Below are 121,896 nucleotides of genomic sequence, written 5' to 3'. Positions count from 1 at the left end.
TCATAAAAGAATTATTGTGATCAAAAACAGAATAAACCACCTTAAATTCACAGTCATATCTCCTACATATTTTATAAAAAGAAACATTTTCATATTATTTAGCACAGTTTACTGGATGACAAAGTATTGAATATTGATTTAGCATTAAATAAAAAAAAAAATAATATAAATCAATCAGCCGTTAATTTCCGAATTGGTATATACTCGTACAAGATATTACCAGACACCCTAGTTTATTGTGGCATATAAAGATCCAGTAGCCCTATCATAGCCAAGGATGTAGCCAGTGAGGGGGTCCAAGGGATCTGGACCCCCACATTTTTAATTTCTTCTATTACTGTTTTAATAAACGATTATTATTGTTTAAATAACTCAGTATTACTGACATATACTGCTGAAAGATCATTCTCAAAAAAGAAACAGATCAAGAACTTTTTAAGGAACAAAATGGGGCCTTATCTCTGTCCACTTCAGGAACATATCAGTCGTTTGACTCCTCTCCCAGATTTTTTCCTGGCTACCTTCTTGATCATATATATTTGATATAATTTCCTCTTAATTCAAATTATAATCTTTACGGTCTGTCATTTGGATTTTTCTGTCTCAAATTCTCAATTTAGACTGAGATAAAAATCTATTTTATTCAATATTTCACCTAATTATTTTACGTCAATACTTAAAATAGTTACATTTTCAAAGATTAGTTTTTAACCCCCGAGCTTTCTAAAATAAAAAACTTTTAAACCTAAATCAAATCATTTGATGACCATATGTTATTTTTACTTGACCATATTAGTAACTATCTGACATGTGATTTTATAAATATGTTTAAAAGAATATTATTACAGTAAAGGTAGATACTTTTTATATACATACTATATACATACATATATATATATATATATATATATATATATATATATATATATATATATATATATATATATATATATATATTGATATATATTAAGTATATATGTCAGGTAAGCAATTATAGCTGCCAAATTGTTAGCACTATAAGAATATTATTTCCCACACTGGTCAAACTCCTCTTTGTTTTTGGTTTGTTATGAAAATTCAAGCCAATGTTCAATGGGCATAGGAAAAATAAATTGTTAAACAGAAATATTTAAATAACGTGTACCATATATAAACGTATGAACTTTTTTTACAAATGAACTTTAAATAACTTAAAACAGGTATTCTGATACATTCCCAAAAATCCTGTGCTGTGTACCATGTATACTTTTCCCTCATCTCTAATGATATAGTGTTTTATTTCTATGCCCCCTTGATTTTACATATGCCAACTGCACCATTTATTCATCCTTATTTTAAGAAGTAAATGCAGACTGTAAAATCAAAATCAGCTTCTCTTTAAACAATTCAAGATCCCAGTCTTATACTCTTAATTTAACTAATCTCTAGTTAATCTAACCTATTGTTATGAAAATTTAATGATCACTTGTATTACGAAGAAATAAATATTTTTACATCGTTTATTTTTCTTATATTCTTTATTATATATTTTTATACAATTTTAATTAAATAACTATATTTCATTATCCCTTTGTGACAAAACTTCTCAGGATTTTTGTCATATTTACTTTCAGCAAATTTGGAATGTTATTTTCTGGTGGTTTCAAAGTCACGTTGTGCGTGTCGAATACTGAAGATTTAGCATACTTGGAGTGTACCTGTAGTAAAATAAAATTACTATAAGGATAGTGATAAAATGTTGTTAGAACTTAATCTTCTAAACATATTACTGCCTTTTCTAATTCTGTACTGTAACAAAGTCTTTCAATTAACCATTATGTAAATAAATACAACCTCCATTTTGTTGTTTTATGTTTTAGTGATGTAGGCCTACTATAAGATTAATTTAATATTTCTTTATACAAAAACACGTCTAATAACAGTCAAACCAAAATAAGTAAAATATGGATAATGTTGATCTAATTAACTATGGTAGCATACATATAAAAAAAGTACAGTAAAGCTACCATAAATATAGAACAAAATCCACCTACATTTTAACTAACTTTTAATTTTCTTAGTTAAAATTATTGTGAAGAGAAGTAGCAAAATTAACTAATCATGATAGAATAAATACTTGTTGAACTACGTACGTAACTGTTTCAAATCATAAAATGTATCATTCAATACCACCAATAAATCTACATAGATCCTCCTCAACTTTATATAGTAGGCTATTTTAATAGTGAATGAATATAACTGACTGTATAATGTGGTGGACCCGGGGTAACATCTCTCACCCGAGGTGGGTGGACCACACCGATGGAATATCCTTTCTTACTCAGGGTTGAAGGAAGATCGTAAGTGGTAGAAGCTGAATGAAATATAAAAATTATATTAGTATTGATTATATCTATATTCAACCTCATTTTATTTATTTATTCTGAAACTCAAAAGTAGTTCAAAAATACAATACCCATATTAAGTAAAGATAATAAATACTTGGTTATTGACGATGGATGGTTTGAAAAGATGATAGGATTTTGGACGTTTGTCATTGTAATATATTACAAAATATATAACACTAAATTTCGAGAATTTCGAAATCCACCCACTTCATCAGGTGTTAAAAGACATTTAATCCACAAAAAAAGTACTTGAAACTTACGTGTGGCAATGGAAAATGGTTAAAAAAATAAACCATCATACCCGACAACAGCTTGAACTCCAGATAGGAGAAAATGAACTCAGACTTGTCACTACACATAAGTTACGAGTATAAACACAAGTCACACCTGCACAAACGATAGTGCATCACTATGAGACAGGAAGGTGATGGTCAGAAGGGGTCATGACATTGAGGACTAAGACCAAAACATGGGGCTGGAGACAGCTGGTTTTATCCTTCCCCCTTCCGACTATCACCTTCTTGTCTGATTGTTTCATATGTCATGAAACGATACCACAGGAAATGCAAACATTGATTGTGTTGTTAATGATCCACTAACGTTGTGCGGGTGTGGCGTGTGTTTGTGATAGTGACTTATGTGCAATGACAATGCCTGGATTCATTTGCTCCTGTATGAACTTCAAGCTGTTTACAGGTATAATAATTTGTAATTTTTTTAGGGGCAGTCGTTGCCACACACTAGTTTTCATTAATCTGTACATATTAAACTTCTTACACTTCTTAAGGAAGAGGGTACATTAAAATTATCAAAACGGAGTATTATACATTTCATATAATGATGGCAAATGACCGAGGTTGTATTATCCATTCTAATATACTTCATTGTTAAAATTATGAATTTAGCTAATGTAAAAAAACTAAAACATGAATATGGTTAAATTTCTAGCTTGCAGTTTAAGTTTTTAAATGAGTACAGTTATTTTGGTATCTATAACTCTTGCAAGATAAGTTTATACAGTTCAAGCTTATAATAAATTTGAAACTTCTTTTTATTTCTGTAACAACATAACTTTTATTTCTGTTTTAGTCTCTTAAATAACATGGTCTTTAAAAAATAACTTTAGAGTTACAAGCAATAATCAGATGTCATTAAGCAATAAAAAGAAAATCATATTAATATAGAAGAAAGATAAGGTTTGTTTGTGCTCAGGTCTCCCCTAGATCATCTCACAGACTGTTAAGTGCCTTGTAATAGGTGATCAATAAACATCAAAAATTAATTTTAATACTAAGCCGGATTATAATGGAAATGTTCAAGATACATACGGGGAATAACTTTTATTTGTATTTAAAACATTCAAAAGACAACAATTAATTATCTTCAGTATTTGGTACACTTTAATATTATTACAAGAATTATTGCCAACACTCTCAATAAGCAAGAATGGGAGAAAAAACCTAATGGAAAAATCTATTTATTTATTTACATTATTAATGGATAATTTGTTATCGTTAAAAGTTCACTGTAAAATTCAATAGCATAATATTGCATCAACAATGATTAAATAAAAAGAAACATAAAATAAGTTATAATTATGCATGAATATATGTATGCTACTCCAAGAAATCCGTATTTTACTGTGGTAAGAACATGACTAGAAATCATTCATTTGAGCTATGCTGTGTTAAAGAAGTTTTAATAATAATATTATACTACGGTACCTAATAACGTAATAGCTTTCCAAATTGGTGTATTATAAGTAGTATGCTAAACTGATAGAGAAAGAATTATATTTCGACCTTACCATGTGACAGTAAACAGTAGTAATTTTTATTTATTAATCAATCTCTCTGTTTATTTTTGTGTAAAATTTACAACAAAACATGTCAATTGTAATAAAATTATACTCCTAACATAATATATACTGAAAACCGACTTTAATGGTAATATCGTAATTTATATTCAATCCAATATTTATTGTAAAGATAACAGTTAATGTGATTTTGGGATCTAAAAAATATTTTGAAAGTGGTAATACGAGCATATATTCATTGGCTTATATTTCTGACATTGAAACTTTGAAAAATATTCATAACTCAAAAGTAACTTAAATGTATTAGTATACTTAAACAATATGCCTTAGAACTTTAAGGAATTGAAACTAGGATATGGTTTCTTTTGTGCAAGTATATTTTAAAATTAAGATCTGAAATTATACAGATGGTACAACCAATCTGAGATAGTTAAACGTAGTGTTTATCAAAAGTGCCAATACAAATGTTTACTGACCTACATTGACATTTTTAACAAGTTAAAATAATATTGTTTTTGTCTAAATGCTGCTACTCTAAAAATATTTTCAATGAACAACAAGCCATATAATTTTGCATCACAGTATAACAGTACATTTTAAGACATGAGTTTTTTTACTGGTTTCGTTTAGGTAATCGTATTTGAAATTTAGCTTAATTTACTGTTTAAAAAAAAGAAGTGATCATAATTAGACATTATAAGTGAAAAGGGATAGTTATCTTTTGAATTAAAATGTTCGGAGCACGTAACTACACTCTTAGGGTATTTGTAAAATTAACTTCACCTGGACTGCATGACATTTTTAAAGGTTCGAGTCTGTGAGAAGAAGATAAAAAGGAAGATTGTGTATTGTGTAAGTGGCTTTTCTGTGCTGTTGTGATCTTGTATGGCTCACTTGTTGAATAAACTGCTGGCCCAGGAGAAGTCTGTAAACCATTAATACAGTTAAGTGACCATATTGATTTTAGGGTTATAAATCTATATTGAATTAAATTATAATTTAGTTAAATAATTTTATATTTAAGTTAGAGTTATTTTAGAGAATATCCTAGAATAAATTAATTTACCAAAACTAACTTATTATATTATTTATAATTTTTACAGTTTGTAATTACCTGTATTATTTTAGGAGAATGGCTAGAAGTTGTACTAGTGAACATAGAGCTCTGGTTTTCATCTCCTTTTCTTTGTATCTAAATAGACAAAACTCAGTTTTACTCAATTTTTAATTGTTTAAGTTCTACTGAGTCTTATATATATATCAAGTAGTTGACAGTAAGAAATATGTTTTCTTTTTACAACAGTAAAATAAAGAACTGACTAATACTAAAGTAGATTAAAATTTACCTTCCACGGAAGTTAGGTCTAAACACTCGTCTCTCACTAATTATGTTCAAAGATGGGACTTTGCGTTACAATAAGCCTTACTAATAAGCCTCTAAAAATACATAAAGAATAAATTAACATTACTTAAAATCAATTAATCAATTTATAGGACCATCAACTATTTAAAACCATTTGAGAAAGTTATAATATACTCTGATAATACTAGACTATACTTTTACATACATTTAGTATTAAATCATGTTGTACATTTAATGCACAGTATCTATTTTTTAAACCAAATTATTGATATTATACCTATATATAAAACTAAGTATGTTCAAAAAGTTTCTGGCTTTATTTTTTATGATGCAATGTGATGGACACGCTGGCATATACAGTAAATGTAGTCAACTAAAATGCGTATATATATATGTACTTAATGCTCATTTTTGTTTTGTGAACCATGGGGAAACATGTGAAATTGCAATATTATGTCAGATTTGGAAATTTCAAAGTGGTGATTTCCAAGTTGAAACCTATTTACTTACAACATTTATTTATTTCAAGTTTTTAGATTACTTGTATAACATTATTCAATCATTCATTCATTCATTTAATAAATTCAACAGGCCTTTTGAAACTTTGGGGAAAACAGTTTTAGCATGACACAGATGAAGAAGTAATACAATAGATATAAAGGTGGCCACTCTTCAGTGGACAAAACCTCGTGCTGGAGGACAACAAAAGTCAAATAAGATTTATCGATCAGATTCATGTTTTAGCAGTGGAGAATCCATGCTGTCCATAAATCTGCTAAAAATTGTATTTCAGTTTATTTGCTTTAACAGATGATTTGCTGTGAGTAGAGTTGCTGCAAAATTTGTTTCTAAGAACTTGTCAGGAAACCTAATGTAGTTGTGTCTTAAAATTGCTCGGAACATGTATACAGAATGGCCCTGATTTTCTCCATGTTATTTCTGGTTGTTCCCTTCCTTAAAGGGTCCTGATTTGAGACCAGGACAATAATATAATGCATAATGAGACAACTCAACTTTAGTCCATTCAAAGAGAGGCTTTCAAACCTTAAGGGCACTGGAATAGTACTCAGGGTCTCAAGGGGACAATTTTGAAGAACATCCATTGTTTAAACCTGTTGATAAGCAAACAATATTTTTTCAGATTAAGGTTGCATACTTTTTGAACACAACTCATAGATTTGCTCATGTATCAAATCATCATACTTTCCAGAAGAAATACTAGAGTAGTAATAATTTAAAAATCATGAATTACATATTTTGGTTACGATATATATGAATATAAGTCTATAGAAATAAAATCATATCCAATTAAATCTGGTTGGGCTCCTAGTAACTACTCACTACTTGTTTAATATTTGTGTTTAAGAATCTAGTTAGGAAATTTATTACAGATTAATTCTGATTCGGTTGTATTCCTAGAGATGGCCACCATATGATAAAGGAAATAGTTATTTCATGTCATTCATCACATTTTTATATGAAATTTCTTTATTTACATTATGGCAAAGTAGACCAAAGTGATGATACAAGAAAAAACTGTTTTGTTTGATTGAATACAATCAACCATTTCTTGAAGTTTTTGTCCACATCCTGTCCTTTGAATTCATAGAAGGTATTTTAATTGTTTCCAAAGCTGCAAAAACCACTCTTTAATTGATTTTATCTAGATTATATTATGTAGAGTTGTTTTTATAGTTAATAATAGGTTACAACACTATTGTTTGTTCTCTAGCCATTTATGTAAACAGATGTTTGTACATTCGACTCCATTTATCACACAAAGTTGCAAGTTATTTAACCACCTGAGGGAAATAGATGTCTGGACCAGGGATGAAGCAACTACCCTGCTTCGCGAGAGAGAAGTATTCCGATGTGCACTGCTGTCAAAAGGAGCATTCCACTTGGAATATTTTGAGTGGGTCCTCTTCTGCATGTCATCTTGCATGGTGGTTTTTGGCATGTAGTCTGCTGGCCCTGTATTTCAATTTTGATTAATAAATATCTATACACAAATTAAATCAATTACCATGAATAGTTTAACTAGAGCATTTGTTTATTATATTTTTAACATTTTTAGTTTCATGAAAATTGTATATGAATATAAGTTATGTAATGAATTAAGTTCATTAAAGGTATGAACATAGAAATATAATTAAATATATACTGTAACATATTTATCAAGTATGATTAATTTTTTTTAAGTCTAGATGTACACACCATACGTTTATTGAAGAAGGTAAAACATTGGAGGTTTAGTTATGTTTATTAGTAATGTGTAACCAAAAATATTTTAGCAATTTTATTTTGAAGAAAAAATAGTATTGTTAGATTAGCACATGTTATGCATTTAAATTTACATCTAGTTTGTGGTGTTTATGTTACATCTACATATTGTTTTCAAATAATAGTGTGTATGATTATTTTAATCTGCAATATAATAATTATTTTGAAATGAACCCAATAAGAAAAATATTTTTGTATTGAAGAGAGTGGTATTTTAAAATGTGTCTATAACTTTCACATTATAGACTAGACGTAATAGCATTGATTAACTAGGGTTACAATTAATATTCATTTTTTGTTATATATTTGTGAGATAAATAACTCTGTTTTCAGTTTACATAAATCGTTTATTAAACTTAGCCTGATTAAATTTGGCAGGAGAGCTATTTACAATAAATTGTTACATTTTAAAACTAATCTTGATTTGTTGTATAATAGTACAGCACGTTTACCTGGCAGTGACATGCTGTTTGACGCAGGGAACCGGGTGACATCCTTAGAAGGAGTTTGACTTAAGGATACAACCTTGTTCCTTACAGTTCTGGGATCTGTGTAATCCGCAGGTCCTGGGCCATTACTCTTTTGATAGAGGTTTTGACGCTAAAACGTATCACCATGAGCAATAAACTAATTATACTATTACTTTTGTAGTTGAAAATACTAAAATTTGATTTCAAAGTAAATTTTTAAAAAAATGATGATTTACAAGAATAAAGAGTCCAGTTATTGATAAAGTTGATCTAGTTATGTAGAATTCGATAATCTCTGTAGTGCGTACACAGACATTTATTCTTACAGTTGGGTTTGGAGCTTAGTCAGAGAATGCATTAGTGAAATTATTCTTGACTCATTGTGGAGGACTCATGCTCCACGCTAATTGTGTTGTGTATTCTGGGTTATTTAAGGACTACCACTTTGTCAAGTCTCACTTATTTCACTGATCAATGATTTAACCATTGTGAACAGTAGTAGTTTGTCATGCTCCCCCAATCTTAAAGTCGTAGCCATAGTATCTGTTGTTTACATCAAAAATAATTTATACTAAGACACCCAAACTGTTTCAATCTATTTGGATCTTGTCAGGTGAGTGTAGGACACAGATTTCAGTGTCCACTTCACAACAGTTCCAGATTTTAGGAAACATTAGGAAGGCATTAGGAATATTAAAACTTTAAGCTAATTAATTTTCCATTTCCACCAAAAATTTTCGTTTCAGAAGAATAAAAATTATTACATTTCTTTGAGTCACAAAATAATCTGAAACCTAACATAAAAAAATCAAATAAATATTTTTTCTACTATTTAACATTATTACAGATGTTAATAAGTACAGATCAAAAATAATCTTTAAGAAGTTTATGAGTTCACTAGTTCAAATTTTATCTTTTCCATGGATAAAAAAATTATAAATATACCTAATTTCATGACGAGTTTCATTATGTATCTGAGAAATGGGTTAACTGGTTTTTTAAAGATTCTAATCTCTTAATGAGCTAATGTTCTACAAAAATACCCAAGTCTTCTAAAGAGAAATACTAGACTATATTGATCCTCAAGAAGGATGACACAGTCATATTCTTACAAACCCTATTTATGTTACCTACTTCACACAGTTACATAAAAAATAACTTATCATATTTTGATACAAAACATTAAATACTTACACATACAGTACATAGTTTTTGGACTTCACTAGTGAAGCTAAATAAGAAGTGATTCATTTTAATGAAAATTAATTCAAAATCAGACTAAAACAAACTCTGTTAACAACTTATAACAGGATACTATGACCTTCTAACATTCATGTCTTATGAGAATAGTTATCATCACTCAGTATAGACCAGCAATGAAGTTGTCAACACACTTTGTTTCAGTTGTTCTTATGGCTTGGTTGAAACAGGATTTCAATATAAGTACTCATTTTTATAAATTAAACTTAATTATTTCTACCAATAAATAAACACTACTGACTTGATGAAAAAACAGCTATTACTTACTTCGGATGTACCAAAAGTGCCTGATTTTCCACATTCACATTTCTTGCTGTTTGGGTCTGAAGGAGAGTATGAGGCAGGTCCAGGTAGTCCCTGAAAATAACTTTAATGTTGTCTTCGTATCTTCAGTTCAATATCTTAAAGTTGTGTCCTCTCATCACTTCTACCAAAAATATTATTTTTCAGTAGAAAAAGATTTATTGAATTCAAATACTTTGATCCACAGACATTATTTAAGATTAGACTTCGTTCTTCAAGCTGTTTACAACTTCATAATTAACTTTCAAATAAAAAACATCTAAATGTTATAATAACAATGCTGTAGTATTTCTTGTTTGTGTCTATGACATGTCATCACTACATACATAGAATTTACCTACTGTACTTCCAAACATGTTAATCCACGAGATGAGACACAATTTGCATTACATGAATTCACAACCTGGTTCTTCTTTGATAGAGAAATCTAAGAAAGAAATCGGTCATCAACTACACTAATTTTGATTGAGGTATCTAAAGATTTTAAAATATTTTTTCAACAATCTTTTCTCAAATCATATTTTTCTTAGCTTGACACGCTTAAGATCACCCTTAAGATACATAAATAAGGGTTAAATCAGCATGAACTAACCATGTATAGTCCTGTAAAGTGGTAACTTTCATAATTGTCTGATAGTTGATTGTAAGTGTATCAAGCTAGGAAAATATTATCTGAAAAAAGAAATCGTCATGTCATGTTTTTAACCCTTTTCATACCCACCCATTTAAATCTTGAAGAAAGCTACACAATCAATTTCTTTCTTAGGAAAAATTTCTCTATTGATTTAAGAAAACTCAGGTTGTACAGTTATTACAGCACAAATTCGCTCTCGACTCTTAGACTAGTCACATGTTCTTTACTAATACACTCAGTTAACACATGGCTTGTCAGATCCAGTTTTTATAATATTAAGATACATGTACACATTTTTTGTGTGTATTGGTTTTAACAAAGCTGTATATTCACATCCCACCCAGGTTTTGAGCATTATCTAGATACATTGAGTAATAAACCATAGAGCACTATTAAAAGTGCTGTTGATCATTATTGCTGATGTGGTATTGTTATTCAAGTAGTCAAGTGGCAATAATGAGTGTTCCATAGACAAGCTGAGGGTGAAAATGGGCAATATCTAATTATTCTTCAGTTATGTATAAAAATAAGGATGTTAAAAAATAGGTTAAGTTGTATCATTTGTTCCACCAGAACTTTGATGAACATGTCAGTAGTCTTCCAATAACATAACAACACTACTACTATAATAAAATAAGTATATTAGAACAACAAATGGGTTAGAAAGTTATGATATACTCAATAATTATTATTGTAGTAATACAGTTTTTGTTTCTACTTTCTCCAAAGACAATTTAATTTTTTAAAGTTACATATTATGTTAACACTATAAAAGATAAGGTATGATGAACTACATAAGAATCCAAATATTCTTGACGCGATCTTAGATACGATACGTAAATGGAGCCGTGATCTGGACATTAGAGGTGTCCACTGTGCACATGAAATCAGGTTCTTATAAATAACTGTTCATATCTATTTCATATTTGAAATTGGGAAATGACCACAAATCCAAATACGGTAAGTAAATAGAACTTATATTCCATTTGCTGTTGAAATATTCTTATCCCTCATTAATGATAGGCCTTTCACTTTCACTTAAGATATTTTTAAAACATTTATTATTTTCGTCAATTCAACCTTACGTATTGACAAGATAAGCTCACTTTATTTGCTATTTACCTTATAACTTTACTTAAAAACACTTCACACTGAAAAATCAAAACTGCAATCTCAGTTACTCGAGTTGAGTGGGTTCCCATATGTAACATTTTTTCAGAGAAAAGACTTGCTAAAATACTTAGTTATTTAAAAGTTATAGTATTGTAGTAAATTCTGTTTTCACAGATAGATAAACTGACCTCCCTGCAAAGTTTCTGCTGTAACAAATCATTAGCACGCAGTAGTGGGGCTTGTGCTCTGATCTCAGACTGCAGTTGTTGCTGATACTGCTGCCAAGGAGACACAACAGCATGATCTACAAAGTAGTCTGCAGGCCCCGGCCCTTCATCCTGATTATAGCGGAAACGCTGTGCAGTCCGCAGTGACCAGAAGTTGCCCTTGTACTGTAGAGTTGTGTAGTTATGGTGACCCTACAAGTATAACTAAATGATAATCATTATTTAAAATAGTTCTAGATTTGAAGAAAACCCATAAGAAAAGACTAACTTCACTTGTTAGACTTTAAATTATGGTCAGAGGGAGAAATTCTGGGGCATACCCAGTTGCATCTGACTTAAAATATACGTAAGGTAATACAGAATATCAGGAGATTCATCATTCTCCCAAAGATACGTCTCTGGAAAATGTTATCAAATTTTAAAACTCAATAGTTGATCGTTATTCTAATCTTCATCTAAAATAATTATATTAGCTTTACATGAACATGAATTAGTAACACAGTTAAATACACAAAGAAACCATAGTGTATATATATATATATATATATATATATATATATATATAATATATATATATATATATATATATATATATATATATATATATATAAAATTCGTACTGTCAAACAAATTTCAATATTTATTGAAATTAAATAAGGCTGGCTATTGCCATTTATACAGTTTAATGTAAATAAAAGTCGTTTGACAGGTATTTGGTCTTCCGATCATATGTTAGTTTGCTTATTTAAATGCATAATATGTGACAGATACGGCCAAATACAAAATAATTGAATCGGAAAAAGTAAGCGCTCTGTGGTGTAATAGTAGCACATTCACCCGGCAAGTGAGAGATCCGGGTTCGACTCTCGGCGGAGCAAGTACTTTTTGTGATTCAATCTTTATTGAAATTAAATAAGGCTATTGCCATTTATACAGTTTAATGTAAATAAAAGTCGTTTGACAGGTATTTGGTCTTCCGATCATATGTTAGTTTGCTTATTTAAACGCATATGTGACAGATACGGCCAAATACAAAATAATTGAATCGGAAAAAGTAAGTGCTCTGTGGTGTAATGGTAGCATATTCACCCGGCAAGTGAGAGATCCGGCTTCGACTCCCGGCGGAGCAAGTACTTTTTGTGATTCAATCTTTATTGAAATTAAATAAGGCTATTGCCATTTATACAGTTTAATGTATATATATATATATATATATATGTGTGTGTGTGTGTGTGTGTGTGTGTGTGTGTGTGTGTGTGTGTGTGTGTGTGTGTGTGTGTGTGTGTGTGTGTGTGTGTGTGTGTGTGTACGGTATGTATAAAAGTATTTATATTAGGAAATTCTCACAAAATAATATTAAAGTTTAAAATATAAAACTTTGTATGTTGCACAACTGTTCTGGACAGTTAAACTTATTGATCAAATATAAAACATTTCAATTGTCATTCAACTGCCTGAAAGTATTAAACTGTCATAAAGTTTGATGCAATAGAAGTAACATTTATATTCCTATAATTTGACCAAGAGAAGACATTTTAACATTGACAGGATTAGATATGATCTCTTTAGTGATAAATTCTCTTGATTTACACTGTTTATACTGCTTGATATTACATTTTATAAATGTATTAACGTCAAGAACAAAAATATTTTGTTGTTTCTTTACAATCACTTTAAAATAGTCTATAAAAGAATTTAAAATATATGTCAATATAACTGTTCTTCTATTTAACAATAAAATACAATATTAACAACCAAATGCTCACTATTCAATAATCTATCTACTTTTGTTGTAAATATGATATACACATAACATTTAACAAATTATAGACATAAACATAATCTTACAATATTAATGTAGAAAATATCCAAGCACAAAGCATAAAATATATGAGTATCCCAACAAAGAGTTTCAACATTAAATGTACTGCTAACCTCAGGATTATAGTACTCAGCTGGACCTATTGGGCGGTTTTCTGGTGGATGATACACTTTGTGTAGTCCCTGACTTGTCACTTCATAACCCTGAGCACCTTTTTCTGGTATACTGGACACCTTGGTAACAGTGTTACGAGGTGGGACGCCAGTGTGTACCTATAAAACGTACATTTCAAATATGTATTTTAGTGGTGTTAGTTAATGCTAAATAGATAAGTACAATAGGTAAAAAAAAACTATTGAGAATACTTATTTTCTAAAATTTACCTTCCCAGGTAATCTGCATAGATGTTTTGCAGGGTATGGGCCACAGGTAGAAAGGTTGGATTTAGGCTTAAACCTGGCTGATCTGTTTTGTATAGTTGTGCCACCCTGGAATTAAATTTAAAGCTTACTACAGTGACCAAACAGCTATACTTTTATCTAAATACTATCAAAAATGTATTTTATTATTTTGTGGTTTTTAAACTACTTATTACCATAGGACTTTGAGACCATGCAGAGATAATGATGTAACAGCACATCTAAGGACAAATAGAATAAGATGTATTGAAAATGTATTGAGAAGAGGGCACGGCTCACTTTTGAAGGAAATAGGTCTATGAAAACGTGAAGGAAGAAGACCACAAGGCACAATAAAATTAATATTGTGAACAAACCCAAATCAGACGTTAAGAAGTATGAGAAAGGATAGAGAATTAGAAGATGAAGGGACTAATCCTAGCAAGGACATAGTGGCCATGGGAATAAGTGGGTGGGTAATGAACTTTGATCCCTTCTTCTCTTTCTTCCTCTCCTTAAGGGCACTGTGCTTTCCTACTGATTTAACACATTCTTTAAAAACACATTATTCACTCTATTTATAAAATATATCAAAGACATAATTATAAGAAATTACCATACTGTATGTAAGTTACATTAAATAAATACAAAATCAAAAAAGGCAAATGAGACAAATCTATTAGCAGAAAGATAATTTTTTTTCAAGATTTTCCCATATAGATAGTTATTTTTCTGATTTTGGTACTCCATGAGATAAGCGAACCTCCCTAATTGCACCCTCAGAACTTAAGAAAAGCAAAAAGCTCTTACCTTTTATTCCAGATTAGCCTCTGTACCTTTTTGTGCTACCAATATGTAAAAATACATGAACATTATGAAAACTGAAAACTGTTTTACATCTTAAAATACTTATTATAGTAAATGCTTGATAAAATATAAAATTTTCTATTTAAACATTAAAATATTTTTATAGATGTTAGCCTTATAACTTCAATTTTGTTGTCTGAAATAATAATATAACATTATTTTTTTATCATCTATAATAGTAAAAAGCTTCACTCTTATCCTCATGAATAATCATCTTTTAGTGCTCTGACATACCACTAAGTCATGTATACTTCTGAAAATATATTTCTGCTGCATAATTTAACCAAAAAGCAAAATGTTAATTAAAAAAGTGAAATTATAACTTGTATTTTAAATGTAATATTTTTAAATGTCTCACCTGATGTTTTTCTAAGTCTGTTTGGATATACTATCGAGTAGGCATACTCACAACAATTCTGTTCTTTCGGAAGCATATTTTATATTTGTTTGGGCTTGGGAACTTTCCTGCATTCTTATTTTCAAAAGCAGATGTTCGTATTTGAGTTGAATTAAAAGGAGCTGTACTACCTGGAAAATTTCCAAAAGTGGATGCAGGTGAATTTTAATAAATAATGTTAATAATGGTAGGCTAGTTTTTGTGGTACAAATAACACAAATTGTCCAATTATAAATTTATTTCATAACAATTAAATGTATTTATATAGAATAATCTGTGTTATTTGTCTACCACAATACTCATTTTCAAGATATTAAAATATGTGTTTTTTAAATCTTACTTTTACTTAAAAACATAACACATTTCTTTGTTCTTATATATTCCCATTGAGCTTTCTCAATTCATTAAGGAGTCCCCATTGTCAATGACACCACAATATTCTCAGTGTAACACACCAGAGTGAATACTTTGTTTATAAAGTACTCATCCTATGAGTATCCAGAAAGTAACATACATTTTGAAATAAAAAATTAACAAACTGAAATAAGAACATTTTATTTTATACATTTAAAACCTACACTCTTAGGCTATTTTTCAACATATCCCTGTTCAAATTGAGACATTTATTATAACGTGACACAAGTGTTCTGATTCTAACTTTGTAGAAATCGGCCGCCTGAGATCTTAACCCCTGATTAACACCAGTGTGAAGTTCAGCGTCACTATCAAAGTGCTGCGTTGCGATCCACGTCTTCATCGCTAGAAAGAGGTGATAGTCCCTTGGTGCTAGATCTGGGCTCTAAGGTGGATGATCAAACACTTCCAGATCGAAATCATCCAAGACTTTTTTGTATACGATTGGCTGTATGGGGACGTGCATTGCAGTGGAAAAACAACATTTTTGAGCTCAATTTACCCCTACACTTATTTTCTATCGCTTGCCGTAGCTTCTGCAATGTTTCACAGTACCTCTCTGCATTGATTGTTGATCCTCATTCAAGGAAATCAATCAGAATCACACCCTTAGCATCCCATAAACAGTTGCAATAATCTTTCTGGCTGACAGAGATTGGAGGCATTTTCTTGGTTTTTGTGGAGAATGTGTGTGCTCCCATTCCATAGACTGCATTTTTGTTTCACAATTGAAAAGCTTTATCCATGTTTCATCACCAGTAACAATACGATCGAGAAGTTTGTTACCATCTTTGTCATATTCATCAAGGAAAGTTAACGATGCAGCAAGTCTTTGTTTTTTGTGATCTTCCGTAAGGATTTTTGGAACCCAGGTGGTACAAAAACTTGTGGTATCCAAGCATCCCTACAACAATTTTATTAAGTAAATTTCGTGTAATTATGAAGTAAGCTTTGTGAAATTTGCGGGAAATGTTCCGGGAGTTCAGTCATTGTGAAACAGCAATTTTCACGAATTTAGTCATTGATTTTCAACATCAAATCTTCAGTCACTAGGCTAGGCTGACCGCTACAACTATCGTCAAGAACATTGGTGAGGCCAAAGTCAAAGTTTTTAAAGTCAAAACACCACTGCCTTACTCTGCTTTCACTCAATATTTTATTTCTATAAACTTCACACAGTTGGTGATAGATTTCAATTGGTTTATGGTTTTTTTTACAATAAAATCCTTATCACTTAACTCACTTCACAATTGGCTGGATTTTCAATTGCAGCACACATTTTAAATAATCACAGTAAGAAAAGTAAAAAAAAGAGATACAGACCGTGTGCGACTACAGTTCAATGCATACTGAATGCCAGAGTGACAATCAATCAAATATCTTTATTCATTTGAATACATCAAGTGTACAAGAATAGTGTCAAAATGCCATCATACGTATGGCCAATCTTATTACTAAAAATATTTGCTAGTTTGGTCTTTTTAGCCTGGACACCAAGATGGCAGCTGTAGCCCCGCCACTGCCACACCATTGAAAAAGTCTGTTACTTTCTGGATAGCCCTCATATATACTGGATTGTTATCCACTATGTTTGGCTTGATCAATTAGGTTCCTTCATTTCAATAATCCAAGATTGTGACAGTTTAAGAATGAGTAAGATTATAAATGTTTAAACGCCAAGATATGAAAACCTTAGATATCTGATCAAAATTAAGTTAAGGTGGCAACTAGATGTTACTATGTTGTAATACTAACTGGTATTATTTTCTGTTGTAAATACTTAAAATACTTATTTTTTTAACTGTTCGAAAAACTTTACTTTAGAATAGTGCTCACCTAGTGTTTTCCTGTCAAAAATGTCAGTCAAAGAATATGTTGCAGGACCTACTCTTGCAGGTGTTGCAGTGAGCAATTTCTTGAAGCGAGGAGCTCGATCATACATGTCTACATTTGTTTTAAAAGGCGGAAATTAAAAGTTATTATACGTTATCAAATTACCTTGATAATCACAACATATTAGTTGTATGACTAGTTTGTCTACTAATTGTCTACATTATATAAAAAATCTAAGATATTACCCCAAATTTACACAGAAAATTAAGGTTTTAACCTTAGTTATATGTGATTATATTTGTAAATAAATAGTTTAAAATACACAAAATTTGTCAGCTGCATATAACTTTTTAAAAGTGTGTTGTTTATTATAAGGATAGTGTATAATGTTTTTTAATACAAATTTAACTCATAAAATAAATATTACCAGTTCTAATTTTGAGATCATATATGCATAACAAAATAAATATTTTCCAAAAATATCATATTTATTGATACTTTTTCATCAGTGATATGATTGTGGTGTCTAAGATATTTCTCTCAAATAATTTCTCAAAACTCCTTTAAATATGATGAAGACAAAGAAATCTAAATATGTTTTCTCCATGGAAACAAATGAATAGGTAGTTTCTTAATATAGAATTACTCACCCAAGATGATGAACTGACAATCAAAAAGAATATCTATAATAAAAACTACTAAAATATTTGTTTATGCTGTTTTTTTTTTTTTCATATCAACTATTCAATACGTACTTACTTACTTTCTTGATGTCTTCGTCTTTAACTGGACACAAAAGATACTATATTAGTATCTATATTGTTTAGGTAACTATTATAAACATTGACCAATTCAAAGCCAACTACCTCAAAAAGCATCCTTCCACTTAAGAAAGGAACATCTCATCTTTTTAGAACCAGGCAACAACATCGAACCTCCATCATAATAAATTACGCATCTTTTGTGGAGCAAAACAAACCTTTCAGACACTTAGTACATAACTTAACAGTTTTCCAACAAAATATACAGGACTTATTAAACAGATCAAATGGACTAATACATTTTACAGAAAATCTGAATCCAAAAGGCATATTTTTGTGGGAAAAGTCACAAAATGGGAGAAATTGCAATCTATGTGGAGGAAGCACTAGATAAATATACAGTTAGTATTCCAATCACGGACTATTGTGAAGAACTTCTATTTGGAATGGCATTGGTAAAAGTTACCTGCCTCTACATCATATGCCTACAGATCACCATCATCGAACTTAGATGAAACACTTGATACTCTCTCAAGAACAAAATAACAAAAAACATAACAAACTACAACCTACTTATTATGGGGGATATCAATATCTTAAAACAAGACAGAAGGTCAACTAAATTAATTGAAACTTTGGCTTCTTACAAAATTCAGAGGTTTGTTCTACCACCTACTAGAGTAACCTCCAACAGCATTTTATCAATTGACAGAATCTGCACTAACTTACGTAGTGAAGAACTAACTGCAAATGTGTATCATTCTGGATTATCAAACCACACAGCACAAAATAAAATACATAATTGAAAGTTTTAGCAGCACATATTACAGCTTTAAGCCAGAAAACGAATGAGAACTCTTACTTTCACATTTAAACAAGAAAAATGGTGAACTAGCTGTAACTGTTGAAGAAGCCTACAACAAATTTATAACAACAGTGATATTAGCTTTAGATGCAGCCTACCCTAGAAAACTTAAAAAACCAAAAAAGAAACTAAAGCCTAGACTCTTTGAGGACAAAGAAAATTTTCTAATGTTTACACCAGTACGAAACAATAGGGGAACCCAACATCAAACAGGACGCAGCAGACACCAAACAATCCTATGACCAACACTTAAAACTACTGAGGCAATAGGTCTCCGCTGACTACATAAATAGAGCTGACAACAAACCACAAGCCATGTGGAAACTAATTAACAATGTCCATAACAAAAACAGGAGCTCTGCAGAGGACATTAAACTGGACATAAATGGACACTGATCACAAAATCCTCAATAAGTTGCTTACCATCTAAATTTATCTGCCATATTGTAGAAAAGAACTGGAACCTGCTGAACCACATGAAACAATAACAGATACAACAGCCAAGACTAGCATTATAGAAGTTAAAGATACAATTCAAAAACTAAAATCCAAAGATTCTGCAGGAATTGATTAAACCTCCTTCAAACTCTGTGCTAATAAACTAGCCCCCCCCCCCCACCATTGGTTGTCATTTTCAACCTTCAAAGAAGGAAAGTTCTCCTCTAAACTAAACGTTTCTAAAGTTTTCCTAAATTTAAGAGTAGGTGCACATACAATGCAAACAATTACAGACCAATTTCACTGATTCCAACAATTTATAAATTGTGTAAAAGAATTGTACTCCCAAGACTCCTGGATCACTGTGCTCAGCAGACCATGCTAAGTGAAAACCAATATGGATTTACAAAAGGCAAATCAACTACCACAGCATTGATCAATCTAATTGAGTTAGTGACAGATTGCATTGAAGAGAGGAAATTGACCACTGCCTTGTTTGTTGAGTTGTTGAGTTAAGCAAAGTGTTTGACTGTCTCAGCCACAACATCATTCTGAAAATATTAGAATTGCTTGGAATCAGAGGAACAGCTAATGAATGGTTTTAAAGGGCTGCAAACAGCTGGTTGAGCTAAAAATTCATCTAATGGTGTCACAAAGACAATCAGGTCAAAATTTTTTCCTGTGAAATGAAGTGTGCCTCAAGGGTTTGTATTAGGGCCAGTAATTGCTATCCTTTTTACCAATGACCTACCCTCACACCTAAGAAACTTCTGCACCCCTCTTATGTATGCCAATGATACTACTTTGTTCCTGAATCAATAAGATAGCCTTGCTATCTCAACCTATATTGCCCTTAACATGGCCCTCTAGTACTGCTATGGAAACGATCTTGTTATAAACCCAACTCAACACTAGTCACTTTGCTACAAATCAGATAATTTCCTTCAGCAGCCTAGAAACAGCAAAGATAACATACTTCTCCCTTTTCGAATCCCACCTCCGATATGTACCTGCTTGGGGCAGAACTTCTGCTACAAATTTTCAACAAATATTTATCACACAAAAGAAATATATTAGGACACTGGCTGGCCTCCAACCTCTTAAAAATTGTAGAGATGCTTTCAAATCTCTGAATATTCTCACTATTATTTTACTTTACATTTAATAAGTGATAATGTACGCTGATGGGGAAAGTTTCCAAAGGAACACTGATGTGTTGAACCCCTACAATACCAGAAATGCTGCACTCTACAACCGCCCAGAACATTGTCTGAAGCTATATGTGCAAAAACCTTCATACATGGGAATGAAGCTCTAGAAACCTGGTATCACACACCTACTGTTTAAAAGAGGAACAGAAATTAAGACAGCTCCACATGAATGTCTTCTAGACCAACCATTCTATTTACTGGAGAAGTTTCTTCAAAAAAACTTTATATCCCAGATATTGTACTTTTCCTCGACACTATTTATAATCTTTAGAGTCTAATTAAAAATATTCTCATTCTCAATATACAGATTTCTTTGCACCCCAACAAGCATTGCTAGCTTGTCTTGATGGTTTTTAACTATAACATATTAGCAGTCCTTAGCAGCAAAATAGTCACTTATGAAGATATTCTTGCGCCATCTCTAGGTATATGTATAATAAATCTCTATGATTCTCAAAAAAATTATCAAGTACCGTACTCGTATATTACACTGTTCCATTACAAACCCAAAAATTCTTTTTATGATTCCATTTCACTTCGCGTCAGTTGTCTAATTTATGTACTTTTTTGGCCCTCCAATGATGAAACACTCCAGTCACACCACAACATTATTTGGAACTCTGAGAATTAAGGTATGACAACTATCCTACTCTCAGCCATTTCCATAATTTATTATGAATGTTGCCCATTTTAATTCTTCCATCTGTATAAGGCCCTATGTCTCTCCCTTTATCAGTAAAGAAACATCTTTAACATGTTCACTTCAATAGACACCTTAATCATGCTCATCATTCACAACCAAAGAGTCTAGCACCAAAGTGAAGGATTTAATTACCTTAATTCATTGTTATTACTCATGTATGTATATCATAACCCATTGAAAATTAATTAAATGTCTCCATGCACAATCTAAGTCTGACATTATGTTATGTATAAAAATAACCAGTAAGTACCAGCTCTTTAAAATATAATTTTTTATTTGTAAAATTGAGTTAACTTTTTAGTATAAAATAATCTAAACAAACTAAAATTGTAAAAATAAAAATGTGAAAGCTGTGATATGATTTGAAGTATTCCCTCTTTTGCTGTGGCCATTACCTTTATACTATATAATGTTATACTTACCATTTCAAATAAGAACATTTAAATAGTTTATTCTTAACTGTAATGGAACATGGAAGTGCAGTGAAAGAAATTATTTATAAAAATGTAAAGTGTTTACTCTGACTTTAATTGAGCTTGAAACTTTAAGTCAAGCTGCTGCACAAAAAGTAGTTATCTCGATAACTTTAAAAAGATTGTGATTGTGACTCTGTGAAACAATTGATTTTATTTATTGATCAGCTATAACTCACAACACAATTCAGAAAGATAACTAATACCTTTGATATCTAAGTGAGTGACAAACCAAGATTGAGAATAATCTTCTATCATCCAGTATCCACGTATAAATCAAGTCAAATCAGTGTTATTTCATTATAACCAAACAATTATAGTTTTTTTAAAAATGAGTTTTTATTACTTAGTTAGTGTAGTGATATTAATAATCTCTGGATGCCAAAGGTATAAGATTTACTTTTTATTTATATTTAATTTACCTTGGGATTGGAAATCTGACCAGATAATGATTTCTAAAACTAATGTGCTCTAAAACTCATTATAATGCAGTTTCCTGAACACAAAATGTATACTAATATTAAAATTATACTAGTGTATTTGTAAAAACAGTGAATGTCAACACACTACGAAAGCTCTTGAAAAACTTCGGTCTTGAAATAATTTATGATTTCACGTTGTAATGTAGTCCATATGAATCATATTGCCATTGTCTATTTCTAGCCATTCCTGCTGATTAAAATGATGTCTTATTAAAAAGTGACTAGTTAAAGCAGTGGTCAGTTGAAAAATGGCCAGTTAAGACAAAGGGTACTGTATCCTGAAATAATGTAGTATTGTAAATTTTCAATAGGTACTCTTCAGTTTACATTGTTCATTGTTTATATTTTAAGGTACTCACATTTTATCAAACGATTTATGTTTAGTGTTTGAAGTAGTTATTAGGATATGTAAAGTTTTTTCTGAGTCAGATTAATCATCTAGTTAAATTTTCATTATTGTTGAAAAGTTGTGTAGATATCAACATGAAAAACATATACTACAAGTTTATTTATAATATCTTAATAATAATAAGGTAGACAATAAAATTGATAATAATTCCAAACCAAAATAAAATGGTTGATCTATTTATTATTTATTTCAGCCAGACCAACATTAGCATTAACACCAAAAAAGGACCTATAATTGGGCTCCGTTTCAACCCAAGCCCTATCACTGGAGCCCACTATGATGCCTTTATCGGAATCCCTTATGGAAAAATACCGGCTAGATTTCAAGTATGATACAGTAAATACATTTAAAAAACTATATTCATCTAAAAAAAAATAATAAAATGTGTTACTACTTTGAAAGCCAAAATTAATTTATCTGATCAATTATTATTTATTTTATAGTTGGCAGTCCCTCGAGACCCTTGGAAGAAGCCCTTGAATACACAATCAGATGGACCGGCTTGCCCTCAACCTACCGGTAACTACAACGAGGACTGTCTTTACCTGAATGTGTTTACACCTGTGGTAGGTTACATTTCTAGTTTTTAAATTGGGTTTGTTCAATTTTAAAATTCAAAAAATGTAACTAAAATATTTTAATTTCTCAAATTTTTTTCCTCAACTTAATTTTCTGCAAAGTTTTTAATATCAGATCTTGTACATAAAAATTACTTGACAGTTACAAAAATTTTTTAAATTGTTTTTATTTTAAAAAGTGACATTTTTTACTATAGTTAGTACAGAGCTTTTTCAATTATGGAAGCTGGGACATAGAGTGAAGATATATATCTCTTGCTACATTATGTTGTTAACATCTTCCCTATGACACACCACGACTTAAGGACAGCCAGGATAGTATCAATTACTGTCCGGCATAGTCAATGTGTTAAAGAATAGAGTTCATGCTAAAAGTCGGAGCCAAAATTGGACGCACTCAGATATTATGGTTCCCTCCCTGACTTACAGGTAATGGGTGGCCCAAATTTCAGGCATCTGCAACATAGTGCCAATTTCACATTTATCAATACAATTAGTTATATAAAAATTTATAATTCTGGGCACTTGTTAAAAAATTTCCCCAAATATTAATCAAATGAATGTGTATACTATTCTGTTTAGTACAAAATGGGTGAATTGTAAGAGTAAGCTAAAAAGAGTGTTGCAAATAATTTGTATACATTGTACATTATAAGTTATACATGGTTTGCAATAAATTAAATACAATTACTGTTTTTAAATATGGCAGTGTGTATACATTTCAATATGCAGTTAAATATCAAGAAATCTGATCACATGGTTGAGGTTTACCATTTCAAAATTGAGTTATTTTTGTTTATATTATTCAACAGTCAAAGTGGTTGAGGAGATGTTTTCAATATACTGCATGTATGGAAGAAGCACCAGAAATGTATGTTGTCTTGTTAAGCAAATAGTGATTTTAAAATTATCTGAGTAAAATTATAACTCTATATTGGTAACAAATATTTAGGATTCATTAAAAAAAAAAAATTAAAACTTTTAAATTGTTTCAGTGCAAATAATTTTAACATTAAAATATACAAATAAGTGTAGATTGGCAATAATTCTTGATAATCACTAAATAGCATACACAACTTATTTAGACAGTTATGGGCCTTTTCCTTTTCTAAACAGACAAGACACCTTATGGACATTGTAATAAAATTGTGATTTTTATTGCATATACAGAAACAACATTTATGGAAAATCAGGAATGAAGGAATTTTGAATAAACAGGAGAATTAATTACTTTATTTTTACCAGTTCCAGAAATAATATTGATTATGGTCTAAATTGATAATTTTTTCTCAGTATAATTATATATTTTCCTCAATTTAAGCGGTTTTACACCCTAGCAAATTATTACTCTTCTGTTTTTATGGTCTACCCTATGCAATTCCACCTGTTTATTAAATAATTAGATCTATCTAAACAGTGTAGATTTTAATCTTCAATTATCTTATGTATTTTTTCTAAGAATGCAAGTAGTAGTAATATATCTGCACTCCCGGTAATGGCATTTATCCATGGAAGTGGCTTCACTGGTAGCTCTAGCTCATCACAGATGTTTGGTCCAGATTTCCTGATACCTAAAGGTGTGGTCTTAGTCGCCATGAACTATCGACTTGGAGCTCCAGGTGATTTAATTAATAGGCTACCAACGACATTATATAATTGAAAGTCAACTATTCATAGAATAAGTTAAGGAAGTGGTTCACTGTTGTATATTGATAAACATTTATTAGATAGTACTGAATTTGTTTTATCTTCTACTTAAAATCCGGTATCAACCATTCACTGAATATTTTATCAAACATCATCAATATTTTTATTTTTTGGAATAGAAATTTTTCCAAATAATTTTAAGCTACTTGTAATGTATTTATGTAAAGAGGGTAAAATATTTATTTAAATAACTATCCACAAAATTTACTGCTATCAATTTTTAAAAGTAATTGAATGTTTACAATGTACTAGATATTGTTACTTTATAATACAGAATATATATGCATATGTTTTAACATTTTTAAATGAATGTCAGTAAGACTTTTTGAGAAAAATGTATACAGAGAATACTATATTATAATTTCTTTCAATTTTGAAAACATACTTAATTCAAAACTGAATATTTTGCACTGTGATATTTTACTATACTTCAATGAGAAGGCAGGCATTTATAAGTGTAGCTTGGAGTTGAGATTTGTGTTTTAATTCGAGAGAACTTAGTGTGTTGGAATATAATCTAATATTTTTTTCTGATTCTAAATCTCAAACAGTCATCAGGAGTAGTACTAAGGATTATTTATTTCTATGAACAAGTTATATCTATAAATTTGTATAGGTAAATTTATTTCCTATGTAAGCAACTTGGTTATATAGCTAGCAAAAGATTTTAAAATCATCTAAAAATGAGATTCAAATTATTTAACTAATAATAGATTATTTGATTAACCTTTTTTAATTTATAGAAAATAGTTTTGAGTTCCAAAACAATGTTTTTCTTTATTTCTTTAGTCTAAAGAACTTTTTTTATCACTTATATATTTAATTAATTGATTGAGAAGTGTAGTTTTAGTTTATACAGGGTGACAATTAAGTCTGGAACCTCTTTTTTAATTTTTGAACAACAATAGAAAGAAATACCAAAGTTCACACGTGCTTACTGGTGATAGTAACGCACACATCTGCCCAATTACCGACCAGATAATCCCTTTGGGGGACGGTCTACAAGGAGTCAGACAAAATTCTTAAATAGCAGCATAGGTCAAGTTTGGTATCAAATTAAAGGTCTTACTTAGCAGAGTACAATGCCGCAAACCGGTCTTCAAAAGGTGGATTCATTCAGTAGTTATAGCTATTTGAATTTTAAAACAGTTGAACGATGTAAATTATTAAGTATTACAAGTAAACACCAATTTTTAAGTACCTGTGATCAAAGTAAGTGTTCAAAATGTTCCCCTCCCATCGTCTGGCAATGTCCTAGGCGGTTGTAAAAGCCATCCACTGCATTTTGAAGGTAGTCACGAGGAATATCTTGAGCTTCTTGGACTATGGGATTTCTTAGGTGCGCCAAATCTCGAGGCTTAGTACGATAAACTTTATCTTTGAGGTATCCCCAAAGAAAAAAAATCCATCGGAGATAAATCAGGGGAACGAGCAGGCCACTCTACTGCACCACGTCTTCCAATCCATCTGTGAAGGAATATTGTATCCAAGTATTCTCTAACAAGGAGAGCAAAGTGTGGTTGCGCGCCATCTTGTTGGAAATAAATTCTTTGAAATTGTCGACCAAGAGCAGCTTGTAGTGCAGGAATTATCTCATTTTGGAGCATTGCTAGATACGAGTCACCATTTAAATTACCACTGATAAATAATGGGCCCATAATTTGATTTCCTATAATACCTGCCCAAATGTTAAGTTTCTGTGGATGCTGTGTATGACTCAATCTGCCACTTTCACATTCTAACAGTAGTTGTGTTATTGGTAATAATTATTGATTCCTGGCTTTGATTACTACATTGTCAGATGATGGGAGGGGAACATTTTGAACACTTACTTTGATCACAGGTACTTAAAAATTGGTGTTTACTTGTAATACTTAATAATTTACATTGTTCAATTGTTTTAAAATTCAGATAGCTATAACTACTGAATGAATCCACCTTTTGAATGAGTCCGGTTTGCGGCATTGTACTCTGCTAAGTAAGACCTTTAATTTGATACCAAACTTGACCTATGCTGCTATTAAGGAATTTTGTCTGACTCCTTGTGGACCGTCCCCCAAAGGGATTATCTGGTCGGTAGTTGGGCAGATGTGTGCGTTACTATCACCAGTAAGCACTTGTGAACTTTGGTATTTCTTTCTATTGTGGTTCAAAAATTAAAAAAGAGGTTCCAAACTTAATTGTCACCCTGTATATCTTGTAATTGTGTAGTTACTGAGCAGGTTAACACATTCACTGCGACACAGCTCATGTAACGACTTTAGGACACACAGAATAGTAGTAATGCACATCCACCACAGTCTATGTGTTAAACAAAATACCAGGTTTAGAAGTGGATGACAATTTCATTTTGATAGATCATATTCAGTCTCTAATGATGTACAGTATATGATTTTTAGACAACGTAATCTTTGGAAATTTATTTCTTTACCTATTGTTTTAAAACCAGTTTATTAGTATTGGGTAATAAATAATAAATTAATTTTAATCTTTATAGTAAAATTATTTAAATAATAGATGAAGCTACTAAAGACATACGAGGGGGTACCCAAAAGTAACCGGAATTGTATTGCTGGCAGCCGGCAGCGTGTAGTACACATTCCTGCCGCTAGGCGTGTGTCGCGCAACCCATTGCGAGCTCAGTGACCCCAGTTCCGTTGTCCTAGTGCATTCTGTTCGTTCGTAGTGACTGTTTTCGCTAACCCTGTTTTGTTCTTGTTTCGTTTTTTGTCATGGCAAGTTTAAGTGAACAACGTGCAGCTGTGAAATTTTGTTTTTACTTGGTAAAAATGCTGCAGAAACTATTTTAATGTTGAATACAGCTTACAAAGATGATGCTATGGGGAAAACTCAGGTCTACGAGTGGTTCGCTCGATTTAAAAATGGCGACATGTCGATTGAAGACAAACCTCGTTCTGGACGTCCATCAACCTCTCGAACGGACGAAAATGTTGAGAAAATTCGTGAACTTGTGCTCACCGACCGTCGACAGACAATTGAGGAACTATCAGAGAGTAGTGGGTTAACTTGGAGCTCGGTTCAGCGAATTTTAACAGGAGATTTAGGACTGAAAAGGGTTGCTGCTTAATTTGTTCCTCGACTTCTGACTGACCATCAAAAGGCACATCGAGTTGAAACTTGCCGCCTTCTGAAAGAACATCTCGAAAATGATCCCGATTTTCTGGAAAAGGTAATTACTGGTGATGAGTCATGGTGCTATGGTTATGACCCAGAAACGAAGCAACAGTCAAGCCAATTGAAGTCGCCATCTTTACCTCGTCCAAAAAAATGTCGGCAAGTCAAATCAAACATCAAAACCATGTTGGTTTGCTTTTTTGATGCTAAAGGCATTGTTCATTCTGACTTTGTTCCTCCAGGTCAGACTGTCAACCAAACATTTTATTTGGAGATTTTAAGAAGATTGCGCAACAGTGTTTGCCAGAAAAGACCCGATTTGTGGCAGACTAGAGACTGGTTCTTCCACCACGACAACGCACCGGCACACACAGCCATCTCAGTTAGGCAGTTTTTAGCCAAAAACGGCATGGTTCCCCTGCCCCACGCACCTTACTCGCCTGACCTCGCTCCATGCGACTTTTTTTTATTTCCACATATGAAAAGAGGCTTGAAAGGTCAACGATTTGACAGCGTTGAAGAGGTTAAGAAAAAAACGAAGGTCGAGCTTGCAGCCATTTCTAAAGATGACTACAAAAAATGTTTTGATCAATGGAAATACCGTTGGGACAAGTGTATTAGTTGTAATGGAGATTATTTTGAAGGAGATAAGGTCGTATTGTAAAAAATTTGATAATATATAATTTTTATAAAATAATTCCGGTTTTTTTTGGGTATCCCCTCGTACATGAATTTCAGTTCTAAAACCAGTTCTTATTAGTAAAGGAATACAGCAAAAACATATATCACATTCAATGGTTTTAATATTATTTCTTTTATATTATATTTTTTAGTACTTTCCTCAAACATGTACGTATTTTAGGGTCCCATTGTTTTATCCAATAAATAGAAAATTGTTACAAATCAAACAGTTTACAGCAAAGTACTATTTACAAAACATAGAATAGCAAATGTTTATTGTCTTTGAGGATTGGCATTTTTTTTATTTAAAATTGGCATTAAAAATTTACTCTTTTACTTGTTACTATCAGTTATTTTATTTGAAATATGCATTATTTATATGCAACTCTTCACACAGGTTTTCTAACTCTGGGTTCAAAAGCGGCACCTGGCAATTTAGGTCTTCATGATACAAGATTAGCTCTGGAATGGGTCAGAGACGAGATTTCAGGGTTTGGAGGAGATCCTACACAAGTGACTCTGTTTGGTCAAAGCGCTGGTTCTGTCATGACACAGTTTCACTACATCTCATCGCTCTCTTCAGGTAAACGACTGGTCTCAGTTCAATCTAATCCTAGAACAGTAAAAAAAGAGACTTTTGCCATTCAGATTAAATCAAAATATAAATAAAATCTTGGTGGAAATTTTAGCTGTTGTACAAATATATTTGAATTAGCTTAAATATGCAGTGTTTGTTCATAAAGCTCTTTGTAGAACACTTAAAAATAGGTGATGAATATTTGAAAATTATACTTTACTGAATCCTAAGATATATTTTAATTTGAAACCGTTGCAATATAACCAGTAAAAGTGATTTATTTATTTAGTTATTAACACTCAGTTGTAACCCGGAATTTTAGTTTTTCCCTACTTGCATAAACAGAGGCCTCTCCCCTATATATATTTATAAATATTACATTGATTAAATTAAATTATGCGTCGTAGTAATGATTACAAGGGTGGCAAACAATTTGTGGGATCAGAGAGTAGTTAAAATTAAATATAGATTTTAAAAACATTATAAAGGGTACTTGAAATGATTGCAGACCTTTTCATAAGAGCAATAGCGCACAGTGGGTCTGCACTGGCAGAATGGGGCTTAGTTTCATACACAGAGGCTATACGGAGAGCCAAGGTGTTGGCTCAAGGACTGGGCTGTGACACGAATCAAAACGACTCCATCCTACTGGCATGTCTACAGTCCGTTGATATCAAAGACATTGTAACTCAGGAACTTATCTCTCTACCTATTGACGTAAGAAAAGTTTTACTGAAACACTGATAGAATAGATAGACTTGTTATGTTTTCATTTGGGGTTAGTTGTGAACTAATTGCTCTGTCTTCATGTTTATTTATTTTACCTTGTGTATATTTAACTAAGCAAAACACATTGAACAGAACAGATTATGTGATTAAAATACTCTGATAATGATTTATTGTAGCAGAATTGCACTAGCAGGCTGATAACTGCATGTGTATAGCAAAAACCTTTGGTTGTTAACCAGACTAACTGTAATATAAGATTGACTAAACAGTTTAAAGTTTACTTGATAAAATAAGTTATACAAAATGACAATTCTGTCCAGTTTCAAAACAATTCAATGCAGAATTCATTTCTAATTAACATCTCAACTCACATGTCCTAGTTCATATACATGTTAAGTTCATTTACTCCGAATTAGGAATTTTTATGTTGGGTTACAGAATATAGCTTCTGGGAACAGTTTTCGTTTTGTCCCGGTCCTTGACACTTATCGGACTGCAAATAAGCCATTTTTCAATGACACGTCTTTACACAATATGATGCAACAAGCTGCTGCCAGAGGAAAACCCTTCATCACAGGGTTTACTACTGACGAAGGGATTTTCAAATTTGGTAAGCTTACTGTCTGATTTGGTATCTGAAATATCAGAGGTTATTTTCTATAAAAAAATATACATTAGATCATTAAAAGACCAATTATTATAAAACTGTTAAAGTAAAATTAATTTAAATGTAAATTTGAAATTTTCATTCTTTGGACACCATACAGTAGCTTTTTTCGGTACCTTTGTATACTATATCCTGTTGAATGACTGGAATGCCATAGGCATATTCTTTTTAAATTATATAAAAGACACTTCTGTGATAAGTGATGGTCATTGGAATATTCCCATCTTCTAATCCTCTTAAGAATATATTAGTCTAAACATTCTTGTCAGTTGTTAATATTTTGTCAGTCTATGCTAATATTTCTGAAGTCCATCTGAGGAATATGCTGATTATGATGCAGTAACATTAAAACTTGTACTGAAAAAAAAACACATTTTTATTGAGCTGAACTATGGTACATAAGATATCTAGTTCTACATATTCCCCACAGCTCAGGAGCTATAACCATAAACAACAAAAGACATGTTTACACTATGTCATGGCGGCATATCATTGCCGGTATTGGCAATTTAACAAGTTCATGGTGCCACTAGCATCACTGGGACCGAACATGTTAAAAAACCTTCAGTCAAATATGGTTTTAGATATTAGTGACATATATGCTAGCAACACACGAGTATGTACTCTCAATCTGGCCATGAAGCTGATGAGAATGAGACATTTACCAATGTTTCCAAATGCTGTCTTGGTGTTGATGAGACAGGATTTCTGTCAAAGTCACTATATTACCAATCTTACAATGATGCTCACAAGAGAGGGTCTTGCAATACGTTTTCAATACTGCCTAGAGTTTTGCAAGATAGTGTCAGTGATAAACCCAGTGCATTCTCAACATATTGCCTCAATATGAAGCAATATGAAGCACTTTTATGAAGCTGATGAGACCACTGTATTCTCAATGTAGCATTTATATAGCAATGTAGCATGTTGTGAGATGGGACACTGGTGATAATTTCTAAAACCCCCTAGAGGTTGTTGATATAAGGGTGTGGGTGAAATTGATGTCTTAGCATCAGCTTAAGATTGGAAAAATAGGATAGAACGTTAAGCTGGTATACATCAATACCTCTAATAATACCCTAGGATTGATGCAATATGATTTCTGGTGGGGGTGGTTTATGAATTGCAAATCATACACTGAGGCTGATAAGATAAGATAAGTGTAAGTGAAATTGGTGTATAACCAAAACTTCCAAGCATAGTTAGTAGTGGTTTGGTGACATAGTGAGCTCCTTGAAAAGCTGGTATATTCCTAAACATCCTTTGAGACATATTAGAGGGAAGGGCTTACCAGAAACAACTTTATGTAGTTTTTGTACTAAAATTGGTCAATGCTAGGAATGTTCATTAGTGTGAGCAAAGAATAGAATAAATCTAGATAAATTATTAAAGATCGATAATTCACTGCTATATGGTGTGATGAAATAACTGATCTCTCATTACAAAGAAAGCCCAGTCTTTATAGGCACCGAAGAGCTTTTTCTGGGTAACTTGTTCTTGTTTTATCCTCCAGTAGTTGCAGTGATATTCATTCTGCAAAAAATCAATCAGGTGCCTAATCAATCATACAGCACCTGGTGCATCATCCATGGTTTTCTGGTAATTTCAGCAACCTCAGAAGAAGTAAATGGATCTCTTCAGAGTCAAAGTATTGTATAAAATAAATAAATAAATATGAGTCAACTTTAATTTATTATATAATATCTGAACAGTAAGGGGTTCAACAATGCAACATGGAAAATTCTTGGTGAAGTTCTTTTCAACACTAAGGTGGAAACACTGTTCTTTTCTTCCAGTCTTAAGAAACAAAATAATAAATACAAGTTCAAAAAAATGTTACTGAAAAATAAATAAGATTCACAAAATAAACATCCTGACTTTAGATGTACATCAGTAATTATTACTTAAGTATGAATGCTGTACATCTGAAGCAATGGCATATCCAGAACTTGAGTTTAGGGGCTTAAACCCACTAACTTTCATGTCAAGGAGATTGATCTTATACCTTTAAAATATTACATAGAAGTACTATAGATACATGATGTTTAGGAAGTGTGAATCAAAACCATCAGATATTGTAAAATAAATTTTACATAACAAAAAATGTAATGTTTAAATTATATGATTATTTTTGTACGATTTGGCTACTGGCATGTCTCTATGTAATGTGCTACATTAGATAATATGAACAATTACTACATTGATTTCCCTTATTCATATATGACTCACAGTCCTCTATAAGGATATATCTAGATCATGTTCCACTAAAATGAGTATAAATTCCTAGACAAAAGATATGTATTTACCAAGCTGACAATAGAAAGTATCCGAAGAATTCTATTTATTTCATAAAAATGTTTTAAATGAAAAAATATAAATTCAAACGTAATGATTTAATATAATACAAGTGTAAATTACAACTATACTAAATCCACAGATCCTTGACCCTTCATAATGTATGTAAATGTTGATATCTGATGAAACAATCCCTTTATTAGATCTTATCTCCTGATTATATGACATTTCATACTTTGTTTGAAATTTATTATTGACAATGATTGATTTGAAAGAGCAGGGTTTCAGACATTTGTCATCTTTATATGTTACAAGAATAGAACACTGTTTTGAGGACTGGAATCTATCCTCTTCTACAGATGACAGATTTTCTGCACTTAAGGCAATACAGACAGAAATTTGGCAAAACATTTGTTGCCATAAGGTGTTTTATGAGAATTACAACTTACAAGAGCTAATGTCATTAAAGGTAACTGTGTGGTAAACTAATATATAAAAACTATAAGGATAATAGATGTAGAATTGTATCAGCTTTAATTTTTGTATATCGTCGCTTAAGAAGTGATACCACGTATCTCTAAAATAGCAACTTTACAGGAGACACTAAAAAACTGTGTCAAAAAATATATATTTTCTCAACATGATTTTTATTTTTAAATTATTTAAACTTTAAAAAACTATTGTTTAACAATCAAACTAAAAAAAAATAATAAAAATATATAATACTACAATTTTTAAGAGATACGTGTTCTCAACTACCATTAAAAAAGCGACATACGTGGAATCACAATACGGCTCAATTACACAGACATCACAGAAAATGTAAAATTAAGTTAAGATTGATGTGTTAAATAAATAAACAAATGTGTTTTTTTAACTCTTGAAATTGTGTTTTATTGGTTAAAACAAAAAATAACCGTGATACAACAAAAAAATAAGTAGCTAGGCTAACTAATTTTGACCCGAAACGTCCATTTCTTGTTGCTTTTTTGTTTACATGAGGCAGCTGGTGAATCTTGAACATACTCCAAACTGTTATAGAAATGGTGGCAGTCGGTTGGGATAACTGTTTTGAGTTCCTGTAGATGTTGCCATTTAGTTTTGGGAATTTTCAGTCTATTTCGATGCAGTCTTGGAAAAAAGTTCATCATTTTTTAGATTGTCTATCCTTTTTCTTTGCGGAAGAGCAGAAAAACTCAGATTCAAAAGATAATTTATACTTTATTTCTCCTGAGGGTAAATATTGAATTGCTCTGATATCTGTAACTGTGGCATCACCAGGCTGTTTCCCTGGTCTAATACTGTCGTAAACCATTCCATTCTTCACTGAGTAGTCTTTAATCATATCAAAACGTTACTACCTTTGTTTCATATCTAGACTTATTTGGGTTTTGCCTTGCTTCTTGTGTATAACGTATGTAATCACTTGGCAAGTATATGGGGTTTATTTTTTATTTTTTCTTTCGATGGCTGCGTGGACTGAATCCACTTCCATTTGCGTATGGCCTTTTTCTAAAAACTTTTGAGTTATTACAATTTGTTTCTCACAGCTGAAGCACAGCAATGCGTTTGAGAAAAACTGCATTCCTATTTTGTGATGTGCATCCATCACTCCATATGATTATAGGTGTTTTGTCAATACAGATATCATTTAACAAACTGATTACACAAAAAAGCAAAACGTATTAGCAGTTAGATCTGCTTGGGTCTCATCAAACCAAAAACACATTGTGTTGTGCTTATTTATATCAAAAACCGTAAAATTATGGCAAATAAGTTTGGTTTTGTAGTAGTAGAGGGCGGATGCATTCAAGCTTGGGCACACTTTAACTGATTGGAGGTCTTGAGTTAGTACGATGCATTTTCCCTCTTCTCCCATACTTTTATCTGTGTTTTTCTCTGTTCTTGCAGCCTCTTTTCTAACAATATGGTTATTATACATGTTTTGATCCACTTGGCCAACTTCATAGGAAATACAGAGATCGCATCTATCCTTTTTAGGGGGTTGGAATGCAATGTTTTGATCATCAATTACTTTATCAAATGTAAACCGAGAAAGTGGCTTTATTGGTCCATCTGCATTTGATTCACAATTTTTCTTGTACTCATTGTAAATATCTGTCATGTTCCCTCCTGTTGGTTCGGCATAACTTTGCTGGTAGATTTCCTGCAATAATGTGATGGAAGCTTAGGCAAGTTATTTAAAAATTTTATTAAAATTTGCTTTGCCTCGTTCCCACTAACTTTTCTTTTTCGTTCTGCATTTACGATGGAATTCGAAGGTGCCATTCCATGTATTCCATTAGAAACCCAATTAAGTACTGACCATTCTTTTAAGCCAAATGTGCTGAGAAACATATTCTTCCAAACTGGAACTGTGTCACCATTTTTCTTTTTAATAGTGTATTGATAAGAAACTGTTTCTTCTAGATGCTTCACCTGCCTTCTTCTTTGTATATGTTTCTTCTCTGACTTAGTAACAAGAGACACTATATATATATATATATATATATATATATATATATATATATATATATTATATAACCTTTTTTTGATCCCAACTAAGCTTTTGCCAAAAGTAGGAAAATATATCTTCTCTTTCATTTCTATCAATGCTTTGGCACTGTCTCAGCTTAGACTTTTTACATGCTTCACTGTCACATGTTGGACCTAGCTTTTTCTGTTGGTTCTCTCAGGGCCTCGCTTGCCCTTCCCATCCTTTGACCTCTCCCAGCCTATGTAGCTTTTACCTTGCTCTCTGCGTATTTTGTTCTTACTATCACTCCATTTAGACTGGTCAGAATGTATTTTTCTTTTCCTTTGTTTCTTTTCTCTTCCTACAGTTAAGTCTTCATTATTGTTTTCTTCTTCATCTGGTTCAACGTCTTCAGCTGTTAGTGGTGTCCAATCAGGATCATCCACAGTATCCTCTTCTTGTGGTTCATTATTTTCAAAGCTGGATGTATAATAGAGACAGAGTCTTCAATATTATCATCTTCAGAATTAGGATTTACAGGAATGGAGTTAATATTTACAGTAGAGGTGTTATTATTTACAGGAGATAAGTTTAGCACCGTCAAAGATTCATCGATGTTACTTTCAGATACTTTTTCTAAATTGTCAATATTTACAAATTTCTCTGCAATGTCAATATCATTTTGACCCTCTTCCTCACGATTTGGTGATTGGATTTGTGTACTGAGACTTGGTTTCTTCTTTTCAGAAATTTCAGCGTTATTTTGTTCAATGTCTTCAAGTGTTAGTGGTATCAAATAAAGACAGTCCACATTAGCATCAATATTTTCTTGTGGTTCATATTTTCAAAAAGTAGGTTACAGTCGGGATCTTCAAAATTACCATCTTCTAGATTAGATTAGGATTTACACGAATGGAGTAAGGAGATGAGTTTACCACCCTCAAAGATTTATCGGTGTTACTCTCAGATACATTTTCTAAATTGTTAATATTTACAAATTCATCTGCAATGTCAATATCATATTGACCTCTTCCTCACAATTTGGTGATTGGGTTTGGGTACTAAGAATGGATTTCTTCCTTTCAGAACATTCAACGTTAACAATAGATCCAGGAAAGTAGAGTTTAATATTTTCTATGATGTCATCAACGGAACTTTCATCACTGGAGCTGTCCTTTGGATTAAATTCTTCTTCTTCTTCCATTTCTTGCCTGAAAAATCGTTGTTTTGAATGCAGCAATAAAGTAAGATACCGCATGTGTCTGTGTGATTGAAGCCATTTATATTATATTCATTAATACGCGAAGCAAAAACTTTGATCCCTTTTTACGACAAATGCGACAATCTAATCATAACAGGTCTGTATTGTGATACCTCGTATATCTGAAGACATCAATTTGTGAGACCACGTATGTCAGTTACACATTTTTAGGTTAGGTTATTTCACTTATTAAATGTCTAGCGTAATGTCTATATTAATCTAGCAATGCTTTATAGTTAGGTTAACTAATTAAGTTGTAATTTATCTTACCTTAGTTTAATAATAACAATTAAGACACTCAAACAAACAAACAGTACAGCACAACGTGACTAAGACTATTATCACCAACTACCAGACTGACTTACATACGTGGTCTCACCAGAAATAAGCCAATGCCATTACAATACTTCACTTACGAGGGTAACACTAAAAATGTTACTGTATTAGTTTTAGATTTTTTCTATTATACGAGGTATCACAAGATAAATGCACGATTTTTTTCTGAATCCATAGATACCAATACTGTAAAATTTTTAAAAAATGGAGATACGAGATATTACTTCTTAAGCGACGATATGTGTAAATTTTCTTTTGTACCAACCTCTATTGACATATAGATAAAAACCCATAAAAAGGAACTTTAATCCCCTTCTCTCCTCTTTGGCACCCCTAAGATTGAGGACTTTCAGTGTGTTATAGAGTACTACCAGGCACACCAAACAATGTGCCCTAGTTGGCTTTTCCACTTATTAGCTTTCCTTCTAGACTCCTCAGTTGGGCATCTGTTGATTAGACCATTAATACATAAGAAACAAACACAAATCAAGGTACAGTAATGAACTCACCAGTCAAAATCCTTCTGACTTCAGAACAAGTCAAAAAAATTCAAGCAGACACTTGAATTTTTGTGTGAAAAATATCTGTGAAAAAAATATCTGTGTGAAAAATCACTAAACTTAAGACATTAAAATACAAGTGCTCTACACAAAACATGCTAACACACGACAGCATCATATGACAGTGACTATTGTCCGAAAAAAGTTATCCTTTCAGATACCGATATGTAACTACTGAAATAACTACTGAGTTATTTAAAGCCTTTTAGTACTGATATTAGGCTTGAAAATAACAAATAAAATAATACTTATGTTGAAAAACTGTGATTAGTTTTACTGAGCTTCAAATTTCACTCTAAATAATCAGGCTTTGGTTCAGATAAAAGAAATCAAATGTGTAATTTGTTTTGTGTGTTTAATTTTTCAATTATAATTATTTATTTAATTTTTAGAGGATAACAGTTGGAAAATGGCACAAGACAACTTGGAATCTTTTATTCCTTCAAATGTTAAAACTGGAATGAGTGGTAAGAAGGAAACATCTTTAGCAAGTGATATTAAAAATTATTACTTCCCTGATACAATTGATGAAAATAAAGTTGAAGATTTGATCAGAATATACACAGACACGATGTTTGGCTATCCATCTGTCCAGGTTAGACAACATTTTTAGTTTAGATTCTATTATAATTTTAGCTAGAAAATACATATGGTATACATTAGTTAGTACTATATATTCATGTATTTAACTTATTATTGGATGTTATTATAACTTGGCCATAGTTAGGATTTTATTTTAAGGCACTAAAGTAAAAATTAATATTAACTAGTAACCAGACCCGTACTCAGACCAGTTTTTTTCAAACAATTTTACCAGGGCACAGGCCGGGCCTTGCCATACATCTATTTGAAGGGACCGTGTCGATGCAGTGGCAGGACATGATGAGACCCGACCAAAATATGTTTCCCAGACTCGCCAAAGCTGAGTATGGCCCTACTAGTAACAATAAATTGAAAGTTTTATTCTCCTACTCATTTTTCAATTTAATTGATAAATGTAACATAATTGGAAATAGTAGAATGTTTGACTGAGTCATTGTTTTCAATAGTCTATAGCATGAGGTGAAATATTTCAGAGATTTCAATATCTCTTATACTTGTTTGTGTAATGTGCTTCATATCCGTAAATGATAAATATTATAGTTTTCTAATTTAAATATTGCTTATTTTTTAAACTAGAAAGTTGCTTTATCACATTGATACAGTATTGTTAACTTCAAATAGATGTATGTAAAATCCTAGGGTAGAAAGAAAATTAATTTACAGTTTTCACTGAAAATACTAATTGACTGATGATTACAGGTATCACGATATTTTGCCAATATCACATATGGATATCTCTTTGCATACATTGGCTCCTGGGCTCCTGCACCCCCATACTTTGCGCCTTACAAGCTGAAGGGTGTAAGACATGCTGATGATCTCTTCTACCTATTCTACTCCAGTCTGCCAGGCTGGGGAGCGCAGAACTTGGAGAACTGTAGTGTCAACAATGTGAACCTGGATATGAAGGATCATATGGTTAAATGGTGGACGTCATTTGCAAAGACTGGGTGAGTAATAGTTTTGGACTACCCATTTCTGAACACAGGTGAAGAGCATCAGAAATAGGCAATATCAATTCTATTTGTTGTTTTAGAGAGTTGCTTAGCATGGGAAGGAAGAGCTTAGTATATGGGATAGCCTCTAGTAAAAAGTGGTGTCTATCCGATGGTCCAGCCTTGGAAAAAGAACATCTTGAAATAAATACATCATTACCTACTATTTATTCCCAGGTCACATCAGTAAGATTGAACAAAGACATCATAACCAGATTTGTAAACTCTATCCAAATAACAACTTGTAATAAAATTTTATATGCTCAATATGATACACATATTTTAAACCAAAATTATTTTGTATTACAATGAACACATTAAGTTTGAAATCTTATTAACAAATGTAAAACTACTATTCCATGCATATTTCTTTGTTGTCAATAGTTGTTAAAGATCAAAAATTGATCCTAAGCCACTCATAGTTTAAACATTATTCCAATGTGTGCGTTTACATTTGTATTTTGATTGGGGATATCAGATTGGTGTCAGTCATAGGTTTATAATAACAATTCTCCTATAAAGTCCAAAAACATCATAGATTTAATTTTTTTTTTTTTTTTTGAAGGGTTTTTAAACTTCAATAACATATTTTCGATATTAAATTAAATGTATTTTCATACCTATCATGAATGTTGCTTCAGAACCCATTGCACCCCGAGGATGTGCACCTCATGAAGCAATTGATTTCATGTGATAAGCTCATTTCATTCATTGAAAGATTGAAGACCTAATTAAACCATCTAGTGAGTTCGCTAAAGTATTTATCTGCTTTCAAAGTGATACTGAGAATGCTGAAAGTGCATTTTACTTCAAATCATAGAGTCAAATTCAGCATAGAAAAGGGGAAACATGTATTGTGTTAATCTAAATTTGGATTAAACTAGTAATATTTATGATGACATGAAGAAGTTTAATGGACTTTATGATATCCTTATTTAACACTGGATGAATTACTTTCTGAAATAATTATTTCATTTAACGTATGCAATAAGAAGGTAAAGCTTCAAAACAATATACAGAAAATTTCTGCATTATTCATTTATGTTTATTATATGTGTATTTCATTTGTATTTACATTAACCCTTCTTTAAGTACAAATTGACTTTAATTGCAGCAAACCAGACAATTCCTGGAAGACGATATCTGAGGATGGATATCTTGTAATAGACTCACCACTCTCTAACATGAACACCACAGCATTTGAGAGCCGGTTCTACAACTTCTGGGAAGACTTGAAGCAGCAGGCTGGTAGTTCTGAAGGGTCTCTCGAACTGAGTGTCATTATGTTCTTTACTAGTATGTTATTCGTTTTGTTTATTAGTTAGGTTATGCTTTAGTAAAATGTTTATAGAACTATCTTAATATTTTATTTACCCTTAGCATTCTTTGTATCAGTAGTTTTTTTTTTTTTTTTTTGTAATTATTAAAATCTTTGCTGATTTTTATGAGTCTTTGCATCCTCACTAGGCCTACAAAACCTAGAAAGTCAATCAAAGACATATCAAAGAAAGAGGGTGTTTCGAGAGAGGTTGGCACAACTTCAGGATATAATATTAGACATAAAACAAGCAAAAAAGTTCATATAAACATATGCCCTATATTGCTTCATTTAGTGTCTGCCCATTTTGTGTCTTTTATTTTTTAAATCATATCTCAGCAGCTGTTGTCGCAAATAACATGAAACTTGACAGTTATGTTGAGCTAATTAAAGGGAGAATTAAAAAAAAATAAACACCTATTATCACTTTCAATTTCGAAATAGTGGTATTACAAATTTATCAAGCTTTAATATCCCAAAAAACTGTTAATCCCACGTAAAAATTGCAAGAATAAATATTTATTGCAAATTTGATGAAAAAACAAACAATACTAAAATATGTCCTCAGAGAATGAACAGTCTATTAACTGATCGTAAATGAGACCACACCATACATTTACACGAAATCTGTATTAAAAGTTTCATTCAATAGTGCTATGTGGATTGCCATCTGCCCAAGTGTGTTCATTGCAAAGGTTATTGATGCCATCTTGAGTAAATTGAGCCGTGAATAAAATGTATTTGTGATGTTGGCGATTCATAATTAACCAGTTACAAAATTCTAAATAAAGAGGAGGATCGGTTAGTTGAATATTTTGCACTTTTTGCTTATAGTAAGGAAACATGTTATTGTTACACAAAGTCCTCCATACCATAGACTGAGACACTGCAAATCACCTGGAAAAGCGTCATGTACTAACACCCGGACTGCATTGAGTAGCCACGATAATAGCTTCTTCAATATTGACATTGTTCTGGACAGGACGATCACAGTGAGTATTAATGCTTGGAAGGTTACCTGTTTCTCTTGAGGTACAAAATGTTTCACTGATAGTTTTCGGGTTTGGAACTCTGTGGTTAGGAAAACGTCTGTGATATTCTGCAGTAACAGCGGTTGCATTTCCGTCACACATGTCTAAGATAAATACCATCTCGGCATATTCTTCTGTTGTACATATAAAAGGCATTGCAATCATAATATTGTACAATTTTAAATTGCTCTAAACTAATAAACAAATATCCAGCTATTTGTATTGTATTGCACTGCACTATTTGGAACTATTATAGAGTAGGTAACAAATAACAAAAAAAAAAACTAAAAAAAACAAATAGTTGGAAAAAAAATAAAATAAAAAAAATAGTTGCAAATAGTTGTTGGGTTTAAATAGCTTCAGAAATGCCTACGTACATATTGTATCCACTTCTCACAACATTACATTGTTGAGCAGCTGATTTGTGATACCAACTTATCAAATCATAATTTACCCTGTTTGAATGTTATGTGACAAAGATGAGTTGGTACATGTTGTAACTGATTGGATAATCTTGAACAGCAGTAGTGCTATTAGGCTTTAAATATTAATATTTAGTTTATTTCAAACTTTAATTTAATTTACCAGTAGAGTTTGTTATTAAATTGTGGAATTAACTGAACGTTCATTCTACTGCAAAATGTGTACTTCTTGCACGGTAAAGTGTTGGTAGTAAACTTTTATTTTAAAAACTATTATTTCAATAAATTGCCTTATTGTAAAAAAATTTTGTTTTTTATTACCTATTTAACAAATTAATTTTACGTTAAACATAACAAATAGTTTTTTGAATGCTCTTTTTGTGTGTTTTACATAGTGCATCTTAAACAATAAGAGATACAGTTATGGAATGAACTCTATTCAATTTATCATGTCTAAACCATTAGAAAAAAACTGCATTTGTCTCTAAATCCTTCTTCCCAAACTCCCAGCAAATTATCATTTAACCTCGGATACTAAATTGTGGGTGAAATCTTTTGTTGGCTGTTACTCAATAACAAAGCATTTCCAGACCTATGTTTAGACAAACGTTTTTCATTGTTTTCTATAGTACAATAAGCTCAGAAAGTGCCGGTAACACTACCCAAATCACCCATATGATATCTTGAGAACTTACAGATCTGTAGACCTGAAATTTTGCTTGTAGCTTTATTTCTATATATGCAACATCAAGTTCATTGATGGTCAGCAAAGCCTGTTATGTAAATTGTTGTAAGATCTTGCATAACCTTGCAGTAGAATATTATATTTTTTTTCTTGAAATCTCCAAGAAAAGATACAGGTACAGTGTTCTCTAGTTGTATTGTATGCAGACGTGTAGATTCTGCCTATACCCTATATGATCTTGCTTTGTTGGTTCACATTTTGGGCCTTTGGGATACTTGAGGATAGAGTATTTCCCCAACTAGGAAAAATCTCCCTGTTAGAGATCCTAATTTACTGAACCTGTTGCGGAGATGTGCAATCTCTCTCACCTTTACTTACTTACTTACTTTACTGCCGGGGCATAACAAATCTCAGTCGATTCTTTGCCTCGTCTATGAGCCTCTTCCACGCCACCCTGTCTTCCGCCAGATCCACAGACCCTCCACACCGGGTCACATCTTCGACCACTTGATCGCACCATCTTATCTTTGGCCTACCCAAAGGGCGCCTTCCTGTCGGTACCGCCTGGTAGACCTCTTTTAACCTTGTGCCCTCCTGTCTCCGATGTACATGTCCTAGCCAGCTAATTCTCTTTGCCTTCACCAAAGCCACAATATCAGGATCTTGGTATACATTGCGTAATTCTCTATTTTTTTCTTATTCGCCACACCCCTTCATCACATATTGGTCCAAATATTTTTCGGAGAACTTTATTCTCAAAAACAATCAACCGCCCCCTCATTTTTCTTCGTTAATGTCCATGTTTCACTTCCATACATTAGGACTGGTTGAATGATTGTTTTATAAATTCTTATTTTGGAGCATTGTGACAACAATCTTGACGTAAAGAGTCTTGTACACGCCCCAAGACACCTATTTGCATTAGCTAATTTGCTTTGTATCTCTATATCCTCCACGTTTTTGCTGTTTATTGTTACACCCAAATATTTAAAACTTTCTACACAGTCAATCGAGTAGTTGTCAATGCTTAAGTTTGTTCTCACATTTCCAGCATGTCTTCCAAAATGAATAATTTTAGTTTTATCTTCATTTAGCTCTAAGCCTACTGTTTGACATTCTTTAATAAAACTTTTTGTTAGTGTGGAGAGGTCATCCAAACTTTCTGACAAGATCACTACATCATCCGCAAATGCCATTATGTTCAGGTCCACTCCTAATTTAACCCCTCTTTGTAGTCTTTTAACTTTTTGTAATGCCTCTTCCACAGCCAGGTTGAAGAGAGTGGGAGAAATCCCATCTCCCTGTCTTACTCCAGTGTTGATAAGGAAGTTTTCCGACATTTCTCCATCTATTCTTATTTTGGCCTTTGAGTCACTTATACACATTTTTGACAGTCTTATCAGTTTTTGCGGGATTCCATGTTTTTCCATCTTCTTGAATAGAGCATTCCTATCTATGCTGTCATAAGCTTTCTTGAAGTCTATAAAAATTCCATAGAAGCCTTTGTTGAACTCATAATATTTTGAAATTGCCTGTTTAAGTAGGAAAATTTGATCTATTGTGGACCTGCCTTTCATAAATCCTGATTGCTGTTCATCAATTATTGCTTCAGTATAAGGACTTAATCTTGATAGTAATATTTTTGAAAATATCTTGTAGACGGTTTTTCAAAAGAGATATTCCTCTATAATTAGAACATAATTGTTTATCCCCCTTTTTGTGCAGAGGAATTACCACTGCTTCTCTCCATACCTCCGGTATAATTTCCTCTTCCCATACTTTTGTAATAAGTTTATGTATTTCTTTTATCAGGAATTTTTACTATCTCTCTCACCTATTGTTACTAAATACAAAACACACAATGGACGCATTAAGAGCCAGCTGTATTGACAGCCACATTAATTTCAGTCCCTTAAGAACAATTTTAAATCTCAAACAAATTTATACCCTTGTTTTTTTTTTTTTTTGTTGTTGTGGAATTATGGTTGATGTCTTATTTTAAAGATATAAAGAGCCTGGATGTATCTTTTGTGTGTTCAGAAAATGTTGAGGCCCGATGCAAGGTGACAGTGTGGTTAACAGGGATGAGGTTCTTTCTCAGTGTTCTCAAATAGCTTCAGAAATGTCTATGTACATGTTGTAAACCATTGTATTCTTACAAGTAAAACTAAATTAATAAAATTATATTAACTCTGTTATTATTCAACTCAACGTTATTGCTACTTGGCTATTTGTTATTGCTATTATGGCTACATTATTGTACCAAAATATTTCCTAAGGAAGATTATCAATGTCTTTTACAGTTCTTTAATACAATGAACTATCTTTTAGCTGATAATGTTTGAAATATTTTAATAGCTACAATTTGTTAACTAAAAGTGTTACATTTAAAAAGATTTTATCTGAGCTGTTGACGAGTAAGATAAAAGACTGATGGTTTTTGCTCTGTATCTCAGTTTGTTACTGAGACAAATATTTTGTAAAATAAATCCAACAGCTACTAATATGAGCAAATCAAATTTAATAACTACATTTTTAATTTTTGAATCACGTGATCTCATTGTATATAGATGGAGACAATATATTGTTTTGAGAAAACAACAATTTTATCTTGTCAAATTGAGAGATAAGTAATGATTATTGCTAAAGAGGATGTTGGCTCTTTTGATATGATGGACAACAATCAATACATGAGATCTGTTGTGTCTCCTAAAATGATAGCCTTATATTTTAAGAGTGTAAAACTTTGAACAACTTTAGAATAGCAGTTATGAAATCTCATCAGTACCTAACCATGTCTGATATGTCGTGGTACTTAAGTGTAGGTCTGGTGTCGGCAATACTTGCTGCTGCAAGCAGGTATTAATTGTCATATTATAATTCAGGCTAATTATATATGGACAATATACATCAATATGTAATTTACATAACATTTTCATTTTCAATGTAATTTGTTGTTATGGAAAAGAGCATAACCAGACTAGTGGTGGACGATTGTGAGATGTTATTGTTTTCGAATAGTCACTTATCAAATGAATTAATTTGTTTTCCTGGACAAGCTGATGTTGCAAAAGTTGTAATTGAAATCATCTGTTTGATTTCATATTCCTTCAATAGTTTTCAACCTTCAATTATTATGTTGTAAATGTCTGTCAATTCCAGTTAATACCTTTCCTACAGGGTAAATGTTTTCATTGACTGGTTTAATTGCCAAGGTCAGATCGATCAGGAGTTGAAAAATTAGGTCAAATTCTTTTCCTGAACAGAAATAATTTTAAAAGTAAAAGAAGCAGTAGATGGTTTAATTTTGAAACTTTAAAGTTTTATAATATTAGTGTAGCAGTATGTTTATAACTACATTTTCAAACATGTAGTTAAGATGATGAATTTTATTATTATATTAGTTATAGTAATCATTTTTTATAGTAATTATATTTGTACATAAAAAATTATTAGCTATTGGTATGTATAAAGCTCCTTATTCTATAAATATTCTGTTAATAATTAAATTTGTGTAAAATTATTTGTACAATTAATTTTTTGGGAAAAATATTTACTCTTCTAATCAAATCACTGAGTTTAATTTAATCCTAAATACAGTACTTTTATGATGGTATTAAACAAATTTAATAGATGATAACTAAATAATGTGCATTTGTTTCAACATTTCAAGTGCAAATTTACCACTCAAATGGTTCTGACAATCAAAATGTTTTAATTATACCTTCTGACAGTCAAAATGTTTTGATTATACAGGGTGACACAGAATAACAGAATTTTTTTTTTTAATTCTAAAAAATAAGAGTGATGGAAGAAAATGGTTTTATGTGTATTAAATGAAACATAAACACTTGCCATTTATGAAACACTGATGGAATTTATGATTTTCTTAAACCAACATCCTTTAGGTAGCGTCCTCGTCTACGAATGCATTCTTGAAATCTGCGGTGGAGATTCCTCATTGACCGCTGCAACATCTCAACTGGAATACTGTTAATTTCATCCCGAATTCTCTGTTTTAACTCATTTACAGTTCTTGGTCTAGTTGTGAACACTTTAGTTTTGAGGTAGCCCCACAAAAAGAAATCGCTCACGGTCAAATCTGGTAATCTAAGGGGCCAGGAAACGTTACCGAATCTTGAGATGACACGGTTACCAAACAATACTCGCACAGCTTCCATTGACTGTCGTGCAGTGTGTGATGTCGCACCAACCTGTTGAAACCAGGATTCTTGAACGTCTGGAAAATTGTTCAATTCAGGTGTAACGAAACGTAACATATCCACGTAACGATCAGAATTGACAGTTACTGCAATCCCCCGTTCATCCTAAAAAATAAGGTCCAATGATCCCATGTAATGAAACAGCACACCACACCTTATTAGCGTGTAAAGGGCACTCATGAAGTTCATTAGGATTTCTGTCTGCCCAGTATCGGTAGTTCTGCTTGTTAACATAACCTGTGAGATGAAAGTGGGCCTCATCTGACATCCACAACTTGCTTAGAAATTCATCTTCATTGTTTATGTGTGTTAAGATTTGTTGGCAGAATTGTAATCGCGACTGGTAATCATTTTCCTTCAATTGTTGCACTATCTGCAGCTTGTAGGAGTGAAATTTTAATTCTAAATGAAGAATTCTGCGAACACTCTCACGGGAAATTTCAGCCGCAGCTGCTTGCTTATGAATCGAACGGCGTGGACTCCTCAATACAGATCGGCGTACAACATCAATGCTCTGTGCAGTACGAGCACTTCTTGGTCGTCCCGTTGGTTTCTTCTTTAAAGCTGATCCACTCTCTTCAAAATTATTAATCCAACTTCTAATGGCATGTTTTGACGGAACAGAATCATGACGTCCTAAGTTGTAAAAACGTCGGAACTCAATCTAGGCAGCTTTCAAACTATCACTGTTTTTATAAAACATTTTTATAGCTAACGCACGCTGTTGCCCGTTCCACTGGTCCATGGCTACTGTAATGGCAGCTTGTTTACTTGGTCACTGTCACTGTCCCGCAGTGCTGCCACCTGCTCACGGCTGCCACGACGCGTTACAAAAATTCCCGTTATTCTGTGTCACCCTGTACCTTCTCGCAATGTTGCATCACTAATCCAGCCTGTTTTTATCCCTGATTCAACTAACATTAGGAATGGAACTGAAAATAACATTATAGAGGGTGCAGTCGTCCTTGCAAGCATCAACATAATTAATTTCTTACAGTGTTTTTACTGATCCAGAACATCACACACAGAAGAAGCATATTCTGCTATTGTACATAAATATGTTGCCAATAAAAAAGAATTTTCATTTCATTTGTTACAAATTTAACATATTTAGAAGCCTAGTTAAGCTTAAAAACTTTTAGAATTCCTGGGAAAAAATGTTAAAGTAAATTTGTATGCTTATATTAATGATATTCTTTGGGAGTTTTTAAATAGATGTTAATTTTTTTTGGAACCTGAAATGATTAGTAAATTTTATGTTTTCATACTAATTAGTGATTCTAAAGGAGAAATGGAGATCAGTGGTTCTCATTAGAGCTTACTGTTTTATAGTAAGGCAGATAAAACATTTTATTATATTGATTCAATTAAGTACTATAATCTGAGTCATGAGTTGTATTCACAAAGCTGGAGCCATATATGTGATCATCAGGGCCCTATTCTTTCAAAGTATTGAACTTTTCATAGCAGAGAAATGGCATTGAATGCAGTATCTACTTGCTTATTTTTGTGGAATGGTTGATGAGAGGGATATCGGCTCTGACTGATTGTGAGACCTTTGATTTTATAATATACTTTGGTGCTCTAAAAATTATGGACACAGATATAATTCAGAAATATCCCATTATGACCTACTTAACATATAATTAACAATACAAGGAGTTGAAAAAGACATTGCTAAAGATTTAATATCTAACATTATATCTGCTAAAAGAGATATTAAAACAAACCAATCCAAAGAGAAAATAAATATTCACGAGACACGGCTATCACTTGACTTACATGTCGTAAGATTATTGAAAATATCAGCAGCAAAAACACAAAATTTCAACATGAATTTGAAAAATCCATGTTTCATTTCTGGTATAGAGGAGTGGTCAGTGGTGAAAAGTAAAAGTGTGCAGGGATGCTTTAACCATCAGTGTTCTTTGATGCAAGATAAGACAGCCGCACAAGTTGTTACTACAAACCAATAAAGCATTTTAGATGGACTCTCAGAAATTTGTGCAGAGAAAATTGATTGTATGATAAAAATCATTACATTAAGAACCATGTTAAGAAAAATAATACTTGTACAGATAAATCTAACAATGGGAAAACTAAAACTGGTATGAAGGATACAAAATTGAAATTTAAATTTGAAATTAAAGTAACTCTGTTCACTTTTGTCAGCAAAATTTGGAGGAGCTGAGTAATGGTAAAGTGAACTGTGCTGGGTATGTGCAAGCTAACACTACTCTGACTCAAGTGGCTGACTCTGCTTCTTTATGGGATGATACTAGTCCAGTCATCCTCTTAGGAGGAAGTAATGATAGTCTAAATGGAAAATCTATCCTTTATTTGAGTAGTTACATTGACACAGTGATGTGATCAGATGATGTTTATTGTTAGATGTTCTTGTAAATTTTACTTTCCCTGTTCATAATCTGCTTTTGCTTATCTTATGTTAAATGTCTATATTGGACTACTCTGATTGGAAAAATAGTTTTGTGAAAGTCTTTTCATATTGTACAAGCTTGTGGTCACTTTTATAAAATACATATATGCTAAGATTTTGATGAAATTTGGGACTTGAAACAAATATATAGATACCAATTTTTCACAAATTTATTTTCTTATATTGCTTAATTATAACCCATATATTATTGGTAAATAAATACTATTATCTCTTAAAAACTTTCCTAATAATTGTGATTCCTACCAAAATCACTCATACTGCATATCGATGAAATTGTAAAAGATTATACTGTATTTTACTTTTGGTTTAAAATGCCAGTCTGGCTTCTAGCCCATAGGCTATACACCAAACCCAGCCCTTGAATCCAGGTGTGCACCATCAGTGTTGAATTACAGAATATATTTTATAAGGTAGGTCTCCTTTGCATAACATTTACCTCTACTCTAGCCACCATATGGTTTATCAAAGGAGTATTTCTTTACCATGAGCTCAGACACATTAGTTATTGTTTTGGCACCAGGAAGTTCCTTTATTATTACCATATATCCCTCTGAGAAAGTATGCTTTGTCACCTTTCTGTTCTAAAGGTTCATTACACTTAATGTGGCTGCCTTCTTTACCTTCCGTCCCAGACGTGTGCATCCCAGTACAGTCTCCAGTGCCACTGTTGGATGGGAGCTCACTGCTCCAGTAATACTTATACATGCTAGTTTAAATGATCACTTTAGAATAATAGAATTAACTATTGAAGTGTATTGAGTGTCATAAGTGGGAGAAGTAAGCATTTAGAGAGGTATTAAATGTTAGGAACATTGTAAATGTTATGTTATAGTATTGAAATAAATTAGAAATGGTCATGTACAGTGGTACAGTAGATGTGAATATCTTGTCGATTAATGTCCTGTAGATGTAATATGTAATTACATATACTATGTTTGAATTATCTGATATTGTTTATTCCTAAAAGTAAATCAGAAATTGACACAAGATAAGTAAAATAATCAATCAACGCTGAAGAACTACTTGAAATCGTGACCAAAATTTAAGTGTTTTTCACTACTGGTATGTATTAATGTAAATGAGGAATTATATGGTATATCAATATAATAACATACTTAAGCAATGCCAGCCAACCTGTGGTTTAAAAATTCTAAGGGAGTGTTAAAAGGATTTTTTAAACAGATAATATGACTTTAATTATTGTAATTAAACTGTAATATGACATTATTTGTCAACAGGGTTTTTTTCTTTTATAACACAATCCAATTTAAAAGTAGAGAAAATCAATGTTTAAGACTAATACATGTTTATAACTTGCCATACCTACAAACCTTACTTCATTATTTAACTGTTCATTTGCATTAGTACATTGTTGTTATTTATTTTATTTGGATTTATTTAGAGGTTCTTTCATTGAGACATAAAACTTGATTTTTAGAAAAGATCAGAGTGAGAACTCTTCCTTGTTTTGGAAGAGTATTTGAAAACAGAATCAAATGCTTTGTGTAGAGAGGCATTCTATCAAGATTTTCCAGGGAAGAGATTATGCCTACTAAATTTAAATCGCAGATTTGTTAAAAAATTTATTTAAAAAAATAGGTTCTGTATGAAATTGAAAATAACAGAAGGTGAACTGTTATGAAGAAATTTTTATACAGTAACACACCAGTTCACACCACACAACATTGAAAAATTGCTTACATTATTAAGTGCTTGAAATATTTCAGCCTGCTTGTTGAGAGACATATATCAACCAATCAATCAATATTTTTTATTGCCATAAAATAAAGATCATTTACAAAGTCTCATTACAGCTTTCATTATAAATATATCCAAGTCAGTTATAAAGTTTATATTATCTACATCATCTAGATATCAAACCGAAACTCCTTATAATTATATCCACTCAAAGTCAAAATATCTTTATTGCATCATCGTCAAGATGAAAATGGTGTCACAGAGAATTTACAATACACAAGAACAATACAGGTCCAACCAGGTCAATACAATACAATACAGGTTAATGATTGAAAAATTTGTTTAAAGAGTAAAATGGGCGTTCTTGCAGCCACATTTTGAGATATTGCAACTTGCACTTTGGCAGCGGTTGCAATTGGTGGCTTCTTCTGTCTTCTATATTGGAGCTATGTTCTTTCTTCATCATTTCTAAAGTTTTTTTTTACTATCCTTGGATAATAGGAGAGATATTTTGCAAGTACTTTTGTTTTGGTGAACTCAATTTGTTTTGTTTCCAAATTGTGTCCCACTATCCCTGATTTTTCCTTATCCTGATGTTTTGTGTTTCTAATGTGTAAGTATTGTTTCCTACATCAGGGACATTCTGAGTTCTAAATAAAATAACAAAAGCAGATATTTCTATTTAGTATGTCTAGAGCTGCAAAATTACTCTGACTCTCTAAAAATTTTGGTTTAAAATCTCATAAAATTGGCCCCACCAACAAATTGTGCTACAGGTGTTGTACACATGCAACAAGGTAAGGGATTTAGATAAACTATTTTTGCTTACTAAGCTTAGTGTCATTTAAAGTGGCTTTATAAACAGCCAGAACAGTTGTAATATTTTGGAGTGAAAAATCCTCAATTTTTTTACATCAACAGCCTTTAAACAGTTAAAAGATTAATCCAACAGTTTTATCACTGCTCTAAATCCTGACTGTTACCGAGACATGCTTAAATTGTGACTTAATGGTAAAACAAGAAATAGTAAATTGCAGCAACATGACACTCACCTGACAACCAAATTTCTACTGAATGAATGTTTTGGTGACAGACTGATTGGAAGAGGGATGTACTCTCTGAGAACTCCAGATTTCATCCCTCTGCATTATTTCTAATGCTATTATAGTAATGGTGGTATGGTTGAACTGTAAACCAAATAATATAGTCAATCTCATACAATTAGTTCTAGCCTAATAAGTGTTAATTAGCTCCAGCTATCTAAATAATAGACAACAAACAGGTGGTGGAAGTTCCATGTCTCTCTCATAACACTCTGAGGAAATAAAAATCAACTCTAACACCAGTACAGAGATGTGTTCCCCAAGTATCAGTGTTGGACTCTATCATATACCTCCTGCTACTAAATTACCTACTAAGCCAACTTATATATCTGCCATACAGTCATGTGCACAGGGAAATCAGATTATGTGAGCAGATTTACATTAAAACCAATATTGGCTTTGATATGGCTAACAATACCTTCTCAAATAACCTTGTGTTGAACAAGGGGAAAATTCTGCAGATAGCTTTTATCACCCAAAAAATGGAAATTGACTCTGGACTACCTGATCTGAAGAAAGAGAAAACACCAAATTGCAAATTTTTTTATAAATCTAGTTTATAGTAACTTTTTACTTTACAACATGTAAACATAATTGTAATGAGTGAAACATCTACAGCAGGGAGAGAAGAATGTTTGGCTATATGGACTTCCCATCCTACACTACACACTAAAAACCAGAATTCTCAGCCTTTACAGCAAGAATTGGTGCTTCTCTAATGTATCAAAATTACTTAGTTGCCACTTATCAGTAAGTAATGTACATTAATGTTATACAATGTATATTCCAGTGAATTTGTGGATCTACCAGTACTGGTCACAAAAAAAGGACCCATCATTGGTTTACGTGTAGACCCCAATCCTGCCACAAATATATCCTATGACGCTTACATTGGGATTCCATTTGGACAAATACCAGGACGATTTCAGGTGATGTAGTCATTTTTGTGAGAATTTATGGGTATGGACTCCAATTTTTGTATAAATCAAGTTGTTAGTTTTTCTTTACAATAACCAATGTACTCTACAGGTGGCTTTACCAAGGGCACCTTGGACAGACCCTCGCTACACACAAAAAGATGGACCAGCCTGTCCACAATCAAGCATGGCGTATGATGAAGACTGTTTGTACTTAAATGTGTTCACACCAATGGTAAATGAAGAAAGTCTTAATCAGCCCTATTTTGTAAAACTGTTAACTATAGTAATTTTTTGAAAAGTAGACTAATTACACAGGCCAACGATGAAAAAAACTTTTTTACTAAAAATACCTTATTCTAATGTTTTTTAGGTCGCTGAATCCAAATATATTGCTTACAAAGCTGTATCACCCACAATTTCTTCACATTTTGAAGTAACATTTTTTTTAACTAAGCGATTTCTACAGAGTTTAAATATAATCAAAAAAAAGTAGAGGTAATGGACTTAAATTGTATTGGTAGCACTGCTGAAAAACACACTAAAAGATCAAAAAAGGTAGATTCCATTTGAACGTTAACAGCTGATGTTTGTTTACTGTCAATCTAACCTCACTTTCACGGTTTTTGTACACGTGCTCAAACACAATGTTCTAAACCGCGGTTGTAAAAACTCTGTTGACAGTTTTTGTTATATTTGTGGTGAGTTTGTGATTAAAAAAACACCAAAGAAACATTACGGACTTTGTGAAAAAAGGTTTATCGATCATACTTTGGAACTTTACTTGGAGATCAGGATAAATATTGGGCGCCGCATAAGGTATGTTATGTATGTGTTGAAGATCTAAGAAAAATGGTCAAAAAAGGAGAAAAAAATCCTTCAAATTTGCTGTTCCTATGATATGGAGAGAGCCAAGAAATCATTCTGATGATTGTTACTTTTGCAGTGTTGATGTAACTGGTCACAACTCAAAAAATAAGAAGGTAATAAGCTACCCTTAACCTTATGTCTGCCATCCGACCAGTGAAACACGGTCAAAATTTGCCGGTCCCTGAACCTCCAGATGATTTGGATTCCATTCAAACTGAACCATCTTATGATGTAGAATCTGAGTTAGATGAACAAGATGATGAAGAATTTCGATGTATTACATAAAATGTAGAGCCTAAATTGTTTACTCAGATTGAACTTAATGACTTGGTTAGGGATTCTAGGCTTAACTAAAGAAAAAGCTGAATTGCTTGGGCTCTAGACTAAAAGAAAAGAACTTGTTGGGTGCTGGAACCAGCATTTATGTGTATAGAAAGAGAGAGCAACAATTTGCAAAGTTTTTTGAACAAGATGGTGATTTGGTGTACTGTACAGACATTCCAGGTCTGATGAATGAATTTGGTGTTGAGTACAAAAAGGAAGACTGGAGGCTATTCATTGACTCATCCAAAAGAAGTTTAAAGGCTGTTTTATTACACAGTGGAAACCAGTACGCATCTATACCTGTTGGTCATTCTGTACACATGAAAGAAAGCTATGAAAAACCTAGAAATAGTGCTGAATAAAATAGGCTATTGTGATCATGGTTGGATGATATGTGGTGATTTAAAAGTAACATGTATGCTACTTGGTCAACAAGGTGGTTTTACCAAGTTTCCATGTTTCTTGTGTGAATGGGACAGTAGGGCTAGAGATCAACATTGGTGCAAAAAGAAACTGGCCTGCTAGGGAATCTTTAAAACCAGGTGAAAAGAACATTCTTCGCAAAAACCTCGTAGATCCAAAAAAAGTGCTCCTACCACCTCTTTCACATAAAGTTAGGCCTCATGAAACAGTTTGTCATGGCTTTGCCTAAAGATGGGCCATGTTTTATGTATCTCTGCCTAAAGTTTCTCACACCTTTCAGAAGCTAAACTGAAAGAAGGCGTCTTTGTCGGACCAGACATTAGAAAAATGATGTTAGACCTTAACTTTGAATCGACAATGACCTCAAATGAGAAAGAAGCATGGGTGTCATTCAAGCAAGTGGTTACCAAGTTCTTGGGGAATAAAAAAGATCCAGAATATGTTGCTATTGTTGCTAACATGTTAAAGAACTTTAAAAAGTTAGGATGTTTGATGAGCCTGAAAGTTCACTTCCTGAACAGTCATCTTGATTACTTCCCGGAAAAACTTGGGCGATGTAAGTGAGGAGCAAGGAGAGCGTTTTCACCAGGACATGTAAACTGATGGAAAAAAACGCTATCAGGGCCGCTGGAACACTAACATGATGGGGAACTACTGTTGGTCACTTCACAGAGAAGTTCAGCAGGCGACAAATCGTAGAAAAAGCTACACAAGAAGTTTCAAAGAAAAGAGGGGAAAGAAAATACAAACCAATCCCAGATGACTAATGGAACCTGTATTATACCACATGTATAACTCTTTCAAGTAACCTATTGTATTAATATATTCATAATTATGATATATAACATAGTGTTTCATTAATTTCACCATATACCGTATTTATACTACATAAGAAACTACATAAAATGTATACTACATAAAAACCCAAATTGCAGAAAAACTATGGGTGATACAAAAAAACTAAGGCCAGATTTGGATTCAGCACATAAAAAATCTATAAAAATCAGCTATTAAAGTAAAAAAAGTTTTCACAAAAAAATTTTTCGTTGGCCTGTGTTATAGTATCCGGCTATTACTATGCTTGTCCAACGTCTAGTAACAAATTAAATGTGTGATTATACATGGCTAACGTTTTACATGGCTAAAACATTAGATGGTTTTAAAATTATAACTGTACCTCTAGAAATCTTTTTTTCATTCTTATTGTAATTCCCTCATTCATTTAATTTCTACCGTCAACCCAAAAATTGCATTGGCAAAAAAGTTTTAATTTAAAATTTGTTACTTTTTGGCCCTAACTTATAAGAGTCTTAAAAAGGTGAACTGTATGATGTAATGACTATTAATGAATAGGACTATACAAATAAACGTACCAATAAACAAATGCCACGAAATAAATTTATAATGAGGTTAAATTTTGATTTAATTCTCTTCTCTCTAATAGTGTACAACTAACTACTAATTCAAGCAAATTACTATTTATATCATGTACAACTACTAGTACCGTGTTACTCATGCGTGTACTAGCCAACAGTGAGTGGACAATGAATGTTGTTTACAAACAACAGATTACCGTAAAGTGAGAACACACGCCAAATTGTTTTTTAAAGTTGTCAAGAAATCCTTTCCACTATAAATTGGCAGGTAGTAAATTATTTGAATAACTCTAACAGTGAATAGGAATATTCTTCGAGTAACTGATTCAGTCATGACAAAGAATTTTCACACAATTAATTGTGTGCAGAAGAACAAGAATGTAATTGCAAAGCTTTTTCAATGTCAATTTCAATGTCAATGTCAACAACAGTTTAAAAAAATATTCATGCAATTATCACATCTTTGATTGAAAATTAATTTGATGCAATTGTCTTGAGCTTTTTTTGTAAATTTTCTAAATTCCTAAATTTTAGTCATATACATTTAGTTCTTTGACTTCTTATGCAACTAGTGTCATAACTACCATCTAAGTACTTAAGTTTTCCAGTTCTCTCTGTGTCAAAAGATTGGTAACATAATTAAATTCTTGATAGTTTGGGCATACACTGTGGAGAACCACCTTCAGTCATCTGTTGACTGAAAGTGGTTCTCCACAGTGAGGCTGAAATATTTCAAGAGTTAAGTTGTGTTTCAATACAGTATGATCCGGAAAACTTGACAGTTATAAAATGAAGCACAGTTCCACAAAAATTGGAAAATTGCAAAAATAAGTCTTTGTCAGCTTAGTTCTAATGTAAAAATAAATCACAATGTTTTATATTGTGTATGTATAAAAAAAAAAAACGTATTACGTGTCACAACATTTTATCTTAAGTTTTTTATCACATTAGTCCAAGACTTTGTATTTTATACAAATTTTCAATTCTTATTGTTGAAATATCTAAGCCCGGTAACTAAAGAGATTATGATATTTGATAGTATTAAACTAATCCTGTACAATCAAAGCTACAACCATACATTTTGAGTAGTTTGAGTAGTAGTAGATTTTTTCTCATTGAATTGCAGTCCACATCCATAAATCAAATTGGTTCTATTGGTTTCAAAATTGTTTGCAGTATAAAAACCTTATTATCACTATGCAATTACTCTTTATATATCTACAGATCATGGAACATTTAAATGGAATTTAGAATAATAATCGTCACATTGTATAAATACAATGAAGACAGTAATAGACCTAGTTCAAACCATGTCCAGTTGTTCGATAGATAGTTTCATGAGTTCATGATGGTTCTCATCTCTGTTTATAACATTTTCTATTGTTAAATGTAATGGAAAATGTTTCTATGTAATGGTGGACATTACCTTCAAGGAAGGTATGATGTAACTCAGTTCCTAGTCCAGTCAATAAGTAATCCATTTCTATTTTGACAAAGAGGAGGGTATGAAAAACACTGTTAAAGTAAACAAGAAAGTAAAATATTTTTTATATTTATTGTCTAACTTAATCATAGACGGACATAACACCTTTGATTTCAAGGAGTGGTATTTTGATTACTACGAATATAGACTAGAATCCAGAAAAGGTATCATAAAAGCAAGTTAGACCACAAGTTGTTGGTGAACTTTTCTTTATGGGTACTGATAGTATAAAGTCACAAGTTGTTAAGAGGGTTGCTTTTTAGGCAAAGGATATTTTAAGCTAATTTCTAAATTCCTTAAATTGGAAGAACAGTAGTAATTTGTTAAAAATTTAAGGGATAACAATAAGTGTAGTGTGAAGCATAGATGTCCCATATGTATAGTTTGAAATGATGTGGTACACCATTACTTTCCATTCTCTTGATACCTTCAAGGACATCCTAAGCATAAGCTAATCATAATTCCATTTTAGAGAAGTCGTTCATAAAATAAGTAGCTTCAGCTGTTTTTCAGGAATGGAACAGTAGAATATTAACATCTACCTATAGGGTAGATATTGGTTGTAAAGCTAGTATAGTAATGAATGATTTGCACATGAATATTTTAAAGCCTCATTTCATTTTTAATTACTCGTGTTATAAAAATAATGCCAACTCAAAGATTTAAATACTTGTGAGTTATGTTTAAGAATGCATCTGCTACTCACGGAATTTTACCTGTAATGGTGTTCATTCATGGAAGTGGCTTTCTCAGTAGCTCTAGTAATTCACATTGGATTGGACCAGACTTCTTGATACCTGAACATGTCATTCTAGTTGCTATGAACTATCGTCTAGGAGCACCAGGTACGTTTCTGTCATTGTTTCAACTTAATGAGAATGGCACTGTTGATAATGACGCGGGTAAATATTTCTGATATTATTAGGGACTTTAGCACCTCTCTGTTGATATACAGCTGTTGATATAAAAGGTATGAGCCTATGAGTTTGATTTGAACTTATAAGGACTGTTGGCTGTACTGAAGTAACTGATATCAGCAGTAAAGGTAATTTTTTTTTTTTTTTTTTTTTTTTTTTCTTTATTAACATTTTCTTGGAGAAAAGTATAGAGTCAGATTATTTACATACATCAGCAAATATAAAAGCATTGGTTATGGATGTTCTGTTGTTGCGTTATTCCTCCAGTCAAGGACACTCCTTCACAGAATAAATATGATTGTTGCAGCAGCCAATTTTTTGTAGCAGTCTTCAGGTTTCTTACGGGTAGGTCTTTCAAATGGTCAGGAAGCATGTTTGAACAACATAGTGCCTTTGTATGAGGGCTTTTTTTCGTAAAGGCTGAGGTGATGAGAGTCCAGAAGAAAGTTGTGTCTGTTTCTGGTGTTGTAGTGGTGTTGGTTTGCCAGTCTTGTTTGGTTAGATGTGACAGCAGTGCCATGATGGTCTCGAGAATATACAGTGCCACTACAGTCAGGATTTTTTGCTCCTTAAAAGCTTCTTTGCAACTCTCACGACAGTCCAGAGTGTATCCTGTGAGGGCCCCTGCTCCTTCAGACCTGATCGCTCTCTTTTGTACAACCAGCACTCTATGTAAGTTTCTGGGCTGTTGTTCCACCCCAGGCCACCAAGCCATACCTCAAGTGCGACTCAAAACAAGGCAAAGTATGCGATCTTTGCTATCATTTGAGAGTCACCCTATTTTGGTTCATTCTTCTAATGACGTATCCTACACTGCTGCTCAGTTTTTTAATAAGATGGTCCCTACGTGGGGTGTCCATGAGAGAGTGCTGTCGATGGTTATGCCAAGATATTTGGTTGAGTCAGCAATGATAGCTGTGGGAGAGGGTCATAGTTGTTTCTGGATGCAGTGAAAAATTAATTGCTGTGTTTTCCTTTCATTCAAAGCTAAATCATTCCTGCCACAGTATTGCTTTGTCATTTCAAAGGCAATGAAACTGAGAAATGTCGAGTTGATCTTTTATTTCTGTTGGCAAGAATGAGGGCCGTGTCATCTGCGTAGGAGACTGTTTGGCAGAAGTTGTGCAGGAAGTCAGGGAGGTCATTTGTTAACAGTATGAAGAGGACTCGGTCCAAGCACCGACCCCTGGGGTACACCTCTTTTCATTTCCAATGGTTTAGATTTAACTTTGATGATCGAATTTTTACTCTTGCACGTTAATTCAACCATCTGTTTACGGTTAGTTATGTAAGTGTTAAAAACCATTTTGCCTCTTTGCCTGTTACGCCAAGGTGTGTGTAGTTTTTTTCCAATATCAGACTGTGCCCTAAGCAGTCAAAGGCCTTGCTTAGGTCCAATAATATAGTGGTGGCTATGGATCCGTTTTCAAGGTGGTCTATCACAGTTTCCACGAGTTGTACAATGGCTGAGGTGGTTGATCTGCCTGGGAGAAATCCATGCTGTCTTGGAGTCAGGAGATTGTTACCTTTAAGTAAGATCAAGTAGTCTTGTTAATACGACTTTTTCCAAGATTTTAAGAGAGAGTAGGTACCAGTGAGATGGGCCTGTAGCTGCTGATTGTCTGTAATTTCTCCATTTTTATATTTTGGATACACCTTTGATGTTTTGAGACCTGATGGGAATGTTCCTTCTTCGAAGGATTTGTTTATAATGTCTACTATTGGTTCAATAAGTTCAGCTTTGCAAGACTTGATGAGTTTGGCTGAGACTTCATCCTCACCTGCTGAAGTTTTAGGCTTGAAAGAGTCTATGGTAGTGGCACTGACTTCTCTTGGGTCAGTTTTGGTGAGTTTTTTAGTTTTTTGCAAGTACTGTCCCACGGGTTGGTTACAGGAAACTACTGGTAAAGGAGTGTTAGGCTCTATGCTCTTGAGGGTTTTTTCTGCTACTGTTGTGAACATACTTGTTAAAATGGTCAGCTATTTTAAGTGGGTTCGGTTATTTTTTCATTGTGGATTGTAAGAGTTTCTATAGTGTTGTGAATATTTTTCCTCTTCCGTTCCTGATTAATGATTGCCCACAGTGCTTTTGATTTGTTATCCGCGTCTGCATTGAAGCGGAGTTTTGTTGTCTCCGGAGTGTCTTTAACTTAAGATCATAGGCTTTTTTCTTAGTTGCAGTGTCTTGTTTGTGAGCTGGAAGGCCTGTGAGTATTTGTTGCTTAGAGCAGCCAAGTAAGCCTTCTTAAGCTCCTCGCTCTCGGCGTCCAGCCAGGGCTTCGTTGACCGTCTTCTCTGTCTACCTACTGAGTATGGACAAGCTGTGTTAAAGGCTTGCTGAAGGAAAATTCTGGAAAATGTGATAAGAGTCGTTCCAACATTTTTGCTTTTTGTATTACTTTGGTCCAGTCTTGATCTGCTAGTAGCATTTTTAATTTGTCTAGAGTTCTAAGAGTTGATACGACACGTTGTTTAGATGGAGGAATTACATATTGCATTTCATTGTCATGTCAATAGTACAGGGACTTGAGCTGTATGATCTACAGACCTGTAGTCAAAACTTTAAAGTCAACTTCATTTTCACTTAGGTTAGTGCAGATGATGTCAATGGAAGTCCGGCTGGGTTGGTGTCATTCTTGTAGCTGGTAGATTCAGTATGCTTACTATATCATAAGCGAGCAATGCCTCTTCTAGTTTCTTTTTTTGCTCATCGTCTCTGAGGCTGTTCACGTTAATATCACCCATGATGATGATTGCCTGGTTCGATGTTAGTGCCAGTTCGTCTAGTTCAGCTGTCAATATTTTCAATAGCATCATCAAGCTTGCTGCTTGGTGGTCTATACACACCCCAGGATTAGAAAGACAGCTTCTATTGGTTATCAGTTTGTAGTGGCTTACTTCACAAATAAGTTTTGTGTAATCTGGTCAGAGGTTTTTACCAGAGAGAAACTGATCTTCCAGCTCTTGTTTGACATATGCTATCACCCCGCCTTTTCTGTGTTTTTCTCTGGTGAAGCCTCCCAGAGTAGCATCTCCTGGTAATCCTACAGCAATTAACATTTTCCTTGTTTAGGCCCTGTTCTGTGAGAACCAGTAGGTCGGTGTCTGTGCTGTACAGAAAGTGGGTAAGTCTGTCAATTTTGTTTACAAGGCCATTGATGTTTTGGTCTGGTGAGATACTTTAAGTTGCTTGTATGCCTGTACGTGAGATAAAATTTTTTTTTTGTTTGCTGGGAGACACGAGTTTACAAAGGTCCTGGATTTGAATGTTTGTTTGAGTTTTGAGTTTTGGACATCTTTTCTTGGGTATAGGTATAAAAAATGCTTATGTTGATGTACTTGGTCATCCCATTTTGGCTTTGGTGGAGAATGATCGTTTGGGAAATGAACCTGTGCTTCTGTGATTATATAATTATATTGTTGTGAGCAGGGGGGGAGTGGAGATGTGGTTTGATTGGGTGGAAGAATGTGGAGGTCTTTTGAATTATTCAGTTCTTGAGGATGATTCAGTGTCACACACACAGGGGTCATTCAGATTTTTGTACTGAGTTTCGGCCGGCTCCATTTATTTGCCATGAGTGACTTTTCAGGTGAGTCTCCGATTATATGAGAATCTTTCAATTTCTGTACTTGCAGGGATTGAGACATTAAGAAAATTCTGAGGTAACTGAGAGATTGTTTTTGTGTAAGGTATTTGTTGGTCTTTCTAGGGATTGATTTGACATTTGAATTCTGAAGCATTTTGTAATAGCTTCTTTTTAGCAGGTACTATCTTATTCTCTAATTTGTTATTGTTGTATCTCTTCTTCATGATATCATGTTCAGGAGTTGTAGATTGATTGTTCACTTTGTTCTTCAATTCCATTATGGGACTGTTCCCATCAGCTCCTGCTTCTTTTTCATGAGAGCTATATCCAACAAGAGAGTAGAGTTGGTGAGGGGTATGCCAGTCGTTTGGGTTTCCATATCCGTTAAAGATTTTAAGTCCTGAGTACAGCAGGGCTTCTGGTGCTCTTTTTAGTTTGAGAATTATTTTTTCCTGTTCATTTATTTTGTGTATGTTAGTTGCTTGAGCAGTTCAGATTGTTTTAGATCATGATCCTCAAAGATAGCTTGCAGAAATTTACAACAAGATAGAGCTGATATCAATGCCAGGGCATGAAGGTATGAAGAGAAACAAGGAGATGAATTTAATGGCAAGAAAGGGATCAGACCCCTTTGACAGATCTGGAACCTCATGTTGGTGTCTGTTTAGTTGCAGAAAGGAAGTTGTGAACAAGTTATAGAAATTAATTAAAATCTTATCATAGCAGAAAACCTATTCATTCAGACAGTTAAAATGGTTTGTAAATCCATAAAACAGTACAATGGCTTTAAACCCATAAAAAAAAAACAGAAACTTATAATGAGAACTTCTGTCTCTCTGTAAGCATTTCAGGAGGCAGGACTGAGTGACCCAGAGCTCTGTAGTTTTGGCAGTAAAGAAGAGTCAGCAGAATAGTTACTGCAGGACTGTCCAGTAATCTTGGACGTGGATTGGGAAAGCTTTTCATGAACTCTAGGACATAAGATTTCAGAAATTGAGTGGTTTTATATAGTCTACAGCTTAATGGGCACATAGTTAAAGAAGCTCCAAAGAGTAACATGAACATCATGGTGTTTGAAGTGATCGTTTTTAAGATTTCAGAGAGGTTCTGTAATGTAGTTCTGTAGGTAGTGAACTAGTGTTTGACATTTAACAGAAACCCAGTTTTCAGCAACATTATTTTGAAACGCGCTCATAAAAAGATAATTTTTACAGTTAATAACATGACTGAAAGTGGAGTTTCAAAAAACCTTTTTTCATACAATTTAACTGAAAATAATTGCTAAACATTCGCTTAAATATCAGACTTTTCAAAAATGGATTGAAGGAAAATCCTATATGAATAAATTTACATACTATCAACTTTTGTTTTATCAGCTAGATACTTCAAAACAAATTTCATTAAAACGAGTTTGCAATATCTAGTTGCAAAAGAGGTTTGACTTATAAATATTACATGGTTTGCTCTAAAAGTATCTCACCTTATTATTTATTATGCGCTGGTAAAATGACTGGAGTGAAGTATGCACTGACATTTATTATATGAAGATTTTATGATTCACAAAACTACTTCGACATTATATATGTCAGTCGGCTACAGACAGCTAAACGTCAAACTCTGTACTGAGTGCTCAAAGCATGTTAGACATTACATAAAGATGTAATGATTTAAAATAATGGTCAATGTTGCTAAAGAGCATGTATGTTTTTTAATATAATTAAAAATTATTTATATATAAGCCTGTTACAGTTATATTTTTATTCTTTTGCCTTTGTGCGCATAAAATCTTTTTGTGTTGTAGTTTAATATTTATTTCTTGATCAGTGAATCAGTGAGTGGTATGAATGCCTAACCAGGCTTCCTCTTGTTACTGCAAGTGATGGGTCTGTAGAAAGGGGACAGAACTCATTAATTAAGTCAGGTATATATAAATGCCATGACTGCCATTATATTGTCAGGACAAAAATAAATAATGCCAAATTAAGTAAATATTCTCTGCCAAGAATCAGATCCAATGACAGAATAAGAATTAGATTTATATGTTAACATCTTGCTGCTTAAGATAAACAAAATTATGCTGAACCGAAACATGAAATTTAACAAGAAATAGAAAATAATCGTAACATTTCGAATCATTATAACAAATACAATAATTATTATTCTACGCAGTACCATGGTAGTTTAAACTGTATTTAAACACATCTATCAATTTTGTGAGGAAAAGGAATCTTTTAAAATCTAATGTCAGGGAAGGAAAGGTTTTTGGCATAAAAGCTGTCAAGTTCATGTTTATGAAACAAATAGAACATGCTGTATCATGGTAATATGTAATATTATATGAATATATTCTGTATGTAGTTACTCTGTATTTAAGAAAATCTACTTAGCTTATTCAATTTAAAAATTTGTAAACAAACGCTGCTGATCAAGAGTGTCTGAGCCATATGCTGCTGTCATGGTAAGAACATGATGGGTCTGAGACTACCATTGTCTTACAGAACAGGCAGATAGGCACTTCTGTATTAGGTATGATATAAAGTATTTTTATTTATTACTAGGTATTTGTTGTTATTACCAAAAACACTGATTTATTTTTATTCAATAATATTTCTTTTGGTAGGTTAAATAACTAACATATATAAGAGTGGTTGATAAGTAATAGAAAATTAATATTTAGAACACACAAATTACATTACGTTTAATATTTAAATGAGACATTAGGTAACATTTTAAAAATTCACTTGAGATTTTAGTAGCATTTACAAACAAATAATTAGTGAAACATGGGTATTTAAAACTGGCAACATCACTTCATATAGTATGAACCTGGCTCATCTGGCAGAGTAAACTGATTTGTTACAAGGAAACACATTAATGGGTTTCACACTGATTAATCATTATTGCATTAGTTTCAATGAAGAAATTTAAAACTTATTTCTTATAGGTTTCCTCACTTTGGGTTCTAAGATAGCACCTGGCAACTTGGGTTTGCATGATACAAGATTAGCTCTGGAATGGGTCAGAGACGAGATCTCAGTATTTGGAGGAGATCCTACACAAGTGACTCTGTTTGGTCAGAGTGCTGGTTCAGCTATGACTCAATTTCACTACATCTCATCTCTATCCTCAGGTATGGTACTGCACTAAACCATTTGAATCTGTATTATTTCTAAATAGGACTTTATTTGAGAGATAAAATAGTATACAATAGACTTTACCTTGAATACAAGGTACATCCGGAAAGAAAAGAAGTCTTATTTATTATCTTCACCATCAACCCCTACCACTACTCAGTCAATGATGCTACTAACACTTCCCCTATAGTTTGTAACTGAGAAAAAATTTCACAAATCAAATCAAATAATCTGTCTATAATATGCTTTGATTTTCAAAAAATAATCAACATTTCTGTAGAAACAATCTTTACAATATTTACAGATCTGTTCCAAAGAGCTATTGGACATAGTGGATCTGCGTTGGCAGGCTGGAGCTCTTACTCACTTTCTGAGGGCGTGCACAGAGCCAGGCTTCTTGCTGAAAGTCTAAAATGCAACATGACGCAGAACGACACAATGCTTCTGGATTGTATGCAGAAAGCTGACATCAAAGATGTCATCTCTAATCAATATGTACAACTGTCGTATGATGTGCGCAGGTTCATTTTATTATCTCTTAACTTTCCTGAGCTATTATAACACTATTTGTTTATGATAATTTCAAATCACTAAGTTAATGCTTGAGTGCTTAACACAACTGTGGACCTGAGTGGATTTAAAGCAAATGACAAGTTTTTGTTTTATTTGTGTAACACTTTGTAAATGTTCTGCTAGTATAATATAATTCATTCTAGGGGATATACCTTTCCCCAAACTTTATGTATGAACTTCCTCATTATAGGAATATGCAAGCTATGAGGATAGGGGTACTTGGATTTTTCAAAGTTCTTAGTCATAATGCAAAATTGACACATGTAATAGAACTCCCCTGAATTCATAATGACTTCCACATAATAGTTTTTTCAACATTCTGTATTTAAAACTTTGAATTTGCAGGATTATACTGTAGGGAGCAGCTTTTCCATTTCTGCCTGTGCTTGATACATTTGAGACATCGGACACACCATTCTTTAATGATACATCCATAGACAACATGATGCAGCAAGCTCTCTTGCGGGCCAAACCACTCATCACAGGGTTCACAACTGATGAGGGGATTCTTAAGTTCAGTAAGTTAAAAATGTTTAGCTTATTTTTTGTATAAAAAAAAACTAAGACAAATTTTTATGATTTTAACACTGTATAGTTATTTTTCTTATTAAGAAATTATTTATTCAAAGGTTTGTGAAGATAACAGAACTGTTTGGACATTTGCCATTGTACTGTGAAACAACAAAACAATACCAATACTTTCCAAGATATGCAATCTGGTCTATTCCTAATGTGGATAACACATAAGGACAGACTAGGTTAAAGTGAACAAAATATGCCAAAGACTTTTAACAGCAGAACAAGAGATAGTGGTTTCAAAAACTACAGTTTTTAGAAAAAAAAACACTCAGGAAAGTACCTAAGCTGTCAAAAAACCATTAGGTAACTTTCTAAGAAATAGTTGCATATTTTTTATATGCTAGAGTAAAGAGTTTATGCACAGATAAGATGAATTAAAAGAGGAAATTAAGGAAGTTGAATGGGGTCTTAGAACGGATACCACATTCAGTTAACTTCAAATAAGTGTAAATAAAATAGAAGAATAGAAGAAACATCTCTGAATCATAAAATGAAAATAAAGATAAATTTTCACTTATATCAACCTCTTATGCAATGGTTTTATCAGAGAAAATTGAAAGAATAGTCATAAGGTAGACTAGAACCTATTTACATACATTAGGTATATTAGGTAATATTAGAACCGCATTTAAAAAACACTGAGAAAAAGTCATGTAAAAACAAAACAAAACAGGCACTACAAGTACCAAAAATAGTGTTTACAATATAAACTGTAGTTGTAACAAGGAATGCGTAAGTGAGACAAAAAGGTCCTTAAACTTAAAAGAACACAAAGAAAACATGAGAAAGAGACTAACAAAAAATCCAAAATTTGCTTATCACTATTGGTCCGGAGATCATTTTATAAATTAGAATGAATCTAAATTGGAATTAATTTGAAAATTATAGATGTTTAATACATGAAATTAGCAGATTAACCTTTCAGTCAACTGTTAGTAGAATTATACCACTTTGAATTTAATCATATACAATAAAAGATTTCATTGAAAGCAATATCAAGCCAAACATGATCACAAGAATTTCATCTGGAATGACCCATTAATAAAAAATTAGTCTATCCTAATTCTCAGAGTTGTAGTCATTATTTTTTCCATAGCAATTGCCATTTTTTATTGGTCACTGATCATATGCAATTGGTTCAAGCAAACAAACATACGGTAAATAAAAAGATAAATATTGATAAAAAGATAAAAGATTGAGTCTCAAAAATTCTTGTTACTGCTATGTTTCACTTTACAATGGTAAATATTAAAAAATGTTGTAAACTAATTTAAATAGTTTTTTCTAAAAATTCTAGAATTTTAATACTCTCTGTCTGACTCATAAATTTAAACAGTTTAAGTTTACTATATATTTGCTGCATATTCCAGTGGATAAGGGGTGGCAAATGGCTGAAGGCAACTTAGGAGCTTTTATCCCTCCAAAGATCAGAGATAGCGTCAGTAAAGCTGAGAGATCGAGTCTTGCCGATACTATCAAGAGTCGGTACTACCCTGACTCTGTTGATGAGAACAAAATTGAGAGTGCTGTCAGGATATACACCGATGCCATGTTCTCATATCCTTCTCTACAAGTAAGTAAATGTTTATTGTAACTAATTACCATACTTAGTAAGTGGTTACAATTACAGATCATTAAGTATCTGATTGTGCTTCTGTCGAGAGCAAATCTTTCACCTAAACATTGATACAGATAATATAAATTAATTATAAAAATACACCCAAATATATTTGTTTCTGTTGACACAATAAATTCTAATCAATCAAAAAGAATTATAGTATCATTCTGATCTGAATACAGTATTGCAAAATATATTAGTTTACAAACGCAAACATTTAAAAATGAAAAGTTTTTTCATAGAAAAATCAACCCTTTAATACAAATCTAACACCAATGTTGTTTTTTAACGGGGATTAAACTTATTTTAAATCATTACTCAGAGTTTTCATCCATATTTTTAAACACCATTTTAAATTGAACTAAGCCTTTCCCCTTTGTACAATAAGAAACTACAACTTTTGGTCAGACATCCTGAACTGCACAAAAAACAATAATTTATTCTTTATATTTCACATGTTTAATTTCATTGCAGTCACTTTAAGTCGTAATATTACTCAGAAATCCTTTATGGGATTGAGAGGTCTGTAATCTAGAGAAATTATTCGTGCAAGATCTTGGTGTTATTATAGGTTAATTCTGAACATCACAGATTTAGCATAAAGTTTGAGGGGGATCACTAGAGGAAGACGTCTGAAATGTTTATTTGGTATACTTCTTTTGCAATTATGTGTAGAATATAAATTTAACCGACATTTTCAGATGAAATTGTAAATTTTTAAAATTGGAGTGGAAAGTACACTAGGTGACTAATAGCGCAGACTAACTATGATCTGTCTTCAGCCCCTATACTTGTAAGTGAGAGTAGCATACCAGCAAAATTGAACCCCAGCTAAGGCTATCTGAGTCCGAAGCCCTGCTCCCAAGATTGATAAAGGTATAAAAATACTTGAAGAGGGATTATGATTCCTGTGACCACCCTCTAAATATATCACTGATAGGAGTGTTGTTTTAAAAGCTAGGGGAAACTTGAGTCATGTTGTGGTGATCACCTGTTTCTCAACAGTAAAAAGTCTTTTCTACTCCTTTATAGATCCTTGCACAAATCCATCTTGAGTATCCCACTATTATCTTGGTCAAAGCTTCAGATTGTACATACAAGTATTTAGCAATTAAAACTGCACACAGAAAAATCTTTTTGTGTGTGGTCTGGAAATTTACAGAGCTGTTCAAAGTAGATATACGGAATAAGGGACTTCATATTCCTGCTCTTTCAGCTTATCCTACTTACTGGACAGCTTGTTTCTTACCTTGGACCTGCAAGGTCGTATTGTATAAACAAAAAATATATTCTAAGGATTTTGTGTTTTCATTTAAGTAACTGTTCATTAATCCCTACTTTGGAGATTGTGTCCCAGTAATCAGATTTACTTACATCACAGACCTTCCACTAAACTGCATTTATGTTATAACAACTTAAGCAAGTTAATAAAATGTTAAAATATAATGTGACTGAGTTAACTCCTTATCTCTTCAAGTTGCATGTTTTTATTTTTCTGGTCAGGTACAATTGGCCAGCGTAAGGATTGTTGAAATGCAGGAATGAACAAAGGTTCCACTTAAAAATTAAACAAATACGAGAATAATAACAAAGTATGCACTAAAAATATGCAAGAATAATTGGGCACATATTAAATTTAAGAGAACAAAAGCAACTACTCTGAACTCTAATGCCTGCACTGCATGAATTAAAACTGTTGCGTAAACATCTTTTGTTTGGTAGAACATGAAAGTGAAATTTCACTTTGAAGTTTGAAATAATTCAATTTTCCGGTTCTATCCTCAAAAGATATCAAAGCAACATTGTAATTCAATGCTTGTAAGGCAATTATAGCTTTTGGAATACTGTAGTGGTTTCTGTTATCTCCAGCTTTTAGTTCATATAAAACTTTATCAATATTAGTTATTGTTCATAATATTTATATTTGTTGCAGTTTTAAATAGCAAGACTGAAATAATTCAAAATTTAATCAATTGTATAAGCAATGTTTTGACAGAATTTGAACCGGAAAACTTTTACGTTATTCATGAATTCTGTCATGGTTACTCAAGCGGCAGTGTAATGGGTGATACAACAAAATATAGTATCTCACTACTAAAAGCTTAAAAAGAGTATGGTACAATCAGAAATGTTTTGAACATAATAATAAAAGTTTATAAGAACACTATATTGCATCAACTGACAAAATTTTGGGTTAAAACTACCACTAATAAACTAGTGTTTTTAGGGTTAAAACCTAATATTCTGACAGCCTTCAATAATAGCACTTGTGTATGTTGGTAGTTTAATTATTAATGATCATTACACAATATTATTGTGCCCATCTATTTATCATAAGTGTTAATTTTTAAAAATATGATATTATCTTTTTTTACTAAACTTAACTTAAATTATGTACTGTACATCAATGTTTTCATTAATCTTTTATTCAATATTTTTTGTTTCAGCTCTACAATATTCTCTTTTTGTAGTATCTTTTAAATAAAATATTACAAGCCACATTTAAATTAAAACATAGTGTCATTTGTTTCTTTAATATTAAACACATGAATCAATGGCACATAAATAACAAGTTAAAATCTTGTTATATACATTTTTTCATATTAACATTTAAATTTGTTTACCAAATTACCAGCTTTCTTTTGAATAGGAAACAATATATTTACTTTGTAATATAATAAATAACTAGAGTATTGAATACAACAAGTAATAATAGTATATTTACTTAAAAACATAATAATTTTCAATTCATATAATCTTTTATTAAAAATTCAGTTTCCTCTTTATTTCTGACCTCATAATTAATGCATTGTTATCTTCCATGTAACACCACTCTTCATCGACACTTCTCCTTCAGCATTTCTTACTGGTTTATCTGGTGTTTTGTACTAATACAATAGACCACAAATATCATAATTTAAACTCTTTAAAAACCCATATTTTTATATTCAGCAATAGAGTTTAAATTTACTCAATATAAACTCAATAGCTTTTTTTCTCCTATGGCGTAAAAAGAATGAAAAGAATATCAAATTCTTGTTACCATTTATATTTTATAACTGGGGCACTAAAGCATTATCTTTTACACTCTTGTCTTTACAGTTTTTCTAACCCGAGCCAGTTTCACTCAAATCTCTCTCAAAACTAATGGGCTCAGGCATTCCAAATACTATATTTATTACCATTTTTATTCTATTTGAAAACCCTTTCTAATTATCCTTTTCACCAACAACAGAACTTATGTTCTAAAACCAAGTTAAACTTAAAAAAATCTTATGTTAAAACTTATAAAATTTCCAATTTATTTAATAAGCTGATTAAAATATAAATACAAATTTTGTTTTGGCAAGCACAGTTTGTTTAGAATTTATTCAAACACTAACAAACTCTTCTGGTTGTCAATAGATACTACAATATAGCTAATAAAGCTAATAATAATATTTACACTGTAAACTAATAAAAAGGTCTTTTCTATATTCTCTGTCACTTATAGGTGACTCGGTACTTTGCTAACCTGACCTACGGTTATCTATTTGCATACAATGGTGCATGGGCAGGACCGCCTTCTTCCTTCTCTGTCTACAAAATGACTGGAGTCGGTCATGGGGCAGACTTGTACTACTTGCTATATGTAAACGGCAGTTCACAGTATGTGGACACCTGCACACCCAACTTGCCCAATCTTCAAATGAAGGACCAAATGGTCAAATGGTGGACATTGTTTGCAAAGAATGGGTAAGTTTTTTTTTTATTTTCATTTATATTCTTTACATGTGGAAAGTATAAATAGAGAGAGTATACTAACTAAACAAAAAGAATCATATAAGGTACAGGCTGCAATAGTTCTCTACATAGTGTGTATGATGATTTTCTATCTTAATTTTAGTCTTCATACAAAGTTATTCTTTGAATTCGTACTTTGTAATTATACCAAAAAGCTTTTTACTCCCAAGTTTTGTGACCCAGATAAATTACTGTACTGCTCTCAGGAGGTTAAGCCTGTTGGATTTCAGATTTTTCAATAACCTGGAACAATCTGTCTGCTGTCTCCCAACTTCAGTCATGATTTTTAAGGGTTAATTATAGGTTACCATTAAGATGTGCTGTTGTTTTAAGTATTATTTATAATAATGTTGTATTTATTTATTTTTATTTATAGTGTTCCTGGTCTGCCTTGGGAGACAATATCTGAGGGAGGCTACCTTATAATAGATGGCTCTGATCCTTCTAAGATGAACACTACAGAATTTGAGAGTCAATTCTATGACTTCTGGGCAAATATGAAGCCACAAAGTGGTAATTCGGCTGATCCTCTCGGCCTCAGATTTTTTTTCATCAAAGTTGCTCTGTTAAGTTTATTCCATCATATTTTTAAAGTCTGATTTTGCCAAATTAAAAGTTTTATTTTTAGATGCATTAAACATGTTTATCTTTAATTGCTTGGATGTAGGTTTCGTATCAACTAGTCATCAGTAATAACCTCGGAGTAGGCAGATTTTAATGGCTCTAGGAAAATAACTTGGCCACACTTTCATATCTCCCTTCTCTGAAAATGTAGCTTTTACTCCTCTAAAGAAGAATCAAGGCCAGGCCTAGAGCAAACAATCCAAGACAAATAGTCTACTACAGTCCAGTTCAGCATATGTAATTATAGTTTAAGGCATGCAATTTTATTTATTAAAATTATTTTATACATTCATAATTGATATTTTTATTTTTTTAAAGGTAAATATAACTCATTATAAGGTATAAGAAATGTATTAATATAAAAAGGTTGATTAGCTTCAGATAATATTATTTGTTGAAATATATATACTAGATTTTTCTAAAACATAAATAAAGTTATGTATTTACATCTTATTATTTTATAAAAAATATTGTATCCTAAAGTGGACATTTTAATTTCAAACAAAAGCCATAACTCAAAATATTATATACATAGTATAATATTAACGGATAAGATATACAGTTTGTGATAAGGTAGAAAAAACACAAACATATCTTTAATAATTTATTTTACATAAATTTTTTTCCTCAGCATGATAAATTCATTTGTTTTTCATTATTATTTTCAGTGTTAAAGCATAGAATATAACAAATTTTCATTTTTTTAAAGTTATAATATAAAAATATTCTATTTAATCTCGACAAACAATGTTATGTTTAATAGTAAAACCCTAGGCATCTCATGAGGGAAGAGCCCGGGAGTTATATCTCAATTAGGAGCATAAACACTTTCTTCAGTTTTTAGATCTTATTGTCCTCTTTACTGGATTCAATATATATTTTAAAGAAAAATGTCTTTACCTTTTTTCCCAACAGGTTTGTTATAAATATTATCAACGCTTACTGAACGAAAACTCAGGGTTATCTTTGGAAATACAACTTGTTTACTTTTGTTCAAACTATTATTGCTAAGTTGTACACTGTCATTAAACAAAACAGCACAAGATTTTGATTTTCTACTTTGGAATTCTTTTATTGTCACTTCCCGAACATTTGCTGTGAAAAACAACGTCTGCTTACTGCTAACAGTTCTCAGATCACTTCCAGAGGGAGCATAGTAGAGCGGACTACAGCAAGATCTGCTGTATATTATTGCTTTGAAACCTAACCTAAATTTTCTATTAAAATAGGCGTATAGAATGGGATTTATGCACGAATTTGAAGCACCCAACCATTGTGCAAACGGTAGAACAACAAATATAACTGTTTCCTCAATTTCAGAGTCTATCGGTCCTCCTAGCTTTATCCGTGTAAAAATTAAATATAATGGTAACCACGAAAAAGCAAATAAAATAATAACAGTCATTAACATCTTCACAACTTTCACTTTTGACTTTTGAATAATTTTGTCTGTGCTCTGGAGAGGTTCACCTGGAGGTTGCCGGAGGAAGACACGTCTCCAGATCAAGAGGTAACATGCTGATATGACAGACAGAGGTAGGAGGTAACACATGATGAGATTTGCAATGATGAAGTACATATTTCCACTGTACTTTGTTGGCCACATCTCCAGGCAAGTCTGGAAATACTTTTTATTTTTAAACACTCAGACAACATATCAATTTTTATTAAAACATTAAAACTATGCTCACCATTGTTTTTTTTATTTACATTAAACTTTTATTTTAGTCTAAAGATGAACTTACAAATATTTATTTTACAATACCAATTGACTGACCTTATTGTACGTCAATGAATTGTTGGCTTAATCATGTCAGAGACTGAAATTTTAAAACATTAAGTATTAAAAGGAAAGCTTATATCAACTTAAAAATTTGTTTACTTTAAATTGTTTAAAACTTAAAAAAGTAGAAAAATAGCAGTTTGAAATTGTATATTTTTTAACTTTCTGTGTCATTTAGGCTTAATTAAAACTCTAAATTTCTGTAAATTTGATGTAAATTGATCAATACCTTCAAAAATGCTTATTAAACTATAAGAAATTTTAATTGGGAATATTACATGCTTAAAGCTTCTTGTTATAGGGTTGAAATCATGGAGAAAAATATATTTTGATTTATTTCAATTTGTAATAATGAGTAAATCAGATTGGTTATTGGGGGGAGGGGAATGGCTATAAATGTCTATTTACGCCACTGTTAGTTGAATTTTGCTTTTTTCAAGAAGCCAGTAATAACTTTTCCAAATTTACATATGTACAAGTAGATTATATATTTTCCATTTATTTATTATTTTTCATTCTCATTATTACCGCAACAAAATGTTATGAAATTGTTGAGTTAATTTTATTTTAATAATTTTAAATTTAATTGTATTTGACTCTTTAACTCTCTTACATAAACTGCAGCTGACAGATTGTGTAAACTTACATAATTGTAATAACTATACTGGGCTTTGGGGCTTAATCAATTTATTGTACAGAAAATATTCATGTCAAGCTAGAGCTAATGTAATGAAATTGAAACTATTATTATTTATGGTGTTTGTAATTTATATTTTATTTTTTGTTGTGCTTTTTAGCTCTTTCAAAACAAACGAACAGTACGTACGATTGTAGAATTTGCTAACGTTCGAATTTGTACTTCATATTTAGTTATTGTTATAATTACCATTACTTGTTCACTTCGACTTATTAAAAACACCTTCCAAAGATCATTAAAATACTTGTTTGTGAAATATTCAAACAATGATAATTGTAAACTATAATTCTTCATGGGACATTGATAAACTTACAATCCAAGCTTTAAACTATTGCAGTTTCTTGAACTTACTGATTAATACATACACAGTAACATTTCAACATGTGTATATTTCTCTGAATAGAAATTCTCAAACTTATTACAAAAACTTTTATTAGCCTCAATTATGTTTCAATATTTTGTGCATATATTTAAAAACTGCAATACAAAAATTAATTATAACTTTATACCTATAAAACAAACACAAATTTTAAACAATAATTTTACTAAATAAACAAATGGAGTAACTGTCCTAAAAAAAATACTTAGCAAGTATATTTGTTAAAATTGTTGGTGGGATAAAAATTTTGCATGTATCATGGAAGGAAAGTTTCTTGTTATCTTCCATAAAATTACCACCCTTAGCTTTGTTCCTGGTGATTGACCTTCCTATTAAGTGACAAAAAGACAATTTTCACCCCCTGGTAAAACCATGTCTAAGTAAACTCACCTGTATATCACTGCCTTCATATAAAGGCTGTAGCTTAAAAAACAATGCCCATGGCAGAGTAATGGTGAAGGAGATGAACCATATTGCCAGTATGATTCTCTTGGATGACCTAGTCGAGATCTGCCATCGCATGGGGTAGCAGATGGCAAAACATCTTTCGATGGATATTGCTACTAATGTGTTGATGGAGGCATTCACTGATACCCCTTGTAGGTAGGGGACTGTCTTGCAGACCAGCCATCCCATTGTCCAAGCTGCACAGTAAAGTGTACAGTTGCTGCTCACATTATAATAGAGTTTTTAAACTACTGTTAAATGTAATAATTATATTATTATTAATCAGCAACCATCAAACTACAATAATAACACAGTTTATTTTAAATGAGGGGTTCGTTCAGTAGTACATTTATTACTTTTTATTATTTGTTGCAGAAAAATAAACTAAGTATTAAAAAGCTCATCTACAAGTGAGCTTTTAATAAATCTTATAATTTGTATAAATCTCCTATTTTTTAATTATTACAGTTTGAACATTTTGTTTGGCCACCATTTTGTAACCTAATATGATAGTTTTCTGAAACTTTTTTAAAACAGGTCATAAATCTTGTAATTAGATTGGAGATTTCGCAAGGTTTGAATGTTAGTTTTATTTATTTTAAAGATATAATTTGTTTTTCATAAAACAGTAAACTAAGTGAAATAGCACCTGTAGTTGGTTTGTAGAATTGAAAGTGGTGGAACTGTAACCTTCCAAGTGACTGGGAGTATGGGATAAGAAGGAAAGGAGTTCCAGGAAAATTTTGTATATTTTTAATATTGAATAAATTACTGAGGTGCAAGTTCTCCTTTCAAAACAAAAGCGATCATTTCAAAGAGAAGTACAAGAACACTGCTGCAGTGCATTCCTCCTCAAATCGAGCACTGGATACTTTTTATGGCATGTTTAATTAATTTTGACAAAACAATCATATGGTGAAGTTTGATAAAGTAACTTATGCACGCTCTTTACACAATATTGTGTGATATGAGCAGATTTTTAATAGAATAAAGTATACTGTAAGCTTATTATGGTCTGCAAAAGAGGTAACTACTTCTACATTATGGATGATCACATAATTATTCGAGTTTACTGGTTGTTTAATGGCTTACACATCACAAAATTCAATCAAGTAATAAAATAAATGGCACTTAGGCAGAGTCTGTCCCACAAATAGTGTGTTGTCAACATTGTCATTTCATTGTACCTATCACATGGTGGAGAATGTGGCCATTGTGTAGCATAGAGTCTCAGCATTTTGGGGCTGGAACCACAACAAGAGTTTTCTAAGATAGTCAAGTGGGTAGAAAGGATATATGTGGAAAAGGTTACCAGTAGAGCTTCACTAGCTATGTAAACTTAGGTGTCCCAACTATGGCATGTGTCAATTAATTGTAGGTATAAGTACCTTTCGTATCAGGCTCTTCATTTTATAATTTTCTATAATGGTGTCTAAGTGATGATAGTATAATCAAAATTTTGTAAACTATATTTGACATTAAATACATCATACAGAATCTAAATGATAAAACTGAAGAAATCATTTAAATCCACATAAAGATTGAGAAAAATTCAAATAAGGAATACAAGGAACATTAAAAAAGTATCCGGATTGGTTCCCTTTAGAATAGTTCCATATGATGCCACATACTACACCCAGCAATATTACTACTGCTCACAGCAGATTTTGAAATCTATTCTTAGAAACTTTAAAATACTGCTGTGTTGCATTTTCTTGTATCTTTTCTACATTTTAAAATAGTCGTCCTACCTGCTGACATTTGATTTTGGGAAACAAAATTACAAAGAGCAATATTACTTGAGTGCAATTTGTCGGATGGGCCATTATCACAATGGTGCTGCCAATTCCCACTTTGACTTATTTTTTATCCTTTTCCAGTCTACTGTAACCAACGTAACACTTCACGTATTCTTTAGTGGCTGTTTGACACAGATGAGCTAACTCTTAATGAAGGATGTGTGATATGACAAGCTATGATACCAACCTGGATACATTTTTAATGAACCTTGTAGAACCTTCTTCTTGCTGCTGCAATAACCAATAGTCACAAGGAAAGGTTGCTAGTATGGGAGAAATACAAAGAGGGAGGAAGGGTATTCAGGTTTAACCTTTGATGAAGATTATCCACTGGGAATAACTATGTAATGTTTACATCTACAATAAATGTTAGATATTTGTAATACCTGACATAATGTTGCTGACCAAAGTGAAAGGCAGGCATATGATGTTAACCAGGAGATCTGCACAGGCGAGGTTTGCAATGAAGAGATTCGTTGAGGAACGCATCTTAGGGCTCCGATAGACCACCATTACCACAAAGCTGTTGCCTACGATTCCCACCAGAAACACCGTCATGTATGCAAAGCATAGACACACTGTTACAGTGACAGGGTAGCGGAACTCCGATGAACTGACAATCAGTGTTGTGTCAGTCCCATTCATCATCACAGCCTTCTTGTTTCCCTTCAAATTAAAGAAACAAAATAGTTTTTATTATTAAAAGACCTAAATAACAAAACAAATTTTCTTTTTTTATGTTTCAAAAACAAATTTCACAGGTAGTATTTTCATTATATAAATATTATTATTAAAATCTCAAATTCTGAATTTCTTAAAACAAATCCCATTATTGAGTAACACTGATGTATTTGAATGGGAGTAATAAATATTTGGCTTTGAAATAGTAACCGATCTGGTGACATTAGCCTTTAAAACCCAGATGATCTGCCATCCTTTGTATTACTTATGAAAAAATGCGGGTGTATCATGTGACTTGCCACCGGATACTAGATGGCGCTGTGTGCTCTTGTGGATACCTACCACTCGTTCCTTCGCATTGTTTGTATCAGTTATTTTGTTGAAAATCATTGAAAAGTTCATATTCACTGATAAATAAATTGTATCAATAAAAATCACGTGATATATTGTCAGTACAATTTATTTGATCTATATCATCTAAATTACCAAACCACTGAATACGCAGCCTGCTCATGGATTAATTGAAAACATTCATGAGTGGCTGAGTGTGATGAGGATGATCCTGGCTATGGGCTGTTGGCAAATGACGACTTATTAACACAGGTATAAGAGCCTAAAGATGACATTGATGAAGATGATAATCAAGATTATAACATGCTTTGAGATTGGCATTAAATGATTGGAACAGCAAGATGAATGTATTGCTGTGCAGCTGCTGTCTTTAAAATGTCTATTAGACTTAGTGGCAAAAAATGGGTATCAAAGCTTAAGCAAACAAACATGTTCAACTTTTTCTTTTAGGTTAATTTTGTACTGTTTTATCATACGTATCTATTTTTTGGATGATTTTGTACTGTTCCTTTTTTTTATTTTACATAAATCTTGTACTGTTCCTACGATATCCTACAATATAAGTCACTGAGCCAAAATTGTATTTACTTATGTGCAAACCATACTTTATGTGTTACCTTCACATAATATTTTATACTTTCATGTGATATTAAAAGGCGCTACTGTGTATTCTAGTCCAAATACTTGTTTTCTGTCCCACCCATTTTCATAACTTCAACAAAAAACCAGACTTTTTTACAGTGATGTTCTATTATCCAAATAAACCCCTGCACCAATAATTGTTTTGCATAATCGACACTCTACTGTATTAGTGAAGTCTATCACTCGACAAGTTGGACAAATTTTATTTGTCTATCAGCACGATATCTCGAAAACAAAATGACCTATAGACTTAAAATTTTGCATGAAGCTTCATTTGAATGTGAGCAAAACTGACTTGAATGATGGTTCTTGTCACTCCATGCGTTTTGGCTGAATGTTAGCAAATACTTTTACATTGGTCTTATGGGTAACCATGATGGCAACGAGAAAATAGCAGAAGAAATAACTTTTAACAAACTGAGTACAATCATATGATTTGAACATGATATTTGTATTGAGTAAAACAAAAAATTATAAGGTGATAAATCAATGTTAAAAATTGGTGACAAGATTTGATTTCAGCACTTGCATTCTAATATCCTCCCTAGCTAACAGGAACTTTTATATTTGAACACTGTTCCATATGGTTGTTTATCTGCCCACATGACATCTCAAAAATTAAATTAGTTCTAGATTTTTAATTTTGTACGCAACTTCAGCAAAGCCTGTTGTATGACTCACGGTGTGGAATAACCTTGCCATTATTACCAAAAAGGTATACAATAATGATTTTAAATGAAAAATTTAGTTTTGAATATATTAGTATAATATTCATTAAAAACTTATAAAATGAAGAGTTTTCAATTTGCAGACCGTTATATAATATAATATAAATGGACAAAATAATATATTTTTGTTTTATAATTAATTGTAATCTGTTTTTAAATGCATAATTTGTTTAGTTTTATGTGATCTGGATTTATGCAGCCTTTTTGTGGATCATGGTAAGTAAATTCAGTATTTTTAGGCATTCATGTTAATTCATTAAAATTTTGTGCTTTTTGAAAATTTGAATATAAAAACATATTTCGTGTATTAAAACTATGTATAGTTCATAAGTTAAATAAAAAAATAATTACAAAATACCTTTACATTATTCAAGCAGTACAGAATATTTTTCAATAGTATGTTTCAAGATATAAAGATAACACAACAATATACGATAATAAACAAAAAAGATGATTCTAATGATTCTCTAAAAATTAACCCAGTTTAACAAGCAGCAGTTTTTGGCAAATGGTACATGGTCAGTATCAGATTTTTTTTAATATTTATTTTTGCTTGATTCAAAGGAATAGCTTTTTGACTTCATACCTTAATTGTTATAAATATGTAAAAAACACAAATAGGTAATAAAAACACTATTTTTTATTCACATTGCAAACAAACTGTTTTAAATATTAAGCTTTTAGGAATGTTAATTACCAAACTTAATTTGTATTTTTTAAATAAATTGCTTTATTTTAATTAGCTGGTACACTGATTGATTGTAATACATTCAATTCAATTGTAGATGTATGTGTATGCAGTTGTATCAACTGTTAGCACATTTTTAGGTAGTTCAAAGACAGTTTCTATTAATTTATTGTAACTAGAGAAAATCTTTGCAAATTAAAATTTAGACATGTTTATTTTTTAAATTTATACAGGAAGTTATCAATGTAAAACTATGTTATTTGAAAAACAAATACATATTTCTACCTAGAATCTCCTTGAGCAATTAAACACTTAAATATGCTAGCAAATGGTAGATGTTTAATTATCGACAAACTTGACATACAGTGACCTCTCACATTTTGTGGCTAATCCTAGGTTTTGTCACTGATTCAAAATTCACAGATCACAATTTACTAGAATATTGAAGTTTACAGTTTGCTCAATGATACTCAAGTATAATTGTATTATTATAAAGTGATATATTTCATTTTAAAATAAAATAATTTTTAAGCCACTAAAGAATTCTTTTAAATAACTTTAAATATATCTCTCTATTATGTGTACTTGTTTGATTAAATTGTCTAAATATTATACTTAAAAGATAATTGGGAATGTTTTGTAACTGTGTGTAAATATTTACATTACAGAACAAAAACTTAACTTAACAAAAATATCCAAAATAAATGAGAGTTTTTATTTTAAAGAATTTTTTGGTGTAAATTAAAATGTGAATTCTAAAAACTATTTAAGCATGCCAAATTGTTTACTCTTACAAAGTTAAATATCATACCTCAAAGTTTCTCAGAAACCTTTATTTTTACAAAAGGGTTCTAACAAATCATATTTACTTCCAAAATACTCAAGTTGTAACTTAAGTTTATTATTTTTCTTGAATCAAAATAATACTGGAGTAAAGAACGCTTAATGACCAGGATTCATACAAATTTGTCTTAATAGTGTGTGCTATACATTGTTTTATAACAAATTGTTGATTCCCAACTGTTTTCTTTAATGTGTACCGGTACTTGTTATATTTAAGGAAACGTTTACTTAGAAGCAATTTACTGAAGTCAGTACTTGAAAATGCTGAAAAACAAACTATAAGTGTTAGATTTGATTAATGTTAACAAGTGGAGAAGTTCATTGATGATCAGAGCTCCGTAAGCTCTATCTCAGCAAAGCTGTCCAGCTCAATGAATCTCAAAGCGGCTGTTTAATTTGGACCAGTCTAAGTTGAAAGATCCACAGCTGTTAGGGGAAGGAGCCATATGAATTTTTCATGGACTTGTTTAACATAACAAGGGATGCTGCATTAGTTCTCGCCACAAAATCCCTTATGAGTCCAGTGCCCATCAGAGTTCCAGATTTAGACTTCTTATCGAGTGTTAGACTTAATTGACATTATACTCCCCTGAATTCCTAAAGAAAACCCATGGGTATAAGTACATAGGTTTTAAATAGAGTGCTATATCAAAGAAAAACTTCCATATTCTGTAGTGTGTTGCTTTTACTTACAAAATAATTACTATCATAAAATAATTTATTTGTCTTAAACATTTATTTGTTTATCACTAAAGAATTTGAAGGCAAAGTTGTCTTTCTATAGAATTTTACTTGTTCAAAATATAAAGTGTTACACTAGATTTCATTTGCGTAGCACTCATTGCATTCTTATCATAGATTATTTCTAACACTTTTATTTAAAATATCAAAAGAATAATCATTACAACATTCAAATACTTTTAATGAATTTGAAACAAATTTATATTGTATTACCTGTTTAATTCGCTTGAAAAATGGTTTTCATTGAATAGAAAGGATTTTTATTATATAACGCCCAATAGTTTTAAAAACTTTATTTATTTGAATATGAAATGGGTAAATCTTGTTGTTATAATTATTTTAATTAATTTTCTAAATATGTACAAATATTAGTGTTTGAAATATTTTTTTAAGTAAGATTAATTTTGTTTATTTAATGTTACATATCTAATAATCACTAGTTGTATTAAAATCTTACCTACCTCATGTTTATCATGTGTAAAACTGATGAAAACCCGAACTGTAACTCAACCAAAGATCCTCTTACACTATCTGTGGTGATATGATTGTATGCTGTCAAGCCTGCGCATCAGATCAGCTGCTGGTTTCCATGGTGCTGTTTCACTCTGCGTCAGCATTGCCCTTCCAGCTGACCACTCACCAGGGCTGCCCACGTTAAGCTTTGTCTATTTTCATCCTTAAAACCCATAATTTCTAGCCTCCTGTATCCATTGATAAATGTCTTCATTCATCCATTGGTTAAGCCACCTTTATTGTATATCAATGGATATGGTAGACTTATTTATTATGTCGTGCTTTAAGATGATTGACACAGTTTTCTAAACTTTTACAATTAATACATTTTAAGTAAGCTGCAAACAGCTAAGTATTAAAAACTAAGGAAATAAAATGCTGGATCAAAATATTTAAAAGATATATTTATGACATGAGTTACATAATTTGTTTCTAGAACAAATTTATTTTGTATGACATCTATTCAATTAAATTTATTGATTAACAAATCATAAATGTATACATAGTAGATGAGAAAATCAACAAGGTTCTTCAGCCTACTTCGAGATTACATAATCATTTTGGAATTAGATTTTTAATTAATTAAACATGTATTTTTGTAACAATAAATGATTAAACAATTTATACATATAAATTCTTAAAGTGTATGCAAACGATTAGTTGGATAGTTTAATTTGTTTTATGACATCACATTGTCAGGAAACATTCAGAAAATGTTTACTGAACAGTATTGTAAACCATGAAATGTATAAAGAAAAGAGATTAAAAAATTTAGTTGTGTACTTACATTTATATATTCTATACATTGTACCATCCCGCTTTAAAAAAATGTTTTATTTTATTATGAGTTTTTTTTTAATATCCAAAACATCTGTAAACGCCTTTTTTTATTTGAAGAAGGATTCTTGTATTATAATTTGGACTACCAATACAGTACAAAGAAAATGTACATAATTATTATGAAAAAAGACCACCTACTGCATATTTTGTTAATGAAATAAAACATCTTCATCTGGTTATAACACATTATGTACTTTAATAACAACGTTTTAATCTTATGATATAAACTAAATCAAACTCATAATTTATTCAAACCACTACTATTTTACATTTACTTTTTGTAACTTTACATTCCAACAGCAAAACATCTGACATAAATATTATTATTTACTTTGGAGAAATACAAAAAGTTCAAACAATTATGCTGTAAATTGTGTTTCATTAAAGTAACATGAAGAAAGGTTGTGTAAGGAAGGGCTATCTATACAGGGTGTAACTGAAATACACCAACAAACTTCAGGAGGTTGTTCCTGAGGGTCAAAACGAACCAAAAAGTTCCTATAAATGTATGTCCTAAAATGCATCGTTTTCCGTCTGTCCGTCTGTTTTGTGTTTATTACATTAATTTTTTTTTTCTAAACAACCATTAAAGGTACAAAGTTAAACTTTTCAACATATGCTAATCTAGTAAAGATTGTCAATTTTAAAAAAATTGAAAATTTTTACTCAACAAAATTCAAAATGGCGGCTAGTTAAAATCTTTGATGGCGAATTTCTCAAAAACTACTTCCTGTATAAAAAAATTTACTAGAATATAAAAAAAATATAAAATTTATTTATAAAACGAACGGTACTCATTTTTTGAAATCGCTCAAAAAATAACAAAGTTATGGCATTTTTTCTTAACCTAGTAACATATCACATTTACAAGTTTTTTTCTTGTTTCAAAAAACTACAGTAGCCTACAATTGTTTAGAACATTTCAACAAAAATATCTCACATTAAACAAAAGAGTTTTAAGCTGTCATTATTAAGAAATACGGAATAACTTAACAGAGCAACATTTATTTCAAAATATTAGGGATCATTTTACAACATGTTCAATATGCCTTCCATTTGATGCGATGCATGCATTAACACGTCTGGTCATTGATTGCCGAGTTCTTTCAAGTATTCCTGGTGTATTCCTTACAGTGTTACAGGCTGCAGTGATACGCTGTAAAAGGTCATCCCTGGTATTAACTGGTCTTTCATAAACTAGAGTTTTCAAATGGCCCCAAAGGAAGAAATCGATTGTATTTAGATCTGGCGACCGAGGCGGCCATGATACGGGTCCCCCTCTGCCTATCCATCTTTCCCATAAGTTTGGTCCAGAAATTGCCTGACATCTAGTCTGAAAATGCGCGGGAGCTCCATCATGCATGAACCAACAGTGCTCTCTCACACCCAAGGGAACATCATCTAAAATTTCAGGCAATTCGTGTTGTAAGAAATGTCTGTAGTTTTCACCATTATTTAGTATGTCAGGTAATACAAAAAGGACCTAATAAACAGTCTCCAATGATGCCTGCCCAAACATTTATTTTAAACTGCTGATGTTGATGTCTCCCTTCATGAATGGCTTGTGGGTTTTCATCAGCCCATTGATGCATATTGTGGTAGTTGGTTATTCCATCTCGATTAAAACAAGCTTCATCTGTATACACAACTAATGATGTAAAACCAGGGTTGTTAGCTTGCTGATAAAACCATTTGGCAAAACTGTAAACGTAATGGAAAGTCAGCTGGACCAAGGGCTTGTACACGCTGATAATGGTACGGATATAACATCTGCTCATGTAGAACTCGCCATACTGTCATGTGGTCTACGTTGAGTATTTGCTCCTAACTGCCTAGTACTTACGCCTGGATCTTCCTCTACTCGCTGTAAGATGTTTTCTTCCAAATCAGGAGTTCTACGCTGTCTCTGTACACCTCGGTCTGCAGTAGAAGGTAACAAAGTGCCAGTCTCATGAAGTCGGTTGAAAACAGCAGCAAATGTTGAATGAGTAGTATAGGTTGTTGTCGATTTGGAAATGATTCGTAATACAGGCGGGATGCTAGGCGACTATTACCGTTAGCTTTTCCATACATAAATATCATGTCAGCTTGATGGCTAAATGGGTAACCTGCCATCTTCAATAGAATAAGAGCACTATCGACTAATAATGTTTCTACAAGTGAAAGTAACAGATCATATCTTGTCAAAAATAAACAAGGAAATGACTTACTTATCTGAATTCATTGTTGTTCTAATCAGCTGTGTCTGAACATGAAAAACATATTCAGCTGTTTAAACCATGAAAGTTGAGTCATGTAGATTGCTTGTTACAATGTTGTTTTTAAAGTTTAATACTAATTATCATGTTTAAAGTTTTTTAACCCAAAATATTGTTTTATTTTTATACTGCCTAAATACTTACATTAACTTTTGAAACAAGAAAAAAAAACTTGTAAATGTGATATGTTACTAGGTTAAGAAAAAATGCCATAACTTTTTTATTTCTTGAGCGATTTCCAAAAATGAGGTACCGTTCGTTTTATAAATAAATTTATATTTTTTTTATATTCTAGTAAATTTTTTATACAGGTAGTAGTTTTTGAGAAATTTTAACCATAAAAGATTTTAACTAGCCGCCATTTTGAATTTTGTTGAGTAAAAATTTTCAATTTTTTTTTAAATTGACAATCTTACTAGATTAGCATATGTTGAAAAGTTTTAACTTTGTACCTTTAATGGTTGTTTAGAAAAAAAATTTAATGTAATAAACACAAACAGACGGACAGACGGAAAATGATGCATTTTAGGACATACATTTATAGGAACTTTTTGGTTCGTTTTGACCTCAGGAACAACCTCCTGAAGTTTGTCGGTGTATTTCAGTTACACCCTGTATAGTTCTACCTTTGTCCAGTAAAATAAGGAGTTTATAAAGGAACAAATAAAATTATCTCTTTTAGTTTGATTATTTAATAGCCTGTGATAAGATATTACATCCATCGCAGAAATCTTGCCTCTTGAAATAATAGTGATTATAAATACATTACAAAAAAGTGTTTGTAAAAGTATACATACAACAGCAATACAACTTTTTTTAAATAGAGCAATTATTTTTTTACTTTGAATTAGACGTATCTAATTTGTTTAAATTTAGATTTATTGCGATTCAATCCATACTCCCAGTGGGGTGTGCTCTTTAATCAGATTATCCTCCCAAAACTTAGACCTAGTTATGCACTGCAGGCAATAATAGAAAAAAATACCTAACATCGAAATTTAATTAATCAAAGTCAGATCACTTCTAGAAGACGTGAAAGATTTTGGTACTTTAAACAAAATATTTAGCATGGCAACTAGCACTATCTGTAAATCATACATAGAACTAACTTTATCACACAAACATCTGAACACAACCATCATAGGGATGTAATGTCTATTCTCTCTTAAAGTTAAAGGTCTATTAGAGGTAAAGGTAATGTAATGTAATTTTAAATGTACTACGTAAAATGATGCATTGTCGTGTATATCAATAAATAAATATTTTGTAGCAGGAAACAAAGCATGAAACAGATATAGTAATATAGTCGAATATCTCTTTGATTTTAGAAAACATGTATATTATATTCAGTATAAAACAAAAATAAGAAATAGGTCTAACCTAATTAAACATAAAATGAAAATTCATTAACAACCACTAAAAGGAAATTTATAACTTGGATGAAAAATGTTGATTCGTCATAGAAAATACCAAACGAAAACCTAATCCCCCTCAGAAACATCGCATACAATTGTGTAAAGTAAGATTTTATAATGATAAAGATGAAAGCTAATGGAGAATTTGGAATAAGCCTTACACAGTAAAAAGAACACTCCCCAAGAAAAATTTGATAATTTAGAACTATATAAGTTTTGGGTTCCTTAAACTAATTTGGTTTATAGTAAAAGATAAATATTGCATTACTAATTACTCAAAGAATATTTAGGGTGTTGGATCTCAAAGCACTTTTAAACTAATTTAGATTTGGAAAATGCAAGTTATATTTTCTTAGTTATTCTTGAAAATTGAGATTATAATAAAGATATTTTTAAGCAATTTTAAACTAATTAGTTTTATAATTCAAAATAAATTTTGTTGTTTGAAAATTTGTAAGAATTAAAAAAAAAACACTGTTTTAAACTTTTAAACTAATTTTGTTTGGTATTAAACTTCAGATCATCTTTTAAAATTTGTTGAGCATGTAAAATAAAATGCATAATCTACATAATTGTTTATAATACAAACTTGGGTAATTTTAAGCTAAAGGGACCAATAAATTTTTTTAACGTAAAGATTTTATATTATGCAGATTTATTATTATTGCATATAAATTTCAAAGGACTAGGTAAAAAGTTTGACTAACCAACAATTTCAAATTATCCAATTTTGACTTTATAACATTTAGATTATTTCTTATACATAAAATCTTGACTGCAGTGACTTAAATCATTTATCTCTGTAAAGGAACAGAGATTAAGCCTTCTGCAGTGTCATTATCATATGGTTAATTTGATAGTGGAATGTCTGTTTCAAGATATGTTAAGTTGTTGTTCAAACCAGTTCAAATTTGAGAAATTAGAGGCCATGTAATAACATACTTGAAATAGAGCAACTACAAAATATAACTAACAGTATAATCAACAACAAATCAAAGGTTTTTGTAAGTTACATATTTTTAGTCATGGTGAGTATTTATTCTACCTCTCTACTATGCCCAGCCCTGTCCTCAGACCGGTGTGGTGTCAGGGGCATGGTGGGGGACAGGACGGGGCCCAATCCGAATACAGTAGAACCCCTCATATCCGGCCACCACGGGACCGAGCCTCTGGCCGGATAACGATTGGGCCGGATAAACCAACCTACAGTACACAACACTTGACGAAACAAAACAATTGTACTGTACTGTACTAACCGCACTGGAAATAATCAACGAACTGTTTACAGGTTAAACCTATTAGCTCAACTGAGGACAACACAGGAAAATGTAAACAAATAGATACACCAAAATAACGCAAGAGTCGTGGGAGACTAGTGCGTGCAACTGCGCGACTGCAAGCCGTGGTAAATAAATTTCTATATTGGTTTGCGGGAAGTGGCCGGATAAACCGAGGTGCGGTAAAACCGAGGCCGGATATGAGGGGTTCTACTGTATCTTTTCCAGGGCCCACCAAATCTGAGTACGGCCCTGACTATGCCACTGCTCCAATGTAATCAAAGAGATGTAAATTCAAATGAGATATATCAAATGGTTTTTAGTTTTTTATATGCAAATTGTAAATACAATATAAAAAAATACTTGCACAAGTTTATAATAATTGGACAAGTGAAAAAAATAGTGAAAGACAATTAAATAATTAGGTTTGAAACTTGAAATCATTATTAATAATAAAACATTAATTTCATTATGAATGAACAATTTTGTTTGTATGATCATTAACAATATCATATGTTTTAACTCAAATATTTTAAGTATTTTATAGTAGCACCTCATTATGGTATGGTAATGCTCCTTTCATATTTATTTGCAACATTTTGTAGTTTTATTTGATACAAAGTGTATCTTTCTACAGTTTTAAATGATACTTTTCTGTACATCAATGTCAAAAATTTCAACTTAAATTAAATGTACTAATCTTTAATTACAGTAATTAAACAATTGCTGTTACATTTTATATTTTTATTGCTATTGCGATTATACTTTTCCATTTCAAAAGAGCTCCAATGAAGTACTGTAAACTGTAAGGACTAAAATAAGATAAAGTAGTACACTACACTACAGCAATAACTGTTGGAAGATTTGGATTGAGCTTATGTTGTTTGCGTCCCTCAGACCCCTCCTTGTTATGATCATTGCCCTGGTTGCAAACCGAAACATAGATTTAGGTTTGGCTGTCTGCCAAAGTGCAAAGGTACAGCAATGCATTGTAGAGGTTGTAAATATAAGGGTGATTTAAGGTGCCAAAGTCCCAACCTCTAAATTTTGAAAGGCAGATACTATTATTTCTCCTGACAGTTTTGTTGCTGTTAATCAACAAGCACAATACTCATTGCTCTTGTGAAACAGACTTTTATTTAAATATGATAAAAAGATGTATATTTCAATAAATGACTGGGATTAATATTTCTGTTCTAATATTTATTACTTAGAATAAATTCTTCTCATAAAACCTAAAAAGAAATAATCGGATGTATAATATTATGTAGTACTCCGGGATGATTTAAATTTTAAGAATTTAGTTGCACGGCTGCTTTGAAACAACTTAAATGCAAGTGACTATATTTAAGATGTTTTAAGGTTGTTGGACCTAATTTGTTGAATTACTTATCAACAAAAAAGTACTACCACACCCCGGGTGTTTTAGTACTGAATTTATGCCTATCACTAAAACAGTCAGTATGGGAGTGTTCCAGAATTTTTAATTATATATAGGCAGTTAAACCCTGCTACAAACACATTTATGAGGTCTTAAAGATCAAGAATGTTTTGTATGAGGCTCCCTGGACACATATGTTTGTAGGAAATTCCAAACCCGGAGTCAATTACCTCCGAAATAATTTTCTAGATACGCCCCTGATACGTTGTTGCGTGGCGCCGCCGCGACTTGACGAGCGCTACTGGCGCTGTACACACCTGCTTCCTGTCGGCAAAGTCCAGAACCTTCCAGGATGAAGGCGTATTATCGATTTGCTGAATCCTGACATAGAAATTTCTAGAACGCGAAACGAGACGCCTTCCCTCCTTGCCCACCCTCCTCCCTCCCTTCGTTCCTTCTGCTGCTCATTCAGCCGTTCACTTAGCTAAATGTGAGCGGACTCCTGTACGTCTGGACCGTCCTATTGTATTGTATTATCACAGTGATCTAAGCATTATAGCAAAGCTCATTGAACTGTAACAATGATTTGTTGTTAACACGTGAAAACAGAACAGTAATATGGAACTGGTTCTGTTAAAAAGTTTATTTTTACAGAACAAATGCATAAACTTGTATAATGCGGGTGTTTCACTCAAGGAGAAAAGATCATACTGCAGACCAACCTTTACATTTGTTAGGGATCGATCCAAAAAGTGTATGATTGATAGGGTTCAACAAAATAAATAATTACGAAATATAATCTAAATTCAAGATCTGATATTTTTATAATTAGGTTGACGACCATATCCCCTTATATTTCAATTTTCAAAGGTTTGATGAACTAATCAATGAAGAGTACAATGCACACAAAGACAACGATACCCACAAATAATTCTGTAACTTCCAATTTCATCTTTCCAACCAACTTATATTCCCTCGACGTAAAGGCTTTAATTTATTTATCCATGGTACGTTTCCCTCGTTAGTCCACAAAAGCCTGTAAACGATGTTTTGAAAAACGACGACATCATAAACTCGTCTTTCGCCAATTTTGTTCCAATCCTGGCTAATTGTCGTACAAACAACGCAACTGGGGATACTCACACATTCAGTGAACCATTAAACGTTCACATGCGAAAAAATGTTTCGGAACTCACGTCATAGACCCAACCGCAATAATGAAACATTTTGTGAAATTTACCATAAGTTTATTTTATTAAAAAAACTGTTATTAGTCAAATTGTTTAACGATCGTCATTTTAATGAGATTTAAATAACACCCATTGTATAACCTTTGTTGTGTTGTATTCAAGTTATAAGTTATTTTACTGTTTGAGACAAAAATATTTTTCTTCCTTTTCTATAGTCAACAAACATATTGTAATTTTGAACTTTGTCAACATCTTACAAACTCGAAACTAAATTCTTTCCCTAACACCCTATTTTTAAATATAGGTAAAGAAAATCTTCCCTACATAGCACATAGCACACGGGAAAACGATAAAAATGCTACTCTTAACGATTCCCGTTATTTAATTTTTAGATGATTTTGTATATTAAATAATTGGCTGTTTAGTACCGAACGTTAAAAAAGTCAAATGGCAGCAATTTTGTTAGGATTATTCATTTTCACGTGATTGTTTTCGTCTTATAACATTAACTATATGGAACTTCTGTTCACACATGATATTTTCCATTGACCTCTCGCGTGCGATTCCCATAAAGTGTGATATTCTAGATAAGTGTTATATCTTTTGAATGATTGTAGGGTTTTAACGTTTTATTTAACGTTTAGAGTCTCATAGTTACAATTAGTGCGTTATTACGTTAATGCGCGTACTCAAAATGTATTCACACTCTGGGTAAATGATTCTCCCATTCCGTCCCTTACTTGCTTAGAGACAAGAATGACAACTTCCATTTAGAATTACGGAAACCTACACAAATGTACTAAACACACAAAGAGTCATAACTCTGAAGTTATCCTTGCCCAGTGAGGACAGGCATTTGCTGAGGCAACACTGTAGTGATGTGCCTGCTGCCGCGCCAGCGCGCAGTCCTACTACTATTGACTAAAAGTGCAGCATTGGTAAAGCAACTCGCTTTGTCAATCTACAGAGAAAGACGTCCTTTGATATTTTATAGAAATACACTTCTGCAAAGTACTACGCTACAAAGAATTTATTTTCCCCTTTGTTTAACCGGTAACATGTAAAACAGCTGTAATATTTTATGAAAACCTCTATTGTTTGATTTCAAAAACAAAGTTTCCATTACTGCACGAAATATAATATTTTGAAAGAGGTAAGTTTTTAAGACATTTCTACTTATTTATACATTAAATATTAATTACGTTCCATACATTGTACATTTGATACATTTGTACGTATATTTGATTGTGAATTGTAACGAGATACTTAGATATCAATGGTAAAGGTCTTTCGCTTGTGTAAGGAACATTTTCATTTAGTAATCCAAGATATGTTACAGAGCGGGATAAATTACCGTTACTCGTATTAATATGGATGTGGCCTTGGGTTTTTCTTGGCAAGTTATACTCCGTACTGTATTAGTAGGATTCATTGTATTGTATATTCACTGTGACAGTAGACTATTTTAAATAGCAAGTACTTCATGTTTTAAAACAGTTACTACATTAAAACATTATTCTACATTGTTAACGACTACTAAGAACAAATTTAACAACGTTTAAAGATAACTAACGAACGTTGCAACTGGTCAGTTGTCTTATCTGATTGCGATAACATAACAAGGTCACCAGACAAGCCGCGCCGGTCCTTGTGTATGAGCGTTCATGTTATATGAGCTTGAAGTTAAGATAATATTTTGAGGGATGTTTTTCTTTTTTCGCCTGAAGTGTGGGGTGCGATCGAGGCCCGCACTGATGGCCAGAGGCACTTCCTTTCGGTACTTTCCCGACCTCACTCACGTTTTTTGTGGGTATATAACCGAATTTGATCGTACTTTATATAAAAATACATTAATTTGTTTTATGTAATAGGTTAGGATCAAAAATAAACTTCCATTATGCGTAATGTTTTCATATAACAAGATATTTACTTTAAAATATTGGCCTGATAAAATAACGACGTAGCAAATATGGAAATATAAATAAAATTCCACTATTTTATTAGTAAACCCCAAGTTATTCAGTAATGAAAACTAAACTATGGTATCTATTCTTATTGATCATAAAAGCATATAAATTTTCAGGCTCTTGAGATTTCGGGCTAAATGTAAGGTTTTGTGCAATTGATAATTTTGGAATAAAAGCCCAATAGAGCCAATAATAGTAGTGAATAAAATCCTTCTACCACTCACCAAGCTGCAAACATGCAGCGTGGAGGGGTACGAGAAGGTAGGAAAATCTGTTTAAAAATATTTTATTTTTCGCCTGCAATTTCGTGAACTCTACCCTGGAAACACAAAGTAATAATTTAATCAATTGTCCACATCTTTACAGAGTTGGGAAAAAATCTTTGGTATTTAAAATTTTGAACTATATATTTTCATTATTTAAATGTAGCCTATTGCAATCGATTTACTTGTGTTATACCGCGCACATTTTATTGTTTCTGCTTTGAAGTAAAATGACTGTTTCACCTTTTTCCTAGTAGAGGAAATACGTCTAAAATATTACAGGTGTGAGTGAGGGTGTGGGACTGAGTATATAATTAAGTGATCTGAGTTATCAGCATTTAATTTCCATTTTTCAGTTTACCTCATGTCTTTTTACATCCACGTATTAGTCGCGATGTCAATAATGATCTTCAGATTATTTATATAGCCATAAGCTAAATTCATATCCTAGTAGTTCGTTGTAATAACAATCATTAAACTAAGAACAAAGACGACGACCAACTCAAATTAAACCATTCAAACGTTCACTTACACAACATGTATAAGTTCAACGATGTAGTTGTATGAACAATATTATGTGAATACCATATTATTTGTGACATACATTTTGTTAACTCATACTAAATCTGTTATTTCAGTTCACTTTTCGATCAACCTCGTGTCTCTACAAATATACAGATAATTTAGTTAACAATATTCAAAAACAAAATAATTCACAATAATTCTATCACCATTTTGGTTTATAAGTTGTTTTCTCAAGGAAGATTACTCATGCACGCACTCGCAAGAGCGTGATCGACCAGCCGATGCGTCACTATGGTAGTGCGGTGATAGCGTGAGCGCTTGTAGGCGCTGTGGCACAAGTGATGTCACTGACAGATTATCTTGTTTTATTTCTTATCTACTCTTTATCTTGCTGAATTTTCAAATTGTTATCTCTTACTTGCCGTAGTTCTTGTAAGTTTCATAACTGTTCCTACATTATGATATTAATGGGTTTCTTCGTCAGACATTTTAAATCCAATAAATATTTATTCTTTTATCTTGTTATACAAAACGTTTGGACGTGGGCGTCCTAAGACAAAACACCCCTGCGAGACCTTATTTTGGCGCAAAGGCAGTCCTTTCGAAGCACACTTCGTTTGTATCACCCCTCCATATAGTAATTCGTTCGTACTGTATATTTAAAAATAAATAAATAAAAAAATATATAATAAAAAATAAATATCCAGTCCGTAACAACCATACCTCCAAACTTCTTAACAGATCACAGAGTATTATACAAGTGTGTGTTAAGAGTGGAAGGTGGGGGAGGGAGAGTTGATAGCGAATATAACTACACAAAAGCGTATCCAAGTATAGGAACTCCACTCTTAAACACAGAACACATCTCGTTTATCTAACTTCATATTAATTAAGTATTACAATGCATAGAAGTAGCAAATGGAATGATCATATTTCCAGTATAATCCTAGAACGGCAACAGGGGTTACCCGTAACCCCACACAGAATAATGTTTTTTTTTTTTTTTTTTTTTTTTTTTTTTTTTTTTTTTTGTGGCAATCTTGCGAATACGATCTTGATATTTTATATATTCTACAAGCAGTCCAGTCTGTGCCCTCACGCGAGATAACAAGTGTGTTTGTCAGTTCAAAGTGACTATAAATAATTGCTTGTGGTGACGTATAACCTCTGTTGCCTTCGGTGTATGTCCAATTGCAGAGTGCTGTGTTTAAAGTTTTATTATAATATGGCAAGTACAATAGACCCAAACTTTAGTGATATAGTTAGAGATATATTAGATGAAGACAGTGTGATAATTGATGAAGATCAAAGTTATATAACTTCTGTGGACTATGATTCTTCAGCTGCTTCTGACTCGAAACCGGATAATCCTGCCTCAAGTACAAGGACATATAGTAAAAGGTAAAAATGGTTATATTTGGTCACTTGTACCACCTCCTACTACTAGAACAGCTAATAGAAATATAATTCGTATACCTTGTGCAAGGAGAACAGATCTAAATATAACAACTGAAGAGGATGCTTTTAAAATATTGCTAGACCAGTCAGCCATAAATATGATTGTCATTCATACAAACACAGATATAGCTAAGCGTAGAGAAAAATTTACCTCTCCTCAAAGGTGTTTATGTGATACTGATTCAACTGAAATTGTATCTTTGATCGGCTTGCTATACACAGCAGGATCACAGAAAGATGGGCACCATAGCACTTCTGAAATGTGGTCTCCTTATGGATCACAGTTTTATAAGTGTGTTATGACTGAAAATCGATTTAGGTTTTTACTGATATGCCTAAGATTCAACAACAAAGACGTGCGAAATACAAAAGACAATTTTGCCCCCATTAGAGAGCTTTGGATGAACTTCATTGATAAATGCAAATTAGTTTATGAGCCCCATGCTTATGTTACTATTGATGAGCAATTGCTGGTATTTCGTGGCCGATGTCCATTTAAGGTTTATATCGCTAAGAAACCAGATAAGTATGGAATTAAAATAGTGACTATGTATGATGCACGCACTTACTATATGATTGATGCAATTCCGTACATTGGTAAAGATACAGGTAAAACTTCAGCTGATTATTATGTAAACAGTCTGACAAAAACAATACATGGTACTGGTCGCAACATAACGTGTGATAACTGGTTTATGTCTGTGCCTCTTGTTGAGCAAATGGCCAAAGATCACAATTCAACACTTGTAGGAACTGTAAGACGCAATAAAAGAGAAATTCCTACCTCATCTTTGGCAGACAAACAAAAGCCTGTCAACACAACACAATTTGGATTTTCTGGTCAAGTCATGCTTACATAATTTACTCATAAAAAGAACAAATGCGTTTTGATTCTGTCAACTATGCATAACCAACCTGATGTAAATAAAGGGTCCCAAAAGCCTGAAGTCATAGAGTTTTACAACTCAACTAAAGGAGGAGTAGATACATTTGATAAAATGGTAAACGCATACAGTGTATCAAGAGGTACTAGACGATGGCCCCTTCGCATGTTCTATGGTATGTTGGACCAAGCAGGCGTTAATGCAATGGTTCTGTTCAAAAAAACTGTACCATTAGAGAATATGAAGCGAAGGCAATTTCTAAAGGAGCTGGGACTGCAGTTGGCAAGACCTCACATGGAAAGAAGACTGGAAACAAATCTTCCAAAGGAGCTGAAGGCTACCATCAAGGCAATTCTACACATAGAGGATCCTCAGCTACCCCTCAACCCACCGGTAAAGCTAGCTACACAAGCTAGATGTCACTTGTGTCCACTTTGTAAGGACAAAAAAGTGGAAACTGTGTGTTCTAAATGCAGGAAACCAACTTGTGGTGACCATCGTAAAGAAGTCTGTGATGTATGTTTTTAAGACAAAAGGTAAATTTATTACAAATCAATATATTGCCTTGACCACAATAATAGAAGTTATAATTTTATATTCCATTTGTATTATATTTTTTTTAGTCAAAACATTAATTTATATTAGTGTGGTCTATAAACACTCGTAATGTTCTTTTTTATTATTCGTGATTTTAACTATATTATATGAACATAATTAAACATAAAACAGTATATTAACTACTCAAAAATCGGCGATTAAACTGCCCTAATTAAAACTCTGACTATCGCGGTATAGCCTACACATGCGGTGTGTCCCCGGTCTCTTGTAACATTAATAATAGAAACTTACACAGGCGCACTTTGCTATATCTGTGGGGTCGGCGATTAAACTGCCCTAATTAAAACTCTGACTATCGCGGTATACACCTGCGGTGTGTCCCCGGTCTATTGTAACATCAATAATAGGAACTTACACTGGCGCACTTTGCTATATCGGTGGGATCGGCGATTAAACTGCCCTAATTTAAATGTTTACTCTCGCATCGGCACGAATGCTATAAACCCACTCCATGTATGTTATGCGGCAATAGTGACAACAAAGGGGACAACTGTCTGCATGTCACGTTGAATGGGGGTCAATATTGAGGTATCAACATAAACTATAATACGCTTTAAAAGTATACTGATAAAACACCACAGTTAATATACGTCTCTGCCGGCATTGTCCTGGTAACTATATTAAAACTTTCCGCATTATTTATGAAATTACAAAGATCAACATGCAACCCCAATGCTCACACGTTCTTGAGACGAAACGGGCTACCAAAATAGTTTTCCATCATGACAGTTTTCCAACTTATGAGTCGCTGTTTGTGACATATCCCAGCCTAAACTACTGCTGGTTTATTGACGTATTGGCATATCGTCTGAGGACTGAAAATGTTTTAAAATCCTCCGCAAATACTAAATCTAAGTTTGTTTCCAGAATATAAAGTTCCTCATGATGACAAGATGCCTGAAAGTGCAACGGTAATTTTCTCTAGAACATTATTTCTAACGGCTACATTCGAATTCGAATTGACACTTCCAATTGGATTAGTGTTTGGATTTGTGTTACTGTTTTCTTGTTTCACTGAACGATGGCAAATGTCCGGAAAAATCCTGTTTCCTTCACAATCCTTCCATTGTCAAAAATAACCTTTAAACAAAGAATGGATTAGTTGTACTACTGGATAGCTTACTGCAATACTAGGGGCTGAAAATAGACTGCAGCAACTCTTTCTCATATCAAGTCTAGTCAATATGCTGCGCGGCGCGACTCCAAAGCTGAACTGTTAGCGCATGTACGTTTTAAATGTTACCATCTCGCTGAAAAAAGAACCATGTTTTTTTAATAAAAACGTATTTTCGTGTAGTTTTAATTTTTGTTTTTTAATTCGTTGTACACCAAAAGTGGCCCGTTTTGTGAAATGGCCGTCTAATGCTATGGCTGAGATTGTTACATACCTTACAGTTTAGTAATATAAGAACTAAGACATATAAAACCGAAACAATTTTGTTTAATTCCATCATAGTTATCATTTAGTCTCTGTTTGACATGCTTTGTAGAACTAAAGAATTTGAGAATCCTAGTACATAATTAAATGACATAAACGATGGCCGATGATTTTCAGCCATCTATATACTACTATCGATGTGGCCAGCATACACTCGTATTGTAGTAAAAATATTACTAATACGATTCAGTGGATGATTTTCAGATTCAAATGTTGTGCAAGTACTTCCTGTGTGCATTCCGAAAAGAATCACAAGAATAATAAAGATATTCATTAGAAATGTGGTATTACATATGTATTACTTATTAACATATACAACAGAAGTCACGTGCAGCTGAGTGGTATAGCATTTCACACCACGGGTTCGAATCTCTGCATGAGCTCGGCAATTTTACATGTTAACAAATAATCATCTGAGCCAAGACAATATTCTGATAAACGATTCCTGAGTAAACATTCAGATCACCCACAAAAAATGTACACTTTTGCGCTATTCGATATGAGAAAGGAGTGGAGAGTGTGCCGTAAATAATATTTTGCCCAGGGTGCCACATTCTGTAGCTACGCCTATGTCTGGTTACTGTGCACCGACCAATGATTACATGGTTTTATACTATGTAATCATTGGCACCGACAAACGCTGACAAGACAGCGGCGTACTTGGAAATGTGCGCTTCAGCGAACGACACGTCATTTTTCAGATATTCGTATACGAGTAGTTCAAACGACATCGTGTGGTTTTTCAGCAACAGGTCTAGGATTCCTAGGGAGATTCTACTCTACCTATTACACTGCACTTGTGTGAACTAATGTATCTATCATCGCTATTATAACCGTACTTCCTGGCGGATACTGAAAAACATGTAATTAACAAAACGTTCAAGATTTCAATATCAAGGTTAAGATCGTTGTTTGGGGCTATTAGACCAGAATGGGGAAATTTATACACAATAATCTTGGACTTTCGAGAGAACCGTGGAGTGGAAATCGTTAACCGTATAAACATCTAAGGAGCCGTATAAATCCTTACATGCTATAAAAATTCGAATAGACAGTTATTATATAAAATATATATTGATACAGGATAATTAATAAACGCCACTAAGGAGGACCAGGGCCAAAATAAATTTTTAGCATAACCGTATAGAAGCAAATCTGGATGAAAATTTTATGCAATAAATATTAAGAGGATGTGAAGCCAGAGCGACACAGCCCTAGTGCAAAACAATCTTGGACAACCTAGTAATCCATAGATTGTTACCAAATTGGTTAGAACATCCTATAATGTCGACCGGAGTGTTTTTCAGTGCTCTTTAAGCCAATAAAGTGAAGCCCTTCCCCACTAAAAATAATTACAGCACAATAATACTGCACAACTATTGTGATGGATAGAAAAATGATATATAGATCGTCAATAATAAATGGTGGTCTATGAGTACATATGGAGTCAAGAAGAACCAAAACGGTCTCTTCTTTGTAATCTTGTAAATTCTAGATATGCATGGATCTTGACCAAAACAAAAATGAATATGGAGTATTGGTAATAGACGATCTTGTATTGAAACGATTATATAAATGATCCAGTTAACTCTTCAGATAATATGTTGGAATATCCAGTAATCTTTTCTTTTTATGAAGCACGTCATTTAGACCAACGTGTTGAAAGCTATATGCTGTATTCGTAGCAATACTGTTGGCTCTGATAGTATTTCCATCCGACCCATAAAAACTATTCTGTGCAGTAATCCCTACTACCACCCCTCCCCCCTCCCCCATACTATCTTCTATCCTCAATATGACATTAATAAATAGCATTTCTCCATCAAAATGGAGGTCTGACTTTATCCATACCCATAGCAAGGTATTAACTCCGGCAACTAACCAGTAATTCTGGCCAATTACCAACTTGTTTTCTCAATCTAAAAACCATGAAAGAATCATGCACTATCAAATTACTGAAATTCTTAATACAAATAACGTGTTTGCTTACATTAATCTTGGGTTTCGTGCTGGCCCTAACACCATAACATCATTAAAACAAATTAATAATAATATAAAACTTGGAATGGATCATAGGCATTCTACCTTATTTGATTTTTCTAACGTGTTTGGCTGTGTACATCACATACTTCTTTTGGAGATATTGAGGGCAATGGGGTATTCAAAAGAGGTCGGCAGGTGGCTGCAATCATATCTGTCATATCTGTGGCAGTGTGTTGTGTTCGACGGTATGACTTCTGAGTAGCCTAAGTAACTTCGTGTGGAGTACTAAAGGGTTCTATTGTTGGACCTCTGCTGTTTGTATTATTTTTATAGACATTATTTATGCCCTTGTGCATTGCAAATACCACATGTGCGCAGACGATTTACAGTTGAATGATCATTTGATTGATCATCAGTTGATTGTGTGTTATGTCGTTGAAAATATAAGCGTTGATCAATTAAATTTTAACTTCAACACTGCTGACGCTGTATTATTAAAAATTAAACTTTTAAAAATTATTCTTTAAATTGTGCTGTTTTGTACAGAATCCAGAGTTTTCCAGAAAATCAATTTTTAAGTGAGTTAAGCACGTTTTTGTCTAATTTAAGCAACAATGCAATATTATTGGGTGACATAAATATAAAATACTTTAGTGATAACAGCACTAGTCAAACCTATTTAAACCTTCTAAAACTGTTACGGTTTTGTTTCAACTGGCAAATAAACCAACACGAGTTACAGATGTCTCTAAGACGTGCATTGACCACATGTTTATAAGAGATAGATATTTAAGTAACTTTGAATGTGGTGTCATTGAATGTAGGTTTAACTGACCATAGCTTCCTGACTTTAAAAATTAAACAGTTCTTACAGAACATTGATTCTGTTAGCATAGACCTACAAACAATAGTTCATAGTATACCAGATTATAAACAGATTACAGAAAGATTACAGAATGTTGACTGGAGTAGTTGTTATGAAGCAAAGGATGTTAACGTAGGTTTTAATATTTTTCATAATATTTTGTCTAGAATTGTAAATAACTGTCAAAAAAGTGTAAATATAAACAGTAAAATTAAAAAAGAACTTCTATCAGCCCCTGGATAAATGCCAGACTTTTAAAACAAAATAAATAGGAAGAAAAAATTGTACAAAGTGTACAAAAAAAGACCGTATGATATTGCTTTTAGACAGTATTACAATAACTTTTGTAAAAAATTATCAAACGAAATAAATAATACAAAAAACAATTATTATTCCAAGAAAATTGAAGAGTGTAAAGGTGATACGTCACTTCAGTGGAAGATAATAAATCAAATTAGTGGCGCAAAAAATAAAAAGGGTGTTGAAAAGATTGAATTAGATAACGGGGAAACTATTTCGGACCCTGCCGCCGTGGCGCAAGAGATAAGCAAATACTTTCATAACATTCACTCAAACTCGGATAATGAGATAGGCCAATTACAGTTGGCGAGTAGAGTAAATTCCTTTTTTGTGTCACCAAACCACGGCGCACGAAGTAGCCTCAATAATAAATAGCTTAAAAAATAAGAAATCCTCGGGTTTTGACAATATCACCGTTTTATTGATAAAACAAATAGTTCAATATGTCTCACCTGTTTTATCACACATTATAAACTTAAGTCTCGCAAACGGAATTTTTCCTGAAAGTTTAAAAAACTAAGCATAGTCGTCCCCATTTTTAAAAATAATTCAAGCAAAAAAAATTGATAACCTCCGCCCAATTAGTCTTTTGTCAGTTTTTTTCAAAAATATTTGAGAAGATTATGAAAGTGCGATTAGTTCAGTATCTTAATAGTATAAATTTTTTTAGCACTAAGCAATATGGTTTCACAAAGGGAAAGTCTACTGAAAGACGCTCTTATCAATGTAACAAATTTTATTTACAATAGTTTTTAACGAAGGTGAAAAGATTACGGGATTATTCATAGATTTTAAAAAATCGTTTGATTTAGTAAATCACAAAATACTTTTATGCAAATTAGAATCAATAGGAGTAAGGGGAAGTGCTCTAAAATGGTTTGAAACATTTCTAACTGGAAGGAAGCAGCGTGTAAAAATACAAAACTCTTTAAGTAGCCCTACTGTTGTCAGAGCTGGAGTGCCCCAAGGTTTCCGTGTTGTCTGCTACTCTTTTTTTAATATTTATAAACGATTTACTAGAATCAAATTTCTGTGGAATTCCAAGCGCTTTTGCCGATGACATAGCTATTTTTTATTCTAAAAAAAATATTCAGGATATATTCGTTAACATCTCAAATGATTTGCAACTTTTGAGGCTTTGGTGTTATAATAATAAAATGGAATTAAATGTAAAAAAGACAAAATATGTAAATTTTCATTTTAATGGATTCAGTTTCTTGTCAAATTTAAAGTACCACAAATTAGACTGCGTTTGACATGAATTGTGACTGCTTGGTCATAAAATAAAGAATTTAGTTTCAAATATCTTGGAGTTATTTTAGATGAAAGACTTACATGGGAAAAACATGTACATTCGATACTTACACAACTGAAACCAGCTTTGAGAAAATTTCTATTTTTTTTGAAAAACTTTTGTAATGAAGTTTTAATTGAGAACTCTTTATTTTGCGTTAATACATTCAAAATTACAGTACGGGATTCAATGCTGGGGAGGAACTTTTAAGTATAAAATTGAAAAAAATACGTGTTTCTTCAAAACTATTTTAATAAGAATAATTCTTAGAAAACAAAAGAGAGAAAGTTCTTTTCCATATATACCATCATTAAAAATTTTACCAGTACAGCACCTGTTTGTTTACAAGTTTCTACGCTTGTTTTACATTAAAAGTGGTGACACAGGAACAAACCAACTTTTTTACAGTACAAGAAGTTGCAGTAATAATGTTTTTAGAGTGCCTAGAGTTAGAAAATCACTATTCAGACAATCTTTTATTTATGTAGGCCCAAAATATTTCAATAAAAAACTACCAATTAATATAAAAGTATGTTCAAAATATTAGAGCTTTTTCTCGGGAGGTGAAATACTGGCTGTTTGGTTACGATGACTTAAGTTTTCTAAACAATGTGATTATGTAAGATAAATATAGGCTACGTTTTTGTTAAAAGGAAAAAATGGAAGATTCGGCAGTTATATGATTACTTTAAATTTTGTTTTTGTTTTCTAATATTAATAATGTTTTAGTTGTAGAATGTATAGAATAAGTAATTTTAAGTTCTCAATTATGTATGCAATCTTCACACAGTTTGGTGTAGCATAGTGTATATAGTGTATAGTGAGCACAGACGGCACAGAGCGTGGTGCTGCTCTTATCAAAGGACAGTTACTTTGCTGGACTGAACAATATTCATGTTTTTGTTTTGTGTAGCGCTGCCACGCTACTTGAAACTGTGTGCAGTGTAATTCCTGTCTACAACTCTGTAAAATACCTGTATTTATTCTGGAATAAATCATTATTATCATTATTATCATATCATTATTATCATCATTGTAATGTCCGTGACATAAATGCGTGCCAATAATACAAAGTTGACATAATTAACACAAAGTCAAAAGCATCTGACTTATATAAGTCCTGCTTTTACGAGGACTGAGGTGATAACTGCAGTCTTGTGAGGCATTCACAAGATATGAGACTGTATATATATGTTATTCAGTATATCCATTGAAAAAAAAATCCAGAAATATTTATCACTGTACATAAAACTTTTTTGGCGATATCTTTTGTGATACCCCATTAGAACTATTGCACCACTATGATCAATGACATTACGGTAGTACTTGGCAAACATTTCCATAACTCTCAGAATTACTCTTTTTAGTTATGCTTACGAATTAAGATTTGAGGAGTATATCTGGCCTTATAAAAGATTTTAAATTTATTTATTATGAAAATTTAAAAATTACCCTCTCTCATATATCTTGCGAATGCCTCACAAGACTACAGTTTTGACAAATCTTTTATAGTTTCTGTGTGCCGCTTGTGAACTCATATCCAGCGAAAGTCGTATACGGTTAGAGGCTGGACAATAGACGTATTTATATTGGCGAATGACAGATTGGGGTACTCTAAGTACCTTGGGCTGCGTCATTGTTGGATATTTGTATTTGTAAATGATTAAGTATGATATTTTCTTTTTTCAGAGATAAGTCCGTTTATTTAAATAATTTATTGTAAAAAGTTGTAGAGCTAATTATGCTCGTTGTATGACATAGATTTTAACCAAAGATGGAATCTCCCTGCCTATCACATCAGACCGAACCTATAGGGCTCAACTCGGCACATAAATTATTTTGTAATTATTATATATTTTATGAATCTATATAACTAACGTAAATGGTGTGAATGTTTTATGGAATAAGGTTAAACCAAGATCAGATATTGAGACCTTTTTGAAACAAAGATACAATTCTTATAAATGCAAGTTTTTAAATCGAAATTAGCATTCTATAAATATTTTAGGCTATAGGACAAATGTGCAAGAAAAGATGATTTTAATCATATTCTAGGGAATATGATTGCAGAACCCCTTTTTATAAAAGTATACTTCTCGGGAGTAGTGGAGTGTAGAACAAGAGTCCAGAACATATACCTGAGTGTAGCTGGTAGAGCGCTAGCCGAAATGTCAAAAGCGGTCCAAGTCCCAGAGATTATTATGCCTGCCGAGAGCGCAACGAGCAAGGGAAGGGAAGAGACAATTGGCGAGAAAGTGTACCTGACTTTCTTCCTATAAACCACCCTCTCTAGCCCGTCTCCCTGTCCATTCAGACCCGGTTTCTACGTTATCGTTTCGTATAAACTTCTATTTGATGCAGACAAGCAGTCTGGATGTTGATCCCTATTTGTTAGCAGCTTGTCTGCATCAAGTAGAATAGCTTACTAGTGGCTGTGCACCCAATCCTATAGGGGATTATTGTTACTGAATGGTCTGTGAGATGTCAATTTTAGTAAATGTTTTCTCTGAAATTACTTAATTTATTTGCTAAAACAAGAGTGCAATAACAATTAGTAAATATCAGTATATTACATAGAAAATATAATATAATAATAAAGAAATAAATACGTGTATCTTAAGGACCTTGGTTTCATTTAGTACGGTTAGGGTGACTATTTGGAGAACACCAGTTTTCTAATTATTGCGAAGTACATTGTTGTATGGAATGTTTCGTGATGGTTTATGCGATACTAGTTAGATAATTCAAAATATGACGCTGTATTAGATTATAGTAATATTTCAAAATTTAATGAGAAGTGCAATGAGTTTAGTCGCAAAAACTATGCTATTTTCCGAGTACGAGTATAATGTTTCAAGAAGTACCTCTACATATAGTTCTTTAGAAACTTGCGCAAAATGTTGAGCTTCTGTTTAGACTAACAACGTGCAGTTAAAAGTCTACATCTAATGCTAAAGTAGGAGGTAAAATTTCTTGAAATAGATAAGCACATTAAAATTAAGAAAAAGCTGTTATAAATGCATATTTTAAAATGCTTAGTTTGCTACCCATCCGTCTGTGTTTTTACATACGTTATAGTTTTTTTCTAACTGACCGTTACGGCTATAAAGTTGAAATTTTGAGCATATGATATACTTATGAAAAGAACAATCAGCAGAATACTAATTCTACGTTGATATTGAAAATAGTAAACATCGATCTATTGGGATCCCGATTCCTATCCGTCAAGGAATTAACCCTGGTTACACTGTTATTAAAGGCTGGCAACTCTCTTGGCAACGAGAGAAACACATCATATACAATATATAGTCAAATATAGAGTGTATCTGTTATGTCAGCAGAATGAAACTTATTAACTAATTTGTTTTAATGTAGTACAAAAAACGGTACTTATAATTTTAAACATTTTCATAAGAACATGTTTTTATTTAATTTCATCAGCGTCTCTTATCATTAGTCAGTATAATCTTAAGTTTTAGTGACGGGTTATTTACTAATTTAATATATTTAGTTCATTTACTGCATTGTATCTTACCTTGTATATATATTTACATAACTTGTGTATAGTTCATATAAGTAAGCGATCTTTATGGTATTACAAGTTGAATTGAGTCCAAAATGGTTTAACATATAAAATGTTACATAATTTCTTTTAAAGACTTCGCTGTTATGATTTTCGTAAGGTGATTTTTTTATAGTATGTAACTTTGGAGTTTTTAACTTTGGAATCAGAGTGACTGGAACCCATAATCATACTTGATGATATGGTTTCGAAAACACGGGTCTGTAGAAAACACTCGAACAAGCAAGCAAAGCCATCCAATTCAGGATACATTAATCCCTTTTAAAAACATCTATAAGGCCAGGTAAGAATTCAGCTTTTGATCAGGCCCACGTTTTAAAACTCAATCTTAGGCTTTATTTGAATATGTTTCGTTTCAATAACTTAAAATAATAAATATTACAAATATTAAGGTCATATTATAATTTTCAATGTATATTGGTATTTGTAATGGAAAAGAACCCATACAAAACCCATGGTGTGGTCTTATTCGTACATAACATAGATTCGTACATTCGTACATAACTTTTGTTTAATCAATGTAAGGTATTACAATATTATAACAAAGTATTAAAACAAATCTTGAGTTATACATCATATATTTTTTCTATTCCCATCTTCTAGAATGTATCAAATAATGTTTTTAGAGGTTATTTTTTAACATTTCATACGGGAGGATCCCCAGACTTTTTACCGTAAGATTCCATATTCTACCCAGTATCATTCGCGTTCCGGCTCCGATATCTTATCTAACGGATATGTGCCTATTATTTAAAGTATCGTTTCACACATATTTTATTGTAATTTCATATTACAATGCAGTAGAAGTAAGCTTAGACTTTCTGTGTTATTCCTGCTTCAGATTGAAACCGCTGCTCCCTCTCCCTCAGCCTAGAATCACGGCGTTGAGGGAAGCTGCAAACATTACAGTTTTTTAAGAAGCTATGTTTTTCATGTAGTATTCATGTTTTTAACTACCTATACATTGTTTTTGATGGAGAGATCCGCAGGTGTTTATTAAACGTAGCTTATCAAACTTTAGTGATACCTTGTCAATTACTAAAATAATTATGTAAAAAAGGTCCATTCAGATGAGGCAGCTAATATTGGATCCGGAGGACCGGAGATTAATTGACCATCTCAATAAAAATTCCACAAGAATGATTTTTTTATTGAGAGTTATAATAGCATTAGAAAAATACCTAGTATAGGGCTATTGCCTTTAAAGAAATGTGTCATTTAAGATAATTATCCCGCAGGCTAGTTGCTCTTGAAAAACACTGTGGTTAGAATGACTTTTTCTGCATCAACTGAAGCATGAAGGGTTTTGTAAAGATTATATTTAAGACTCCTCAGAATGAGAAATCTAGATGTGTCAAGTACGGAGACTGAGGAGACCTTGCTACAAGTCAATTTCATAACTATTGATCTATGTGTCAGGCCACGCTGCATTGCTGCTGAGTTACCCCATTAACTGCAATATCAATATCATCCTTATGGTCCAATCAGAAGGTTTTCATTTAAGCAAGTGATGGTTTTCGCGATTCGTTATGCTCTGCTGGAAGAGCTTCATTGAGTGTCCAAATTATAGATGACATGAAATGAGGGTTATTTACAGCTAAATCTACAAATTAGCTGCAACACTGCAATCTCATATCCGTGTTCCCAGGAGCAAAGATTGAACAACCCTGTATGGTAAGCCCTAACTAAAGGGTGATACAAGTTTTCACAATTATTTTAAATACCGCATAGCTTAATTCTTTAGCTTCTCCAGGTTAGGTTGGTTTCAGTCTCAATTGTGAACGCTGATGAGTTCACGGAAACTATCCGTAATTTGTAATACGTAATAGAATAAAAGAATTTTAAAAAGTTGGCACTAACATATTTTGACTGTAATGTGTTTCTGGAATAAAAATCTGCAACGTTAGTTAAAACAATAATAACACTGAGAATACGCAGTGATTCAAGTCAGCTGGTTTTTTATTTTAAACACATTACTGCGTATGCCAATAACAACGCAACAGAGGCATTTTCAACCACGAGCATTATTTTTTTAATTATAAGAAGTACAATAATCCATTTAATTGTATTTTACGATAATTGTATTAACTTCATCGCAGTTAAAACATGACGAGTTGTTTCGCAGCGTCTCAAGCAAGGTTTGCGTCAAAAGACTACAACCGTCTGAAATACGTCTCGAGACAAAATAACTCGAAAAACTAATATATATATTTGAAAAACATAGTTTAAGTTCTTCACACTTCTATATGTCTATGTTTTAAAATATTATCGGAAATAATCCCCTGATTCCCAACTTGATTTGAGGGGGGGGGGTGTTTCATTCCCACTCCAGATCCCCCGGTATGCCAAGCTGCCACTCCCCCCCAAAATTGCACCCTTAATCCGCTCCTGTATTTTACTGGGATAAAGTAAAATACTCTGTATTTACAACTTTATCTGCCGCAATTGACCAATTCCCATTTGAATGTTTCACTATTCTTCCATTTTATTGTACCTTATTCCTTGTTTACGACTTGTTTACTTCTATAAATAGGCAATTATTATCTCCAATTTCCCGGAATAGGTATTTTTAAATACTATACAGAAATATAGCTTCTGATTTTTAATTATAAAACGAAAAAGTTCATCTAAAGAATTGTAAGAATAAGGCTTCTTAAAATTGTACCTGTATGTTCCACGAGATTTTGAAATTGCATTGGAAAGTAATAGCTCTTCTTCACAATCTCCGATAGGCTTATTGGTATCATCCGTAGAAATTTAGATAATCTCCCCTGTTTCACCTATTTTTATTTTATCTTAAAAGTGGCATAATTAAATTGACATACTAAATACGAACACACGTAATTTGCTAAGTCCAACGCAAAGATACAAGTGAGTGCATGATTTGAATTTGAATAGTTAGTCTAATAATAATAAGGTAAAGGACTCGGATTTTCAAAATACCCTGAATACATTTCACACCTTTCCTAATTATTTAAAATGTACAATTAAAACCTAACTTAACTCAAAATATTTCGAGACATTTTTCATCCAATGTAGTCAGTTATAGAGGTACTCATGCTTAATTCTCTATTTGAATCATTATTGCTTCCTAAAATTAATTTAGGCTGGAAACGCCTAAAGCAGTTTAAGTTAAATTGCACCTCTGCTAATGATAAGTTGGAAACTAGGTAGTTTTCTTTAAGTGTTTTGTCATATTATATCTATTCCATTTATACAAAAATGAAATCTGTTAGGAACGGATTATCTACTAATAGAACAAAAATTAGAATCTGAGATATCACAGTTTAGCTAAGCCAACCAATAAAATATTAATTAGGCCTATACCCTGATTTAAAATTATTCGTAAGGGATAATATAAGATTCAGAGCGAGACTGTTATCGTGTGAAATAATGCCAATCCATAGTTTGTAACAATGACATTACCTATTTAAATAAGGATTTAGCTAATGGGAAAGTTTATACACGATTCTAATTATAATTCCTGTTAACCGTATTATCGATATTATAAACGTTTCTACTAATATAGTAATGTAGAAAAAGTTAAATTTTAAAATTTAGTACGGCGAATTTAGGTACTTAAACTACGATTTTATACATATTTGGTGTCAATCATAAGCTTTTATATACTAGATGTGCGTACATCTGACTTATAAGGCTCAGCCCACGTTCTTCCAAACTTCCAATGCATCTTAATACTATTATTTTTATGGATTAAAACAGTTGACTATTAAAATATATAAGTTTCTCAGGCACGTTTAATTCACTGATGAATTTAGTACCCGTTTATTTACGTATGATGCCTTACAGTCGTAGATTATTAACATTTCAATAACATCCAAGCCTAAGTTAAATACGACCCGCGAAAGGAAATGACCAACTGAGTACTTATGAGTTGGTTGAAATACATTGTGAAATGATTGTCAAGTAAAGTTGTACATAAAACCTCGATTATTAAAATTAATAATTTGGTTTTTAAGTTACTTTAAAATTAATATTTTTTATTTTATACATCAACTTATTTTGTAAAGTATAACTTTTGATAGAACGTTCTGGAAGGTTCTAGAAAATACACGTCGATTGAAACGGATGTGAAATCCAACGGAAGTGAGTAGTTGAGCATCTTAAACATTAAAGATGTAATTATTTTTTTACTCCTAGAGAATAAAGTCAAATGTTCGGTCTCAAAATATATAATTAAATTTTATCTATATTTTAAACAAAACTAAATCGTTAAGTATGGAAAACATATTCAAAATAATACATTATTTGATAGAACAATCTAGGAGCTTCTAGAAGAAAGGCGGGGCTTAAAACGGAAGTTGAGATCAACGTCTGGAACTTTCCTCCAGGTTATAAATACAACCCGTACCTCTACACCGGCAGATTTGGTGCTGCGTGAGTTTAGTTCGATTGAGTGTGACTTGTAACCAAACTTTTCTTCGCCGGTCTTTCTGTAATTTAATCAAAGTAAGTAGATTAGTTCTTTATATCCTACTTATTTTAATTCAGGTTATATTTGACAAGGTGTAAAAAACTTAAGTTTCAGAGTGGCGGTTTGCTTTCTTATCTGAGCATGTTTACTAAATGTGGTTGCTAAATTGTTAAACTCTTCACATATATTTTGACTTTAGAGAATCATAATTGAGTGTTGAGGTGAGCCCATCAAGCCAATAACGGATTTTGGCAAATTCGAAGTATATTTTCATAAAGTTGACTCTTAAGGTTTTTACTGAAGTATTAAGCCTACTGTTATTTGTTCTTTTTACTAAGTTTAAAAGTTATAGATTTTAATATGATTTAAATTTAAATTATCCTAAATGTTTTACAGACAAGTCTACACAATTAATGTTAGTTAATCAGTCACAACCGATTTTATGTTTTTATATTATCTATATATTTGTTGCCAATTATATTATTTGAAAATTTATTATATGTAGCCTTAAGTGCCATTAACTTTTGCATCACATCAATTTCCTAAAATTGTATTTTTCTTATTTCTAGAAAAAATTATGATTCTTAATTGCACAATAGCTGATTAGTTTGAATACTTAATTAGGTATTTATTTACAATAGCGTGACCATGGAAAATGGACTTTTTTCCTGGGGTTGGGCATTTATAGCAAAGTATTATTATCATAGGTGCATTTAAACTGGGGGGAAAGTATATTATTGTATTATATTGATGCCTTTCGGGCATTATTGAAAATAACCAACAAAATTTTGTCGAACAACACTTGGAGGGTTAAGGAGCAGGGGCATCACGTGATCTGGGATTTGACTTTAGCAAGCTCGAGTTAATTTTTTTTCTAAATGAGCAAGCAGTGCGCAGCGGGCAGGCATCGTTGACAGGATTAACGTTGACAGGATTAACGTACTAGTCAGCATCATTTCAGCTAGAGGTACTGTCAAAAACAGAGTTTTCAGAGGATTTCAAAAAATCGTAACTCCTTTGATTTTTGTTGCCGACGAATTTTTTCTTCACTATTGTTTTCAGGAAAAATTGTAGTTTTCAGGAAAAAAAAAATGAACATACCTTTCCATGGTCACGTTATTGTAAATTGATACCCTTAATTACTATGTTTTATGCCAAATAGACTAGTCTATCAATCTAGGGAACAGAAATTTGGAATTTCTAGGTAGGCGGGGATAATCTGATATCAATATTGAATGAAATGTACAAAGAATTTTTTTTGTTTCAACGACATGTAAGGATAATTTTGGTACTACTCTTTCCTTCATTTTTTACAGTTAGTTTCATGATTGGTCAGATTTTGGAGCATTGTATATTACATTTGTAAATGAAGACGTTAATGTTTAGACAGTAGTCATTGCTATAAGCAATTTTGTATTTGAGGTGTTATTGTAATAGTAAACCTTAACCCATTGAGGATCGTATTGTTGTTTTGGCATGTGGGCACGAATTAATTTATGGTCAGTGGCCGCACGAACAGCAATGGTGCACCACATATCGCTCGCTATTGTGTACTAGAAAATTCAGCTGTGAAGGTATTCGTTCAGATGGAACATGGGCCTGCTGGGGTATCCGTGATGTAGGAACGATAACACGCGAGCAAGGCAAGGTCCCGGGGGTGGCAGGGATGATGTCTGGGTAAATCTTAAGATCAGCGACTACCGCACCGCTCCGATTGCCGTAATTTTTTGCATTCTAACACAGGTTAGGCCTAACGTAATTTCACCGAAAAAATAGTCCCGATTATCGCCGTAGCTGTTTACTCCAACCCCCCAAAAAAATTTTTGAAAAAAATGAAAATAAAGAAAACCTGACTGACAGTGCATTTATTCGGTTTTTTGGTCTTATTAGTTCGTAGGGCAGTAGTCCAGGTACTACTTATAGTATAAACTTGTCTTATCTTATAAGTGATAAACGTTTGCCTGTAATGAAATCTGCGTTAGTTCTGTCTGAGTTTTGTGTGTGTAAGCAGTCATGGCGTTATCTGGGCTTGGACTTTGCAAGCTCGAGTTATTTTTTTTCTAAAAGAACAAGCAGCGGGCAAGAACCATTGCACGCCATGTCAATAACTTCACTAATTATTCCTTGTCTATGTGGGTTTGTTTGTTTACGTCTGGCGGTCAATCGAAGCCGTCCTTGTCACGTGACCCGCCTGGCCAATTGGAAACTTTCCTGTTTGTCACGTGACTACTGTCAACTCACCAAAACAACCATGGTCGGCCATTGTTTTTAGTTTGATAGTCAAAAATCTTGTTATTTATGTGTTTTGTATTGCCAACATTTTACTGCTGAAAAACTGGTTTTTATATGTTTGCGATAATCGGGACTATTTTTTTTTTTTTTTTTTTTTTCGGTGAAAATACGTTAACCTGTGTGAGTATGCAACTGTGTTAGTATGCAAAAAATTACGGCGGAGGCGGAGCGGTAGTCGCTGATTTTAAGATTTACCAATGTCTGAATCATAGTCTAAATAAAGTAGCTCAGACGAAGCGATTACAACATCCCTGGGCCATTGTCTAGACTAAACCTGCCAACATCTAAGTCTGCGTCATTTAATTCTGTGTCACTAACCTCAAAAGTATTATAATAACAACTGAGGAAAACACCCAATTGGAAGCGCTAAAAAGCAGAGAGTAAACTCATATGATTTATTTTTCAACTTCAACATACAACTGCTTATAAAACTTAAAAACTCTAAGCGTAGACCGTTGTTAAACACTCTTAGTTGACAAGTGAAGACAATCCCGACCTATCAGACATTAATAGAATTATTTGGAGGGAAACTTAAAAGCAGACCGCTTTTGCGACCTGAGCCAGCCGGCCCGGTCGCTGAGTGACAAGCCCAGCTCATCAGTGATCCGCAACGGGTTAAACTGTTTTTCCTAGGGACAATATGGGTAGTGGTTGCCCTATCCAAATTTTTCCTTGTTTTAGAATAATATTCTTGTATTCTGTACTTTTAGAATTTGACAAGGAATTTTAAATTTTTTTAATATGTGCAACAAATGTGGCTGTTCATTTGTCATCTAGCTGAGGATATAATATTGTTTTATATGGTCGGGTGAGCTTGTATTATTTAGTGGACATAAGTCATCAGGCTCTTCTAATTTTATATTTACCTGAAAAGTGTGATCAATGAGTGTTGGCAAGCCATATCTTGGTACTCCTACGAGGTTAATTATATCAGAGTACCCCTTTACTAGGGTAACTTTGCATTGTGATATATTGGAGACTTGTCAGTAGTCCGCAGTCGACAGTCTCTCGACAGTCGATAGTCGCAGTTGACAGTCGATAGTCTCACATTTGTGAATTAAATCTTAAATTAGCTGTGAATTTATGTACCAAATGTGAAAATCTCTTCAACTTGCAATTAAATTAATCAACATTTCATCGCCTCAATCATCGCTGTTACTCTTCCATAAGGCCTAGTTCTCGTGGTGAGATAGTCGAGGCGATGGGTCTGGGTCTGGGCGCTATTTACTGGTGTACCATATTAAATGGAGCAGTTTACTTGAGCTAGCATGAAGGCCGGCCGACCGCTGCATCTAGGAGTGACAAAAACCATTGCCACTACTACTAGATCGGCCACTAGTACATTTTCTCACCAGTGCTAATAGTCTTGCACTTTAATGATTTGGTTATTTTACTAAGGAGAGAATATAAAAATTACACTTTATAAACAATACTAATTCCCGTGATTAAATTGTTTTCTGTTAAAGAGTGTTATATAAAATTATTACTTTTATTCTAGCCATATAAATTAATAAATAATCCAACTGATTTTTCGTTGGCTAAGAAAGAGTAAATTTCTCCTGCATTCAATCAGATTTAAATAGTATCTACTAAAAGTTGTGTTAACATTAAATGTTATTGATATTAAACCTACATAAGAAATAAAATAATGTATATAACCTACATAAATATCATCATGAACTGATTCAGATTGAATAAAGGTGTTTAATTTCAGTTCCGATTATATTGATTGATATTAACATTGTTTTACTGTTAAAAATGTGTAATTTAAACTTTGAACTGCTTATAATAGAGCTTAATCCTTTGTTGTAGAATCAAGAAACAAGTTCAAATTTTTCCTTGTTCCCAAACTTGTTCGTTGAATGATTTTCGAACATTTGGTGATAAATTTAAGAAATTCTAGTGACTTCCCTAAGCTCTGAGCGCAGCAGCATTAGGTAACTGACTATAGAAACCTGGAATTCCTGATGGAATCATCTCTTTAAGTCACTTTTTAGTCTTCTGTGTCGCCTTAAATTATGAAAATGAAACTGCATCGTAGATGCTCTTTCATCAAAATATTACTAAAGAGTGAGGCGCTCTTTCATCAAAAGACTACTACTGAGTGAGGTGGGGAAAGGAACTTGAGTTGCAGTAGAACAAAACTTGTGATTAGCTGTAATAAAGATATATTATTGTTATTATAAGTAAAAGAGATCTGATGCATTAGAGGCCGCAAATTTTATCCTTTTATGTTCATTATTTGGCATACACGTACCGCCTTGCTGCCTGTGCCTGTGCCGGTGTCATAGCCAAGACATAAATTCAAATCCTATTTTTTAGATGTATATCTTTCATTTAATCCTCAACTTATGTGTTAAGTTATATTTTTATTATTAATTCAACCTTCTTTCTTTCTTAAAGAAATAATCTTGATATGTTTAATAATTAAACTTTAATTCTTTAAATTGATTAACTTTGCTCATATTTCTACCTATTGTTTCCAAAATACTGATGCCTAAGTCACTGCACGCACTCGTGTGGCACCTTTTGGCGATTAAGTAAGAACCCTGTAAAAATAATGTGGTTAAAAATGCTAAAAACGAAATGTTGGACCAAAATACGTAATGGGTATTTCAAATTACAAATATTCTGCTGCTGGTTTTAAATCGTAAAAATTAATATTATTAATGATCATTAAGGAACTATTCATTTATAAAATTTATATTATTTTTTACTATAATCAAGGATAAACTTGTCCCATGTAAAATAAAAGAACAAAATCTATAGGTCAAATGTTATTCAATAATTAAAATCGATAATCATGATTCATTGGCAGCTTAGTATACTGCAGCCATATTTGGTATAAAAATGGACAAGAGAATAACAAATTTTCAACAAGCAATAAAAAAAAAAATTATTGGACACCCTGTAATGCATTTTCTTTTTGAAAAACAACAAATATAGTAAAGTGGTTAAAGTAACAAGTACCAAACAAAATCATTCAACTTTTATAGTTTTCTCAATTCTCTCACAACTCTGATATCAAAACCACAATTACAGTAGAGTCCCGTTAATCCGACCTAATTGGGACCGAGCCCTATTCGGATTATGTGATTGTTCGGATTAGCCAGAATTACAGAAAAATACGGTTTTAAACTTAAGAATGGGTCTATTTTGTTATAGAATTATCAACATTGTTTATTAAAACATGTTTTCTGACTGTTGCATTGTATTTCTTGACAAATAAACATGTTTGCGAATACGAAGCACATTTACCGTATTTAGTGTGAGAGTTCTATTGTTAAGCAATGTGAGCGTACTGGATATTGTACGGGTCCATGCGTCATCCAATAGACTCTCTTCAATGCGACAGAAGACAATAACTGAATTTATGTCTTTTAACAATTAATATTGTAATCAATAATAATATCAGTACTGTACGCCCAATTTTTGTTTGATTTCACTTCTTAATATAGTAATTTAACTCATACTTAACCTATAAGTTTCAATTTGGTACTGTACCTGTATTTAACTTCATTATTTATGTACTGTACCGTACACAATTTGTCTTAATAAAATACTGTATGTCTATTTAATTAAAGTTTTCTTTGTTTATGTACGAAATGATGCACCCATTTTCATTTTTTAAGTAATTAGTTCCCATAACTGTGCATTATCGTTATAAATAATAATTCCTCCTGGACCTGTTCGGATTAACCGACGTTCGGGTTCGGATTAGCGGGACTCTACTGTACTTGTTTTTTTCATTTGTTGGCTATCTATATTTATTAACACTCATTGGCAATGGTAAATAGGTAACAGGCAGGATTTTTTGCCAGTTGTAAAGTATTCTGTTCATTTATAGAAAATAAAAAAATCTTTACACACTCACTTTTATAGGTAATGAAAATCTTTACATACTTTTATAGATAATAAAATACATATTTACACACCTGGTGTGTTTTGGTGGGATAGGCTTGCTGAATCCACAGTGCCAGTTTGTCTACTACACGTGTTTGTTAGTAAATCTCATAGATTTCTATTTATATGTGAGTCTGATTTAAGTTTTCTTTTACCAGATGCCAGAAGACGTAGACATGAAGCAAGAGGAGGAGGTTGAGACCTTTGCTTTCCAGGCTGAGATAGCCCAGTTGATGTCCCTGATCATCAACACCTTCTACTCCAACAAGGAAATATTCTTGAGGGAATTGATCTCAAATTCATCAGATGTAAGTACTGGATGCTTCCCTTCATTGTTCCTAAGCAAGCTGACCCATTGATGTAGTAAATTATAATATTAGTCCTGCAGACTTGATAGCAGAAATTAAGTACAGTGAAAATGTTAATTTGGATTTACTTGTTTTCAATTTTGCCATGTCACTAAGCTTTAACATTTTTCAAAATTTTTAAATGATTCATATTAACAAAGTTAAAATAATGTATTTGTTATCTTGAATATTTTTTGAAAGTACATTCTTATTAATAATGTACAAATAGCTAATTAAGAGGCAAATATTTAGGCAAATATTTAAGTTAATCCTGGAACTGAGAAAGTTTATCACATTGTGAACTGGCAGTCACTCGATCTTTCAAAACAATCTTCATTTAGTATTAAAAGTTGTACAATAGTAATTAGCAGATTCCATGCTTTCTTTTAATATACTCATTTTTTTTACATACTACTTTTCTAGCAATAAATTGGCCGCTAAATGCTAAAGATGTCTGATGCGCTTTGCAACTTTTACAGCTGTTTCTGTTCAAATCATATGGATTCCTAATTTTAAATTGTTTTTGTTCAGTATTATAAATACACATTTTCTTGGTCACCATAACAACCCGGATACTTTGAATTAAAGGTGCTTGTTGATTCTATGGGATGCAGATAATAACAACAAAAATAGATAGTAAGTTTAAATATTTGAACACACATATCCAAATAAATGTAAAGTTAAACCCATTTTTATTGCTTTTGTAATAAACTGAATCAAATTATTTACAAAACTTATGTTTAGAGTAGGAACTGATTTAGTAGTTAATTTTTTAAAATATTTCTTTCTGAAAACCATTTATAATTAATACAAATACACTTGTGCTTATTTACTTCTGTGTTCGACTGTATTGCGTTGCAATGTTTTGGTGTAATATTTTTCACTACAGTGGTTTCATTATTTGACGCAAACTACTCGCAATCTGGGTAGTATTAAAAGTTACTACTCGCAATCTAGGTAGCATTAAAAGTTAAAGAAATGTCAATTCAGTCTTCAACCAATAATCCGGTTCAAGGTCACGAAGGATAGTTAAGTTTTCTGCATCTGCAGATGCGTAGGTGTGTTAATGTTTCTATCTTTTTTTCTTTTGATACACTTGTAAACAATAAAGAAGTCCGACATAAAGGAGCGAATTAACCCTTAGCGAGCCACAAATAAATAAATAACCAAAACTACTCCTAAGAGCCATACACCTTAAAAATAAAAAAATTCCCAAATACCAAAACCAATTTTTTTTTTTTAATTCTTATAACATAAGAGGTAAGAAAAACAACAAAATATTTTTTTTCACTCTTTATTGTTAATTTACAGCTAAAAAATGGTAAAATCATAATTTCACTGAAAAAATTTAATTTCGACATTCTATGTGTTCTTATATAAAAATAACAATAGTGGAACACAAGCATATAGTAATTTTTATTAAGTGAAAATATAAAGAATACAGTAAAAATTTATATATACAAATTAAATAAAAGCAATGAAACTACCAAAAATTTCAATTTTCCAAATATAAAATAAAGAAAACACTACATTTTACAATATTATAACATGAGAAAATTTATAAATGATACTTATTGAAAACGAGCTTCATATACGTGATCCTTAGGCGTAGGTTTGTTGTGTGTGGTACATCTCAAAAACACAGGTCAGGATGCAAGGCAGGCTTCGACGCTCACGTCTTGCGCACAATAAAGCCCTACATCACGATAATAATATATAAACTACACCGTACATTGATTAAAAATATTGATTAACATCAAAATTGAAAAGATGAATACGCGCATCGAAAATGGAAGGGCGAATAAACCTCTACCTTACGGAAGGCTACAGGCAGACTGAGCGCGCGTGAGTAGAAGTCGTTGGCTCGGCGGGAGACTATGAACAACCGGCCGCCCGCCATTTTGTCGCTCGAACAAGAGCCGTGACCTTCAAAATGGACACAAACGGTTGTCTCTTGTTTAAATAAACCTTGTTTAACAGTTTTTACTAATTTTGTTACACAGAAATGCTTTTAAATAATATATTTCAAAAAAATAGATTTTGCGTCAGTGGACGTCGTTGGCTTTTAGCGCTAGTTTAAGCATGACATCTATTAACGTCATTGGCTCGGAAAGGGTTAACACAAGAAAGATTAACAAATTACCATTATTTAGTTAGTTGTTGCATCTAAATAATAGATATGTCAACTATAACATAAACTTATTGAACTGTATGCTTGGTTTTATTTTTATCCTTTGTTTTGTACTACTTTATCCGTTAAATTCATCCCTACTGAAATGTATGTGGTGTTGTTGTGGTGGATTCTCTGTTAGATCTTAAAACTGCTTGATTTCACATTAATGAAAATAAAATTAGGATTTAAATTTTGCATTCAGAACAATACCCTTTGTTCCAGGCATTGGATAAGATCCGCTATGAGTCTCTTACTGATCCATCGAAACTGGAATCTGGAAAGGAGCTCTACATCAAGATTGTACCTAACAAGAATGATCGTACACTCACCATCATTGATACGTAAGTAAAAACTATTGCAACATAAAGCTAACATTAATTCTACTGTAATTAATATTAACTATAATACATAAAGAGAAAAATTAACTAGTGGCTTGTAGCAGCGATTGCTGCCACTTTTTACATATACAGTGGTCTCTACATCTCAATTAAACAGAAAACTAAAATAATAATAAATGCAAACATAAGCTTTTTTTGGAATACCTATTTAATTTTAAAAACCAAAATTAATAATTTAATTATAATTAAATCTAATATAGAATATAACTTTTCTAAACTTAGCCATTTTTATAGATTTACCTTATTTTTCATCAGTCTTATTTATCAAATTTTAATGTATCTTTTTGACTCATTCTGGTTCACATCTATATTTTATTCATATAAGTTATTATTTAAAAAAAACTTATTTAACCTTTCCAGCGTTATTGACGCGGATCCGTGGAGGGCCACTACAAGCTCAAAACGTTATTGCCGTGGATCCGCGTTTTTGCATTCTTTATTTTCTTACTGCTATGTTAGTTGAATATTTTGCTGTTAGATGGTCCTAGTCGTCATGCGACATACAGACGGGTTGCCCTGCCTCGAATTCTGTTACAATGGGAGTGGCAGTTGCTTCTAATTGGCCAAACACTGTCTAGCGGGCGTGGCCCCGCGCCTTTCACAAAGTCATTGACGGGAGCTCCCGTCAAGGCATCTAGCCAGTTGTTAGTGAGAAGCGTCCGGTACACGCATATGTATTTCGGTTATCGCTAATTTTCTGTTGTGTCTTATTCTTTTTAAAGTAAATTATTCATATTAAATACAGCAGTTTCCAGTATTTATTTAGTGTTTTTTACCATTATTCGTGTGAATGGCCTATCCAGACGATTCGGAATTTGAAGATTTGGTAATTCTGAGCAATTACTTGGTCAACCCCAAACTTTTTAATATTTTACTACGGTCATAAGGATGTTATCACAAAGCAAGAAACATAATTCAAGCCCTGCAAGGCTGTCCTACACGTTGCCGAGCGATAAGAAGGTTCAAAGTCCACGCGATAACAGTGGCTTGCGGGAGACGCGTGGAATGTCAGTTGTGACAGCCCGCCACTAAATAAACACTCTTTGTCTACTTTTGTATTTTTCTAATTTTATTGGTTTGTAATATAGTATACGTTTATCTATAAAACTGTGTTTCATTCCCATACTTACTGAATAAATTATAAAAATATTAGTGACAACTACACTGCTATTCTACGATATTCTCAAAAGTTAAAAATTATCCTAGGTAATCCAAAAAAGGCTAAACGAATTTTATTTACCGTTAAATAACTCTATTTTGACATACAGAAACGAAAACAAATTTAACTTTACACATTGGAAATTTAAAAAAATTGTAACTTTATCAAAGATCAGGTCTAATTTTTCATGACGCTTAAAGGGTTAATAATCCAATCAAAAGTAACGATTCTTCATTCATGTTCTTATAGGCTACCCATATAATATAATTAATTGTCTAGGGAATATTAGGTATCATTTATCTTTATTGTCTTCAGGCAGTTAGTATGAGTATTGTGTGTATTTGGATATTTATGTAATTTTAGAAAAAATTAATGTATTTGAAAGTTTACAAATAAATATAAATAGTAATGTAATTTTTTTGTGTTTTTATATTAAAATATTAATCTCCTCTTATTAACTATTTTGTTAACATTCAAGTTCTAAGCTGTAAATATTGATTTGTGTGATAAGTGGTTTCCTTGTATACTAATTTAATTTCACATCTCTCCTAAAATTATTACCGTAAATTAATTACTACAAACTCTGTCTACAAATTTTAATTTAAACCACACTAAAATCAATAAACATGTGATATTTATATCAACCTTTGTCCACACCAGCTGCTATATGCCAAATATTTAGA

The 121,896-nt window shown here is 32.3% G+C and overlaps 5 protein-coding genes across 9 annotated transcripts in view; 3 read left to right on the top strand and 2 right to left on the bottom strand.

Annotated features, from left to right (window-relative positions):
• Positions 1-1,508: 1,508 nt before the first annotated feature.
• LOC124360461 (sperm-tail PG-rich repeat-containing protein 2-like) lies at positions 1,509-22,141 on the bottom strand. Of its 2 annotated transcripts, XM_046814117.1 has the most exons (12): positions 17,591-17,898; positions 15,353-15,471; positions 14,062-14,166; positions 13,792-13,950; positions 11,818-12,048; positions 9,847-9,936; positions 8,302-8,449; positions 7,369-7,540; positions 5,318-5,395; positions 4,987-5,128; positions 2,244-2,353; positions 1,509-1,697 (listed from the first exon to the last, which is right to left on the bottom strand). In XM_046814117.1, exons 1-9 carry the CDS (start codon positions 17,694-17,696, stop codon positions 5,323-5,325), a joined length of 1,203 nt encoding a protein of 400 aa, XP_046670073.1. In that variant the 5' UTR covers positions 17,697-17,898; the 3' UTR covers positions 1,509-1,697; positions 2,244-2,353; positions 4,987-5,128; positions 5,318-5,322. The 2 variants fall into 2 exon arrangements, with proteins under 2 accessions (XP_046670073.1, XP_046670082.1); XM_046814126.1 differs by lacking the exons at positions 15,353-15,471; positions 17,591-17,898 and adding an exon at positions 21,988-22,141.
• A 49-nt stretch (positions 22,142-22,190) lies between these two features.
• LOC124360444 (acetylcholinesterase-like) lies at positions 22,191-40,885 on the top strand. Of its 3 annotated transcripts, XM_046814086.1 has the most exons (10): positions 22,194-22,425; positions 23,123-23,255; positions 23,373-23,495; positions 24,967-25,126; positions 29,428-29,613; positions 30,116-30,324; positions 30,775-30,946; positions 38,324-38,526; positions 39,234-39,484; positions 40,644-40,885. In XM_046814086.1, the coding sequence occupies exons 1-10, from the start codon at positions 22,370-22,372 to the stop codon at positions 40,852-40,854; spliced, it is 1,704 nt and encodes a 567-aa protein (XP_046670042.1). In that variant the 5' UTR covers positions 22,194-22,369; the 3' UTR covers positions 40,855-40,885. The 3 variants fall into 3 exon arrangements, with proteins under 3 accessions (XP_046670051.1, XP_046670042.1, XP_046670059.1); XM_046814095.1 differs by lacking the exons at positions 30,116-30,324; positions 30,775-30,946 and having other exon boundaries at positions 22,191-22,425; XM_046814103.1 differs by lacking the exons at positions 22,194-22,425; positions 23,123-23,255 and having other exon boundaries at positions 25,067-25,126.
• A 4,675-nt stretch (positions 40,886-45,560) lies between these two features.
• On the top strand, positions 45,561-72,967 carry LOC124360432 (acetylcholinesterase-like). 2 transcript variants are annotated; one of them, XM_046814066.1, is made up of 8 exons: positions 45,561-45,844; positions 53,258-53,396; positions 53,497-53,619; positions 58,549-58,705; positions 65,309-65,494; positions 65,803-66,011; positions 66,417-66,589; positions 68,021-68,160. In XM_046814066.1, exons 1-7 carry the CDS (start codon positions 45,756-45,758, stop codon positions 66,459-66,461), a joined length of 948 nt encoding a protein of 315 aa, XP_046670022.1. In that variant the 5' UTR covers positions 45,561-45,755; the 3' UTR covers positions 66,462-66,589; positions 68,021-68,160. The 2 variants fall into 2 exon arrangements, with proteins under 2 accessions (XP_046670022.1, XP_046670031.1); XM_046814075.1 differs by lacking the exons at positions 45,561-45,844; positions 53,258-53,396; positions 53,497-53,619; positions 58,549-58,705; positions 65,309-65,494 and adding exons at positions 71,762-72,003; positions 72,428-72,967 and having other exon boundaries at positions 65,874-66,011; positions 68,021-68,223.
• A 318-nt stretch (positions 72,968-73,285) lies between these two features.
• LOC124360425 (neuropeptide SIFamide receptor-like) lies at positions 73,286-83,185 on the bottom strand. The gene is made up of 4 exons (XM_046814053.1): positions 82,916-83,185; positions 78,167-78,446; positions 75,925-76,178; positions 73,286-74,293 (listed from the first exon to the last, which is right to left on the bottom strand). Exons 2-4 carry the CDS (start codon positions 78,426-78,428, stop codon positions 73,556-73,558), a joined length of 1,254 nt encoding a protein of 417 aa, XP_046670009.1. The 5' UTR covers positions 78,429-78,446; positions 82,916-83,185; the 3' UTR covers positions 73,286-73,555.
• Positions 83,186-110,819: 27,634 nt separating this feature from the next.
• Positions 110,820-121,896, top strand: part of LOC124360418 (heat shock protein 83) — a 13,602-nt gene continuing 2,525 nt past the window's right edge. The window contains exons 1-3 of the mRNA XM_046814040.1: positions 110,820-110,976; positions 117,295-117,444; positions 119,879-119,997. Of these exons, the coding sequence (XP_046669996.1) occupies positions 117,295-117,444; positions 119,879-119,997 (269 nt within the window). The 5' untranslated portion in view covers positions 110,820-110,976. The remainder of the gene's footprint in view (positions 110,977-117,294; positions 117,445-119,878; positions 119,998-121,896) is intronic.

This window comes from Homalodisca vitripennis, chromosome 1 (genome assembly GCF_021130785.1).
Source record: "Homalodisca vitripennis isolate AUS2020 chromosome 1, UT_GWSS_2.1, whole genome shotgun sequence".
Lineage (NCBI taxonomy): Eukaryota > Metazoa > Arthropoda > Insecta > Hemiptera > Cicadellidae > Homalodisca > Homalodisca vitripennis.
The sequence above is the reverse complement of the archived record's forward strand: the minus strand, read 5'-3'. Positions and strand labels throughout refer to the sequence as shown.

Bases quoted from the DNA above. Each gene is read 5' to 3' on its own strand.
- LOC124360432 (XM_046814066.1), top strand. From the start codon at position 45,756: ATGAAATCTCATCAGTACCTAACCATGTCTGATATGTCGTGGTACTTA. The intron at 45,845-53,257 runs GTATTAATTGTC...TGTATATTCCAG, and splicing joins ATACTTGCTGCTGCAAGCAG to TGAATTTGTGGATCTACCAG. The intron at 65,495-65,802 runs GTATGGTACTGC...CAATATTTACAG, and splicing joins CATCTCATCTCTATCCTCAG to ATCTGTTCCAAAGAGCTATT.
- LOC124360444 (XM_046814086.1), top strand. From the start codon at position 22,370: ATGAGTTTTTATTACTTAGTTAGTGTAGTGATATTAATAATCTCTGGA. The intron at 25,127-29,427 runs GTGATTTAATTA...CTCTTCACACAG, and splicing joins CTATCGACTTGGAGCTCCAG to GTTTTCTAACTCTGGGTTCA. The intron at 29,614-30,115 runs GTAAACGACTGG...AAATGATTGCAG, and splicing joins CATCTCATCGCTCTCTTCAG to ACCTTTTCATAAGAGCAATA.
- LOC124360461 (XM_046814117.1), bottom strand. From the start codon at position 17,696: ATGTATGATCGAGCTCCTCGCTTCAAGAAATTGCTCACTGCAACACCT. The intron at 12,049-13,791 runs GTTAGCAGTACA...TTATACTTGTAG, and splicing joins CTGAGTACTATAATCCTGAG to GGTCACCATAACTACACAAC. The intron at 9,937-11,817 runs GTCAGTTTATCT...AGTTATTTTCAG, and splicing joins AGCAGAAACTTTGCAGGGAG to GGACTACCTGGACCTGCCTC.
- LOC124360425 (XM_046814053.1), bottom strand. From the start codon at position 78,428: ATGATGAATGGGACTGACACAACACTGATTGTCAGTTCATCGGAGTTC. The intron at 76,179-78,166 runs GTATTACAAATA...TTTACTGTGCAG, and splicing joins GGTCAGCAACATTATGTCAG to CTTGGACAATGGGATGGCTG. The intron at 74,294-75,924 runs GTGAGTTTACTT...AAGTATTTCCAG, and splicing joins ATGAAGGCAGTGATATACAG to ACTTGCCTGGAGATGTGGCC.